Here is a 112552-nt window from a genome sequence, read left to right on the forward strand (position 1 = left end):
GAAAGCAGAAGGTTGAGGGGGCGAAGGAGGAAGACCGAGGGGGCTGCAGCTGGCTTTCCATTAGGCTGTCTTTCCAGCACCCACCCTATGCTTTAAGTCACATGACTTCATTTTCTTTTAAAAAATGTTTTATGTGTATGAGCATGTGTGTGCCTGGCTGCCCACAGATGCCAGAAAAGGGCATCAGGTCCTCTGGAACTGGAATTATGGATGGCTGTGAGCCACCACGTGGATTCTGGGAATTAAACCTGGGGCCTCTGCGAGAGCAGCACGTGTTCTAAACCACGGAGCTATCTTTCCAGCCCCTCCTTAGTTTTTGAGACAGGGTTTCTCAGTGAACTTGGAGTCCACCAATTCAGCAAGACCAGCCTGCCAGGGAGCCCCAGGGATCCTCATCCGGGTCCGGAGCCCTAAGGTGGCAGGTGTGCATTACCTCACGGCTTCTCACGTGGGTGCTGAGGGGCCAAATCAGGCCCTCACTGTTGGGACACCAGCCCTTGCCCCTCTGGGCCAGCTCCGCATCTCCCTAGGTAGACATTTTAAGACTGTGACTCTGTGGTATCAGAAAACCTTGCAGTCACAGAAAACACAGTGCTTTTGAAAGGACCACTCTCCTTCCAAGGATCTGCGGAGGAGAACATGAAAACAAAGCAGACCAGCAAAACAGTCCCGATTAACTGACCCTGGGAGCTGATAAGCTCTCTTTTTCACTTTTTCAAATCCCAAGTATGAATAACTTCTATCAAGATGAATTATACTTTAAAAATATTTTTTATCTCGAATGTCCTATTTTTAGTAAAAACAATACAAACAAGGGAAAGAAGAAAACAAACATGTTCACATTTTGTGTGTTTCCACCCAGCCCTTCTGCGTGTCTATTTCCACGACTAAAAATAGATACTCTTTTGACTAGGGAAGAAAAATCCCAAGGAATTTTGGAGGCACTGCCTGGCTCTGAGGTTCCCATTCCCTAGGAGTTCCCTGCGGCCTGGGAAGTCTGATTGCTGGTCCAGGCTTCTGGGTTAGGGTCTGCTGTTAACTCAGGCTCCTGGCCAATGTGGGCCCATGGCCTTAGGACCCCGGGCCAGGGAGTTGTCCTCAAGCTCAGCTTTCCCCGGCCAGCCTCAGGCTCTGCCCCTGCCTCTTCTGTAATTTCTGTGCAATCAGTTTATTAACGACTCCAGACTCCGCAGACTCTAACCAGTGACTTTTCTACCCAGTGGTTTGGGTACCTGTTGGCTCCCCTGAAAGCTTTATTATCTGGACTCACTGGGTCCGGTAATCAACAGATTAGGCTGGCTTTGGTGGCTCATACCTGCGATCCCAAGGCAGGCAAGAGAATTGCTGTAAGACTAGCCTGGGCTACAAAGTGAGACTTTTTTTAAAAAGAAAGAAAAAAGAAGAAAAGAAAAGCAGGTTTGGGCCCTAGGGTGTGTGCTGGACCTGCTGGAGCCTGCCCTGTCCAGGTGGGGACAATGTCACAGGGCTCTGTTGGGCCGAGACTATGCTGGTACCAGAGGCTCTACACGGTTACTGATTCATTCACCCCCCAGGCCAAGGCAGCTCCCCTCAAGGTCCTGGGATATCTCCCTTTGATTCCTAGGAAATGCTACTACTCATTCTGAGGTTGGGGAAGTGGGGACGGGGACTCCCCAGGCCTGTTTCTGCTGGCCTGTCCTCAGGCTGCAACAGTGACTCCCTGTCTCTGGTTTCATCCCCTCGGCTCCCATGACCGCCTCTGCCCCCAGTACAGTGCTGTGATTCAGACTTTCTATGTCCCGGCCTGTCCCCTGCCTCCTGCCCACCCCACCCCCAGCAGTTCACTGTAGCCACAGCTGTTTCTTTTTTGGTCAGAGGTGAGCATGAATCAGGAGTCACCAGGGTCTGTCCAGAAGTTGGCTTTTTCACTTAGAAGGCAAAACAGGTCAGGCTGGCCAGGCCCTCCTTGCTGGGTCAGGGTGAGGACATGGGTAGGGGAGGCCGGCCTGGCGACCAGGCCAGAAGTGGTGGAGCTGGGAGCTCTGGGATGGCCATCTGAGAAGCCACCCACAGCATCCACAGGCTAGTCCCTCTCTGCCCTAAGTCCCCAGGGGATGGCACAAAAATATGCTCAGTTTTTGTTATTCAGTGATGGGAAGGAGTACTTACTCTCTTCTCTAAGAGCCTAAATCCAACCCCTCCAAAAAAGAGCATCTCCTAGGAACCGTTGTGTGTACAATATGTCTTAATTGATATTTTTAATTTAAAACATCACTTTTATTGTATTTTCTATTATTGTGTATATGTAGGGGGGGATGGGGAAAGAGAGGGAGAGGGAAAGAGGAGAGGAAGAGGGAAAGAGGAGAGAGAGGGAGGGAGGAGGGAGAGAGAGAGAGCGAGCGCACTGGCTCTGGCCTGGGGAGTTAAGTGGGTTTCCCTCGGCTGTGCCCCCTCATCCCCAACAAGCCTTGGTTGTAAGTTGAGATGGTACTTTTTAAAAGTCATGGTTAAGGTCATGAGGGCCTTCAGACACCAAGGACCTACAAAGCTGAAGCCACGCAATAGCTGCTTGACAAGGAGAAGCCAGTTGAGAAAGCAAGGGCCCAGCCATTTGTTATATATAGTTAGATCCCTGTGACTTCAGGGACAGAAGGCCTGCTCAGTCTCCTCAGAGACAAGGGAATGGGGGTGCTAGAAGGGTAAATGTGGGGCTAAAGCTTGTATGGGTGGGCTCAGCCACGGGCATCAGTACTTCATGAGAATAACCAGGGCCCAGTTTCCCTCTCTTTTCTCACGCCCATTCAGAAATCGCTAACGGCAGACACAGCTGCAGCTCTGATTGCAACGGCTGCCTTAGTTAACACGCTCGTGGTGCAGGCTGGCTCACAGAACACTCCTGGGACCCCTTTCCACCAGGTTACTGAGCAGCTGCATTTTTTTTTTCTGAGAAAGAAGCTTCCGACTTTAGATTATCCTCCTGCTGTGCAGGAAGATGGAGGCCTGAAGACATCATGTGAACTCTGGGATCTTTATGTCTCAGAAGATGAAGTTGGCTCGTTTGTGAGCTTTCCTGAAACAAGCTGGTAGAATCCCTCCACTCCTCCCAGCCATGTACCTGCAGAGGCCAGAAGAGGAAGTCAGACCCACCAGAACTGGATTTACTGGTGGTTGTGAGCCACCAGGTGGGTGCTGGGAACTGAACCCAGGTCCTCTGCAAGAGCAGCAAGTGATCTTAAACACTGAGACATCCCTGCAGCCTCTCAAGCTGAGTTCTTCCTCCAGCCTCTCAAGCTGAGTTCTTCTATCTAGACATGATAATAAGGTGTCACGGTTTGATCTTAGATTCCTTCAACATCCTTATGATCCCCAACTCATTGGCACTCACATCCACAACCAGGGTGGTAGATAAAGGCCTCCCTGTCCTATCTTCTTAAGCTGTAATCATCCTGGAATCTTCACGCAAGAGGGACTTTAAACTATGTGGTTATTTGGGCAGCTGTGGTGATATTTTATTTTTGCTGAAATGTGATATTTTATTTGTATGTTAATAAATAAAGTTTGCCTGGAGATTAGAGGTCATAGCGAGCCATAAACAGAAGTCAGGTGGTGGTAGCACATGCCCTTAATCTGATCACATGGCAGGGAGAGTCTCTGTTTGTCCAAGGACACAGCCAAGCATGGTGACACACGCCTTTTATCCCAGTACCAACCATAGAGACCTGGAGGTCTGTATAGACAGGCAGTAACGTGGAAGTGATGTAGCTGGGCTTAGAGCCAAGAGGAAGGCAGAACAGGAAGGCAATAATGGCATACTTGTTATAGAGACGAGGCTAAGACGATAGAAAATCAATGTAGAGCCAGAGGTGTGGAAATTTCCTAGGATCAGCTTCTTGAAGAAGGCCAATACGCTGAAATACAAAGACCATGTTTATATGATAACCAAACCTTAATTCTAGCCCAGGCTGGCCTGGAACTCATGATCCTCCTGCCTCCACCTCCTTCAGCAGGTGGTGGTGTTGCATGCCTTTAATTCTAGCACTTGGGCCACAGAGCCAGGTGGATCTCTGTGAGTTTGAGGCCAGCCTGGTCTACAGAGGAAGATCCAGGACAGGCACCAAAACTACACAGAGAAACCCTGTCTTGAAAAACCAAAACCCAAACCAAAACAAAAATAAAATAAAATATGTGGTTAAAGACTAAGAAATGAGGCTGGGGAGTGACGCACAGGCTGTGCAAACCTTTCATATTAGAACCCACGTTAATAACAAACAAACAAAAGTGTTTGGCACTCCCTGGGAACTCCAGTGCTGAGGAGGGGAAGAAAGGCAGGGCCCTAGAGCTTGCCAGCTAAGCAGGAAAACCTACTCAGAGAATTTCAGACCAGTAAGAGGCCCTGTCCAGGAAAGGGGGTTAGGGCTAGAAAGCTTGCTCAGCAGTAAGAGCACCAGCTGGTCCTCCAGAGGACCAGGGTTCAATTCTGAGCATCCGCATGGTAGCTCACAGCCATCCAAAACTCCAGTTCCCTGGGAACTGACACACACTCTTCTAACTCCACGGGTATTTCATCTATGCGGTACACTGTCATACATGCAGACAAAACACCCTATAAAGTAAAGTGAAAGACTTGAATACATCCTAAATAAAAATGTGAATAACATCTGAAGCCCCCGAAACTGTGAGCCAAAATCTGTTTTCCTCTTTTGATTTTCTTAGGTATTTTGTTATAGCAGCAAGAATGACAGCTAACAGAGCAATGGGTCCTCCCCAGTGTCTACAGCACAGTTCATCAGAATGACAGCTAACAGAGGAATGGGTCCTCCCCAGTGTCTACAGCCGGTCTGTGTTCAAGCCCTGGCATCCACATCTAAAGCCTGTGCAACTGTTATCTCAACACCCCTAAAATTGAACTTCATGTGAATGAAGAGAGAGAGAGAGAGAGAGAGAGAGAGAGAGAGAGAGAGAGAGAGAGAGCAGGAAGAAGGGAGGCAGATGCTAGGGGATAGTGCATCGATCCCACAGACACACCCAAGGACTTGCTTCCTTTTTAATGTATGCATGCCTGCCCTATGCAGCACGAGGTAACTCTATTCCTTAGCCAGCCTGAACTGGCTTCAGGCTGTGGCTCCTCTCTCCTGTACACCCGGAATGGATTGGCTGCTGCTCCCACTGGCTGATTCTGGCATGAAAGGAGGGTCCACTCAACAGAAGGAGTGAGTCCAAGATTCAAGCTCCCAAGGACGGAACTGGACTTGACCAAGATTCTTAACTGCCACCAAGCAAAGGAAGTTGAGGCCCCAGGAGGAAGCAGACCAAGAATGAAGGATCACAGGCTCCAGGTCAAAGTTCATATCCTGACCTTGATACCCGTAAATCACGACCTTGGGCAGGCACTCGGATCCTTTCTCTGAGTCCCTATTGTCCTAACTCAACCAAGGATAATGATATTCCATACAGCTGGCTATTTAGGTTCCAGGAGACACAGGGTCTCTGGTGTAGTGCTGGGTGGACCGCCAAGGGCTCAAGGAACCAGCCTATGTTTATGCATTCATGCACGGTTATTTGCATTATTATTACTATACTCCTTGTATTGTTTGTGCTTATCTCTCTGGCATCTAAGATGGTGCCTGGAACACAGTAGCTTGATAATTATGTGCTGAGTGAACAGGTGACCTCAGAACAGGTTTAGCTGCAGGTAGCCAGTAAGGGAGCAGATCCCCAGAACCCCTGAGGTAGGCTCGACTCACCCCTACTTGTCTAAGCCATCCTGATGACCCTCATGATAAATAAACAAGATAATCAGGAATGTAGAAAGCCCAAGTTGTGGCTTCCCTTCAGCTGAATTCTGGGAAATCTGTTCCTTTCTTACCTGGGAGAGGAGGTGGAGGGCCTCTGGGATGTCTGTGGATTCTGACTCACACAAGGGCCTGTGGGAAGGGACAGTGTCCTCATCTATCCCATGGAGCAGAGACGGGACTGGGAAATAAGATCAGGATGAAGAAAGGACATAACCTCTGTCCTCACTGAGCTCCACATCTGGAATATCCAGCATGCTTAGCTGGCATTGCCAAAGGACATTGTGCCCCCACAGCCATGCCTGAGGACAGAATTCAGACTCCACGGTTCTTTGGACCAATGCACCTCCAAATTCCTGGAGCTCTGAGATGTCCCATTGCCATAGATATTTTGAAACTGAGTTTTTAAAAACAATTTAAATTTATAAATTATTTATAATTTTAAATTATAAAAAACAATTTAATGTATATTTTATTATGTGTGGAGGTGGCACATCCATGTCATGGCATGTGTGGAGGTCAGAGGACAACTTACGGAGTCAGCTCTCCCTTTCTTCCACGTGGGTGTCAGACTTGGTGGCAAGCACCTTTAACCACTGAGCCATCTCACTGGCCCGGAGTCTTCTGTCCATACCAGCGCCATTTCTGTTCCCCCGGGTCCACATCAGAAGCCAGACATTCTCTCCCCTTCCATGCCATCCCTTATACCTGTAGATTCTACCTCCGAAGACCTCAGCCCCATGCTCTAGAGAAGTGAACTACTGTTGCCCGCTGGCCGTCTGCAGCCAACCTCTCTGCCCTTTCCCTGGTTCAGCTCCAAGAAGGCCAGTGAGCCTCCTCTGCTCTGCACAGTGACTTGGGACCTGGCCAGGCACGTCCCCATCCACAGACTCCTAAGCATTCCAAAGACATTTGCAGGGTCAGCCACCCCTTCCTCTTTAACACGTAGCGAGTACCTTGGAGGACCCAGAGCATGTCCCAGAGTCTATTTTCACAGCCAGAAATGTGACCTTGTTTCAGGAATACCAGTTAACATGCTCCCCACAATTAATTTCTCCAACAGCTCCAAGAACTAGCTGTTTTGCTTTTAACACAGGCTCCAGCCAAGAGCCCCTGACCTCTAGGACTTGGTCGCTGGTCCCTTTAGTCTTCGTTAGCTACCCTGGCAGCCCCCTGAGCTTCCCACCAGAGGCCCACACCTGCCTGGTACATCTTTCCCTCTTGCTGGGAGCTCCTGTTAGGACAGAGGACATGGGCTCAGGTTTGCCACACCCCCAGAGTGCCTGGCCCCGAGAAAGCTGAAATAATGTTTTTGGAGTAGAATGGAGGAGGTGACACAGACCCTGTATGCTCGTAATTTCTTTTCCTCTCACGCTAAAAATCTGTCATCCCCAAAAGGGGGTTCGCTCAGTGTGCGCTGTGGAGAGTGTGAAGTGGGGAGGGAGACCACTTGTCCCAGCTTGGTATTTGTGTTAGTTCCCAACATGCATCTGTCCCTTCACTAACATGGAGGAACGGGTTCCCTAAGGTGGGCTGTGGGGACAGGGCAGGGTCAAGATTGGGCATCTTTCTAGCCCTTTCTGAGTCAGGACATCCTGACGTCATTCATCCTCATGTACCCAGAGTTGTGAACTCCCAGAAGGCTGGAGCTTCTTCTTAAAATGGGACCCCAATCTAGGACGCAGCCACAGCTTTCTGGGTTATCAGCCTGCAGGGGTCATTCTCTCCCTCAGGACCTCTCATGGCTCAGAGACTCACACGCTGACTAGAATAACAATGGCCGGGACAGGCTTTTGGAGGGGCAGGAAGGCCCTAGCGGCCCTGCGAGACGGAGAGGTCACTTGGTGTCACCAATATTTATTGACACAGCCATGACTGTTCCTGGGACAGCTGTGAATCAGAGGAACTGCCGGGAAAAGCATTCAAAGGCAGACACACACTGTCTGACCCGTGCCTGCCACCCCACCCGCCCCCCCTGTGCCTTGCACCAGGACGGGAGCCTGGAAGTCCTGGGGCCGGGATAGCTCAGCACATGCGCAGGTGCCCACAGGACAGTGCCCGCTAACTGTCACTTAGTTTGGGTCTTCATCAGTTAAACACATATACTGAGATCCCACTCTACCCCAGACTACATCCCATGCATGGACTGTGGTTATTTTTAGTCTGGGGACCGACTGGGGACAAGGCATTGCCTCATCTAGATTTTAGGTTCAGTTCTCTGTTTTTGGTTGGTTTCAGGACGCTCAGGTGAGGGGCACAGCCAGGCTCTGGCCTCAGGATCTGGGATCCTAGCAGTACCAGCCCTGTCTGAGAGCCAGCAGTTTCCATTCAGGTTCCAGTCAAAATACAGGTTCCATATGTACCCCCTGAGGGACAAGACAGCGCGAGTGAGCCACCCAGGTTCAGCCCAGGACAGGTGCCCCGGCCAGGCCATTCACAGGCCTCGCACTGAAACTAGCTGCTGGGCTCCCTAGCTTCTGGGGTACCCCCTCCCCATTACAGTGGCCCCTGTTGCTGGGAGACACTATACAATACACAGCCATCTGCTCTGCAAACCTCCCATAGCCCCTTCGGCCATTTGAGCAGCCCAGTCCTCTAATCAGAACCAGCAGGATTGGCTCGCGCCCTCCAGAACCTAGCCTGACTTTAGTGGCCATAAACCATGCGAGCTCTTTCCTCTGTGCCTCTGGGAGACGCTGCCTGTAGGAAGCTCATAGGCAAGCACTTCCTGCGGCTCGAGGCCAGGCAGGTGCAGCTGAGTCTTCCAAGGCACAGAGCCCGGGGCTTCCCAAGCAAGCCTGGTGCTCACAGGCCTGGCACACCAAGTACCAGGAGGACACCGTGGAATGGAAGAACCCCAAGGGCCAGGCCCTGGCTGCTGCCTCTGAGCTCCTCAGCATCTTTGCCTATTCCCTGCAAAGTCAGAGTCATCTGGACAGCCCCAGGGACCCTCTTGTAGGTAGCGGACCGCCAGCCATTTTCCTTGACTTCTGTTACGTTGGCTCAGACATGTCATGTCGAACTGATTTTACCTGTCTGCCTCAGGATCCCATAGGGCAGGGTACCCACCGTGCACTTTGCACAAAGCTGTGTTCAGAGATGTTTTCCGGGCCATTGGATCAGAGCTACCCGAATCCCTCTGGAGCTGGCTCTGGCAGGAGGCTTTGCCACTGGAGCCTGAGAAGCCAACTTTTTCCTACTGGACTCTTCAAGGCTGGTGTGGTCTGGACCTGTGTGGTCTCTGGCCAAGTGGACCAGGTTGATTCCAGTACATACACCAGCTTCTGGCCCAGTGTGGACCAAGCGTTCCACTTGGAGAGCACCCCCATGGCTGAGCTGGCTGAGGACTCATCTGGAATCTCTAAGGAACCCCAGCTGCTGGGTCTTCAATCTCTGGTGTGAGGGAACCAGTTAGCATAGTACTTCCTGTCCCAGCTTCTGCTCAGGCAGAGATGGAGGTCGCTGGGCACCTTGACATCTTGGATGCCCCCCACAACTTCAAGGCCAGTGTGTGGAAAGCCACTCTCTCAAGCCCCAAGATGGGTGTGCAGTAGTTCCTTCCAGGCCCAGCCTGGTGGGGTAGCCTCAGGAAAGAGGGCTTTTCTTTACAGAGCTTGGAAGACGCGCACGCACTCGTCCCTAAACCAGAAGCCAGAGAAGGGCTATTAGCCGATACAGACGGGGGCCTCCCCTGCGAGCTGGACGGAGCGGCCAGCAGGTAGCCAGCAACACATAGCTCCGCTTACTTGAAGCAGCTGGGGATGCTCTTCCAGACCCAGCGAGGAGGATGGCTAGCACTCTCCTCAGGAGTGGGGCTGGGGATGGTGTCAGGTGTCAGTCACAGCAGAGTTGTCATCAGCATGTCCCCAGGGTGGAGGGAGGGCCCCAGTATGAGGTGGCCCTGCTGTGCTCAGTTGTTTCTACCAGTTGCTGCCCAGCATCTAGCTCCTCATCGGCAGTGTGCTGCACGATCTGCTGGGCAAAGTGGCGTGCAGCAGACTTCAGTGTGGGGATGCTGAGGAGAGATGGCGGGTGTTTACCAAGCCCAGTGTGTGCTGGCACCGGTGCTGGACTTCGGGGGTTAGAATGAGGGGAGAAGTTGCACCCTAGAAGCGGCAGGTGGGGACAGGACAGCGGAAGGGGGAGGGGCGGGGAATGAAGGGAGCCTGTGAGTCAAGGCTGCGGGCCTCCCTGGATCAGCTGGGAACAGGAACCTCAGATCCTCCCCCCATGCACAGGGATGGGATCAGCCAGTGTTTCCAGAACGTGAGATCTTTGGTGGGCTGCATCTCTGGGAAGGAGGGCGGGCTGAGGGGAGGAAGTGGTGTCTAGCCTGAGGCTGCAGCTGTATCCTCTGCCTGCTTCTCCACAGCAGTTGTTCACAGGTCTGGCCTGCTCTCCCTATGTGGTGCCCCGACCGTGACCCTGAAAGGGGCTGTGGAAATGCTCCCCACCCCCACCCACCTGCCTCCTGGTCTCAGACATTCCCGTGTGACTCTGGAGGGTGGAGAAGAAGCCTGGAAGCTTCTCAGAATCCTCTGTTGTCCCCTCCCCGGCTGGTAGCCAGAATTCCCCACCTTTTCTGTGGGACCCGGATGGCCTGCCCAGTTGCTCAAGCCTGCAGGGCACATGGATCTGAACCTTACTTCCACTCAGGAAAAACCTGGCTTATCCAAGGGTGTGCCTGGCAGGCCTCAGCCAGGGGCCCTGTGCCAACAGCGTAGTTAACGGAGAGCCCTGGCTTGTGCACTGTGTTCAAGGGTGCTTTGAGCCCCCCTGGCTTAATGTCTGGCTAGGATTCGAGGTCTGGAGAGAGCATGGGGCTCTGGAATCCTTCCCAGGGAGAAGCTTGAGCGACGACAACCAGTCCACAGGTCCACTTAGGGGAGGCTTCTAGCCACTGGAGCCCAGTTCACAGGGCTCAGCGACGTCCTGGGCTTTTGTGAGGTTAGCTTTGGGGGACGCCAACACTGCCCTTTCCTTACTGTCCTCTTCTGAGCAGGTGCTGAGAACATTCCAGGACCTGTTGGTGAGCCTAGCCTCTTGTCCACTGGTGCCTCTTCCATGGGAAGTCCAGCTCTACTGTGATAACCCTCGAGGCCAGGTTCCCAGGGTGTGGTCAACCCCAGGATGCTAGCTCTGCCCAGGGACCACCATTCTCCTACCACAAAGAACTTACCTGGTTTTTCTTCCTTCCGTTTTTCTCCCCTTCCTTTATTCCTGTCTTTTTTCTTCAGTCTTTTGACACAGGGCGCTTCATGTAGCTCAGGATGACCTTGAATTTGCTTCGTAGCCCAAATCCTTCCTACTCCCACCTCCCAAGAATGCTGGGATTGCCAGCATGAATCGGGACATCAGACTTTCTTCTTTCTTTCTTTTAACCTTAAAAGTCTTTACTGATCCGGCTGGGATCTACTCCTTAGAGTCCACACAAGCGTCGCTAAGGACAGTGGCGGCCCTTTATCTCCTTTGCAGACAGTGACTGAAGCAGGTGTAAATAGGGCTGAATCCTTCTGGGGCCCTAAGAGCAAAAACACTTTTTTGGAGTTTTCCAGCTTTAAGAAGTGCCTGCATTCCTGGCTTCCCTCCCTGTACCTTCTGGAGACTTCCCAGGATGCTAAGACAGCGAGTGGTCTACAATGACAAGGTCCCTTTGTGTTTGGCTACTGGGCCTCTGCCTCAACACTCCAGTTGACTTTTGGGGAGGGTTCTCTGTTTGCCACTGGACTGGCTGCAGACACCCATGTGCCCAGGTCGAAGGTCAGCTGGAGCATCCTCAGCTACAAGAGGCTGACTCGTCAGCGGCCCTGGGAGAAGGGCTGATGAAGGACCCTGAGTAAGGTAGAACTGCAGCATAAGCGTGTGTGGCTGGCTCCAATGCTAGGTAGAGGCGGTGTGGTGGGCAGAATCACAGCCCCATGAAGATGTTTAGGTCATCTTCACGATCTGACAGGACAAAGGGCCTTTGAAGACGGCATCAAGGACTTCCAAGTGGTGAGATCAACCTGAATTAGCCAGACAGGTGTGGTGACAGCAAAAGAATCCTCACAAGGAGACAGGAGGCAGCTTCAGAGACAGACAAAGTCAGAGATGGAGAGATAGAGACACAGAGACAGAGACAGGAAATGTCAGAGAAAGAGAGAGACAGACAGACAGAAACAGGAAGAGACAACACACACACACATAGAACCAGGAAGAGACTCAGAGCTGCTCTCACCTATGAAGATGGAGCAGGAGGCTGCCAGCGAGTCTAGGAACAGAGGCATTGCTTGAAGCTAGAAAATTAATATAAACAGTCTTCCCTGAGGCTCTGGGGGAGTCAGCTCTGCTGACCTGCTTCTATCACGTCTGGCCTCCAGAGCTGTGAAGTCACATGTCAGTGTGTCTGTGGTCACTTGTCACATTGGTCATGAGGTCACAGGAAACTCGCCGGGATTGCCTGGTGTGTCTTCCCCTCCTGTCAGAAGCCCCTAGGTTCTTCTGGGACCCCTCTGTGGCTTTCAGGTGACCCTGTTTTACACACAGAACTTGGTTCCATTTTCAGCGCAAATGCAGACAGGAGAACCCTGCATCCTGTGCATGTGGAAGTGACTCCCCGTCCAGCAGCAACCATGAAGCACTGACTCACAGCTACCTCCTAGAAGTAAGAAACGAACAGTTCAAAACTTGTCAAAATAGACTGGGAACATATGGGCACACGGATGAACTAAAATACCAGAAAACCCGGCTAACAACTGACTGAGCACAGACTGGGGGTGTGACACCCACTTCGGGACTCCATAAAGTGGAGGACACTTACCGTGTGATGGAAACAGTCCCACTCAGTCATCTGACTACCCAGGGTGTGTGTCAAGGGACCCACAGGCAGACACTTCCCTATGGCCCCTGGGACTTTAGTTTGCTTCCATCTCCAGTGCTGGACCTGCCTGGCCTTCGCTGCATCTGTCTGTCCTTCTGTTCAGTCCAAATAGATCCCCAGACCCTGGCCTGTGCTTAACTCCCCGCTCCTCTTGCAGATGTCCAACTAGACACGAGTACCTACGCAGGGCTGGAGAGAGGGCTCAGTCCGTAAAGTGCTTGTCTCACAAGTAGGGGAACCCCGAGTTCAACCCCCAGAATCCAAGAAGAAAGTCAGGGGTGGGGTGCACCCTTCACACTTCTAATTCTAGTGTTGTTGGGAGGTGGCGGAGACACACGGGTCCCTGGGAATGGCTGCTCAGCCAACCTCGCTGAACCGTTGAGTTCCAGGCTGGTGAAAGACCCTGTGTCAAAAAAGCAAAGTGGATGGTGTCTGAGGGACAACTGCCGAGTTTACCTGTGGCTTCCCATGAGCGTATTTACACTGAAGAACACACACACACACACACACACACACACACACACACACACACACACACATCAGTAAATCCAAGTGTCCTGTGATGTTCCCCCGGCTACCGGGACTCTGTTCCCTCTTCATGACTTCCTCTGATGCAGGAGGGCAGAACAGGCACGTGGGGCTCTCTGAAGAGGTCTAGTGGATGCCCACATGGTAGGCATCCATGAGAAAACAGACTAAGGTGTTAACATGACCACAGTCGTCGGCAGCAGGGTCACTAGAGCGCGGTGAGTGAGCGGCTGCTTACCCCAGCGAAGGCAGGTCTCTATCTGAGTCAGCTGCCTCTGTGACAACATCTGTCTGCTCTGGTCTCCCTCCTACCCTTCAGGGCTGGCTCCCCCTTTCCCCTCCTTCCTGTCTGGAGGCTGCGTTGTGTAGGTCATACCAAGAGACTTTCAAGCCCTCTGCCTTAGGCCTAGACTCAAGGCAGGCCAGACAGAAGGGGGCCTGTGATGATTTCCTGGAGCTAACAATACACATGCAGTCTCTCACCGTTCTCGGTAAAGTGTCCAAGCCCAGGGCCCTCCCCAGGCTCCGGGAGCATCTGTCTGGGCCTCTCCCCACTTCGGGTGGCTCGTCTTCCTTGCCTTGGAGAAACATTTCTCCCGTCGGTTGCCTCCTTCAGCTCTGCATATCTGCCCTGTTGTCTTCCAGTGGGGACACCAGTCACTGAGTGATGACTTCACCTTGCTCCGTGTGGGGAGAGAGTGCCCGCTTTTAAGTGAGCTCACATTCTGAGGATCAGGGTGGGCGTGACATTTGGGGTTCAGACCTCTGCCAGGCCCTGTGAGTTGCCAGTGAGAGCTGCTGCTACCTGTAGAGCGGCTGCTGTTCTGGGCTGCGCTTCCTGGTTCCCACCGTTGTCCTTCGGAGTGTGGAGAGAGGACAGCGCTGCTGTCACCAGCTCCAGGTGCCCTCATTCCCCCCTTTTCCCCTGAGGCTCCCCGGTCCTACACCTTCCACGTGAGCAAACCTCTGAGTTGTCCTGAAGGAGCCATCTGTCTCCTGTGGGGACACCAAGACACAGCGTCAGTACTAAATCCGCAGCCTTCTTCTATTCCCCTTTGCACTGAACAGGGACTGGGGACCTGGCAGGGGTGGTGGGCTATCTCAGTAACCCAAAGGCGATGGTCTGAGTCACTGCCTAAAATCAGGAGGCTGAGCCTGGCCAAGGTCTGCCTCAGGGCTGTGCTCCCGATGGGCCTCACTGCCTCAGACAACAACCTTCCCCTTCTTCAGGTTCCCAGGGAAAGCCCCCTGCTTATGGTATGGAGACGCAGCTGTGGGTGACAGAGACCCAGCTCCAACCAGCTTCAGCAAAAGAAGCTTGGAGAGTTCTGAGGAGGCCTGGCTTGGGGTGCCTGTGGATTCAGGCACGCAAATGATGGCCTAAAGCTGGCACACTCCCTGTCTCCAGTACTGGCATGCTTTTCCAGCCACTCTCAGCAGCTCTACTGGGTGGGTCTGAGGCGGCCCCCAGAAGGCTGGTCGAGGGGATCCATCCAGCTAGGCTTCCCCTGGGAAGCAGGCTTCTTTCCCAATAGCGTTGACAATTGTCTTGGGGGGAGATACTTGTGCATAGGGCCATGTGCTGGGCAGTTAGCTTCCCCAAAGTGAAACTCGGGTGCCGATGAGGCTTGAAGGAAGGGTGGGTAGAGCTAGGCTGTACAGGTCCCACTGGGGAGGGAAGCTTCTTGGGTCAACTGTAGTGTTGAGAGAACATAGGCCAATGGGTTCCATCTTCTATACTGTAGGGTCTTCCCTGGCCAGAGAGGCTAAAGGAGAGGGTGGCCAGAGGCTGTGGGGAGGGGGCAAGGTGCTCTTTGATGTCCTGTGTCAGATTTAAGACACCCCAGGCTGCCACACTCTTATCCTGTCCCAGGTAGTTCAACACCACAAACCCTCCCACAGGATGGTGGCTTAGACTCTGAGCAGACCTGACTGGCATTCTGAGCTCACCAAGGGTCTAATACCATGACAAGAAGGATCTAATTCGTCCTCACACATCACTGTCCTTTTCCATCCTGGACCTTGTTTTCCTGTTCCTTTTTGAGAGGAGACTTTGATGGGCTCCAAAGATGGTCAGTGTGGGTCATATCCCCAATTCATATCCCCTGGCTCCTGACTTTGGATGTCTCCCTTGGTCCAGTCAGGCCAGAGGCCCCCGAAGGCAGGGTGGCCGGTCCAATGCTCCCCTTGTCTCCTCCGTATCCTCAACAGACCCTTGTTTGGTAAGCTGCCGTGTGAAGCTCTGCTCTGAGCAAGGCGGGGAGGGCTCGGAGCTCTCCCGGCCACGCACTGAATAAACAAGCCTGGTGCCAGCTCACTGCCAGGCGGCGAAGGACACAGAGAGGCCAAGATGACAGAGAATCAGAGCCATCTCTGTCTGGAATCCTGACTCCGCTCTTGCCAGCTGTGAGGCACACTTGGGTCAAGACTCCCCTGCCCCTGTGCCTCAGTTTCCTCCCCTGTAAAATAAGATGGGAGTCCAACCTTCCAGAATCACAGCGGGGTTCAGATAGAACACCCTGGTGCTTTCCAATAGGCTTGGGGACACAGACTCAGCCTTAAGTTCTCGCTGGCCTTTCCTGCTGCTTGTCACACAGATGTTTGTTCGTGTTCCATTATAAAACTCATATACGTGTAAAGAGTAAATCCTTAGGCTGGAGATGCCCCTCAGTTGTAGAGTGCTGGCTGGGCATGCATCATGTCCCAGGTCAACTTTAGCACTGCCAGAACCCAGCGTGGTGGTGCGTGTTTGTCCTTCTAACCCTTGGGAGGAGCAGCAGGAGAGTCGGGGTCGAGGTCGTCCTCGGTCACATGGTGAGCTAGAGATCACTATCCTGGACTCCATGAGATCGTATCTCAAAACAGAAACAGAAAGGAAATTCTCTGCTCCCTTCCCCGCACGTCCCTTCTGCTCCTGTGTGATGTGTTTGTCAGGTGAGTGAGGTGACAGGTGATAAGACACAGGGCCCGTCCTGCCCTGGTCCTCTCTAGTCCCCAATCTTCTGTCTTTCCCCTCGTCCCCTGTTCCTGGGAAGTGGCCGATTTCCTTGCTGCCCACACGCCCTTTCGCATGGACCCCACAGCATTCATTTGTTCCCAGTCAGCCCCATCCCCACCTACCATCTCTCCCAGACTCTCTTCTCTACCTTTAAAAGTCAGGTACATGAACCAGTGTCCCAAGGGTCAGTGCATGGTCACCCTTGCCTGACTTGCTCTGGTCTCTCAGGAGCCTCTGGTTCTCTTTCCTGTAGCCAGAACGGTGGCGTGCCTTGAGGATGGGGTGGACCAGAGCTGCTTGGGTACATGAGTGAGGAAGGGTGCTCCTGGCCTGGTGGCTGGAGTCTATCATGGGGTAGGTTATCTGGAGAATCCCACAGCCTTCCTCTCACACACGGCTACTTTATCCCCAGGTCAGCAAAATCTCTCCTGATTTTGGACCCTCTGTGGGTGTGAAGGTGGGATAAAGAAAGGGGAACAGAGGAGCTAATCTGGGAGAGGGGAGTGGGGGAGGGGCTGAGAGTGGAGGGAGGGAAAATAAGGGATGTAATGTATGAGAGAAGAATAAACGTTGTTTGGAAAGTTGCTTTTTCTGCTTGGTGTGACTTTGGAATTCCTTACTGGACACTTCGGCTCTAAGACGCCATTTCGATCAAATAGGTCGACAAAGATTTAAAACAGGTCTGTGCTGACTGTCGCGGGGAGGCCCAGCGCATTGTGCTTGTGCTCTGTCTGGGTGCTGCGCCTTCTGCTGTCCTGGGGCCCCACTCTCTGAGGACCTGTGGTTTGTGGAGACCTGTGAGCTCAGGATGGGGGGGGGCCGGGGACAGCATGGGTTTGCCAAGCCCCTTGGGGAGCTGTGCTCCCAAGAAGGGGTGTTTGGCACCTAAGCACCTAGATCTAGTCCCCAAGTCCTTAGCAATGAAAACAAGGTCCATCCCATGCACAGGGCATTATAAGGAGAAATCCACACGTTCGGTACCAGATCTAATGAGAGACCCACAGATGTCTGGGGAGGAGACCTATTTATTAAGGGATGAAATGGGGATCACACACTCAGGAATATAAAATGAAGTAGATGTTGCTGCTGATCCAGCTGCCATTGTCCCGCCATGCTGCCCAAGGGCGATGAGGCCCAGCCACAAGCCATGCTCTCCGCCACTTGCTCCTGCTCTGACCACCCAAGAGAGCATGTGACCCCATCCTCAGTTCTTAATCAGTCACCTACACAGAGAAGACCACACCCTGGGGCTTGTCGCCCCAATCCCATTGGCTGAACAGATAGCATTCCCACAGCAGGGCAGAGGCATGTGTACCACATACTGTGTGTGTCTCAATGACATTGTCTTTGTGGAATCTAGCCCACTGTCTCCGTCCCACTCCAGCCATACCCAATGGCCAGATTATGTTTAAGAAACAGTCTTTGTTCTCCGTAAATCTCCCACTGTGCCCCATAGCTCCCCTATCTCGTAGGAGGGGCCAAACGAACATGCCACTGACCCAGAGAAGAGCCAGTATGTTATTCCAGAGACTAATTTCCCCTGGCCAGGGGGAAGCAGCACAGGGTAGGCTGTGTACAAAGGCACCTTGCCCAGGAGGGTGCTGTTCTCAGTGAAGACATTGACTAATCTACGTGAGAGTGTGAGGATGATTTGGGGACCTGGAACTGTGACTGAACCTGGAATAGTGGGCTCGTATGCATATCTCCATGCTGGCCTGAACACACTCGTGGATGCTGCAGCATACTCCTGGCACACCTGATCCATGGGTCAGCAGTGCCCAGTTCTCTGAACTCATGGGGCATCCCAAGGTCTCTCTACCTGCCAGTTCCTCTCAGATCTGAGTCCAGCCTTGGACTGTGCTAACAGGTCTCAGCTAGCATTCAGAAGAAAACAAAACAGTGAATGAATGCCACACGCAGGAAGCAAGGGGTCCATGGAGCAAGTGGATAATAAAGGCTGAGGGCTGGGAACTGAAACTTCCCGCTGTGCCTGGGTTGACCAGACTGGTTGGAGACCTGGGCCTGGGGAGCAGTGGGCAGAGCGGGAACTCTGGAGATGAAGGGTCACATCAGCAAATGACTGCCTGTGTCCCCTATCTAAGCAGCCCTCAGACCACACAGACAGACAGAGCTGAGATAGCGTCAATGTTCAGCGCCTCATCGCTCCAAGGGCACTCCAGGGCCAGCAGGCCGTTTTCTGCCATCGTGTGGGCCTTAAGCACTCTATTAGACTCCCAGGGTGTGGGGCAGGGGCAGACGGCAGCTGGGTGAGCCCTGTGGCAGCCAGCCCGCTGGGGGCCTGCTCACCCCTCCCTGGGCTCAGGCAAGAGCCTGGAGCACAAAGCTACTTTTATTTATGGTGGTGTCGGGGCCAGCCTCTGTCTAGACAGCTGCTGTTATCATTCGAGGCCATCCTGGAATGCGTGTCCTCATCTACTGGGAACAGAGGACAGTGAGCAGATTAAACAGCTCGTAAAAATGAGCTGGCAGCCGACAGAGCTCTGAAGACCAGGGTAACCTCGGCCGGGTCAGGTGTCCTCGTCGGTCTTGGACAGAGCAATGTTTACGGAGAAAACAGGAGTGATGTGGCCCTGGAGAGGCCAGCCTAGCTGTTTTGGTGCCCTTCTGCAGAGGCGCCCTTTGGGAGGCCACAGAGCATGCCCTCATAAGTGCAGGAGGAAGGGGCCACCTTGCCCAGGACAGGCTTTCTAGAACAACCAGGAGTCAGTCTGCAGAAAACTTGGCCTCCCAGACCTGGGAGTCAACATGAGTAGAGATCAGAATGGTTCACTTTTAGCATTCCCTAAGGTTTTGTGTGTGTGTGTGTGTGTGTGTGTGTGTGTGTGTGCTCGCTCATGCGTGTTTACAAACTGGTATGTGTGCACATGTATAAGCAGGGATGCGTACATGTATGTGCACGTGGAACTGACATCAGGAGTCTTCCACCTTATTTTTTGAGACAGCGTCTCTCAATGAACCTGGAGCTCACAGATTCAGTCAGACCAGTGGTTCTCAATCTGTGGGTCGAGACACCTTTGGGGGTCACTTATCAGATATTTCATTATGATTCACAACAGTAGCAAAAGCAGTTATGAAGTAGCAATGAAATAACTTTGTGGTTGGGGGTCCCCACAACATGAGGAACTGTACTAAAGGGTCGCAGCGTTAGGGAGGTTGAGAACGGCTGAGCTGGACCCTCCTGTCTCTGTGTAGCCTCAGAGCTGGGATGACAGATGCACTGTCAAGCTTGACTTTTCAAATGGGTGCTGAGGATTCGAACCCAGGTCCCCACGCTTGCACAGTAAGCACTTTGTCCACTGAGCCGTCTCTCCAGCCCTGTGGGGTCATTCTAAACTCCAAACAGAAATGTTCTAGAATTCCCAGGACAGGTGAGGAGGAGAAGACACGGGAAATGTGACTAAAGGGACTGAGCCTCTCTAAGTCTGTCACGTAGCAGCAGCCACCAGGTGATCGCAGGCACAGATGTACCAGTACTGTGGCCGTCTTGGTCTCTAGTCTGTGTTGTGTGTGTACGCGTGCACATGCATACTCACTCACACTGTGGAGGGGGGGCGGTGTGGGATCCTGCTGGCTTTGGAGGATGCAGGTCTGAACACTAGCATCCATGTTTGAACCAACCCCAGCTCCCGCTGGGCTCTGGGCCCAAAGATGACGTCAGGAAAATGTTCCCACTGCCTCTTGGCTGTACTTAAGCCTGTGGGGTGCTACTGTCCTGAGCCCACACCCCACCATGGGGCAACAGGCTTGCTGGCCTGGCTCATGGCTCCCCAATGAGCCAGGGGCCAGATGCAGAAGAGGGTAGAAATCCAGGGCCTTTCTCAGGACAGTTGCTCTGAAGGGACCATCTCAGAAAAGTCAGAAACTGAATGGAGTCAGAAGGCTTCAGAGATTACCCTGGCTCCTGAGGGTCTGGGGTTAACATTCTTCAAAGGGTTTTCTGTGGAGGTATTGACATCATGTGCTTGGGTGATGTCATCATCGTCATCATCATAGTCATCATCGTACTACTAGTGTACCAACCAAATCCAGGATTCTGTTACCTTACAGAGAGCTACTCAGCAGCAACCAATTTTATATAGAAATGTACATAAATAAGTTCCCTTTCATCTCTGGAAAACTGCTCATCTTTCCGAATGCTAGTAAGGCATCCCTGCCCAGACTGAATGGCAGGGTCCATCACATCCTCCTCTGCAGTCCAAGCCCCTTGGTCTGCTGGTCTCCCACCATGGTCCTCCCACCATGCCCTGGTTCAGGTTTTCTGAGTCTCTATCTAGTGTCCACATGTGTCTGGCACAGATGAGGGGGGCTAAGACTGGTCTGTCAAATGGAATGATAGAGTATGGGTCTTTGACAACATTTTTATAGGCTATCCTGACAGGGACCCCTGGTCTCTGAGCTCTCATACAAGGCCGACATGTTCTCAGGGTGATTCTGACCTGGGCTGCTGCATGGCTTCCCTTGAAGGAAGTGACACCTGCAACCAATCCATCCTTTCAGGAAGTCAGTGGGGGATGCTCAAAGAGGTCATCAGCTTCCTGGAGGGCTGCTACAGACCCAGGAGGAAGTGTTGGCCAGAGGGAGGGGCTGTCTGGGATCGCTGGGCATTCCTAGGATGCGTCTCTTTCCCACTGTCCCATAAATCAATGAGATGGTAATCTAAGGGCAGGCGTGGGTTCCGTGGCCTTTCAGGTCGGTCCTATCTCTGTACCCACACTGCCTTTGATCTTGGTAATGCCATGAGCTTAGTTGAAAGTTATCATTATCCCCCTATGATAGAAGGCGGGCAGGTCCCTGGGAAGCCGACAGGGCCACCTTCACGGATGTTCTGAGTCCAAACCCCAGACTTTTGATCTTGGGCCTGAGTCTCTGTACTTCTGCAGCGACACTGTCCCTGCTGTGGACCAGCCTGGGGACACCTTAAGTTCCGCCACCATTCCTGGGCCAGTAACACGGGTTTTAGAGAGAGACGAACTGTTGGGGACTTTTCTTCCCCTTTTCTAATTCTCTGGAGAATTCAGAAGAAAAAATGAGAGCTGGGTAAGAGTGCAGAGGGGCGTTCCTGAGGGCTGCAGAACACCCCTGGGACCTCAGGGAAGCAGGGCTCCCCAAACCCTCTAGCTCAGCTACACTCCTCTCAGATGGAGCCCTCCCAGGCCTCTCCCTGAGGCAGAGCCAAATTCTAGCTTAGGCAAAGGGTGTTTTCCTTCCCGGCGGACAAAACATCGCTGGCGCTTTCAGGAGGGGACTGAACAGTCTGTCCACTCTGGCGGCCTTCAGCCAGGATTCCTGGACGGACACAAGCATGCTTTCACAGGCAACAAGATTAATCATGCGTCTCCTTCCTCCTCCCCACCCTTTCCCAGTCACCCGCTCAGCTCTGCTTCACAGCGAACTTTCTGAGAAAACGCTGCCTAGTGGCCCCAGGAAGTGATCTTGAGCCCGAGTCCTCCACCTCTTGACACAGCCTCTTGTACACAGTCCAACTTCCAGAACCCCAGTGGTCTCGTGCTGGGGAGCATCCTGCCCACCCTTTAGGGCTGTCCTGGCTTTGACACAGGGGTCTCCATGGACAGGTTGGAGTCACTAGGACCTCCCTCAGGGACTGCCCTCATGCAGTACGAGAGGAGCCTTCTAGAAGCTCTTGGCTGAGCTGTGGTCCCAGCCTCTGGTCCCCTGGGCCCTTGGTGTCAGGTGGCCAAAGCCGGGACAGAACAAGCAGAACAAGGGCCAGACTTGTCGGTACATGGCCCTCAAGCCACGCCCCAAGTGCTTGAGCTCAGACAGAACATTCGAGAGCATTCTTAGAGCTCCCGAAGCTCCTGAGAGACATCCTGAAGTCAGACCCACCGTGCCTCCTCAGGAAGGTGGGAAGCTTTGGAAACTGGGCTCCCAGCCTGGCTCCCCTCAAAGTCACAACAGACCTAAACAGGAGGGCGCCTCCAGGCAGCTGAGCAAGGCCTGTGGGGTTGGCGCCAGGGCCCTGAACCCGCTGGGGCAAGCTGAACTCCAGCAGGAGGTGGCTGCTCACCAGTAAGCAAGTTGTAAAACCCAGCTCAGACACAACATCTGGCAGCTGCTTCAGATAGTTTCTGTCTGCAGTTGGGGCTGCTTGCTGCCTCCTGTAAATCAAACCATGTGCACAGAGAACTGTGCCGGCTGACCACGGCACCCCAGTTTGGCATGGCACCAGCTGCGCCTTCTGTCCCCCAGTAGCCTGGGGGCTCACATTCCATGTCCTTGTAGGATCAACTCAGCGCAGCCCTGAAGCAAAAGCTGCAGGGATTTGTGGCATCTCTGTCCCATCAGATGGAGGGAGATGAGAATTTGGTACTTGAAGTGTGATGTCTAAAGCTCACCCTCTCTTTCTAGAGACTTCTGAGCTATGGCCATCCTTTCCAGAGGGGAGACAGAGAGAGTCTCAGTTAGTGTGCATGGACGTGGTCACTAAAAGTTTGTAGCCAGAGCCTGGCCCTCTGGCTTCTGAGCCTGCCCTGGGCTCTTACCACAGAAAATGGATCAAGTATGCCAAAACCTGGTGTCATAGAACTGGCCTAAGGTAAGAGGTCAGGGAGGGAGGACAATGACATGTGACTATTGATGACTGAGAACTCAGTTTGGCAGCAGCCCCCACGGGCTAGCCTGGGCTGCATCTCTCACCTGCTTCTGTTGGAAAAGTCCTTCCAGCCACAGAGGGTTGTATGGTGGCCCCAAGTGACATGTCCATATTTTGAGACCAGAACCCATGGATAGGACTTCATTTGGGGGAAAGGGTCTCAGAAGATGCCTGAGTTAAGGACTAAGATCCTTGGGCCCTGTGACAGGTGTTTTAAGAAGACAGGCATAAAAACAGAGGGAAGGGGGGCTAGTTCATCTGGTGGGGGGCTAGTTCAGCTGGTGGGGGGCTAGTTCATCTGGGGGAGAGGGCTAGTTCAGTCGGGGGGGCTAGTTCATCTGGTGGGGGGCTAGTTCATCTGGTGGGGGGCTAGTTCATCTGGTGGGGGGCTAGTTCATCTGGGGGGGCTAGTTCATCTGGGGGGCTAGCTCATCTGGTGGGGGGCTAGTTCATCTGGTGGGGGGCTAGTTCATCTGGTAGGGGGCTAGTTCATCTGGTGGGGGGCTAGTTCATCTGGTGGGGGGCTAGTTCAGCTGGGGGAGAGGGCTAGTTCAGTCGGGGGGGCTAGTTCATCTGGTGGGGGGCTAGTTCATCTGGTGGGGGGCTAGTTCATCTGGTGGGGGGCTAGGTCATCTGGTGGGGGGCTAGTTCAGCTGGGGGAGAGGGCTAGTTCAGCTGATAAAATGCTTGCCTTAGAAGCATGCGGCCCTGTGTTAAGTAACCAAAGCCAGGTGTGGGGTGCATGCTTGTAACCCCAGAGCTAGGCAGAAACAGGAAGACCTCCGGGGCTCACTGGTCAGTTAGTATAGCCTGCTTAGGGAGCTCCAGGCCATTGAGAGACATTGGCTTTAAAACAAAGCAAAACAAAACAACGAGGTAGAGTTCATGAGGGGCAACAGTCAAGGTTGGCTCTGGCTTCCATAGACGCGCCCACACAGACGCGCCCCCAACACAAACCAAGAGGAAGGTCATGGGAAGCTAAGGGAAGCCTGGAACCATCTGGAGCTACAGGAGACTCCCTCTAGAACCTCCAAGGAGAGTACATCCTTGTCTACACCTTGATGTTGTACTTCTGGCCTCCAGAGCTGTGGAGAACATGGTATTTTTAGTCACCCAGTGTGTGGCACTTTGTCATACAGCCTCAGGAAATGAATGGAACCCGGAACCTGGGACCGAGACACTGAGCAAGGCCACAAAGCCCTTATCACCTGTCCCTTGCTGCTCCTGGCTCCCAGACTAAAAAAAACCCTAGACTTTGTTTCCTCCCAGAGAAACTGAGGCTCCTGGGTCCTGGCAATGGCCTTGAAAGATGCCTTCCTAGGAAGGGCTGACTTTGGTAAACACAGCATACGCGCAAGGAACTCTGGGTGGCTGGGAACCATGCCTTTACTCTCATACATCTATGGCTTACAAGTGTTCTGAACACTGCAGACACTGGCTTGTGTATCCTGAGAGAATCCCAAGGGAATGTTCTCCCCCTCTGAGGAACAAGGAGACAAGAAATAATAAAGGAGAGTGTGAGGGACCAACCGCTTTCACAGGCCATTGGGAAGCCAAAGCAGCCAGGTGCGTGGTTGCCAGGCACTGTGGGCAAGGGAAATGGGACATGATTGAGTGTGTGTGTGTGTGTGTGTGTGTGTGTGTGTGTGTGTGTGTGTGTTGTTTTAGATTGAGATGGAGGCTAATAATCAACATTGGGCTAAATGCCACTGAAGTGTGTACTTTAAAATGGTGAGTTTAATGTCATGTGATTTCAGCTTCATTGCAAATAAAAGGAGAGCTCCTGAGGGGACTTCCTGATAGAAAGGTCTTGCCTGAGCAGTGGCTTGGAGACCTGGTAACGTCACCAGGCTCCTGGCGCAGCTTTCCAGGAAGGCATTTCCGGGCCTCCACTCCAGGACTTCCCTGTGGACCCACTTCCCTGCACTCTGAAGAGGAGACCTTTGAGCCTGGGTGGGGTGCTGGCGTTGCCGCCTTCGGCTCTCCGGGCTTTGGCCGGAGCTAAGGACAAAGCAGACCTGTCAGAGCCTTCGCACAGCAGCTTCTGCACCAGGGGCCTTCTGCAGGTCTCTGGAGGACCAGGGGGGACTGGCAGAGGGGTCTGCCTGGGTAAAGCTATGCACAGAATTCTGGGGTCTCAAGGACCTGGAACCATTTTATCAGTCACCAGATTCTCCATGTTGGCGTAGCAAGCTTGCTGGGGTTCTGTTTTCCTGGAAGTTCTGCCAGGTGGTTCAGATGCAGGGGCGTCTGTGGACTTCAGCTGACACACCCGGCTAGGGCCTGTTATTGATGGGCATATACAAGCCCATAAATATGTAACATAAGTCCACCATCAGATGCCATCAGGACAGAGACAGGACCTAGGGACCTAGAGGACACCTTTCTGCCTGGAACATAGACCCAGAAGGGTTGCAGCTGGGTCTGGGCTGGAAGACAGACCCTGACCAGGTCAGCACTAGGACACTTCCATCTAGCAGCTAAATTCTAGCTACTGCCCCTAGCTTGGGCTTTTTTTTTTTTTTAAAACTGAGAACATCCCCTCTGCTCAGAAAATCATCATTAGACCTTCAGCGACAGCAGCAGATCTCCTATGGTCTACCAAAAACATAACAAAGAGATAATCTGAGTCTAGAAGAGGATCTTGAAGTCCGAGTGCCTCGGGAAGATGGACAGGCTTCCCACAGTCCTGGCTTCCCACAGCTGAGTCCTGAGAAGCCCTCGGAGAGTCATGCGCGGCTTCCTCCGGCTTGCTGGGCCAGGACATCATTTGTTGATCCTCCAGCCTGATCCGAGCTCATGATTTCCTCTCCGGTTGCCATGGCCCCATGCAGAAAACACAGCAAACTCCTGGCCCTGCGCAGTGCATTTATTTCAAATATTCCTTGTGGCTGGAACCCGACCATGTTTGGGTGTCTGGACTGGAACATGAAGGAACTGCTCTGTCTTCAGCCCCCTCCCCAGCTTCCCCAGCATAGTTTACGGTTCAGCAGAGTCCACATTCCTCATCCCGCCTAGGAGCGGGAGGGAGGCTGCTGCCCAGGATGAAGACAGAGGCGTCTTCCCATCTATGGCCAAGCCAGAGAGCCAGCTACCTGCTCGAAGGCAGGGGATTAATTACAACCAGATGGGCCAAGTCTGCACAGATGGTTTTATTAAAACTGTTCCCTTCAGCACAAAGGCCGGCTCCCCCAGAAGTCTCCTGGCAGCACAAAAGCCCTCATTTTGCCGATGCCTCCCCTACCCCATGCCTGACCCCTCTTCTCCTCCGCCACCCTTTCAAAGGAGGCCCGAGTTCCAACTGCAACCCAGACATGAACTCCTGCCTAAAAATAACTCTAGACCCACCCTCTTTCCTCTGCATACATCCGGGGTGGGTGTGGAAGTCTCCTTCCCCGGTATCCACCTTGATCTGTGGACTACCTGAGAAGAAAGATTAATTAGGAGGTTAGATGCAGAATGCTTGGTTTGTCCCCCAAAGCCAAGTCCCAGTGTAGGAAGCCGTATCTTTCAGAAGAGCTAGAGTCCCTACAACGCGCCGGCACATGTTCTGTGATGGCCGCCCCTGCTCTGGGAGCCCCGCAGCCCTTGTTATTTCTGTGACCGCCATTTTACAGAGGCTCACCCAAGGTTACACCACCAATGTTAGGACCTCGGTGTGACTGGGGATTCCATGTGCTAGTAGTTCCTGGGCCGAGACCGCCACACTAAAGTGAGTCCCTTTCCCTAGCAGCTTTGCAAGAAAGAGTGAAACCAGTCCCAAAGAGCATGGGCGTATCTCTTAAGCAAGGTTACCTGGAGAGCGGGCATGGGGGTGGGGGTGGGTGGGGGGTTGCAGGTCCCTGGGCCTGGCCCCAGAAATGCTGGTTGGGCCTATGGGGTGGGGTTGCTGCAATATGCATTTTTTCTTTCTTTTTTCCTTCTTTCTTCTTCCTTCCTTCCTTCCTTCCTTCCTTCCTTCCTTCCTTCCTTCTGTCTTCTCTTCTCTTCTCTTCTCTTCTCTTCTCTCTCTCTCTTCTCTCTCTCTCTCTCCTTTTTTTTTTTTGAGACAGGGTCCCATGTAGCCCAGGCTGGCCTCTAAATCACTATGTAGCAAAGGATGACCTTGAAGTCTTGCTCTTTCAGCCTCAACTCTTGAGTACTGAGATTACAGACATCTGTCACCATGCCAGGTTGTGTTTTCTTTTCACAAGTTTAATTGCTGTATGGTGTTTTTTTTTTTTTTTGTTTTGTTTTGTTTTTCTTTTTTCTTTTTTTTTTTTTGCAGGCCCAAAGTGTGCATTAGAAGGTCAGAGGACAATCTGAGGAAGTCAGTTTTCTCCACCATATGGATCCTGGGGATGAAACACTTAGCAGCAAGTGTCTTTACCTGCTGAGCCATCTTGGTGGCCATGCCAGACTTTCTGTGGTTCTGGGGAATGCAGTCCGGGGCTTCATGCGGGTCAGGCAAGCACTCTACCAACCGAGTTACGTCCGCCAGCTCGGGAACTTGCATTTAACAACCCAGGATAAGGAAAACTGGTCAGGGGACTCTCAGCAAGGGACATGCTGAGTGGCTTGTGCCCCCTGACCAGGCACTTCCCACAGCACCCACAGAGCCCCACATGCCCTTCAGACAAAAAACCCCCAATGAGCTGCACACACACTCTCCGTGGTTCTCTGGAAACTAGTTATGACGTATGAGCTCACTTAGTGAGTTTTTCAAGTTTCACAGTATCGTTCCTCGTTCTTCTAAATAAGTCAGAACTCCATCCTTCCCACAGGGCCTCAGTCTGCAGCAGCTGGTGGGATGGGTCCGCTGGGCAAGGTTCTTTCAACACCACACAAGCCTCAAGTCTTCCGATAAGCGCTGAGACTGGACTGAGGGGGCCATGCCAGCTGTCCATCTGGTCCTAACTAGCCCACGGTCATTTGAGTATTCCTCTTAGCTGTTCTTTGTGTGTGACGCCTGTGTACACATACGACTAGGCAGAGGCTGGAGGCTGACAGCACGTGTTTCTGAGACGGGGTGCTCTCATGAAACCTGGAGTTCATGGATTTGGCATGGCTGGCTGGCCTCCCCAGTACTGGGGTTACGGATGCTTACTGCTGCTCCCAGCTTTCCACACTGGTGCTCTGACCCAAACTCAGTCCTTCATGCTTGTGTGTGAGCCCTTGACGAGCTGAGCCATCTCCCCAGTTCTCACACTAAGCCTTTAAACCAGGCGATGAGAGGTTCAGCAGCATGCGGAATCCTTTCCTATTAGGCTTAGCGAGTGCCTGGAGTTACAAGCTTTCTGCAAAAGTGAAGTGTACCCTAGGATGGTCTCCTCACTCTCTGGCAAGCACCCCACTCTTAGGCCAGGCCAAGGAGTGGCAAGCAACACAGCAGACAGAATCATTGGCTGGCTGGCAGAGGGCTTAACCCTGTACGCCCCCCCCCCCCCCGTCCCCAAGGCACACAGGACTCAAAGACAGTTTCATATTTTAACAAACTTTCCTTTATTAGGTTACTGTTATGAATCATCATAAAATAGAACAGAACAAGAGTTTCAAAACTATACATGCCATGAGGCTTTATGCTGATGGGACAGCAGGGAGGGGTGGCGAGGCCTGGGTGACAGAGTATGGGGGATTCGGGTGAGCCTGGCAATTCACCAGCATCCTTGGCGTACAGCTGGACCAAGATGAGAAGCTGCGATCTGTACAGTTGAATATGATCCCAGTTGAAAATGGGAACAAGTGAAATTTTACAATCTGACAAAGCCCCCAAAGGGAACAAAACAAAACAAAACAAACAAAAACCCTCAAAAGTTCAAAATATGAAGGGGATAATTTACATTCTTTATCTAGTCTTGGCACCAATTTTGTGCTTTAAAAATTATACTCCACTGGAAGACTGGGAAAAAAGGTACCTACAGCAGCTGCTTAAAACAATTCTTACAAATATATATATGTAAATATATTAAACATTTTCAACATAAAGTCATCTATTGTACCTGTGCAGAATGAGCAGAACTCAGACTCGACGGGAGTTGGTTTCTTTCCTTCTTTTTCTTTTTTTTAAAGGACAAGGTTTCACATAGCACTGGGTGGCCACAAACTCACCATGTAGCTGAATTCCTCATCCCCCTGCCTCCATCTCCTGACTTCTGGGATCACGGGTGTCTCACCATGCCTGATTTTCCTCGGTACGGGGGTGGAACCTGAGCCTGAGCTCCCTGCATGCTAGGCAAGCACCCCACCACCTGGGCTACATTCCCAACTTAGGGAGTTGATTTCAAAGTAAGAGAAAGGGCAAGAGAGCAGGGGCAGGTGCTGGAATGCTCCGTGAGGGTGCTGCTGGGGACGGGCAGTCATCTCCTGCTGTCTCGACACCCCACTCCCGAGGCCTGAGGCTGGTGTGGCGGGGTCATGATGAGTGTTGCTCCATGTGGCTCTTGAGCCTGAGAGGCGCAGGCTTCCAAGATGCTCCACGCTGCTCTTGGTCTCTTTTACACTGCTTTGCCTATAGCTTTGGGCATTCCACTCAACCCCGTTCATCCTGATGGTGCTCCAGGCCCAGAGCTCTGAGGATGCCAACAGGAAACACCAGAAAAGTCAGGTGTGAAATTCAAAACTCATGGAAGACAAGAGACTCAGACACATGCAATGGTGTATGAATGTCCAAGGCAAGCGGCAACCTGGACATTCGGACTTGCACAGCCCGATAATTCTCCTTGGGGCCTGCTCTGGTGCTGGTGCGGAGCCCTTTGGAAATCAGGTCGAAGGATCTACACAATGACACATGCCAGTTCATATGCCACAGGCATGTCCCGGGAAAAGGGGCAGGTGTGGCACACACATTCCAGGGAGGTGGCGGGGGGGGGGGGCAACAGAACACACCAAGGGAGGTGACCCAACAATGTTTCCTTTCTAAATGGAATAAATAAACGGCCTTTGTTACTGTTTCAAGAATAAATACAGGGCATGGAGCACCAACAGCTGACATTGAAGCCGGGCACTCGTTGGCCCGAGGGAGGTCCAACCTGGGGTTCTGCCTCAGTGTCCATGGTGTGTGACATCCTGAGCTTCATCTCTGTGCCTTGTCCTGGCCATTCCTGCTTTGGGAATCTGCCCTGGAGCTCTGGCATCTCCCACTAATCTCACCTCCCAGGACCCTCAGGTGGCTGCAGACTCTCCGCCGGGTGGGGAGCAGCCCACTCCACGTGAGAGCAGACAGGGGCCCGACAGAGGCTTCCATAGACGTTTATTCTCTGCATCTGGTTCAGGGAAGGGCCTGGATGCTGCTGCTGCTGCTGCTTCAGCCAGTGTTGGGAAGGGAGGAGAGAAGTCCCTTGGCATTGGGCCGCCTAGCAGAGGCGGCTGGTAGGATGAGAAGACACGTCTGCCCATGGCTGAAGGTGGGCATCCATCCCAGGCACGGGGGTCAGTGGACCCCAACGGCTCTTTGAGTTGGCACCAGGTGGCTGTCGTGTGGCGGTCCTGGGATGTGGGTCACTGGTAGAGGAGGTAGGCCTTGAGGGAGGCAGGTAGCGGCAGAGCGGGGATGGCACCCAGGCGTTCCTTTCCCAGAGCTAGGCGCACCGAACGCCGGCACAGGTCCATGAGTGGCAGGGGCTCCGCTGAGAAAACCAGGGAAAGAAAAGGAGAATCTTAGCAAAGCTCGGGAAACTTCTAGAGTAGACCGTGCTTACACCATGCCCACGGTTAGCACTGAACGGAGTGGATTTTAACCAGCAGATCACTCCCACACGGGATTGGAAATTCTGAACTGTTCTGATGACTGCAGAGAAACCTCACTGGACCAGACAGATTCTGAGGCCCTCGGCTGACGGGGATGCAGGTGTGCCACACCTGCCCCTTTTCCCGGGACATGCCTGTGGCATATGAACTGGCATGTGTCATTGTGTAGATCTTTCGATCCGATTTCCAAAGCAGTGATCCCCCAGCAGTGATCAGCTGCAATGGAGCAACCAGAGAGGCTGCTGCTGTTCTCACTCCCCTTACAGAAAAGGGAACTGAGAGGTACCATCTTGAAAACTTGCCTAGGCTTGCCCTGCTGAGGAGAGGGGGCTGGGACCTGAAGGAGCTGTTCCTGGTCTCCCTGTGGGGTCACTTATGCCCTGTCTGGACAAAAGGTACCCATCAGTGTGAGCAGCTCCAGGGCAAATGGGACCCAGCTCTCAGCACTCCCCATTCCAGTCACAGGCCCCAGACAGGCTGTGGAGGGGAGGCCCGTGTCTACCACTCAGCTTCTACTTCCAAGAGCCTCTCAGGTACTGTCCTTGCCTTCCTTTTTCTGCAGAGAACAATGAGGAACAGAAAAGGTGCCAAACAGGCTAGGGTAGAGGCTCAGGTCCAGTTCCGGGCACCCTGTGCCTAGCATCCATGGTCTGAGCTACCATATTGTATTGCCCAAGACATCCGACAGGGAAACTGGAAATGCCAGCCTGGCTGCAGCTGGAACCCCAAGGGTACTCAAGGCCACCTCCCTGCACTGTCCTAAGAGCAGCCCAGATGTTTCCCGGCCAGAGGAACTCATGACAGCTCTCTCAGGTGTCCAGGTTAAAGAATGGCTTCCCCTCCCAGCCTCCGAGGCCCCTGTGTTCTGTCCTGCGGAGGCGGCCCTGGCCAGCTGGCATCTCAGAGTTCTTCAGTCTGAAAACTGTTTCTCCCAGGCTTCTCAACACCTTGAGTGTGGGCAGACCCTGCCAACCGGCATCCCCAAAGCAGTCCCTCCCACTCTGCTTGGGACCAGGCACAAATGCACACGTGGAATTGTTCAGTGCCCCCAGATCCTGGGGCTATAAATAGCACAAGCAAATGGACTGTGGCTCAGTCGGAACCCATCCCTTGATGGCAAGTTTCTGTTGTGAGCCAAAAAAGATAAAAAAAAAAAAAAAAGAAAAGAAAAAAGAAAAAAAAAAAAAAAAAGCTCAGAATGAAAACTTTCCCCCCAAATCTCACTCCACTGAAAAAGTGGGCCCTTTGAAAAATGTGTGTGCTTCTTCTTTTGTGTGTACATGCTCATGTGTGTACAGATGAACATGGTGAGGGACACGCATGCGTGTGAATGTGGAAGCCAAAGGACAGCCTTAGCTGACATTCCTCAGGAAAGCCAGCCACCATGGTGCTGACTGTTCGGAGACAAAGTCACGGCCTGAAGTTCACCAGGCTGGCTAGCCTCAGACATCTGCCTGGTTCTCTGCCTCCTCAGTGCTGGGGTTACATGTGCACACATCACACCTGGGAGTCAGACTCAGGGCCTCATTCTGCAAGGCAAGCATTTTCCTGAGCCATTTCCACAATGCTAAAGTGCCTTCTTCTGTTAAAATTTCAATATTTACCAACGTGCCTCAAAACATTAAAAATAACCCTTTAAGGGCTGGGGACGTAGCCCAGTGGTAGAGCATGTGCTTAGCACGTGCCAGGCCCTGAGTTGAGACCCTATCATCAAATAAATAGCATTAAACATGACTGAAGACTGGGTTCCATGTCTGAGAGAAGGCGGAGACCGCCAATGGGTGCAGGATCCTATGGGGTTGGGAGAACAGTCTGATGCTGACTGTGAGGTTACTGGGTGCTTCAGATGGATGAATTAGAATATGTTACCTAAACTGTATACACCAGCTGTTCCGGAAAAGAACAATGTGTGTGTGTGTGTGTGTGTGTGTGTGTGTGTGTGTGTGTGTGTGTGACTCAGTCTAGAGGTGCTCGCCATGAAAGAATGAGGACCTGAGTTCAGTTCCCAGAGCACATGAAAAAAGTTAGGCATGGCAGCACACACTTAGAATCTCAGTGCTGGGAGGCAGACGTGCGAGGATTCCTAGCTCACTGGCTAGCAAGTCCCAGGTCCCAGAGAGCAGGTGGAAGTACTCCAGGAAGGACACCTGAGGCTGCCCTCTGGCCTCCACATACATGTGCATATGCACCCACCCACATACATGTGCATATGCACCCACCACGCATACACCCACATACATGTGCATATGCACCCACCCACATACATGTGCATATGCACCCACCCACATACATGTGCATATGCACCCACCCACATACATGTGCATATGCACCCACCCAACATCTACACCCCCCACCCCCCCCATACATGTGCATATGCACCCACCCACATACATGTGCATATGCACCCACCCAAACTCACACCCTGCCCACAGAATAAACCTGAGCTGATGGGGTGGCTTAATGTGTAAAAGTGTCTGTTGCATATACTTGATGACCTGAGTATGATTTGGTGGCATGGGTGTGCCAGCACTCACACATGTACACATCACACACACACACACACACACACACACACACACACACACACACACAAACACGGAAACTGCAGCCATAGCCTCTCAGGAGAGAAACCCAAGCAGTGATGGTTTTGAATGGGAAGCTTTGCAATAGATCTTTTCCTACATAATGCACAGTAATCACCTGGAGCCTGGAGGCAGGAGCAGAAAGTAAAGGAGTTTCATCCATCCATGGCCAGCTAGACCCTGAAACCAGAAGGCTTAACTGCAGCCTTTGGCCAGTACCTGCGGCTGTAAGGTGGCCCTCCTGCATGGCAGAGTGGGGACCCTCTGTGTTTCCTCCCCTCCGCTTGGGAATGCCACCATCTGGTGTCACTGGGACAAAGGGCCTGGGGCTGCCCAGCGTAGTCTTCCAGGAGGATGTGGCTCAGCCCCACTTGGGGGTAGAGGGGCTTCCCCAAGGACTGGAGGGCTGTTGAGGAAGCACCAGGAGTCATGGAATGTGGCCCAAGAGCCTCACCAGCCGAGACGGTATTCCTACCATGAACCCCTTGGCATTGTGAGTTTCAGACCACCTCACAGATACCCATGAAGAAAGTTTCCAAACCAGAGGACTAGGACTGAACAAGCCCCTGCTCCAGCTCCTGTGATTCAGGACCGATACTGCAGCTGCCGTCACCACCACCACCATGGTGCATGGAGCATGTGCTGTGGACCCGGAAGGACTGTTGCCCCAACCTAGAGATGGGCATCCCAAGGTCTAAGCACCAAGGACTCTGAAGGGATGCAGTAGACACCTCATTCACCCAGTGCAGAAAGCAATCTCACAGTGGGTGGGGGTGGGGAGTGTCTGTGAGACGGTCATGAGCTGTGGGGCCTTCCAGGACCAGCTACAGGATGGGCAGCTAATGGCTGTGGTGATACATTAAGAGCTGAAAATATAATCAGAGTGAACCAGGCACTCTGTGAACAAGAACAAACAGGTCCCATCCCCACCCTCGTAGAAGAAACAGTACACAGAGCTGTGCTCTGCCTGCTTTTCAAAGCCTGGGCAGAGATGAGAATGCATGGATCATGCAAAGAGACATTGTTCCAATTTTAATTAGGCACTACCAGGACCCAGGAAAGTCCCTCCCACTTCAGTACTTCTGGCCAGGAGCTACAGGCTTGCTCCCTGTTCCATCCACAGCCCAAGTGTCCACCGCTGTTCCACTGAGCTGGTGGGTACATGTCCTGTTGGCTGGAACCTCTGGCCACCTATGCTCATCTCAGGAGGCCGAGGTGGCCACTGATATTAATTGTTTGTATGAATGACAGATGGGGGGGAGGGCTGAATGTGCAGCAAAGACACCAGGAAGTAAAATAGACACGATTTCCAGGAGCAGAAGGTTGAGGACCTGAAGAGCCCACATGCCAACTTCTGCATTTCTAAGAGGAACAGCTTCCTAGTGGCCTAGTCAGAGCTGTACAGTCCCAGAGCCCCAAGCCTGAGACTCCTGTGGTACTCTGAGAAAAACCTGACTCAACTGAAGCTTCAAAAGTACCGTGCGAGCTGGGGAGATAGCTTAAGAAAAGCACTTGAGTAAATATGAGGACCAGACTTTGGATCCCCAGGACCCAGTACATGCCAAGTGGACGCGGCAATCTGCCTGTAATTCCAGCCTTGGAAGATAGAGACGGGTTCCCCAAGCAAGCTGGTTAGCAAAGACTAGCCACAATCAGTGAGCTCTGAGTTTGATTGAGAAACCTGCCTCAGCGAGTAAGGTGGAAGTTATTGAGGATGCTGCTTCCTGATATCAATCTCAGACTTCCACGGGCACATGCACCCCTGCAATGCACCCCGACTCACGTACCCATGCACATGCCCCCCACACATGCACCCATGCACATGCACCCCCCTCACAAACACATTCATATTCACAAATGGGAAATAATTAAAGAAAAAAAGGCAAGTGTTTGTCCAGTCTATAATTTAAAGGATCAAGTCACACCAAGAAGGGACTCCAGTTCAATGATGGTGCTCACTCCCATGGTACCTGCGGCTGGCCTAAAAGCAGCTGACAGTGAAAATACTCATGGGAAGATTCTAGAATGTTCTGAGTGGAAGTAGCCATTGTGTTTATTCTTTGTATTAACCAGTTCTCACAAGAGGAGCCATGAAACCTCAATGCCTTGTCCTTGTCCCCAGGAGGACAACTGATACCTCTCCAAATGATACAGGTGCTCTTGGTCCCTGCCCCCTAAACTCTCAGCACCTGCTGTCCTCATGAGGCCAGGGTTTCTGAGAGAGGCACTAGAACACTTCTTAATGGTGTGACACTCTCTGAAGGAAGTCCTGGCAGGGCAGGGTAACGAGTCTCCCCAGAGTGCGGCTTGGATGCAGGAGAATGAGACGCCATCATTGTGCTGGGGCAGCCAGAGCGTCAGCAGGAGAGGCGGACACTCACTCTGAGAACTGGCCAGGAGTGGAGGGAGGCAGGCGGGCAGCGACAGCTACAAACTAAAAGCCAACAGCCTGGCCTGCTGGCGGCAGGGGACTGACTCTCCCCCGGAGCCCCCGCGAGGTCGGAGCCCCGCGAGGTCAGAGCCTGCTGACAGCTCCATCTCGGACATCTGACCTCCTGAACTGTGACAGAATATATCTCTGTTGTTTTAAAGGCCTGGTTCAGGGTAATTTGTTCCGACAGCCCCAGGAAATGAGTATAGCATCCTTCTTCCTCCACCAGGCACCAGGCCTTAACCCTGCTCCACCCACACGACTCCTGGCGAGGTCCTCAACAAGCTCTTGTTGCCAAGGCAGCTGTCCACATTCCTGACCTGTCATTACTTTGTCTTTCTTGAAACTTGTTCTTCCCTTGGCACACACCACCATCTCTTGGGACCCTCTGGACTCATGGCCTGCTTCTCCTGGGCCTCCCCCTCCTAACAGAGTCCAGTGTCAGCCCTCAAGCCTGGCTCTCCATCCCTCGGGGTGCTCTCATCCAGGGTCATGGTGTATTTGTTGTTGTTTTAAGTGTGCTGGGGATGGAACTCAGGGCCTTACGCAAGCTTGCTACCCTTAAGCAACACCCCTAGCCCAAGACCCACCGCTTTGAATGCCATCTATACACGGACGAACTCCCCTGCTAGTCCCTGTGTCAAACTCCAGGCTCGTAGGTCCACCTGGATTAACTTCTACCCCACATGTTCCGCCCTACAGCGTTCCCATCTGACTGTAGCCATATCCTTCAACCTGCTCAGGCCCAACACCGGGAGTCATATCCTTGACGTGCTTTCTCATTTCTTAGACACAATCTACTGAGGTGCACATTCTGGAATATGGCTGCCTCGACCTCCTCTATAGCTCTTGCCTTGCCTCAAGCCTAGTTCTCTCTTACCCCACAAACTGTCATGGCGGCCACTCGTGCCTATCATCAGTCAAGGGATCCTTGTGAGGCATGAGTTGCCCCGCAACAATGCTCTGAGGTGTCAGTGTAAGCAGGTGATGGCTCCAACACATGCCAACTCTTCCTACTCTACCCTGGCAGCAGGGCTAATGACAACATGCCACCTTCAGATGTCCTGCTCAGCAACCAAGGAAATGGCCATATCTATGTTCCTATCTGCATCTTCCAAAGTCAACCACATACAGCCAGGACGATGGGAAATGGGAGGCCAAGGGTCTTGGCTTTGTCTGGCACTCAGTTAAGCTGAAGAGAGCCCCAAGTGTGTATCACTGACCAGGAAGTAACTTGATGTGGCATGCTATGTCTATCTGGATCTTAGCTGCCATGACAGATGTCTGAGTTAGGCCAGCTTCCAACAGCTTATTCCCATCCTCACACTCCCACCCAACCTCTTTAGACTTTTTCAGTAGGGCTGGAGTTCTGGATTGAAGGAAAAAAAAAAAAAAGGCGAGCGAGCATTCATCTTTCTCTGCTTCCTGACTATGGATGTAATATGACTAGCTGTCTCATACCTTCCCCACACGATGGATGTAGCCCTCAGACTGCGAGCCAAAGCAACCCTTCCTTCCTTCCTTCCTTCCTTCCTTCCTTCCTTCCTTCCTCCTCCTTCCTTCCTTCCTTCCTTCCTTCCTTCCTTCCTCCTCCTTCCCTCCTCTCCTTCCTCCCTCCCTCCCTCCCTTCCTTCCTTCGCTGCACTCGTCAGGTATTCTGTCTCTCCATCTGTTCACCGGACATGTGTCTAGGCCTCTAGGACGCCACTGATGAAAATGCCATGTGAGCTACCCACGGCATGCCAAGGGCAAACACGCCCCAGGCCCCTCTTGACTGCTACGGATCGGTATGCTGTATGGGAGCTGGGATACAAGGAAACCATGCAAATTCTCAGGGCTCCTGAAAATATTAGCAGGCCTGCTGCCGAATGGCACGGTTAGGTAAATCGCATGGAGCCCAGATCTGGTGTCTGGGAGGCAACAGGAGCCCCAGCAATCCTCCCATCTGTCAGTCTGCAATGAAGGAGCCACCGCCCGCCCCCAGGCATTACTGACCACTCCTCTGCAGGGAGGAGGGAGGTAGGCCCAGAGCCAGGGTTCCCTGAGAACCTAAACCAGGACACTTGCATCCAGGAGTCCCAATCTCCACCCATCCCTGAAAATTTGGTTGTGGACTTACGCCACTTATTCCTGTAACAGACCTGCAGAACTTGCTCTGCTAGTTCCCTGGTCCAGGCCTGAGATGACTTCCGCAGGGAGGCTCCCTCTTAGGGGCACACTCGGCCACATGTGCCAGGAGTGCCGTACCCTTTGTGTTGGGCTGCACAGGGAATGGAGCAGGCAGGAACTCTGCAAGTGCAGATGCCTCCACCCAACAATGGGTTCCCCGTCATCGTCCAGGTAAAGCCTGGGTAGAACATGGAAAGGAAATGGAAGAGGCTTCTGGAAGATCCAGGAGTTAACTCATGTGTCTGACTCCTCTCACATTCCAGTGTCTTCCGAAGACTGATTTGAGAGAGAGGTGAGGCAGACTTAGGGATCCTGCAGGGTCAGAGACGATCGGATAGCCAGGTCTGTCTCCTGACATCAGTGAGAGCCACGCCTATCACTCTGGGGCTAGGGTTTAGAGTGCCAGTGTTTTAAAACAGCCATGTGGTTTCTGGTTCATCCCCTTCTGGAGACAGGATACACAGACCACAGGAGACACCCCTGTAGGAAATGAACTCCCAGAGAGGGGGCCTGGCATGGGGTGGATGGTTCTGGAGCACAGCTCCCATGTGCACTCTGGCTGGGCAGTCATGGGCCTGCACCTGCCGCCAGCATAGTACAGCTGCTGCTGCAAGCCATTTCAGCACAGAGAACGGCCACACCCTTTCCCAAGGACAGGAGAGTCAGTGCTGACTCAGCAGAGTCCCCATTCCAAGACCAAGCAAGTCTTTCTCAAGACTCTAGTGCAAAGGAGTGTCGCGCTCTGGGAGACAAAGACTCAGAATCTGGACAGAATTGATAAAGGTCCCTGACTTTCACTATCTAAGAAGTCAGGAGCATCCCCAAGGCTACAAAGCTCAACTTGGTGACATTGGCTACTGTGCTAGAATACGGTCAACTACAGCTAAAGGCTGGAAGCATGTCAATCAGAGAATAAGAAGAACTATTCATTCACTCATTTATTTATCTGCTTATTACTCCATCACCCACCCACCCATCCATCCATCCATCCATCCACCCACCCACCCATCCATCCATCCATCCATCCACCCATCCACCCATCCACCCATCCACCCATCCACCCACCCACCCATCCATCCATCCATCCATCCATCCATCCATCCATCCATCCATCCATCCATCCATCCATCCATCTATCCATCCGCTATTCACGAAGCACTGCCAGGGATTCCAGCAGGCTCTGGACAGAATTTCTCATTTAGCCAGGTATAGGTCAAGAATGATGAGGCAGTTTGAATGAATTTGGCCTCCATAATTCGATAGAAAGTGGCACTATTAGGAGGTGTGGCTTTGTTGGAGGAAGTGTGTCACCGTGGGGGCAGGCTTTGAGGTTTCCTATGCACAGGATACCATCCATTGTCTCAGTTGACTTCAAGATGTAGGACTCTCAGCTGTTACTCCAGCACCACATCTGCCTGCACACCACCATGCTTCCCACCATGATGATAATGGACTGAACCTCTGAAACTGTAAGCGAGTCACCTCAATTAAATGTTTCCTTTAAAAGAGTTGCTGTGGTCATGGTGTCTCTTCCCATCAATAGAAACCCTAATGAAGACACTCAGCCCGTATGGATACAAACACTGGACTATCTCCTTGAAGACATTTTCAATCCAGTAACTCCACAAACTAGCCAGGGCCCTAGGGATGTGGGGGACAACGTGCTTTAGACAGAGCAGGGAACACTTACGATCAAGTCCGTTCAAGTAGCGCATGCGGATCTCACAGTGGCCCCAGACGGCGCTCACTACAGGATACAGTTTTTTACCCTTGAGTCCCCGAAAAGCCACTCCCATGTACTGTCCATCCACAATGAAACTCAGGGTCCCATCATCCATGTCCAGGGCCACAAGAAAGGAGTCAGGGACAATGAATGTCTCGTCTGGCTCCAGAAAGGCTGGGTACGTTTTACTTGGCTGGTTCTTGCCATCATGGTAGAGACGGTTGCGCCCCAAGTCCCAGCCCCAGGACTCGTGGTTATTCCCTACGAGGGTTGTGTACCCAACAGAGTGCAGAGGGGCATCCGCTGTGGCCACCCCCACCACAGCATGTGTGCCTCGCTGCCTCATGGCCCATGTGATCTGCCACACATGCAGTCCACGTGTGTACCCAATTTTGCCCCTGATAGCGTCTGTGCTCTGGGCCACCGGATGCCGGTGAAAGATCAATTTGTCATCTTCCTTCACGAAGACATTGAGCGAACGGTCATTATTGTTCCAGGAGTGGAGCAGCTGGACATCGTAGGGCACGGGAGGCATGTCGAGCAGCAGGTCCAGCCGGGTGGGCTTGCAAGTAATCCAGACCCTGGAGCTCCTGCTTCAGAGGTCGGTACGTGGGGTCCCGCATGTCCACAGTCTTGATCCCTCCCGTGACCTTCTGACCCATGTTGACCTTTGCTTTCACCTTTTCAATGACTCCCAAGGCAAACTCATCAATCTTGGAGCCTTTGATTCCAGATTTCTAATCAGGGCTGGACAGGATTCCTAAGGAAGGTTGCTAGGCGATCTCTGAAGGTTGAGGAGCATTCAGTATTGCCTAATGGATGGAAAGAAAAACAGGAGAGTGGGTGAGAAGGGTGCAGCAGCAGGGGAAAGATTACAGAGGAACACAGAGCACACACACCAATAGGTCTCAGCAGCTTGGACCCTGGCACGGACTGAAATGTCCTCGTCCCTGTGGCTACACCGTCACAAAGGTAAAGGGGCCATCCACCCCATGGTCTGTGTGGAGAGGCAGAGGTGGGCTTGGGGCCTGAGAACTGCTCTCAATGTGCTGGGTCTGTCTGAGACACAGGAGATGCCATTTGGGCTTCTTGGTGGTGTTTCATAGTTAAAAGGCCAAGGTGGCAGCCTAGACCCCGGACTCAACTCAGTGACACCTTGGTCAGAATGAAGGGATGCACACCACTTTGCTTCCCTGTGCGGAATCTGAACCACAGCACAGGCAGATGGAGACACTGGGCCCAGCTGTCCCTCTTCTTCTCCAGCACAGTCACCTCTGACAGTCATGACACCAGGTTGCCCCAGGGAGGAAATCCTGATCTAGACAGCAGTTCAACTGAGTGCACGCACACTCAGCCAGGCTCTGAGGCCCAGAGATCCGTACCCTGCCTGGACTGGAGCCATCAACCAGGCTTTCCTCAAGGGCCCTAGCTGGGCCCTGGATTCAGGACAGGGAAGGGGCAAGGCTCACCCACTAACCCACACGTGGTTCTGGGCGAACTTGCAGATAATCAACTGCTTTGTTAGAAGAAACCCTTCACAGAAGACAGCGTTCCTTCCTCCTCGAGTCTTCCTGCTCAGCATGGCAGGCGGGAGGCCTAACCCCACACTGCCTCTTTCCTCTCTGGCTTCCCCATCTCCAGGATCTGTTAAGGGGAGACCTCACTACAGCTGTCTGCTTGATCTCCAGTGGTGACCGAGAGGAGGCGGCGGTAGCGGCTAAGGGTCAGGCTGACATCACTCCCCCACCTGCCCTCCCCACCCAGCTTTGGATCAGGGAAAACAGAAAAACATCCGCACTCCTCGTGAGCAGGTGCTCTCTGCCACCCAAACCTGGGAGGCTGGAAAGACGCTCAGGAAAGCAGCAGAGTCAGACTGCGGGTGTGTGTGGCAGCCCACCTATGATCCCAGTGCACCTGGGGGTGGACACAGGCTCTCTCCAGAGCAGGCTGGCTAGACAGACTAGCTAAAGTAGTATATTCAATGAAAGATCCTTCCCTCAACATGTAAGATGGAGAGGTGAAAAAGACACCTAGTGCCGTTCTCCAACCATCACGCACATGTGTACACACACACACACACACACACACACACACACACACACACTCACACACACCGAGGTGGGACAGGTCTGCAATAGGACCAATGTAAGCTGCTGTCCCTTGGCTGGGAAAAGACCACCATGAGAATGATGTCTTCTGGGTGGAAAGGTCTCCTGGAGGTTCAGTCCCAGGGGAAAGATCTAGGCAGGAGCATGTACCCAATGCCCTTATCCTGTGGTCAGGTCATACCTTCCTTCTTGGTGCTAGAGAGAGCACATGGCATGCTCTCCACCCCAGCCCCCAATCCCAAGGATACAGGCATCTCTACAGAGACAAGGGAGGCCTGCTGCCCCCAAATCTGCATAGACCTGAGGTGCCCCTTTGCAGCTGAGGACTGCACCAGTTCCACAAAGCCCTGTGGATACTGTGACCCTATTTCTGGATGTCTAGGTACAGCGATCGTAGTTTCTCTCATCTTTCTTTGTGATACTGAGGATTACACCTAAAGCTTTGTAGCTGAGCGTGATGGTGCATACCTTTGATCCCAGGACTTGGGAAACAAGGGCAGGCGGATCTCTGTGAGTTCGAGGCCAGCCTGGTCTACAAAACAAGTTTCAGGACAGCCAGGGCTACACAGAGAAACTCTGTCTCAACAAAACAGAACAAAGCACCCTAAAGCTGTGTACTCGCCTGGCAGGAACTCTACCACTCAACCCCATCACTCGCCCTTCTAAAAACTTACTGTTTGGACCCAGGGCCTCACGTTGCTGGCTCAATCATTCATCTGTGGTTTTGCTCCAAGCCCCCTGAGTTACTACGCTGACTTTCCTCAATGATAGAGCTGGAATAAACCTTTACTCACCTAAATTGCTTCTGGTCAGAGCGTTTTATCACAGCAGGCAGAAATCAGATGAAAACAACCAGAAATGAGCAAATTTTCTGTGGAAAGGCTCCATGCTAATTGTCTTGGGATTTATGAACCAGACTACAGCTATTCAACTTCACCATCACAGCACAAAAGCACCCATGAAAGGCATGCAAACTGATGTTCATGGCTGCATTCCAATAAAACTTTATGTATAAAAACAGGCCAGCCCACAGCCTGCCAGTCCTCAAGCTAGATTATGGCTCCCACTCTATCTCCACTGAATGAAGCTTTGTGAAGGCTGAAGCAGGCAAGCATGAAGCAAATATGACAATGGATCTCTTGGTAGCCTTAGAAAGAACAATCAAAAAAAGTGACCCGAGAGCAGAGCGTCCAATATCTGTCCAGGTCAGTCCCACACTCTCTTCTAGTTCTGAGATGTTACTAATGGCCTGTATATGGCCTAGCGAATCCACTAACACCCACACTGTACTGAGCTGTAGGAAGGGGAGAGCCTCAGGCATGGAATGGCTGTGAAGGGTGGGTGTGAGAAGGAGGAGCTGGAGAGAAGGTTAGCACAGTTAAAGTAGCCACAGTATTGTGAAATGACTCTCTGAGAAGGGCAGGCTAGAGGACACGGTCCAAGCCCTGTCTTGTATGTGTGCCACCATCCCATCGACTGAGTCACCTTCTGAGTGGTCAGTTGCTATGGCGATCCTAGAGTCACTCTTGACTCATCTTTCCTGTGTGTCCAGGTTGTTGGCTGAAGATGACACTGTCCTATTGTCCATAGCAAGCCACCTCCTAGGCTATGTAAAGGTGCCAAGGCCATCCAGCTTCCCTCCCTTCACCCACTTTAAAACCGCCCGTGCAGGGAGCTAGAAAGACGGCTCAAAGGTTCGAAGTACATCCTGCTCTTGCAGAGGACCCAAGTTCCATTCCCAGTGCCCATGCCAGGTGGTTCACACTGACTGTAGCGCCAGCTCCAGGAAACCTGGTACCTTTGGTCTCCATGGGGACTTGCATTCATGTGCACACCCCCCTCTGCATATACATATTTTTTTTTTTTGAGACAAGGTTTCTCTGTGTAGCTTTGCGCCTTTCCTGGAACTCACTCTGTAGCCCAGGCTGGCCTTGGACTCACAGAGATCTGCTTGCCTCTGCCTCCTGAGTGCTGGGATTAAAGGTGTGCGCCACCACCACCTGGCTCACATACACATAATTTAAAAATTAAATCATTTTTAAAAACACCCCCATGCAGATGTACCCTTCCATTCTCACCTTTCCCTGGGCTATGGCCTGGAGGGTGTGTCCCCAGGCCTGTCTCCAAGGCTTCCGAACTCACTCAGGACGACCTTGTACATACCCACTAAGATTCACCCTTGGTTTTTCCAAGTTTCCCATTTGCTCATCTGTAACATGAGTGCCATCTGTGTGTCACATGCTTTTCTGAAATTCAGTGGAGACAATGTCCTAGAGAGGACCTGGCACAACTGGCATATTCCTTTTGATGTTCTAGAATGTGCTCATTCACCGGACAAAGATCACTGTGAGTCGATCTTCCTGGTTACCACCCCTGGCTCAACAGACGAGCACTGGCTCTGGCCATGACCCAGGCACTGGGAGGCCATCCTACAGAAGACCAAGATGAGGGACTCTGCCTAGCCGGAGCTCAGCGGACTTGTTCTGTGAATGGTCAGATAGTAAGTATTTTAGGCTTTTCAGACAGTGTGTAAATAAATGGGTGTGTCTATATCCCAAAAAACTTTAAAAAAACAGAGCTGGATTTAGCCCACGGCCACAGTTTACCAACTGACCCCTCTTATAAAGCTGTGACAAACTGCTCATCTATTCCCCAAAATACCTGTACACAGCGCCCAGGATGGGGTGGGTGTGTCCATCCATGGGTGCTGAGGGATGGGAACTCAAACACAGAGTTGCACAGCTGTGGCTAACAACGGACCAGACAGGCTTCACTGAGCCGGAAGGAGTCCGGCAGTGGGGACTGCTGGTAGGAAGTGGGGATCAGTACAGGTACTGGACTAGGCCTCCCCCATTTCCTGCTGTTACAGAAACAAAGTAGAAGCCCAGGCTTTTTGGGGTCCAAAGGTGCCATATGCGTGCCAGGGCCTGAGGTTACCAACAGAGCAGATGGCGAAGCTCTAAGAGGTGGGAGGACTCAGCCCTCATCCCTACCCAGGAGACGCCAAACCCGGAAGGGTGGGAAGCAGGGTTTGTGTTCCTTGTAGCTGAAACTAGACAGCGTAGAGCTGACAGGGCTGGACTGACATTACCCTGCTCCACCAGTCACAGCATCCACAGATGCCTGCACAGGCAGATGCCTGCAAAGACAGGCATCCATGCCTGTACACACACATGGGCACCACTGAGTGATGTAGTGATGTCAGTGGTCAGTGAGGCTGAGGAGCAGGAAGCTGGTGGCTCCTACTCGAGTCCCTTGGCAGTTCCCACGCTCAGAATGTAAACTCTGGTATTCACTACCATGTCCCTCCACACAGCACCTGCTGGCCACTCTCATGGCTAATCAACTCCCAAACAAAGTCCTAGTTAGCATCCCTCTTACCCTACCAAGGCTCCTACTCTGGCCATCCCAAATAATGGACACATCCCACTGTGCTTAGTACCCAGGACTGCACCCACCAGCTGTCATAAATTACAGTGTTAGTAATTCCCAAGGACCAGGGGCACTCCTCAGAGAGAGATGAGGAGGAGACATGCAATGATTATCCCCATCACAGTTCCCACGAGGCAGGACAACTATCACAGCCAAGAAATTGTGTACACAGGTGTACATATGTGTGCTATGGATGATTGATGATAAATAAAACGCTGACTGGCCAGTAGCCAGGTAGGAAGTATAGGCGGGACTAGGAGAGAGGAGAACTGTGGGAAGTGGAAGGCTGAGGCAGAGACATTGCCAGCCGCTGTGATGAGAAGCAACATGTTACGATACCGGTAAGCCACGAGCCACGTGGCAACTTATAGATTAATAGAAATGGGTTAATTTAAGCTATAAAAACAGGAAGAAGCCTGCCACGGCTATACAGTTTGTAAGCAATATAAGTCTCTGTGTTTACTTGGTTGGGTCTGAGTGGCTGCGGGACTGGCGGGTGACAGAGATTTGTCCTGACTGTGGGCCAGGCAGGACCAGAAAAACTCTAGATACATATGTGTGTGGTGCGTGCATGCGTGCGTGCGTGCGTGTGAGAGAGAGAGAGAGAGAGAGAGAGAGAGAGCAGACGCGCTCTAACTGCTGCAGCTCTGTCACTCTTATTGGGCAGCAGGGAACAAACATGTCCAGTTATTCCCCCAGCAATGTTTTTCTCCAGGTAAAATCAGATAACGCTCAACCAAGGACAGCAGGGAAAAACACCATCAAAGGGAGAGCAGATTACTTATGAGAGAGAGCGAGAGCATATTCTTTGCACAATAGACTGAGGGCGCCATGAGTCACAAAAGAGAACTATCTTTCCTCTGGAGTCTGGGTTCTTGTTCCAGAGTCAAGACCAGTGACAGGGACTGTGTGACAGAAAAGCCACCTGGAATAATTACTCAGGAAATGCCATGTGAGCCGCTTCACAGGTCACAGCAGGCCACCCCTGCCCCCCAATGCTACTTGTTCTCTTGTTAGGGATGTGGGGCTGAATTTAAGTACAGGGAAGAGAAGGCTATGGCCTGGGGTAGACCCCAAGGCTATGTATGGGTGGGATGTCCTGGGGGACCTCAGTCTTTCCACAGTTCTGACCTTTCTGCTCCTCATATCCCGGCTCAACCCATGCTCCACTACGCACGGTACTGGACACAGCCTGGGAATGGCGGAGACCTTATCCCCAATATCAAAGTCAAGCTCGTGCTGGGACCTTCCTCTCTGGCTGGAGGGTGGGGTGGGTAGAGACGCACAGAAGGGAACTGACACACAGAAGCAGAGTCAGGACCAAGGCAAGCAAGAGCAAAGACATTTGCACACTAGGTATTGGTCCTGTGAGTTGATATGCAACTCTGACAGGCCAGGTCACACACACACAAACATGCACGCTCATACTTGCCAGTTTATACACACAGAGGCCAGTTTACATGTACGCACACACACACATACACACACACACAGAGGCCCTTTTACATACATATATACATACACACACAGGCCCTTTTACACACTTACACACACACACACACACACACACACACACACACACACACCACTCGTCTGATTCTATACTTCTTTACATTAGCGTGAACCAGATCAGAGGTGTAGCAGCTGGGGGGAGGGGGTGTCTGCATCCACTAGACCACACAAAACCCTGTGGTTTTCATTTCTTCCGCCTTCCTCTAAGGAGAACTCCCACCCCTCCCCCTACTTCTGCCATACAGAGTTGGGGTCATCGCTCAGTTCAGGTTCAGTGTGACAGGCAACACAGGTTAGGAGCAAAAGCTTTCAATCCAGACTCCCTGTCAGCTGCCATAAGATCAGGTGGCCTGGGACACAAGGAGCCCACCAAAGGTGCCGTCGGTAATAGACTTTCAAATGCATGGCTTGGCTCTAGCGAGATGTGAACTTCCTGAAGCTTTGGCTTCCCATGGGCAGCCTTCTGTTCTCTTAGTCAAGGGCCCCTTGTGTTATCCAAGATATCATGGAGGACAAAAGAGTTTGGCAGGAAATTATCAGCTAGTGTGATGAACGTCTGTCCCAGACAGGACAGCCTTCTCAGCAGGGGTTGTGTGGTGTGGCATGCCTCCAACCAGGTGTCTAATACTCTTTCGGGAGTCTCATCTGTGAGACCCTCCCCTCAAAACCAGGTCTAAACATAAGAGTCCTCAGATGAAGACATTTCACACAACATAAGGTCCATTTCACCCATACCAGGCAATGTGACGGGCTGAGCAGCCCTGGGAATGAGGCAGTTTGGGATAGGCTGCAAACATGGACCATGAGGCTGCTCCAAGCAGATCACAGAAACATGCAGCGTGTGTTCCCATCTCCCAAGGAATAGAATTTAAATAGTTTCTCCACACATGTATGTCTGTTTGCGGGCATAGAGAAATACCCAGAAGAATAAACACCAAATATTTTACAGTAGCCACCCTGGGGTGCAGTGCAAGGAAAAACAGGGCATGTTCATTTTAGACACTTTGAGGTCCATGATTGACAGGACAGCAGAGTCAAGGCTAAGAATGCTGGTCAAGCTCTGGGGCCGTCCCAAAGAAAACCATTGTCTTTGCCATCTTTGCCGCGTGCACTCTTTCTAAATTACCACCTTGCTCTGTCTACGGTCACTGACCCAACACAACTCACGTATCCCACAACTGAGGCAGGCAGGCTCCACGCAAGTCCTGCCCCTGTCACGGGCCTCATATTGCTGTTTCATAAAACCCATGGCTGCTCCGGCCTCAACAGACAACTCTAGAGAGCAGGAAGAGGAAGGACGGGGAGAGGGACATTCAAGAGGACAACTTTCAGCTCTTGGCTCGGGCAGGATTTCCAAACTTGCCAGCATTGACCAGGAACCCTATCATGTCCCTTCAGACCTCACCTTTCCGCAAAGTGCTCTCAACGCCTTGGCCTGAGAGCTCCACCTCTACTGAAAATTAGCCTCTAACTGTAGGAGGTACTGCCAAGGTGACTGGGGTGGTAGTGGATGGAGTGGACAGAGGAGGCCACCAGGGAGTAAACAGACACACGCCCACCCCCTGAAGCTTGGTTCACCCTCACTACCTCTGACCCCAGAACAGTAAAACCATTGTTTTGACACAAGATGGAGAAAGAATGAAATTCAGGATGTGGAACAAGGTGACCTATTTATAAAGCCTCCTTTCACCTGAAGATCAAACAGACTCCCTCCCTCCCGTGGCCTCCCTGCCTCACACATCAGTGGTTGCAGCCCAGGGTTTTGCAAGAGCAATCTGCCTGGGGCAGAACAGCCTGTTATTATATTACAGTGTGGCCTCTGCAGGCTGGCTGGGCCACTGTCTGAGCGCCTGCCCCAGGGGGACCTGCCAATGGGGTTCACTGCTTCCTCCAGCCTTCTGAAGGCGGGCGGAGGATGGGTTGGGTGACGGGAGCGCTCAGGGCGTGCACAGGCAGCTGGGCCACAGAACAAAGGTACCATCCTCATTTGGACTTCTGCCTTTTGGCTCTAATTTCCCACTCCACCCAATCACCTGCTTGAGAGGACTTCTCAGGCAAGGATATATAACCATCAGAGAGTATCGGGCCCTTCTGGTAAGTTCTGATAGGCAGTTCTGACAGGCGATTTTGGAAAGAAAATCCCACATAGTCCAGAGCTCTAGCCTCTGGCCTCAAAAGAACAAAAATGCACCTGCCACAAACACCTACGGAAGCTCCAGATTACTCATGGCACTTTCAGAAAGGGCTCAAAGCAGTTGCACCGTGCCCCTGGGAAACCAGTGAGACATTCATACAGAGACCAAAAATTAAAATAACAGTTAGCTTGTAGTCAGGTCAGAGCTGGAGGGCTAGTCTGCGGCTCAGCCAGAGAGGCTCCGCTGCAGGAGGGGCATGTGCACCTTTAGTGGCCGCGGGAATAGGCTAGACCCTGGGCTGTTGATCCACATGGCCTAGGGAAGTCAGCCACGGACTGGGCTGCTACTGCTGGTGAAAAGGAGCTGAGCGCCTCCAACAGCAGCATCAGAGAGGCAGGGAGAGCTACTGAAGGAGCCCACAGAGAAAGCCTGGCTGCTCTTTCCAGCTCCTGAAGAAGGCAGGGGATAGGGTGCTGGAGGCAGGTGTCTGCAGCCCCCAAGTGGGCTGGGGGGCTCCAACGAGCCCATACTCAACAATCCCTGGGCTCCCCTTTGCCAGACTCTCCACCAGGCTGGCTCCAGGCTGCCTGATCTGAGACAAGGCTAGCGCAGGTCTGAGATAGGTTGCAGACCTACAGCAAAGCAAAACACAGCTTTGGGGGCCCAAGGCCTAGACAGGGACAGGCGACACCTTGATCTCTTCTCATAGAGAAGGTTGATTCCAGAAGTGGACCTCAGGAGAAATCTGTCCACAGGTCCAAGAGTCTAGTGCCCAGCCCATGAGCAAGTGAGAGGGACCTGGGGTGTACTTGTCCCACTCTGCAGATCCAGATAGGCACCCTCAAACTACCTAGGGGTGTACGAGGAGGAAGAAGCATGGCATTTTTTTATTTCAGCACACAATATGCAGCTCCAGCTCCAGATGATGGCATCTAGTACATAGGAAAAGCGTCAAACATGTAACGCCCTATCTCCTCCTGTCTCCCATTACTAAGGGATCCCTAAAAATAAGGAACATGAAAGCCATGTGCAGGGGTTCATGGGAAGTCATAGGTCCATGGTTCGCAGAGATAACTCCAGTTGCCCAGCTCTCAAGGTGTCTCAGAGGGAAGACAGAAGAGCCGAGTCCCTGAACAGGGCGTGCAAAAAGCAGGAAGGCTGAAGGCCCTCACATAACACCCTCTTAGGTCTCCCTGAATTCAGTCAGTCATGTGAACCCCTTGGATCAAAAACAGCAGCAGCAGGAGTCACCCCCAAAATATTCGGAAGGGGAAGAGGCTGTACGGTTGCTCCCTGTAATTGTGTTTCTGAGAGTGGTTCTCAGAGTGAGATAGCGGCAGTGGTAGACCCTGGGGACTGTGTATGTTCCTGGTTCTCCCAAATGCTGGGATTAAAGGTGTGCATGTACCATCAAACCTAGACCCCCAGTCCATATAAATGGACGTATGCATGTATTCAAGTGTGTAAGTTTGTGTGTACATGTTGGTGTGTGCAGGGTCTCTCACTGAACCTGGAGCTCTCTGATCTGACTAGTGTAGCCAGTCTGCAGAAGGAGTACTCTGTCTTCAGCTCCCATGCACTGGAGGTACAGGAAGTAACTCTGATCTGCAGCCCCATGCTAGTGTAGCAAGCACTTTATCCACCATCTCCCCAACCCCTCTTCCCAGAAACCTCTTCTTCTACCTTGATATAAACTATTTCAAATGTCACATGTAAGAAGTCATGAGATCTGTATACTTGCCTTCTGGACCATCCTAGAGTGCAGACACAGTGATGGTCATTTACAGCCAAAGGTCAAACCACACCCAGCACACGGGTTGTTTTTTCCCAGTCTTATCTTAGCTCTTGCATCAGTTTTATGTGTTAATGGTTGTATAACTAGCCCTTTGTGGACCCTTATCACATCTGAGTGACACCCAGGTTCTTTGTAAGGATGGTCACATATGGGGTTAAGATTTTCTCTTTAACAGTGTGACCTGGAAGTATTTCCTTTAGCTGTGGCTCTCAGAACCCTACTTCACTGTCCTTTTTTGTATAAGACATTAAAGATGCCTCTGACCTGCCTCGAGGCTTCCTGGTCTCTGCACCTCATAGTGGTAGGCTCAGGGTGCTGGAGAGTTTCTGCTGAGCTAGTCTGTCAAGCAGACTTCTGATGGACTGCTGCCAATAACCTCGTGAAGAGTTCTAAAAGGAACCAGGTAGCAGCCCCAGCCCAAGCCCCAGCCCCTGGGTGGGATTTCACAGAACTCAACAGGAGGCCTAGGAGAGGCAAGTCTGGGGCTCTCAAGGCAGTGGGGAAGCAAGGACTTCTCAAGGTCCTATAGCCTCCAGGAACTTCTTACCTGCCCTGGCCTTCCTGCTCCCAGCCCATTAGCCTGGAAAGTCCTAGGATCTCTAGAGGGGAGGCCCAGCAAATCGAAGGTGGCAAGTGAATGAATTCTGCGCTTCAGACAAGGCTCGGGGAAGAATTCTCATGCACCAGCTTATCGTGTGCAGGAAAGAGCAAGGAGGGAGAAAATGACCTCTTACCCAGGGCCTGGACAGACTATTCCTCACCTGTCAAAAACGCTGTTGGCAAGGTGCCAGCACACACCTGTAATCCCAGCACTCAGAGAGGGAAGCAGGAGGATTGTGAGTTGGAGGCCAGCGTGGGCTACACAGCAGATTGGCCATATCTGAATAAGCCAAAGCAACAGCACAGCTGTCACTCACTGGCAATTCAATAGAAAAGGACCAGGATGCGGAAGTCCCACCGTGTTCAGCACAAGGGCGCATGGGTTGCCCTTCCTTTTAAATCTCATCTTGCTGTTATTGTTGCAAAAGGCAACAGTGGTCCCAAGTGCCCATCAACAGATGACGCGATTTACTAAAATAACTGCAGTTCACGATACGGAACACTATTCAGCCACGAAAGGAACAGTGTCCTGGTATGTGTTATCCTGTGGCTGGAACTTGAAAACTTGATGCCAAGTGAAAGAAGCCAGACACAAAAGGTCACATAGTCTATGGTTCCATCTTACAGAATGACTAGAACAGAAGAATCCATACAGACCAAAGCAGACTGCTAGAGGTCAGTAAATGTTCGGGGACTAAGTGTGTGTGTGTGTGTGTGTGTGTGTGTGTGTGTGTGTGTGTGTGTGTGTGTGTACCAGATGCCACTGAATTGTGTTTTTTACAAAGATTAATATTGGGTTGGTAAGATTGTGTAGTGTGTAAAGATACTTGCCACCAAACCTGACAATCTGAGTTCGGTTATGGGACCCACATAATGGAGAGAACTACTTCCACGTTGTCCTCTGACACTTGTATATACCACAGCACATGTACACACACACACACACACACACACACACACACACACACACACACACAAATGTAATTTTTAACAATACCGGTTAACATGGACTGGGAAGAGAGCTCAGTTCATAAAGCGCTTGCCACACACGTGTGAAGACCCTCATCCAGCCCCAGCACCCATGATCAAAGCCAAGCTCTGCAGAGGGAGGACAATGAAGAACCCTGGGGTTCATGGGTCAGCCAGTCTAGTATGATCAGTTAGTCCCAGGAAGAGATCTTGACTCAAAAAGCAAAGTGGCTAGCTTCTGACAATACCGCTACAGGTTGGCCCGTGTCTTCCACACATGCATGTGCACCCTGCCACGCACATACACATACACAAAGGTTACTGTTATGCTATCTGAAGTTAAAAAAGCACACCGAATGAAAGTATGCGTCGTTGTGTGCTCATGATGACAGCAGGAGGGTGGGACAGAGACACAAGGTTAAAGGATGCTCAGAACCCACAGGGGACCTGGCTGACTGAGCACTGGCTCGCAGCCAGTGTTCCACACCAGCCACAGCTAATGGGCTAATGGTATAAGATGTGGGAGTTAAGAGCCTTCTCGAGCCTGCTTGCTGTGATCCTCTGGCCTGCCCCTACACCTCCCCCCGCCCCCCCCCCTGCAAAAGAAAAAAGTGCTGAGCTTGGCTGGCAGCTTTGCATCCTTGAGCAGGCACCTGTGGATCAAGTTTCTCTGGAGGAATCTGGAATGTGTACCCGTATCTCCTGCCTGTGCCCAAACAGAAGACTGAGGCGTGTCAACCAGCACACCCAAACTACAACAGTGAGAGGATGCTGGCATGGGAAAAGTGCCGTCAGGGCCGGCACGGGCCCTGCCCACTGCAGGAAGGAGGCCTGCTGACAGGCTCCAGGACCTGCTTTCTCACAGAGCAGGTCCACCCCCGAGGCATCCAACATTAGCGAGGGTCCCACTTTCTGATATCAGGAAATCATCCTGGCTACTGAGCTCCTGCTTGCTCCCCCTGCCGATGATGTCTTGGCCTGACCGCCAGCAATACCTACGCCACAGAACTGCCCACATCCAGGAAGGCCCAGGCCTGATGCTCAGCTGGCCCAGGCTTGTTCCCACATGCAAACTCATTCTAATGGACAACGTGATGTGTGCTTGGAATGTTACAGCCTGAGCACAGTCTGAGCACCTCACACAGGTGCCGTCACTTCCCATAGGCCCTTTCCAGCTGGGCTCATGTGAGACATGGAAATCTGGCTGTGAGTCAGGGTCAATCAAGGGATAGAGGCTTAGCCAAGTGCCTGTCAAACTGTAGAGGGCCTGTGCAGCCTCGGGCTGGGCTGGCAAGTACCAGCTTCTGCTCTACGAGCTGAATGACCTTACTTCCTCACCTCTTTGTGCTCTGAAGTAAAAGTGATGACGCTCCAACCTCACGGGTTGCCTAGAGGATAAAATGTAGATCCCATGGGAAGTTCAGCATTAAATGAACATCCAGGGCCAAAGAGATGGGCGGGGGGGGGGGGGGGGGGGTACAGGTGCTTGCTAACAAGCCAGAGGACTTGAGTTTGATTCCAGGGACCCACGTGGTAGAAGGAGAGAAGTGACTCCACAGAACTCTTCCTCTGACCTTCGCACATGCTCTGTGGCATTGTTGTGTTTCCTCCAGAGATAAAAATATTCCACCCTGCAGGAAAGCTCCTTAATCAGGAAAGCTCCTTAAGCATGAAGGTAAGCAACTCAAAATGCTTCAGGAAGTCCCTGAAGCTGAGCAGATTCACTAGGCCCCTGCCTGCCAGAGCAAACAATAAAAGCTGAGAGTTGCCCTCAGAGGGGCAAAGCCAAGCTGCAAGGAAGACTCTGAGACCAGATCAGCTGCCTGGAAGAAACAGCACCCTGCAGAGCTGCCTAGAGGCGGTGCGGTGTGCTCCAGGTTCCCAGCTTTGTGAGCTGTCACCCACGCTGGGTGGGCTTTGGTGATGCAGCTGTCTGAGTCATCTCTGCTCCTGTAAGTCACCCCTCACCCATATTCCTGCAAGTGACCCAACAGAACTCACTGGTTCACCAACTGGACTTCAGTGGTGTCCACACTTTGGTCTGTCATGAGTTCCCTATCTGCGGTGAGTGGACATGTATATTGTGTCTCCCCAGAAAAAGTTATGTCACACAACAGGCATGTACATGCCTGTACACATACACACAAAGAAACAAACAAATGTAAAAACAATTAAACAGCCAACACTGGAGGTATATTTCCAATCTAATGATATGAGGAAGAAGAAGAGAGGAGGGGTATGTCTCCTGAGATAGGGTTTCAATGCAGACATGCAAACTCAAAAAAACCATTCCTTACCCCAAACTCAGTCATCTTGGCAAAGAACAGCACCCCGAGATGCTGACGTAGCTCTGTGCTACTCTGGGCCATCTTAGGCTCAGGAACAGCCACAGAGGCCCCTGGGGACTTCACCCAGTGTCTGGGGGAGGAGGGGCCCTTCCCTTCCTCTGCTCCCTACACCAGGAAGCCGGGGCCCGAGCACCAGGGAAGTTTCTCAGGAAAGCAGTTTGGATCTGGGGCCTGTCGAGTCCAGTTCTCAAATCTTGAGAACACAGAAGGGGGAAGGGGGAAACTGGCCAAGAGTCATGTAATGGGCCAACCCAGAAGGGCAGTGGTGCGGAGGAGGAGGAGAGACTTGCTTGTCCCAACAGTCTTGGGATCAGCCTTGGGAACGAAGGCCCAGCTCCTGCCACCCCAGGTACACAAGACTCAAATGTCTATTTTACACTATGGCCTTGCTGGCTCGGGAAGCAGCTAGGCCAAGCTTCGAAAAGGTCTGTCCGCAGCAGGCTGTTTCCCGTGACAGGAGAGCGGCATGCACAGGCAGGAGGGCCTGGCACATCACAGCTGGGCAGCGGCCACCAGACCAGCTGTGGGAGACCCCTCCTCAGGCCCTCACCGCAAGCCTTCTTGCCAGACTCAGGTTCCCACAGCTAGAGCTGGACCACAATCCCTGCTCCTGCCGAAGGCGGCACCGCCGAGCTCTACTGCTGTCTGGGTTTCTGTTTCCATATCAAAAGCGGTTCTTTTCTGCTGAGGCGACAAGACCTGCCAACAAAACAAGCCGCTGGGATCTGCAGTTTTCATAACACAGCGCACTACAATGAATCACTGAGGCTTAATGGTATCGGCAGCTGGGCTGGTGGCAGGGACCCGTGTGAAAGTTGCACAGGGAACTCAGCCCCCCTCTTCCCTGCACCTCATCTCTCCTGATTGACAGCTCCCCCTCCAGGCCCCCAAACAAAAAACCAGACAGTATGGAGATCCTGCACGGGGAGCAGTCTGACTCCTTTATGGCTCCATCACAGACACACTGTCCCTTTATAAAGGAGGAGGGGACCAGTCACCTGGCATGTCCTGCACCTTGTGACACTCAGCAAACCCCACTGCATGCCAGGAGCTTGAAGAAAGCAGAGCCCCAGGTCCCACTCTACCTATTCACGCTGAGGGGACCTGTAACAGACAGACCTCAGGTGACGTGTGCTCAGGAGGCTGGGGGCTGTCAGTGTGGCCTCTTTGGGAGGTAGAGGCTTAGAAGAAACACATTAGGAAGGGCTTTATCTCCCTCCAGGAAGCTGATCCCGAAACGCAACAGCCCACGTGAGAGGCACCACACAATGTTCCCTGTCCTGAGTTAGAGACTCCAGCCCTTCTGCAGACCCATAGAGGTGGGCACGGTAGGGCACAGAAAACAGACTGTGTTCCTAGACCTTAGGACAGTGGTCATAGCGGTCTGGGAGGACAAGTCATGGTGACACCACCCTGAGGCTCCTGCCCACAGTCTCCCCTCTGCCCACCCTTCAAGCTTCAGCCATCTTGCCATCTCTTCTACTTCCAATATCCCTTAGAGCCCAGTTAGCCAGGGAGACCCTGAGACTTCTCAGTACCACGTCTGCTTTAACACAGGCTTTGCCCATCAAGGTCTGCCCTGGCTGCCTCACTGTCGTCTCCTCCAAACTCTGCCTGGGATTACCTCAGGACCCTGGGCCTGCAGGAACCTAGGCATGCGGTCAGTCACAACCCTGTATCTTGGCTCAAGTCCACGAGCCTGTCCAAGACCCGCCCACATGTGGCCAGCCAGCAAGTGGCCTCACAGTCTCCCAACACCTACCACAAAATCCAGAGTTCTAGAATGTTCCAGGCAAGTGCCTTGGGAAAAAGCCAGGAGAAAAGTCTGTGGGTCTTCACCCCCCCCATGGGGGGGTGTAGAATTAAAGAGCCAAATGAAGCAGCACCAGGCTGCTGAGACCTGGGGATCTGCCTGAGTGTGGCTGCCCCACAGGGTCCCCAGGCCTGCCGTGCCTGAGCTGCTTGATCAGTCCTGGCCAGAGCCAGCTCCACCGTCACCAAGGGGAAACGGCCCTTGGTTACCACTGGCCTAACACAGAAGGCAAAACAAACAGGCAGGCCTAGCCGGCCTCCCTCCTCACTGCTGGGAACAATTACAGGGTCAGCGCCCAGCAGTTTAAGGGCCCTCCAAGAGTGGAGGCTGCAAGCCAGTGGGAGGCCAGGAGGTAACTCATTCCCTTCCTATGCCTCTGAATATTTCCCAGGACCCAGGGACCCTGTGTCATCCCACTCAGGAAGACAAACACACGGAACCCCAGGAGCTTCAGAGTCACGGCCAACACGGGACACCGGTGGCCAGAGTGCTGAGCCAAGTTTGCCAAACTGTTTTCCACCAGTCGGCTTGGCAGGTGCAGAGGTGATACCCCCATCAGACCTCAAGAAGGGATCGCCAGGAACCTCAGCCCAGGCAGGGGCAGGCTGAGGACAGGCATAGTTCGCACAGATCCCTCCAGCCATGAGCAACCCTTTCCCCCCCACCCCCGGCCCCCACCCGGCCAAGCAACTTGTCATCAGATGAATAGACTCACCACCAAAGAAGACAGGTACTTCTCACCAGGCTCTAGCCAAACTTGGCAGGGGAGCAGCCAGGACTGCACCGGGGCCTGGCACTGTCCTGAGGGGCTGGGAGGGGGGGGGGCTTCAGGTGCAGCCAGCACAGCCCAGGCACGGGTCCCCAATCCCCTCCTGCCCCAGCACACCCAGAACCTTCCGCTCAGAACCATCCTCTCCTGAGACAGGATTCTCCCATGCAGGGCCTGAGGACACCTTAAGGAGACACTGGGGGGAAGCTTCAGCGGGAACAGGAGGGAGAAAGCTAAGTGACACACTGCATCCCTCCTCAGACCCTCACCCCACGTCTCCAGGTCTGCTCGCTGCAGCAGGGTGGCGTGCAGGGAGGCGTTTGTCCTTCCTCCATCCATTCCACTGTCCGGGCATCCAGGTGAGTGAGCCAAGCTTCCTCCTCCCTGCGCTTTGACTTGGGAGGCCGAGTTTACTGCCTTGTGTTTCGGGGATCGGGGGTGGCGGGTGTGGAGTAGGGTAAGACTGTGAAACGCTGCCTGGTGGCAGGGACATCAGGGCCGTGTCACAGCAGGGAGCAGGGCCTGGACACCCGGCAGCATCCAGCCAGAGGCAGGGAAGACACGGTCTTGCAGGAAGTCTGCTCACTCACTTCACTAGTGCATTCGACCCCCTGGGTTTCTGGGTGGGAACCAGAAAACACTATACGTGGAGAGCCATGGCCTCTCCCCACAAAGTGGTTCGAGTTTCACTACCTATTGCAAAGGGCAGTCCGTAAACATGGTGACTGGTGTCATTTTGGCACGCCAAAGTGAGGGATCTGTTGGTCAGTCATCGAGGCTTAAATATGGAAACTGGTACTCAGACATGTCCTTGAAAAGCCATCAGAAGCAGCTGATCCATCACCTTCCTCTCTTCCTCCTTTTCTATTTTCCTTCTCTTTTGCTTTGGGGGAAAGAGGTTAAGAACCAAGAAGGGGCTAGGGAGACACTTGGTTGGTAAACCGCTTGCTCTACAAGCAGGAAGACTTGATTCGATGCCCACAGACCACATTTAAAAGCCGGGCATGGTGGTGCATGCTTGTTATCTCAGCCTGGGAGGGCAGGGACAGGTGGATTCCCCGGGGCGTTTTAGCTGGCCCCTTAGCCACTAGGAGAGCTCCAGGCCAGTCAGGGAGCCTGTCTCAATAAATAAGGTGGGGCTGGCAAGATGGCTCAGTGGATAAGGGTACCTGCCGCCAACCATGATGGCATGAATTCAGGTCCTGGATCCCACATGGTAGAAGGAAAGGACTCCTGCAAGCTGAACTCTGACCTCCACACATGCATGGTGGCACGAATGTGTCCATAAACGTACACGCACACAATAAAATGACTTCAAAAACCCCACCAGGCATGCTGGCGCACACCTTCCACCCCAGCATTGGGAGGCAGAGGCAGCTACATGCTCGAGACCTATCTTAAAAACAAAACAAAGCAAAACAAAAACACAAGGTCGGTGACAGCTGAGGAACCACCCAAGTTTGTCCTCTGGCCTCCACACACATGGACACACACATGAGAACCAGGAAAGGCGAACAGCCTAAAAGATGACAATCCCCATCAGCGGCTCAGGCTCATCTTTTCACCCACAAAAGTGAGAAGATGGAACACCAGCCCAGCAGGCTACTGAGGTAACCAAAGAAGATAACAAACACACAGGAGGAGCCCAACAACTCCCAGCACATAGTAGGTCTTTCAATGATGCCACGTGCTCGGACAGCTCTCGGTGCAGGCAGTTTGGAGCATTAATATGTGACGTGTGTTTGTGCATGAGGTGGTGGATGTTGCTATTTACCTGGCATCCATGGCTACATCTTAACACAGGACACTTGGCTGCATGAGAACAGCACAGAGCTGCCTTAACGTCCATCCAGCTATGGGGCTGGAGAGATGGCTCAGCGATGAAGAGAAAGCTCTGTTCTTGCAGAGGATGTGAGTTTGGTTTCCAGCACCCCATATCTGGTGGCTCACTCCAGTACCGGGGGTCTGACGTCCTCTCTGCCATCAGGAATACTGCATACATGTGCACACATATATACACAATTTTAAAAGTAAAAATAAATCTTTTTTTTTTTTTTAAAGGATCATCTAGTTGGAATGCTTTGTTTTGTAAAATGCAGTCATGGCAGGAAACACCATGGAGGTTCATCAAAAACCTCAAAAATAGAACGACCATGTAATCTAGCAATTCCATGTGGGGGGCACATCGCTGCTGGCTACAGCTAGTTCTCACTGCTGTGACAAATCCCTAACAGAAGCAACCTAAGGATGGCAGGCTCACAGTTTGAAAGGCCAGTTCACTGTGGCCGAGGAGGCAGGGTGGCCGAGGAGGCGCGGTGGCAGGAGCGTGGGGCAGCTGCTCACACTGTGTCTGCAGTCAGGATGAGAAGAGAGGGATGCTGGTGCTCAGCTCACTTCTCCTTTTTAGAAAAATTACTTTTTATTACTATGTGGGTGGGGGAGAGCAAGAGGAGAAGAGGGGGGTAGGGGAAGGGAGAGATGTTTGGTTATGGGTCCACGCATTACAGCACACATGTTGAGGTTGGAGGCCAGCTGTGTGGAGTCAGTTCTCTCCTACCTTTAGGCAGGTCCTGGGATTGAGGCAAGACTCTCAGGCTTCCATGTCATCAAGTACTTCTACCCATGGGGACGTCTCATAGGCCCCTTGCTTTCTCTATTCAGTCTGGGAGCCCAGTCCGTGGGATAGTGCCACCCACATTCAGGGTAAACTTTGCCTTCTTGGTTAAATCTTTCTGGAAATACCCTCATTCAGAGCCAGAGGTGTGTTCCCACAGTGAGTTTAAGCCAGTCAAGTTGATAATGATAATTAACCACCACACCTCTACCCTTTGCCTTCACGGCACTCAAGAAGATCTCTATTAAGCTGTACCAGTCCATTTCTGACATTTCATTTTATAATGCAAAATGAGCTCAGTCTATTCCTAAAAGTCCCCATAGTCTTAACAGTCCCAACAGCATTCAAAAATCCAAAGCTTCTTCTAAAACCCAAGGCTGCTTCATATCCATGAAATCAAAAGGCAAGTTATATATCCTCCAATGTACAGTGGCAAAGATTTAACATTTCTGCTCCAAAGGGAGGAAAGGGAGGGCAGGAACGAAGTACCAGACCAAAACAGGACTGAAACTCGAAAGGCAAACACCAATTCCTGCAGCTCCATTTTTGACCTCTGGAGCTCATGATGGATCATTCCCCTCCTGCTCTCATCTAGAGCACACACACACACACACACACACACACACACACACACACACACACGCGCGCGCGCGCGCGCGCTTGGGACCAGCTCTACTCCACGCCTGCAGCTCTCCTTGGCAGATGTCCTGTGATCTTAGCACCTCCAACACACTTGGAGTCTCCTCTGAAAGCTAGGCCTCGCCTTCTCAGGCTCATGCAATGATCTCTCAAGGCCTTCCTGCAGGGAAGCTAAGCCTGCCATGTACTGCCTAGCTTCAACAGCTTTCTGGAACCTTGGTGCAAGTCTCTATGACCACCTCCTCAGATCGTCCATGACTGCAAAGCTAACAGACCTGGATGACAGTGCCAAGTTCTGCTGTCAGCTCAAGACGTAGCCTGGCCCCTTTGGACCACAGCCGCAACAGCCCCTGTGAGCCTTCCAGGCTGAGTCTGGACAAAGCTTGCCTAGGTGGCCATTTGGAGCAGGGAACCCCTTTATCTGCATTCCCACTTTAGGTTCTCTCCTTTTAAAGAGACTGAGTCTTCAATGTGCAAGGAGAGGGGTATCTTGACCTTAGGGCAGTTTCCTCTTGTCCCAGTACAGAACATGAAGTCATTTATTAGCCGAGCAGAGGTGGCGGCGTACACCTTTAATCCCAGCACTCGGGAGGCAGAGCCAGGAGGATCTCTGTGAGTTGGAGGCCAGCCTGGTCTACAGAATGAGATCCAGGAAAGATGCAAAGCTACACAGAAAACCCTATCTCGAAAAACAAAAACAAAAACAAAAACAAAAAAAAAGAAGTCATTTATTAATGGTGGTCACCTCCTTAACCATTACAAGGCCTTTCCCTCCCCACCCCTTGTACACATCTTTAAACTCTCTCCCACCCCTTTCCTGGCCAATCTGCACATTTCCATATCTTTCTGGTCCCTTTGCTGCTCTGTATCACTGCAGACCTAGATAAGAGCAGTGAGTAAAAACCATGCCTCAGTCTGAACATACGAACCTTTCTTGAAATTTCTTCTGCCAAATAAATTAGCTCATGACCTTGAAGTCTCACTCAAATTCTCAGGACACGGGTAGAATGCAGACAGATTTTTGTTGTATGAATGACTTCTGGCCTACTTCTCAATAGAGTATTTATTTGTTCCTCTCAGAAACCTCCTAAGGCAGGTTTCCACTGTCCACATTTCTTTCTGTATTCTTCCAAACTCCCACAAGGACAGTTCTGCTGACAGCATTCTAGCCCATGGCTCCAGACTCTTCCACACTCCCCTGCAAACTAGTTCTAAAGGCCTGTGAAGCACACGGCCGGTTTATCGCAGCACAGCCTGACCTCTCAGTACCAATGTCCTGTGTCAGTTCCTCTTGCTGCTGTGCCAGAGAACCCCACAAAGGCAACTTCTAGAAGGGTTTATTCTGGCTCACAGATGGAGGGTACAGTCTGTCACAGCAGAAGCATGGTGGCAGGAGTGTGAGGTGGCTGGCCACATCACATCTGCAGTGAGGGAACTGAGGAGGCGAATGCTGGGGCCCAGCTCACCTCCTTTTATTCATTCCAAAACCACAGCCTATGGGATGGTACCACTGCACTCAGGGTGGGTCTCCCTCCTCAGGTAACTCTTCTGAAGATGCTTTTTTTTAAAATTAATTAATTAATTAATTAATTTTATTTATTTATTTATTTATTTATTTATTTATTTATTTATTTATTTATTATGTATACAGCATATGTGACTGCAGGCCGGAAGAGGGCACCAGATCTCATTACAGATGGTTGTGGGCCACCATGTGGTTGCTGGGAATTGAACTCAGGACCTCTGGAAGAGCAGTCAGTGCTCTTAACCTCTGAGCCATCTCTCCAGCCCCCTGAAGATGCTTTTATAGACACAATCACAATGTCTTTCCATGGCGACTCTAAATCCACTCAAATTAACAATGAAGATTAACCATCACAATGTCCAAAAGAATTGAAAGCCAAGCTGATGGCATTTCTGTTCGTTATGGCCAAGGGTATGAGCAACCCATGTGTCTACTGATGGACAAAACCGTAATCTATACATACAGTGAGTTACAATTCAGACTCAAAAGGGCAGGGGATTCTGACATCTGCTCAAAGGCGAACCTTGAGAATATTTTGGGAAATGAAGTAAGTCACAAAAAGACAAAAACGGTATGCTTTCACGTCTATGTGGTCCGCAGAGAGGACAAAGAGAGCGATGTAAATGGGTGAACGTTAGGGCTCAGGGTGGGGTGGTGGAGGTGGGAAGTGAGGGCTGCGTGGGACAGACTCTCGGCTGGGGACCATTAAAGGTTCTGGAGATGGGCAGTGGTGAGAGCCGCATGAGGACCTGCATATTACCACTCCCACTGAACGTACCTTACGTGCACTGACTTCTTTGGGTATTGTTTGGGGGGGGGTGCACGCCATGGCATGCTGTGAAGGTCAGCACACAACTTGTGGGAATCAGGCTTAGGGGCAAGTGTCTTTGTCCACTGAGCCATCTCACCAGCCTGAGTTTACTCTTTAAAATGATCAGGAGCTGGAGATGGGGTTCAGTACAGCACTTGCCCAGGATGCATGAGGCATTGGGCTTGAGCCTGGGATTCAAATAGTAAATTTCAGGTTATCTATTTGTTATAATAAACACTTCTTTCATATGAAAATAAAAGAAAGGAAAACTTGAGGCATAGAAATCTCAAAGTAATGAAAGAAGAGCTCTTGCATCCTGGTATTCCTAGGACAATGCTCAAAATTGCTAAGAAATGTGGTCTACTGCCCCTAGCAGAGCCCTCTTGTGTCCTTAAGCTGACCAATGGCCAACACTGTCTGTCCTCCCAAGAGCAGCCCTGCTGAAAAGGACAGTTGGCCCGGCACAGAGGGAAGGTGACCAGTTCCCCAGGCCTCTTTGTATCATCCTTCCAGTCATGGTTCCCAGACTGCATCTGGGTCCGGTCTGGGCCATTCCAGGCAGCCCACATGCTCACAAGCCACAGGCCACCAAACAGGCCAGGAGACAGAACCGGCAGGAGGTAGAAGCAAACTTGAAGAAAGCAGAGTAAGACACTGAAAACCAAGTCTCAAGTAGCTAAAAGCTCCCATCTAAGACACTGGACAGGGTATCACCCAGTGCCACTTATCTGGAAAGCAGCCTGGAGACACCTGGGTGTCGCTGGTGCCCAACACGCCCACTTATTGGTGAAGAGAATTAAAGTCAAGCTAAATGTGGTGGCATATGCCCATAATCCCAGCACTTGGGAGGCTGAGGCAAGAGGGACAGGAGTTCAAAGCCAGCCTCCACTACATAGTGAGTTCAAGGCAAGGCTGGGTTACATGAGACCCTGTCTCATAAAACAAAACAAACAGACAAATCACTGAAGTCAAGTCTGAGGCAGAGTGCCCAGGAGAGAGCTGTGGGTGCCAGGATTCCTCTGGCTCCCAGTATGCTCTCCTGCTGCCCACACTTCCTGTGGCCTCTGTTCCCATCCACTCTCCGCCTACAGAAGCAGGCTACTCAGGCCGAGCCCAAGTGCCCTTCAAGGTCATGGATTCCTAATCAATACATTGAACGGGTCTAAGAAAAGCCTCCTCTGTACTTCTCAACCTCAGGTGGAACTCCTGCCACGTCCTTGACACAGACCCTGTACTCTCCATGACGCACACCCTCACTGCCCAGCGCCCCACCCCAGCAACCCCTCACCCTCTGTGGCCCTTCTGCTTCGGTGGCTCCAGGGGACAGACAACCTTTCTCAGATTTACCCACAAACAACATCTCTCATAAGGATTCAAACAGACCCCTTCCCCTCCCAGTCTCTATGTATCTGTCAGTTTCCATCTGTCCAAATGCAGATGCCTTCCTTGCTGGGTATCCCTCAAACCACATGCTAGGTGTATGTTTCCTCTGATACTGCAGTTCAGACTGGTCCCCCTCTGCCTGCCTGAGTGAAACTCCTACAGGGAGAGGTCCTGCCACACTCACTTTGGGATCTGCTAGCACACAGACATGATGTGGCCAAAGGTTATGATAGTCCACTGGGGGGAAAATCCAAATGGCAATCAGACTTGCTCGAAAGATGCTCAAACTCGAGCTGACAGGTGTTGTGGGATATTTGTACACTGTGTGAAGATACATTGCTGTGACTGGTTTAATAAAGAGCTGAATGGCCAATAGCTAGGAAGGAGGGACAGGCGGGACTTCCGGGCAGAGAGAGGAAATCTAAGTGCAGTAGAGAGACACGGAGAGGAAACAGGAGGGGCAAGATGGAAGAGAGGCAACGCCACGTGATAGAATATAGATTAATAGAAATGGGTTAACTGAAGTTATAAGAGCTAGTTAGGAACAAGCCTAAGTGATAGGTCGAGTCTTATAATTAGTAACAAGTCTTTGTGCCATTATTTGGGAGCTGGCTGGTGGGACAGAGAAAGATTTCTCTTTACAGACAGGGGAACCCCAAATTAAAATGATATGCCTGTGCACGCGCCAGATTTCTAGTGCCGGACAGAGATCCCATCTCCGGTGGGGGAGTAAAGGAACCAGCACCACTCGGTTTGAACAGGGAAATAAACTGTCAGTCAACCCAGAAATTCCACCCCAGGTACTTGAGCTGTAAGAATAAAGCCCCAGAAGGCCGGGTGTCTGTGAACCTGTTGGTGACAAAGTGACTGCCCTTTGCAGTGGGCCACCATTGCCAGGAGATGGACAACTGTGTGTTTATTAACCAATCTCTAAATTGCTGACCCTTGATTGAGACGGCCAAATTTTCCCCCAAACTTGAGTCTTCCAGGCCCAGGCTCCAGTGAGAGGACCAGCTGCATGCAAAGTAGAGGTAGGTATCCAGCTCTTTGCCGCTCTGCCCAGTCTCCCTTCTCTCGGTATGGCCTGCCTTGTCCCTATGATGCAGCTTGCCAAACTTCTTAGGACACTCACAGGCACCCATTCCCTTCATAACCCAGAGCCTCATCTGCACCAGAATTCACATCCAGCTTCAGTTTTTATGCCTATTTGGCAAAGTGTCCATTTTCAAACAATCACTCCCAAAAGACATAGACAGATGACATAGACTGATGCATATATTATGCTCACAATAATGCCACAGCCACAGAGTCCAAACATCATGAAACACACCCCAGAAATTTAAGCTGGCATAGACAGAAATGAAACTGTATTTTCCTCCCCCACCCCTTGTGGGACATCCTGGGAGTGTTACACTTAGGCCCTTTCAGCCTATCTGGTGCACTGCACATGTGCATAAGGGTCATGCTTGACTCTTAGCTAAGAAACAACAGCAGATTCATCTAAACACAAGAAACCACCACATTACCCAGCCCTGAAACACCAGTCCCAAAGCAAAGACCCTCAGATGGGGAAGGGAGTGTCTTTGGGATGTGGTACCCCCTAGAGAGCTGGTCAGGGCAGCAGACAGAAAAGGCTTAGAGAATGTCCTAGTTGTCCCCCCCACACATACACCCCAACATCCCTTCCCTCATAGCCAACAATCTCTACAGTGCATTCAGGGGGATTTTTTATGTTTTGACTCAAAAGCAATACGTCTTTGAAATTAAACCAAAGTAGACTAAACTTTAGGAATGAAGAAAGCCCCTTGGAAAGTCAGGCATACTGCGTCTGTTCGGCTAGCAATCAGGGTGTTCATCTCCAGGGGGTGAGTGTGCAGGACCCCTCTGGTCAGCAGCTCCCTCTGGAAAAGTAGACACGGCAGCTGCAACAGGGCCCCGTGGGTACCCCAACTTCTTGAAACGCTGATTTCCCCCCCAGCTCCGGTGCCAGATCTCCACAGCCCTCCAAGGAGCCCATTCACACAGAGGCATCGAGGCCAAGCTCCTCCTACCGCTGCGTGAGTTCTGATCGTGTCTCTGACTCCCATTCAAAGCACAATGGAGGTGACTTTTCTTGGGAGGAGAGGGGTGTGCTTCCAATGGTCTGAGAATTTATGCAGGGTGGAATCTTAGTGGCCCATGGGTGTCTGCCTCTGTGGCAGGGGGAGACTGAGTCTCAGAAGAGCAGTAAGGCTGGCTCCTGGTGGTGCTCGGAGTAGACTCTGATTCCCACTGGGGGACTCTTCCCACATAAGAAGTCTTGCCATGAGCACCAGAGGGCCAACCAATCCATGGCAGAGAAAAGCAAAGCCGCCTACATGTGAATGCTCCTGTCTGATGTGAGCAGCTGGCCCTGTCATGCTCCTGGGGACAGCTGGACAACAGCAGTGTAAGACAGAGCCAGTCACCTGACTCAGACCTTTGTGGCTGGACTTGAGATACTCTGTCCCTGCTACTACTTTTTGCTACAATGACCTTTAACCCTGACAAATCAAGCACTCTGCGGTGAGGTGTAGGAGTGGCTTTCGGAGCGGCAAAACAGACATCTTCCTTGTTCTAAAGAGGAGCCAGGAATGCCAAGGAGACCCAGCTCTAACTTCCCTCCAGGGTGTATGGAGAACAAGGTCAATGGCAGGCCAAAAGGTAAAGCACCTCTAATAAGGCAGCTCGGCTATTAGAAACGCGCCCTGCTCATCCCCCATGAACTGTGCCAAGCTGAAATGGGCATACGAACTCTCCCGAGCGGCTGGGCTGCCGGGGCATGCTAATGGCAGGGTCCATTCTACCCCGGGTGCAGGCAGCTTCACGTGGAGAGGGGTGTCAGGAGGGGCAGAGCTTCAGCAGGCTTCCTGGGTGGAGACTGCGCTGAGTCCTTCTCTTGAGGTCCTCACAGACTCTCGCAAGCAGCTTCCAGGACCCAGCATCCTCGTGGTGCAGTCTCACATGTCCCTGCCTCAAAACCGTCTGGTGGCCACCCATGGAGTATGCAGATCACCTTGGCAAGTCTGCCAGACACAGGTCACTTCAAGGACAGTGGTCAACAGTGATTTGCGACCTCCTTCTACCCTTCTAGAGTCATTCCTTGCTCCTTTCTTGACTGGTACAAACAAAAGCCTACTCTACGGAAATGTTCCGTGTCCCCAATGCCTTCCCGGGGATACTTGGCTTGTGCCGTTTTGATGATGTGCCTCAGTTCTGACTCTGAAGAATCCCTGTCCCCATTCACAAAGCAGGCCTTGATCTACTGCTGGGCCCTGGGAGTTGGGACCTGACATCAGGCTGCTGTATCAGGAGATTCAAATGGCCCTGGGACAGTGAGGATAAGGGACTAGTCAAAACAATCCTGGGACTTTTGCTAAATGACCTTTGGAGAAAGAGGTCAAAAAGAATGGAATTAGATGTTTAAATAGCAAGAGACAGAGTTGCTGACGCCGGGGCTGGAACCCTTGGGCCCAGAGCACCGTGGGCCCATCAACTCTTCCTCTTGTTCCTCTTTTTTAAACAACCTTACAGTTTGGTTTTGTTTTTTCCTTCTTAGTTTTGATTTTCTGACCTGAAAATGCTCCTGCTGACAAGCAAGTTAAGCTTTGGTGTGTGTGTGTGTGTGTGTGTGTGTGTGTGTGTGTGTGTGTGTGTGTGTGTGTATGTACACGTGGAAGCCAGAGGTCAACCCTGAGCGGCTTCCTGGAGCTCCCTGATTGAGCTAGTCTGGCTGGCTACAAACCCCAGGGGTCCTCCTGCTCGGCCTCCACTGCATGGGGTCACAGGTGCATGCTGCCATGCACGGTGTCCTTTTGTGAGTCCTGGGGGATTGAACTCAGGACTTCCTGTTTCCCCAGGTTGAGGGTTGTCTTTGTTAGCTTGTGAATATTTTAAACTATTTATTTATGGTGCTGGGGACTGAGCACAGGGCCACTGGCATGCTCTGGAGAACTCTTCCATGGTTGACTTTCGCCAAGACTCTTTCTGGCTCACACTGTTTCCTCCACCAGGCATGTCCTGCTTCCTCACCAGACTTTGCCCCCACAGAGCCTTTGACGCTGGAAAGTCTTACGGCCTCTCCGCTGTGTGACACCTCCTGTGCCCTCCCAGGGGCACATGGCAGATGTCAGACAAACATCTGTATGGAGCACCTGCCTCCTGGTGACCTTATTTGATGATGTCCCATCATGTGTAAAGTTGAGGGCAGAAATCCAGTCCGCTAGGCAGAACCAGGTTGTTACCCGTTTCCTCCCTTCAGGGGCCAGCATGAGTCACTCACGTCACAGCCTTTCCCTGTGTGGCTCCCAAGCCAGCTCGTGGCCCTCCATTGCCCACACTCTCCTATGGCTGCCTTCAGGCACGAGCCAGCTTCTCACAGAGCCTGTAGGCCTGCCATTTGGACCATGTTACCTGCCTTTCCTCACCTGCCATGCTCTGTCCAGCCTCTCCAGGCTTCTGGCAGTCTGAAACTCAGAACCTCTGTACCATCCAAGGGTTCTCCTTCATTCAGAGGGCTAGCCGCTCTCTCCTCAAGCCTCGCTCTGAAGTCACTACACCACTGAGGCCTGCCAGCCATCATCTATGATAGCAGATATGTCTGCCCTCGCCCTCCTACCACAGAAACCCATTCCATGCTTCTCCAGAAACATTATGCTCCCGGAGACACCAGTTAGAGACCTGTCTTCAGAAGAGGCACTCCATGAGGGCAGGAAGTCCATCCTGCCCACCACATCTCAGGATCTGGAACAGTGCCTGGCATGGTAATAAATAAATGCTTGTGGACTGAGTGAGAGGCTCTTGTCTTCTACCACTGTCTCCCCAGAAATACTGCACACTACTCCCGGAGAAGCAGGGCCTTGCACCTCCCCCAGATATACCACCACCCTGAAGGGGTGCCTAGGCACCCCTCTATCTGTCCCAGTTGACTGGTTATAAACCCCGCTCCATCCCCCAGCTTGTCTCCGGGCCCCTCATTTCTAGAGACTCGGACTCAACACTCTGCAGCCCAAACTGTCTCCAGTGGGTAGGGCTGGCTGCGCCCAGGAAGCAGGCAGCAGCTCCGGTCCCTCCCTCCTTCCTCCCTGGCCCAGAGCCAAGAGAATCAGCTCGGGGCTGGACAACAGAGCATTGGTCCTTCTGGGCACCCAGCCCCAGCTTGGGGAATCACATCTACACTGAGCACAGAAGAGGCTCAATAATTCCGTCCATCCACACACACCTTCAGGAGCAACAGCCAGTGAGCACTGTCCTTCCAGACAGGATAAGCAGCTGGTACACCCTGCATCTGACCACCCTCCATCCAGCAGCCTGAGAGGACAGTGTCCCTGCTTTCTACGAAAGCACAGTCTTCTAATAAAGCATGCATCTGCAGTGGGTCCCGGCCCCACAGCCCCCTACCCCCACCCGGCCGGCACAGGAAACAAACTTCTTGTCTTGAACATGACTACCTATCCTGGCGTCATAGAGTTATTCCCATGTGCCATGGCTTCAAGGCTGTCACACCCATTCCAGAGTCTCTGGGCACTAAGAGACACTGACAAGCAGCTGCCTCCCACCAGGAGCCACATACAAAGTTCTCTTTATGGGAAGACAGGCTGGCTACTGGTAGCCCCAGCATCGGGGAAAGCCAGGTTTAGATTTTCTCTAAGGACACAATAGGTTTTTGTCTTGACTCCTGCCCTATGCCCACCCATCCAGCCTCCTCAGGAGGTACAGTCCGGGACCCCCAGGCTGCCACACCAAACTCTCTGAACCTGACCATAAAGACACTGGGGACAGAAAGGCGCACGCAGCCAGCAGTGGACATCTCCACACTCCCTATGAGAAGCTTATTGAGGACCTACTATGTGCTGGCCGTGGAACTGCAGCAGAGGCTGCACACAGCAGAGGCTGCACGCAGCAGAGGCTGCACACAGCAGAGGCTGCACGCAGCAGAGTCCAGCTGGAACCACAGTCTCTGTTGCCATGATGGCTGTGTAGTCTCCTGTGTGTTGGCCTGCCTCACAGTAGGTCCACACAGTGATGGGGACAGACCTGCCTCACTTGGGGTCTGATCCAGCTGCATCACAGGTGCTGGACTTGCTAAATGAGAAAAACACAGGCATGAGATTATCAGAAATTAGTGTCCCTTGGGCTGGGGATGGAACTGGGCTGGTAGAGGGCTTAACCAGCATGAATGACGCCCTGGGATTCACGCCATAAAAGGTGAGAACCAGCTTCCACAAGCTGTCCTCTTACCTCCACATTCAAGCTAACGCACACATGCACGCACGCACGCACGCACGCACGCACACACGCACGCACACACAGCACCACACTCCACAAGTTGAAACTGTCTGGGGAGGGATAATAAAGGTTCTAATATAGCTACACAAAAAAAGGTAGGAACTAGGAGAAGGGAAAAGAAGTAGCCTAGAAAACCCAGGAATTGTGACCAAGATGGAGCCACCAGATACCCTGGGGAGGAATTCCGTGGCTCAGATAAAGTTAATTCCCTCCTTGGGATTCATATCTCAGCTTTTCTCACTAGAAGAATGCCCCCTGGAATTTCTCTCTGGCCCTCAGGAATCAGGACCTGAGAGGGAGGAGAGGAAGGTCTGTGGTTCCAAGAATGGCGTCTGCCATCCATGGACAGTTCTCCTAAAGTCCCAGCCAAAAGGCCTGGGGGCAGGAGGACTGAGAAAGCAAGCCAGGAAGAAATGGAAAACCCCAGGGTTCTCTGGGAGGCAAAGGGGTAGGGGGCCAGAGAGGGGCGTATCAAGCCCTAGCAGCCCTTGGCTTCAGTTCAGCAGGAACTTGCCTGTTCCATCCAGAGGCTGGGAGCCGCCAGCCCAGCCAGGGCGCTCATGAGAGCGGAAGAGGTCAAGGCTGGATTTCCCCTTTCCAATATGGCGGAGGGGAGGAGGGGCTGACTGCAGCGGCCTGCAGAGCACTGTGGCTGACAAAGTCTTCAAAGGCCAAAGCTGGGAAGAGATGGCCACCTGGCCCCTCCACTGCCAGCATCAAAGAGTGACACTCAGACAGACACTGTCACATGGGGCAGGTCACATCTGGGTCAGTGCGGGCTACAGGGGAAGGGAGTGACCTATTTCTAAGGTCCGCCATCAGGAACCTCCCTGGGAGCCCAGGCGTCTGTCATAGCCAGACAACAAAAGGTGTCTGGGAAGAGCCTTAGGAAGGGCGTGGTGAGGGTGAGAGGCTGATGTGTCTGGTGACTTAACCCCGAGCTCCCCTCCAGGCCAAGGGCCCTGCTTCCTGCAGGCCATCCGAGTAGCCAAGGTCAGGCCCGGCGTTTGAACCACCGTTCCTCTCTGACAGCTGCACCTGGATGTGGCTCCTCTTGGCCCTCCAAACAGTTCACTAATTTCCACCACAGTGGAACCAGCAGATGGCCTTTTGCCTCAGAGCCCCTAGCACAGTGCTCCCCGGTTCCCCGTACACTCTGTCCAGAGATGAAGCTTTTTCTCATCCAACAGAAAACACTGGCTGAGGCTCTCGGGTCCTGTTCATAGATGTCTCCTCTTGGTCACTTAGCAGTGGGGGTTTCTGATCACACTTGTTCATAGCTGATGGACATACCACACAGACAGGGGCAAGCTAATGGATAGTTCTCCAAACAGGAACAGATAAGAGTCTGTGGAAAATGTGCCCAAATCAGAAAGTCATGAGCTCTGAAATTTTCAGTGTGCCCCGTGACCCTGACTCCGTTATGACCTGTGAAATTGTGGGCCTCAGTTTCCCCTTTCTGCAAACTGGAGAGCAGCCCTGTCTTATAGGAATAACTTGAATATTTGATGAGACGATGCGGCACCCACTGAGTCCTAAGCCAGCACAGGGACAGGACCGAGGTAGGACTCCATTCCCGGGGCTAAATCCAGCGGCTCAGGGGGTTAGTGATATGGCCCTTGAGGCTCTTACAGGATGGGAGTTCAGAAGGGGCAGGCACTTCAACTGCCTGTCCAGCATGACCCAGCTGCGTGTTTCCTGAGGACGGACGGACGGACAGACAGCTTTGCCATGTATAAAACAGATACCAGAGCTGCTCCTTCATAGGATAAGAGGCCAGGGGGGCGGGGGATCACTTACTGGATTGTTTCTGTGGCTGTCATCCTCCCCAGCCCTGCTGTGCCTCTGAACTGCCACTGGAGACACCCAGCTCTGCAGCCCCATGCCTAGGGCAGTTTCTTGCCTCCAGAGTAGAGATGGGTGATAGTCTTCCAGCCCTGTGTCCTTCCTGCCTGAAGGATTGGGTCTGTGCCCTCCAGTTTGCCCGTCCATAAAAATCTTTTCCCATGACCTTGGCTCGCCCATCACAGACCTGTCTAATGTACTCATTTTCTCCCCCAACACTCACTCAGTTGTGGGACTTGCATCTTACTATCTCTGCCATCAGACTGGTCCTGAAGACAGTGAGTGGTGACAATCAGTGGAGACAGTGACAATCAGATGACTTCAACTCTAATGGTCTTTGATGTGATAAAAGGAACAACCCTATGTCCGTCTCCGGCTGCTCGTCACTGTTCCGGAGCTCCTCAGGCGATCTCGGCTGTGTCCCCAACACACGGTGAACATGCTATAAAGTCTGAAGACCCAGCTAGGGGACATGTCTCTCCCTGAGACAAGAGCCCTTCCCCTGCTCCTGGTGCTCACAGAGGCCACCCATGCTTTGCAGGATATTTGAAATTCCAGCGCACACACATGCTTTCTCTGTAAGGAGCTCTGACTCCATCTTGGTGGACCACTAACCCAGAAACTCCACATCCGAAGAGCCAGCTAAGCCCCAGGAAATGCAGATGTCTAAGCCGCCCCCCACTTCCACCCCCTCCCGACCAACCACGCAGACTAAACTAGGAAGGTTCAAGAATTTTTTTTTTTCGGCCTGGTGTTTTGGGGAAGTTTTTGTTTTGTTTTGATTTCTGTCTTTATTTTTTAAATGTTCTTCTAGTGGGATGGAGAGGGCTGAAAGGAAATACGATTACTTCCAGTAACTAACTACTCTGCTGCCTCCTTCTCTAGAATCATGGCCAAAGTCACTCCCCTGCCGTAGAGTGGGAGAGGGGATCTCAGGAATTCAGACATTTGAACAGTTCATAGGAATGGGGGGGGGGGTAGAGGAGAGGGGGTCCTTCCCCGGAGCCTGGTAAAGCTTGGTCCCTCCCACCGCCACACTGAACCTACTGTGAGACTCCACTGTGACTCCATTCCAGTCACTTCACCTCAGGATGTGTGGTCTCAAAACCAGCCGTGACATAAACAAAAAGCCCGGCATGAAGAAGTAAGAAATACAGAGCTCGCCTTCAGCCATCTGTAGGAGGAAGACGGTCAGCCTGTGTGGGGAGAGCCAAGCAGGGATCCGCCCTCAGTCCACCTTTAGAAGGAAGGTGGGGGTCTGTGGGGAGAGGCCAGCTTTGGGGAGGAAGGACACAGACCCGGTCCTTCAGGAGCACACACAGGCTGGAGAGCCAAAGCATCTGTGTCCATCTTACTAGGCTGAGGGACTCAATCCCATTGTAAGCCAGGCACTGTTCTGGACACAGCAGCTTTAGAGCTAGATGGATGGAGCCCCTAAGAATCAGTCTATGGACATCCATAAAGCATGACCTGGCTAGATCAAACATGCTAGCTCCTCCATCATCAGTGAAGGGACGGACAAGTCATTCATTATCATCCGTTCATGTCAGTTTCTACCACACACCTACCATGTGCAGCCACCATGTCCCAGCTACTGCGTAAACGGGCACCTGCAACCCTGACAGTGTCCAAGCCACATCGGCGCCTGGAGTGTACTCCAGCACCTCGGGCCAGATGCTGAGGGAAGGGACCAGTCCAAGCCGGGTCTCGACAGCTCCCCAGGGTTCTACTGTGCCACTACCTAAAACACTCCCAAGATGGAAGGAGGACTAAACGAGGTAGGCCCGACAAACTGATCGTGCCTGAGGACAAAGGGGCTCTTGTGGCCACTCCACATCTGTACACACCTGGGGCGAGGCAGGGGTGAAAGGTAACTGAGAGGAGGCAAAGTCTTCTGCAGGATTAAGCCTCTGGCTTGGCCAGCCGAACCAGCTGATGTGTCTACCGTACAGGGGGGCAGTCCTGCCCCAAGAGACGATGATAAATTACGGTCCTCGAGCCTTCTCCCACTAAGCACCCCCAAGGGCTGCCAAGAACACCACACAGCACTGGTGCATCTCCTACTTGTAGGAGGAAGTTCTTGCCATGAAAAGTCAGGAAGGAGGCAAAGAAACTGGACATCTCGTCTCTATGCCTTGTTCCAGGAAAGCCAGAGCTACAAGATGCAGCAGGCTCGAAAGCAGAGCTCCCTGCCAGCTTTTTATGCTTTGGACACTAGGTCTTGCTATGTAGCCTAGGCTGGCCACAAATATGCAGCAATCCTCTTGCCTTGGCCTCCCCAGTGTTTAGTACAGACAGGTATGTAGCTAAGAGGGACCCTACCTCCTCATACCAACTCAACTTCAGAAGGTAACAGAGGCCTACACTTCAGGATCCCAGAATGGAGGGGCCAGCTTGAAGGGAGCTGGGTGCTGCAGGACTCTGAAGTCTGGCGAACAGTGGCCTGGGAGACTTACACAGGCCCCCACACTGCTGCCCTTCAGACTTCCGCCTCGGCAACTCCTGACCCCTCATTAGGACCCGTTCTAGGGCACAATCACAGGCTGGCTCCAGCCAGGGTGGCTTCTGCACAGCTACACTGTGTCCTAATCACCAGCTCAGATGACTGTGCCCACCAAGGAAGGCCAGTCCTTAGGGCCAAGAACCCTGCCTTGTCCAGCTCTGCATCCAGAGTCTGCCAGAGAGCTGCTGCGCTCACAAAGGTACAATTGTCTAAATGATGGCACCAGTGGCCGACAGGCGCCAGCCACACATCTGTCGGTGTCTGTGCTCAGTCCAGCTGTGGTTCTGCACAAGGACCTCACACCCCTATCTACAGCTGTGGAAGCCAAGGCTCTGAGAAGCACAGGAACTTGTCCAGGATCCAGGTGGGAAGCCAGAACCAAAGCTCGTGGTGTTCTCGGGACACAGGAAGGCTGGGGATGGGGATGGCCCTGGAGCAAAGAAGAGTATGGCAGAGAAGCGCCCTGCAGGGGCCCTTCTCATCCTCACCTGCCTGCTACCTAGAGAGACTGCAAAAGCTGCCTCTCGGGCAGCACTCCCGCTGCCAAGGGAGAAAGCAAAGAGGTCATAGCCAGAGTGAGCGTGGGTAACAGGCATGGGTGTGCCTGCTATGAGTCCATCACTGCCAGCCACCTCCTTAGCTGAGGATCTGCCATGGCACTGTCCGCCTCTGGTGCCCACGCCCACCTCCAGCCCTTGCCTCAGCCCAGACCCTAAGGCTCCACCCTCACTGGCCACCGGAAACACAGGCGCTGTCCAAGCTGAGCTTCCCAGAACAATCGCCATGCTTCCCCAACCTGCCCGGAAAGGGGGAAAGAGCACAGCTGCTTCCCGTCTCCAGCTGGCTTGCCACAGCCCACAACTGTCCACTCTGCTTCCTATGGCTGGGGAGGGACTGGAACATGGCCAAGCCTGGCACACAGACATCCTTAATATGCATGTGTGGGACATGGAAGGTCGGAGAGGAATAAAAAGCCCAGACCTGAGAAACCAACTGACCTGTAGGGGGAAGGGAAAGATATAGACAGATCGACAGACAAGACACACACAGACACATAGACCTCTCCCAAATATCGAAACTGAAAATCCAGGCATCATATTGCCTTTGCGGATGACATTTCTCAGGCACCTATTATGACTCCAAGCCCCAGGTACGTTCCTGAAGACTTTGTACACACACTGCCCTCACCCAGTGAAAGCATCTCGTCTTCCTTTCCTCTCTCAGCCCTCACAGCCCGAAGACCTAGTGTCAGAAACACCACCCCCAACATAGCTTTCCCTTATTTCCCCTGATTAAATCCTGACTGCCATTAAAATTCAATCCGATCCCTGCTGATCCTTTGCCGTTACCACCTCCGCTGGTATTATATTTGGGGAGAGTTATCTGGTTACCTGCTCTCTTTATGATAAAATGCCTCATTTCCAATAGGCAGGGTACCCTGGCTATTGGAAGGGCACCCCCAGGCAACTCACCTGCATGCATCATCCCATTTGTGGGGCATTCTGACATTCCCACTTTGCAGAGGGAAACTGGAGCTCAGAGAAGTGACCAGCACACTCAGGTCACAGAAGCAGAAAGTACCAACGCTAGACTGCAGTCATCTCCCTGACTCCCGGCCAAGCTCAAAACAGCATCAACCTCCTCCACACGCAGACTAAACCCGGCTTCCCCTGCGGCCTCATCCAGACAGGAGGTGCCACCCTGAAGAAGAGTCTAACTGCCCACTGCACTCAGCAGTCACCGCACAGCCTGCTTATGTCCATGTTCTAAGGCAGGGGACACACGGGCTGCAGGGTACCAAAACTTCCATGCTTGCTGCCCAAGCAATCAGTCTCTGCCATGATCTGTGTTCCCTTACCATAGAGGGACTAAAAGGGCTCTGCCTTTAGCTTAGACATAGCAGAGCCTCCTGGGGTCCTGCCTCTACCAGCACCAAAGTAGACTCTGTTTTGATAGTGCCTGGACCCAACCAGGTGTAGTGATGCCCTGGATGGATGAGGCTATGTGGAATATCCAGGTGGACACACACACACACACACACACACACACACACACACACACACACACACACACCCTGGTCTCCTGGAACTGCTTTGTCCATTCTCCAGGAGCGTCTAAGCAGGCTGGGCACTCCCCCGTCTCCAACCCAACAGCAGTGGGCAGCCAGCCTGCACCAGCTGCGAGCATCTTCTTGCCAGGCCACGTCCCTTGGGAGTGCCATGAGCCCCAAGGGTTTGGTCCGCTGTCTCACCTGCCACCTTCCTCTTCACCCAGCTCTCCTCCTGTAGTCTGGGGCAGGGCTGAGCTGGAGGGAGCACCCAGCTGTTCCCTGAGCAGGGCAGGGCCTCTTGTGCCCCGGCTGCCCCTCCACCTCCCTGACCTCCCGCACCTGGATCCGCTTGTAAATGACTAAGCGATTTCTCCCCAAGCCGGCTGCCAAGAGGCCCTGCTGGCTGCAGAAATGCACCAGGATGCCCTGAGCCACGCACGCTGAACCCTTAATTAGCGAGTCCTCTTCTTGGGAAAGAAAACCCCTCCATGTTTTGTTTTGTTTCATTTTCCCCTTTAGTGAAACAAATCCACCCACGTGGTTACTGGAAGCTCAAGCATGTGAAACAGCCCTTTGCAAAGAGAATTAGTCAGCAGCCTTGTGAGAGGTACGGGCCCTCAGAGGTGGGACAGCCTGTGTAGCCCAGGTTCCCAACAGGAGAGGAGTTAGGGGGGCGCCTTGACCTCCACACCCAGTGTTCTTCAAATGGTAAGTGATAATGGCCTGGCAGTGGATATAATTAGAATGCAGCCATGCCCCCAGGGCAAGGTCATTGGCACCAGACAGAGTACAGTGTACTTATTTAACAGGAATAAGTACAGGAATCAGGCTTGTTTTCAAATCCCACCCATCAAAGTAGGTGGGGCCTCGGCAGGTCACAGTTTGCTTATCTGCAACGTAAGGACAGAGGATATTTACCAGGGGTAGGTATTAGATCTCCAAAACTGAGAAATGAAAACCTAGCTGAGATGCTCTGTGCAGGGTACCAAAAGAAAATCCTACAAACGCTGCCGTCTCTGGACGCGGCTGTCCCCTTCTCCCGCAGGGGCAGCATGTGTCTCCTGTTGCAGAAGAATCTGCTGAGTCAGTTCTCGGTGTCACCCACAATGCAACCTGGCCAAGAGGGCGGGGGCTGGACCAGGTGCAGAAGCAGTTCCCATCCCGCTGCCCTGGGCCCTCGCTGGGTGACCCTGACGGTTCCCCGGCCTTGTCCCCTCCTCTTTGGGGACTTCTCAAACAAAGCTCTCTGAATTACCTAGACTCTTGGCAACGCTGCCACACCACTGGGCTCCACGTCCCGGGAGCCACCCCTTAGCCAGGACATGGACTTCTTTGCCACAGTCTTCCCGATGCCCTACTGCCTCCCTTCCCCGCCTCTGGGAGCATGGGAGCTTATGACCCAGTTAAAACCCTAATTTTATTTAGGAGCTCAGCCTCAGCCACTCGTCACTAGAAATATCCACAGGAAGTGCCCCTCGGGAAGGTAATTAAAGCACGACGCCCAAGGCTGGCTTTTCTCAGAGAAAAACATGGCACTACAAGGGTAGCCCAGCAGCGAGGCCTCCATTTTCGCAGTTTTGTTTCAGTGTGAGTTCTTAGACACAGAGCAGAGGAAGTGTGAGAGTCCCGTTCCCTCCCCCCACCTCCCTCACCTCCTGGCACGAACCCAAGCGTGCATCACCTCTGGCTGATGTCCTTCTAGACATGTAGAAGACAGCCAGCAGAGTCAGAACACTGGTGTCAGCTCCCAGCTCCAGGCTCATCTTCCCACCAGGAAAGAAAGACCTGGGGTAGCTGTGGGAAGGCCTCCAGCTTTCCCAGCCGGCAGCTGTTCTAGGTATTTGTGAGAACGTGGAAGATTCGCTGGACGTGGCTGGATCTGCTGACAGCCCGGCAGAACCACTAAACATGTCTAGGATTGTCTGGGGAAAGTGCAAGACTTGGGATCTTTTTCTTACCTCTCTGAAGATGCTGGTGCTGGTCATATGGTCGTCACCAACATCTGCTGAGGGCCAGACACTGGGGACTGGAGTGGGTGAGCTGGACACGCTGCTACTCACTCTCCTATCTCCTCCTCCTGGCCCAGCCATATGCCATTCCTTTGCCTCTCTCCACCAGAAACACTCCCTACACAGCCCAGCCCAGCCCAGCCCAGGGCTCACACTGTGGTTCTGTAGTGACTGCTTCACACCACCCTGTCCTGGCTGGCTTCCAGCTCAGTGGTAGGCAGACGGTCAGGACACACTGGGGGGCTGGGGAAGATGGCTTGGCGGTGAAAGCCTGAGGACCAGAGCCTGGGTCCTCAGAAACCACATACATGCCAGATAGGTACGGTGCCACCCTGTAATGGTGGCCTCAGAAGGGGATGCCAGGGGATCCCTGGAACAAACTGGCTAACAAGTCTAACCAGACTGGTGCAGTCTGGGCTTTACCAGGAAACTGACTTAGGAATAATGTGAAAGAGTAAGGAAGGGTGGCTCCCAACATCAGCGTCAGGCCTCTACATGTATGTATACATGCTTGTGAGTGCACACAGGCACACACACACACACACACACACACACACACACACACACACACTACATACACACCACATACACAAGAAAAATGGAAAAAACAAAACAAAACACAGCTTGCTTGCATCTACATCACTATCAGCATGAATTCTTACTTGACGCCATTAAGCTTTCTGTTTGATTTATTTTTTTTTCTTTTATTTTTGCAACAGAGTCACTATGTAGTCCAGGCTGGCCTGGAACTTACAATTCTCCTGCCTCAAATTCTCAAGAACTGGGATTATAGGCATGCAGTGCACCTCTGTGTGCAGCATTTGGCTTGGTTTCAGCTATCTGTGAATAGGCTTAAGAGTCTGCATCTCGTGTTTATTAGAAAGCATTCAGAGGAAACCTGATACAGGTACTTGATCTACACTGAAGAACTGGAAATAAGTGGTTCACATGCAGGACCACCCCGAACACACAGTGGGCCTAGCTTTGGACAATCTTCTTATGCCACCCTTGGTCACATCCTGGGAACAGCTTTCCCTGGGTGCTTTCCAAAGCTGCGCCACTTTTACAGAATGAGTCAAAGTGAAATTGTTCAAGTGACGTGAAATTTAGTCCAAGAAATCATGATGGTACCCACCTGGATTGTAACCAGGAACCAAGGAACCTAACCGAACTGTCTCCCTCCCAACTCTGCTCACTTGCAAGGATTCTGCCGTTGTAAGGGGAAATTTAATTCATGAACAACAAGGAAGCCAGGTGTGGTGGCGCATGCCTTTAATCCCAGCACTGGGAGGCAGAGGCAGGTGGATCTCTGTGAGTTCAAGGTCAGCCTGGTCTACAGAGCGAGATCCAGGACAGTCATGGCCACATAGAGACCCTGTCTCACACACATGCACACAGACAGACACACACACACAGAGCATCAAAAGGGCTGTCCATCTGTGTACTGTGCCTTAAAAATCAACGTGGACACTTACAGCAGGCAAACAGCGTGCCATGTAAATTATACCACAGTTAATTATACCAAGAAAATCAAGCCTTGCACTCGTTCCTACTGTACATAATTTGGGCCCTAAGAGATAGTGGCACATGCTGACAATATGTGCGTACGCCAGGGATACCCTGCCTTGCCTTATAAAATAGTCAGAGAGAGAGAAGCAGGGAGCCAGCTACACCAACAGGAAGCCTGGTCCTCCTGAAGGGTCGTGAGTGCCGGGCTTAGGAAAGAGGGAAGTCCGGGCCTGGTGTCTACCAGCTCTAGGCACAGCTGCTTCACCTGCCTGGAGTGGAAGGACAGACAGCTCAGAGGAAGTTCACTTCCCTCGGGTTGCTCTAAACCCACCTTCTCAGGAAGAAACAGGCATATCACCCCACACCCCCTCACACATGCCGGGTGAGGCCATATGTCACACCTGACACCAGCAACTTGCAGAAACAGCTGGGCACTGCCTGCCTGGCTCTGGTATCGTGTGCTTCTATTGATTCCCGTCAGGTTCCTGGAAGCATTTTAGACAGAGACAGATAAGGGAGGGAGAAGGCTTCTCAGCCTCAGCTTCCAGGGGAATGGTCTCCAAATCTATGCTGAGCAGTGCAAACTACCACTCAAAAAAAAAAAAAAAAAAAAAAAAAAAAAAAAAGGGAACAGGTTGTAGAGAACCCTAACCTGCTCCTTCCCTAAACCCAAATGTAAACATACCCCCTTCAGTTCAGATGGCCCTGAGACTGCAGAAATTGAGGAAAGTGTCCAGAGCCCAGGTTCAGGGGACACTCAGTGTAAATCTCCAGGCACAAGAGCCCTTCTGGTCTTTCCTGGAACACGGATGCTATTCTTGAGCCTGATGGGCTTCCTAGGGAGGAGGGCCAGTGACGTGGGCTGGGGGGTGGGGACGCGTCCATGGGTGGAGGTTGTAGTGGTGGGGAGGCACTGCTTAGTTAATCCTGTTTTTTTTTTTTTTTTTTTTTTTTTTTTTTTTTTTTTTTTTTTTTTTTTTTTTCTGTGGAAGATCTATCTGGTGGATTTTGAGCTTTTTAGTCGGTAGAGTATCAATCTATTTGTATCAGTGGGAATCCTTGAACAGAGTGGGGTTCATCAGGGGCAGGGGATGTCTGGAGGTATCTGCATCTGCAAGTCTCCACAGTGAACAGCTACAGCAGAATGCAGAACCGTCCGCCTGCTGGCCAAAAGACCCCATCCACAGGGAAGACAAGAAAGAGACCTAGTCATGGAGTCCAGCTCAGACGCGACCTCCGGGTTAGCCCTGTCTGGGCATCTCCCTCAGTGTGCAGGTCGCACCAGGAATGGCACTAGACAGAGCAGCAAGGCATTCAGTGCGAAGGGAGACAGCGCGCAGCAGAATGATGGAGGGATTGTTAAAAGGAAGGGGGCCGAAAGCCTTTCATCTTGAGCTTTCCAGACAGGGCAAAGGGGTGGGGTGGGGTGGGGGTGGGGCAATCATAGATGTCAACTCAGAATCAACCTGACAGTACACATAGGACATGTCTTTAGGAAGCCCCCCACCCCCACTTCCATGCCTTCTCATGAGCCCTAAAATCACCAAACTGAGAAGAGCTTGAGATCCGGAAAGCATGCAAAGGTCTCCCTCATCTCTCATTTTCAGAGGAATCAAGCTCCATTTCTGTGGGCTTCCTGCCTGTCTGCAGGTCTCATTCAGGAACCCCTGAAGGGTTTCACCGAACAAACGACAGGTCTGCCTCATTCCTCACCAAGTCTGCTACCCTCTGGCTCCTGCTGACAGCTGGCTTCCTCTGTGGCCTCCCACAGCAGGTGCAGGAGTGTCCTGTCATCACAGACCCCACAAGAGGGAAGACATGGGACAAGAGAGCACCAGCCCCCAGCCAGACACCATGCCTTGGTCGGTGGACAGCCGCGTTGCCAAGGGGCATCAGCGACCTGACTCGGGGACACAGCTAGGCGGAGGTGCCAAGGACTTGAATTTGGCCCTTCCGAGAGTCACTACCCAGGAGCCCCAGTTACTATGTTTCATATGCAAGGTAATGCAGGCAAGTTGAGAAAAGAAGTCCATCGATCAACACATCTCAGAAACGACTCTGGGGGTGAGGTGATGGAAGAGGGGTACAAGGACACACTGAACCCACAACAACCCCTAAACCTGACAGGAGGCCACCCCTGCTATACGGTAATGCAGCCACCTCTCAGGCTTCCCCATGAGGGCCAGTTTCCCAGCACCGACCAAGAAAACGCCCCAACCTTGCAGGAACCCTCCCCGTGGGTACGTATGTCTGGGATCCACATGTTCCTGGGGTCCACCAGGCACCTGGAAGCTGTCTACAGCTCAGGAAACATCTCTGCAGTTCATTCTTCTCGCCCATAAACAGGGCAGCAGCATCCACCTCCCAGGGCCATTTGAGGGTGGCAAGCACAGAGCCCGGCGGGCAAAGGCAGTGACCAGGATTCCGACAGCCGGCAGAGCCATCCTTAGAGGAGATGGGGTCCGAGACACCCAACACCAAATGCCGGACTAAGTGTGGACAGAGCGGGAGAAGCTGCCAGGAGGAAACGGAGGGAGAGGGTCGTTCTAGCTATCCACACCCCAGCCTCCATGCCTCCCAACTGCGGCAGGGTGTGCTGTTTTGCTCCATCACATTCCCCATCTGCACGGCCTCACACGGGCCCAGAGGCAGCAGAGCTGAGTGGCCATGGACCACGAAACCTGAACCCTCCAGCCAAGAATCCATCTGTCCTCTGCTGGGCTGTTTCTCTCACAAATTTGTTGCAGCGACGAAAAGCCAGTTAATGAGCAGGAAGGTCTCAGAGTCAGGGGAGAGGTGGCAGGCAGCAAGGATGCTAACAGGGTCTGGTAGCAGCAGGAGAGACCCAAGGAGGGACCAGGAGCTCCTAAGCAGGGGGAAGGGCAAGGACACCCCTAAGTGTGTGGGTAATAGAGACAGGTCATTGGTGACCTCTGCTGAGCAGTTCTAGTAACAAGGGTGCTGGATCAGGCTTAGGGGGGTTGGGAGGGGAAAGGAAATGAGAAGGCAGAGGCCAAAGTGTTGACCACAGTCCAGAGACCAGGAATAGAGGCACGTACTGGCCAAGAAGTCAGAGCCATACTCCATGGCTCCCAGACATTTACCCCTCCAGCTACACAAGCAACCTCACTCCACCTGCCGTCCAGCTGAGGTGGGCATCAGTGGAAACCTGTGTCTACCCACAGAGCTCATGTCTCCACAATTACCTTGACAGCACACCATGAAACCACCCTCCCTGGGTGCCTGGAGATGCAGCCCTGCTGGTAGAGTATGGGTCCAGCATGCACTACGACCTGGGTTCTATTTCCATTATCACACAAACTGAGCATGGCGGTGCATACCCGTCCGTAATTCCAGCACCCAGGAAGCTGAGGCTGGAGGATCACGAGTTCAAAGTCAATCTAAACTAAAACAACAAGACTCTGTCTCAAAGATCCAGGGGGCTGAAAGTGTGGCTCAGTGGTAGAGCATTTCTCCAGCATACACAAGGCTTTAGGTTCAATTCCCAGCACTGAAGAAAAGAAATGTTAAGATGGTAGACTTAATATTTTTCTCTTGAAATTTTAAAAAGGGAAGCAGAAGCCTAAAACCACAAAAGGCTTTCTCGATGGTTCTCAGACACTCTGCTACTCACCTCCTTTAACATTCCATGTCCAGTGAGCTCCCAAAGCCTGTCCACTGTACCCCAAGAGTGCTGCCAGTTCACCGCCCAACTGCAGGTCAGGGGTAGCTAGCTTCTCTGACCTTCCAGCTCCAGCCTCCTCACCAGACTCTCTTTCTGTTGTGTGTGTGTGTGTGTGTGTGTGTGTGTGTGTGTGTGTGTGTACACGTTCATGTACGTGTGCATGCATGCATGTCTCTGCATACAGAGCTAGAGGTCAACCTCACACGTCATTCCTCAGGAGCTGTCAGCCCCTTTCGCCAGGTTCTTAAGCCAGTGTGACTATTTTCCATATAGACAGAAACAAACCATGCATGCATGTTACATCCATAATTTCCAAGCATCAGTCTCTCTGCTTCTCACACACAGTGTCCTTCTCTGGTACCATGGCTACTTTAGGACATCATTGGGCAATAGGAAGGATGGCTGAGGAAAGAAGCTGGCCAGTTATCTTCAAAACAAGTCATCCCTATCCACTTGACTACTAACATCCTCTTTTCTGAGGTCATCTTTATGGGACACACATATCTAGCTACATGTCCTCTGTCTACTCAGACACATACTTGAGCCTTCAGGCACTGCTCAGGTTCATATAAATATCTTTTGTTGGATCATGGATTGCTCCTATGTACATATCCATCTTTATGGCTTAGGGCGGTCCAATAACACCAGTTCATAGGGGTGGCTCAGATCAAATGATAAAGTGTCGGCCTATGGTCAAAGGTTCGCTTTCCAGTAAGGCCCAGCAGCATGCCAAAGGCTGTCTCTCAAAAGGAGAGTAGTTATTTGGGGAGAGCAGCTGGGCCATGCTCCAAAATCCCAAACACTTGTGCTGTGATTCACTTACGGAGCTGCCAAGGGCTCCAAACAGCATCCTTATCTACCACAACACCTCAAGGATCACTGGAGCTTCTGGATCATGCAGCCCAAACACAAAAGCAGTCTGACTGTTAGCCTGGTTCTGTTGCAGAGCCTTCTCCTGGTCCAGTTCCCACTCAAAACCAGCAACATTGAAAGTCCCTCAATAAATGGGGCGGAGTAACACACCCAGCTGAGGAATGTACTATCTTCAAAGTCCAAATAGGTCTGCTAGCATTATGCTTTTTTTCTTGGCTGTAGGCAAGGCCAGGCACAACAACTTATCCTTTGCCTGAGAAGGGGTGTTCCAGCATGCCTCACACCATGGATTCATACAAACTTCATTGATGCAAAGGGTCCCTAAATTTCAGTAGGTCTTATTTCCAACTTCTGTCATGAAGATGTCTTACCAGTAATCCAGAGTGGTTTTTGCCTCTGGCTCATTCAATCCAATCAGCATAATACTGTCAACATCATTGCCCTGTGGGACATATTGAAGAAGGGAACGATAATCAAGATGCCCCCCTGGGAATGAAACTGTGCCATAGCACAGGAGAGTTGACTACCCTGAAGGTAGGACCACGCATGTGTATTACTGCCCTTGCCAGGTGAAAGTGAACTACTTCTGGAAGGGCTTGTGGACAAGTCTGAAGAAAAAGGCATTTGCCAGGTAGATAGCTATATACCACGTACCAGGTGTGTGCATTTCCTTAAACAAGAAAAGCCACATCTGGGACGGCAGCTACAGCTGGAGTCACCACTTGGTCCAGCTAATGATGGGCACTATTATTCTCTAAGACCCATCTGTGTTTTTGCAAAGGCTACGTGTTCTTTGTTGGGTTGAATGGGGATCTGGGTGGGGAGACCATCACCCTTGGCACCTCTCACACCCTTGACAGGGGTGCTCATCTGGGAAATCCCCCTAAGGGATATGGCATTGCTTCCGATTTATGATCGCCCTGGGTGGACACATTTCTAACAGATTCCGTTTGACTTGGGTCACCATAGCAGGCCTTGCTCCACAGGTTAGAGAACCAATGTGATGATTATGCCAGCTGCCATACTTTCTGTTCCAGTTACATTCTGGGGTTGGAAAAAAATCACTACAGGATATGTTCAGGGATCCACTGCACCCTCTTGAGTTGGATCTAAACTGAAAAGCCACGGATCACATGACCTCCATCAGTCCCTGTGGGAAGGGAGGACCACAATGGCAATGCCAGTCTCCTGGACTCAAGTCAGCTCAGAGGCAACATCCACTAGTCCCGGGGTACTCAGACTAGCTCCTGTTCCCCAGGCCACAGTCATCCTGGCCAGAGACCGCAAGGCCCTTCGGGGAGGCCTGGCTGAAAGATTAACAATATAAATTTTCGTAAGTGATACCAGGCGTACTCAGGTAGGCCTGGCCTCCCTGTCATTGCGTTCTGGGCCTGCAAACTGGCTCAGGTTGGGAACTGGTCGGGGAGCCACACTTCTGTTTTTATGATCTGAGTGGACTTCAGCTCACTCATCCTGGAGGCTTTCGGCTTGTATGGTCAAGAAGGCAGCAGCTTCCCATCTATTTCACTTCTAGGAACATGGTGATTAACTCCCAGCCCCATAGGTCTGCACGAGCCAGACAGCTGTGATTGCTACTATGCGCTGCCTCCCATCACCGTAATTACTAATTACACCCACCTTGCCTTTGGAGGTTGAGAGCCACCACTCAGCCTCCTTCCCCCCATCCAATTACTCCCACTGATCTCAGAGTTCTCAGGGCTCCATGGAAGGTCGGAAAAGAGCATTCAGCACTTTGGGAGTGGTGGATCTCGTATCCCGAACCTATTTCCCAGAGAACTGGTGGGAAGTTCATCTTTTGGACAGTAGGGTGGTGAGGTTTTAAATGGGAGGTCTGTCCCTCTGGAATTCCAATCTTTCCAGCTGCCAACTCTTTCCTCCATTAAACCCAGGGAGATTTGGCATCTCCTGTTCCAACACAGTGTGGCAGCTTTTCAGGTTTCAGCCAGCCAATCAACCTGTTAGCATCCTTCATAACTCTTGGAATTGCAATAGTAAATGAAGAACCTCAACCTCAATAAATTCAGCAGACCCAACTTTGCGTCCCCTTGCCACTATGACCCCATACCCACAAGTCCACCCCCACAGGCTTGAGGGTTCTTCCTCGTGAGTTAGGAGGCATGTAAGTTGTTTTGGGGGGCAGCTCACTTTGCTCTTACCCAAAGGGCAAGAGCCTATGCTCCTTTGGGATGGGGTGACAAGTAGGAGGCACAGATGCTCACAATACAGGGGTGCTATGATATTTAATTTTCCTGGTGAACTTGATAGGATTTAGACTCACCTAGAAGACACTCCTCTGGATATGTCTGTGAGGGTGTTTCAAGAGAAGCGTAGCTGGAGGAGGGGGGAGGCCCGACCCACCTTGAATGTGGGTGGCAAGGTCCAGGATGGTCCTGGGCTGAATAAATAAGATAAAGCAAGCTGAGTCCTCACACTCATCTCTCCCTGTTTTCTGACAGTGGGCACCATATGACCAGACACCTCAGGCTTCTGAGCCACGCCTTCCCCAAGATGATGAAATAACCCGTTCTTTAAGTTGTTTTGGTCAGGTATGTTGTCATAGCAACAAGAAAAGTAGTTTTTAAAGTTACAATCAAGGTGGCCCCAAAACATAGCAGCTACAGGTAGCCCCACATAGCTAACCTGGTAAGCAGGGTTCACCATGAGGGGCAGAGTGGAGACCTTGTCACCGGCAGGGCCTTCCAGCCCTGAGTCACTGAAGTCCCACTCAGCGGGCCTTTTGTATGGGTCTTTTGTATGAGGTCACATTCCAATCCCCTCCACACTCAGCCTCGGTCACCCAGAGCCCCCCTTCTTTCCCCAGGTGTTCCCCAGGGAAGCAGAGGCTCCCAGAGCCCGTCCATCCGCGCCAGCACTGCGTGCAGAAGGGCGAAGCCTAGGTTAAGGTCTAGTCCAGCATTTGTTGACAAATCATTCTCTTGTTTCCTGACGCCCAGGCCAGCCATGACCCCAGGCACCAGCATGGCGCAAGGCCTGGGCCTCCGCAGCAGGCAGAGCGGGGCTGTGCCCTGGCGGCTTCTCTTGCCCAACTCTTCAGGGAGACCGGGAGAGCATAAGCCAATGTGGTTTGCCTCATGATCCTCAGACTCATTCTTTTTAATATTAGGCAATGAACAGAACTTTTACAAGGCTAAATAAGAAGACGCTGCCCAGGGGCTCTGCAGAGTGGCACCAAGCTGGAGGCCCTGACTGCTGCGCAATCCTCTTCCGCCAGAATACAGCGTCAACCTCACCTTCAAAGTGCAAACAGCACACTGACCCAAACCTTACCCTCATAAGGAGTCACAGCGTCTCTTCTGAATCCGATTCTCCCCTTAAGTACGTACCCTTAAAAGGTAACTACGGGTAAACTGACAACATATTTCTGCTTTAGAATATTCCAACATGTACATATGCATTCATGTATGTGCATGTGTTGATCCTTGAAACTGCTGAAGGAATGTGGGGACTTATTCATTATATTCTCCTTTCAACTGATATATGGTTGGATTTTTTGTTTGCAACAACAAAAAATTCATTTAAAAAATTAACAGGAGCCGTCAAGATGTGCCAGCAAACAATGCTAGCTACACAAGCTTGCCAGCCTGAATTTGACCCCCAGTACCTACTTAATGGAGAGAGAATGGATTCCACAGAGTTGTCCCCTGACCCCCCCACACACACACACTATGGCCCTTATGCACCCCTCCACACATACACACATACACATGCAATAATAAACATTTTCAAAGTTAACACAAACTTGTTGAAGGGCCCTGAAAGGCAGCAGAGTGAGACACTGAGGGTGACCGAAGTCTGGACTGGAGTTTCGACTTCACCGTTCAATGGCAAATAGACCTCGACTATGTAACCTGCCAGCTGGGGCAAAGAGGGATGGAAGGAGGGAGAACCCACAGTCCAGGGCTGCTGGGAAGTGCAGACAAGTTAATGTGTCAAAGGCTTGGAGCAGATCCCTGGCACATTCCTCAAGCCATTGCCCACCAGGAGTGGGAGGAGGGCTCCGATCTGAGCCCTTGCAGCAGGGCATCACTTGGCTCTTCTGTGGAGAGGATGCCATTGGGGGAAGGTGGGCAGAGCACGGACCGCCTCAGATGACAGACAGCCTTTCGCTCTGCTCTCACTGACCTGGATCGCAGTGAATGCAGGGCCTGTGTGCTTACGCCTAGACAGCCTGAGGCATACCTGCCTCGAGCTGTGCACCCCAAACAAGAAGATGAATCAATTCACACATACCAGCCACACCCTCTGTCTGAAAGGGGCTGGTGTGAAATTCCTGGACGAAACTCGGAACATGGTGAGAAGCAAAGACTTTGCTAAAGTGAAGACCCATCTGCCTGGAAGCTTCATCCACCCAGAAGACGGCAGGTTCGAGAAGGGAGCACCAACTTCCCCATGAGCAGAGCAGCGCCCCCCGGGAGCAGGGAGAATTCAACATCTATGCTGATTCCGAGGGGCCCGTCTGAGGCAGCAGTCTTGAGGAACCCACTGAAGGGTGTGTCCACCCTTGCTACCACCACTCACACTCAGGCAGCCTTATTTACCCCCTAAGTGACCTCACCCGGGCCCCAGGCAAGACCACTCCTTCCTAAGACTCTGACAGCTGTGGCTTCTCCCCAGGGTTTGATCTGGCTAATTTGAGTGGGATCTAGACTAAGTAAGAAAGACTTGTAACGTTTTTGGATTCAGCAGCTCCACACCTCCCATCCAGATAACTCCATCTACTAGAACAAAAGTGGATGCAGAAAGAGGAGGAGGAGAAATGTTTCAAATGATCTAATCCGGTTCATCACTTTGCAGCTGCCTGGCCTATGACCTCAGTGCCGGGGACACTAACCAACAACAGCCAGGACAGGACTTGGAACTTGGTCCATAGCACTTTGGGTAAGTCACTCAACCTCTCTGGGCTTCCACTGGGAAAGGGCTGGTCTAGCTAGATATTCTCTAAGTGATGTAGTGCTTTCCTGACTTCATGATTCCTTTTGTCTGTACCACTAATGTTAGTCTAGTGATTTCTACCTCCCAGAGATGGAAGTAAGGAAGGCAGTCTTACTCTCCTCATATCTAACAATCAGGAAGAAAGCCAACTCCCTCCAGGTCATCCTACCTCAGCGTACACAACCACACACACACACACACACACACACACACACACACACACTTCTTCAAGGACACCAAGCCTTCGTCATGGGGGATAGTGCTGTTACCATAAACACCTGTTAAAACTCAGCTCATGAGCAGTTTCTGATGCCACTAACTGGAGTATTTAATTAAATATTACTCACTCAGGAAGCAGCCTCTGCCAGCTCACCACCACACTGTACAGTTTGCTTTCAGAGAAAAAGAGAGAAGAAGAGAGAGGAGCCTGAGCTCTGCCCAGCTGGCACTCGCAGGGGCTTCCCTGGAAGGGTGCCAGCTAACGCTCCAGCAGTACCCCGCTTACCAGAACCAAACAAGCAAGGGGAGTCACACTCCACAGCCTTCCAGAGCCAATGGCCAGCCCCACTTGTTACCCCAGATGGCGCGCATAAACACACACACACACACACACACACACACACACACACACACACACACACGCAGATGTATAGACACATGCTCATGCCACAGAAATATGTTCACAGACACGCAAGAGTACTTGGAAAACACATTCACAGGGATAAACGGACACAAACACATGAGGACACACGCCCATACTCAAAAGGACACACAACTTCCTGGCCGGCCAGCATCTTTACAGGCACCATTTGGCGAATATTCAGAGCCTTTGCTCTCGGTAAACTTGGAAATGAACGTGTCTTTACACACTCGGCAGGCGCGGGGCCATCCATCCCGCTGCTCCACCAGCCCACTCAGGCTGCTCTTGTTTCTCTGGTTTCCATCGATTTCCTGACATAACCTCGGTTGCCGGGAGAAGCATCGGCGGCGGCTCCGGGGTGGCTGGCGCCGCGCGCAGTGTCGCTAGGCGGTCTCCCATTGAGAGGCGCTACGGGGCCGGAACCGGAGGGGGACGGGATCGGGAGGGGGACCGAGACAGTAGTGACCGCTACAAATAAAAGCCCGGACTGGCGCGAAAAGCGAAACTAACTTAACTCAGCAGGGTCGTGATGCTCGGTGCAGAAGGGGTCCACTCTACTTTGGCGACCGGAGTCAGCTTCGAGAACAGAACCCTAGGGCGCCCCGAGACTACCGCGCGCCCCAGGCTTCTTTCCGTTCTGCAGCCGCCGAGGCTCATCCCATGGCGCGACAGTCCCCGCTCCACTGAGGCCCCCGCCCAGTGCCACCCCCGCAGGTGGGACCCTAGAGCCTCCAGGAGCCGCCCTCCGCAGCACAGGCGGCAGCGCGCTGGGCGGCGCCCGGCCCCTCTCCAGGGACCCACAGCGAGCGGGGCTCCTGGGCCAGCGCTTCACGCCGGGTGCCCACCCTATGCCCACGCTCTGCCCCGCGCCCACCCTCCCAGTTCCCACAGCGCGACGGTCCCCACGTCGCCCCCTCCCCGGGTCCCAGAGGCCGACCGCGCGCCCACCCACCGGGTGGGTCTTCGGTGTCCCGCGCCGCCTACGGTGCAGAGAGGCCGCAGCCCCTGGAGCTCTGGAGGCTCGCGGTGCCCCGGGCCGCGCCCGCTGCAGACAGCGAAGTCGCTTCCTTCCCGCGGCCCCGGCGCCAGCGCCTGGAGCTGGTTCCTGCAGCAAGCGCGCGGGCCGCTCGAGCGCGACTCGTGCGCTGAGAAGAAAAACCAACCGACCGCTCTAAAGTGGGGGGGTGGAGGAAAAGGGGGACGCGCCGTGGGCGGGGCTTGCACGCCCCACCCCGCCTTCATCGGCCCTGCCACGCCCCATGCCGAGTTCCTTACACCACGCCCTGCCTCGGGTCACGCCCTTTATCCCCGCCCTCCCTTCTGCCAGCCCCTCCCAAGCCCCTCCCCTCCCCACTTTTCCACCGCGCCCCGCCCTGTGCCCCGCCCCTTTCCCCGCCACGCCCCTCTACTCTCCGGGCCAAGTCTTGAGTGTGCCAGCGCTGAGCGCTACGGGGCGCCCGAGAGCGTAGAGCGCACAGGGTGCAGAGGTGGGGCGGGATCGCCGGCGTGCGAGCTCTGCAGCCCCCGCCACCGCCCTCTTGCGGAGGCTCCCTGGGGGCAGCGGAGGCTGCAGCCAGGCCTCTCTGCTCTGGCGTCTGCAGCAACTGCTTCAGTCCCTCTGGAGGAGTTTTTGGGAAAGGCTGGGCCTGAAGCCGGGATTGTAATAACAGAAAGCCTGCGGAGAGCTGCAGTGGTGCCAGGCCCTGCGTTGGGGAGTTGAGGTTCATTCATGCGGGGGGGCGGGGGGCGTTTGGCAGGGTGAGGTTATAGCAATAATCACAGGAGCAAAACCTTGCTTAACTCATTTGAAACTCCGCATTTTAAGGTTCTATAATGCCTACGTGCAAAGGAGTAGTATATGAGTCCATTTGTAATCCGACTGGACTATACTCACTGTTTCTGCGCCCATGGGGCCAAGCAGGCATCTCAGGGCTTCGAGACCCCCGAGGGACTGGTTACATAGGCATCCACAGTATCTAGACAGCCCACATTTAAGGACCTCACATAAAAAGTGCTCTGTTAGAAGCTCTAGTCTGGAAGGAATTTTCCTTTCCCTTCACTGTGCACAAGAGAGTAGTCACAGGTGACTGGGGGGGATTTCACATTCCTTTCTTAATGAAATCCCCCTAAGATTTCCCCACTCTTTACCATGGGTGGGGAGGGAATGCTAGAGAAGCTGCTATAAATACTGTGGCCACTGTCATTTAATCACTCACTGTAAAGACGCAACCTGAAGGGCCAGAGGTGCTGTGAAGATTCCAACAACATCACTGTGTTGCAGATAAGTTTAGTTTTGTTTGAAAACACAGATGCCTCCACCTGCTATGAACAAGGTGGGCCTGAGTGAGAAATGTGGCCTCTCTGGGGCCCTATGGTTCAAGTGAACAGCTATCCAGACAGGCAGCCTTGTCGGTGACTCGAGTGCCTCCTACTTGGTGGACCATCATGGCTCCCTCTTGTGGGTTCACTGCCTCTGCAGTTGGAAAACTTGTAGCATTCTGGAGTGATCACAGCAGCCACGGACTGACTCCACCTTGGGAGGACAGCCATGCTGGTGTGCAGTGCAGAAGGTGTGTGTCCCTTATCAGGTGTGGTTCTCTCACGGGGCTGGTACACCATACACCAGGGGCTTTGTCTTTTGCCTGGGGGACAGCTTCCAGGACAGACTGGGGCACATTTCAAATGATTAGAATGGCAGCTGTTCCTTTGGGGTCCTCAGCTGTGGTGACTCCCAAGAAAGGCAGTTCTCAAAAGCCGTGAACTTCCATTCGCCAGCACTTATCTCATACTCTTGAGTTCTGATCCTGTTGGGTAACTAGATACTGACATTCTTCCCCACCCCTGGGATACTGGGAAGGTAGGCTAGATGTCAGATGGTTAGTCATATAGCAGTGACCTCTGTGATTCAGATCAAGCACTACTAAAGAATCCTCAAGGCCAGATTGTGAGTGAAAGGGGCGTAATAATATTGTTTGCTGAAAAGTCATAGTCTTGCAATAGTGTAACACAAGCTGATAAACACCATTGGAAGGTCAGCTGATAAATGCTTGAAGCCTGAGTCAGGCCTATGATCCACAGGGGAGAGGTGGCTCCAGACTCCCAGCTCTGCCCAAGCCCTCCATGCCCCCTCCCACATCTTCTGTATCACGTATGCTGTTGATACGGTTTGCTCACTTCTCTAATCTTGAGGAAATGATAAGAATGGGTCACTAGGGAAAGCCCGTGTGGTGATATTGTGTTCCCCAATATATTGTGCACCCTAATAAACTTTTCTGAGGATCAAAGAACAGAACAGCCACTAGATTAGATATAGAGGCCAGACAGTGGTGGTACACACCACTAATCCTAGCATTTCAGAGGCAGAGATCTCTGTGAGTTCAAGGCCACGCTGGAAACAGAGCCAGGCAGTGGTGGCACATGCCTTTAATACCAGGACTTGAGATATCATGTCTTTGTTTGGGAAAGATGCATGTCTTTAATACCAGGACTTGAGATATCATGTCTTTGTTTGGGAAAGATGCATGTCTTTAATCCAGGAAGTGATGGCAGGACACAGAAAGGTATATAAGATGTGAGGAAACAGGAACTTGCTCTCTTAAGGCGTGAGGATCAGGAACTAGAGGCTTTTAAGCAGTTCAGCTGAGATCCATTCCAGTGAGGACTCAGAGGCTGCTCCTATTCCAAAGAATCTCAGAGAAGACAGGAGCCTGTAGCCTTTTAAGAAGAGCAGAAGGGTAAACTCCAACTCTGTGTTTCACCCACTGTGTGTCTGTGACCAAGATACTTAACCTGCAAGGATTGTTTGTTTTGAGGTTAATTTTGTGTGCATGCTGGTGTATGTAAATGTAGGCATGCGTGTACTGCAACATGCATAGAGAGGTGAGGACAACCTCAGGCGTTGGTCCTCACCTTCCACCTCGTTTGAGACGAGGGTCTCTTACTTGCTACTGCATACACTAGGCTAGCTGGTCTTGGATGTTATCGAACTTGGGGATTACAACTTGTGATTCAAGTCAGGCTGGGCTACCCTTCTTCAATAAGCCAATTAATAGAGCCAAATTAAAAATGGAAAGCAGAAAAAGAAGATATATTCGTATGGTTGCACTGGAAGAAGGACAGAGAGACCTAATAAATCCCACCAGTTCATTTTTGGGGTTCTGAGGTGGGGTAGAAACCAAGGATATGCACACCTAAGCAGTCCCGTCAAAACATGGCTCCATTCACCACTGGTCCATCCTTGTTGGGGCTTCTTCACATCCTGTAGGGAGGTCTGATAAGTTCTTAGAACTGTGTGAAAGCTCTCTGGGAGACAAGTTCCCCTCTGACTAGTGTCCTTTCCTTCTGCCATCAAGAGATTCCTGGGGACATTCCCATTTCTCTGGGGTCCACTGTTGTTCAATAGTCTGACAGTCAGACTGAGAGACATGTGTCTTTTTTTTTTTTTTTTTTTTTGGTTTTGGTTTTGGTTTTCCGAGACAGGGTTTCTCTGTGTAGCTTTGTGCTTTTCCTGGATCTTGCTCTGTAGACCAGGTTGGCCTCGAACTCACAGAGCCTGGCTCTGCTTCCCGAGTGCTGGGATTAAAGGCGTGTGCCACCGCCGCCGCCGCCGCCACCACCGCCCGGCGAGACACGTGTCTCTTTAGAACACATTTCTGTCTTCACTTCTGCCAGGCCCGTTGCCAGAGCCTCTGGAGATTCTCCGGTCTCCACCCCACATCTCGAAGTATGAGTGTCGAAATGAGATTATAGATGATCACTACCACAGCCTACTTTACATGGACGCTGGGTACCCTAACTCAGATCCTCACAGTTGTGGGGTGTGCTTACCCAGCCCAAGAGATTCAGTTTTGATATCCACAGAACTGCTCTAGGCATTTTCCAGGTTCAGAGAGGCACCTTCCAATAGGTGGGTGTTCATTTAACAAATATGAGTGCAAGGCACTGTGTTAGGATGGAATCAGAAAGTTTTGAAGAGTTTAAAGATTCCCCGGGATTTGTGAGAGCAATCCATGACACAGAAATGTGGCAAGAGCCACCAAAACAGAACAAACACTGGACATATTAATAAATGTAGGCCGTTGGGCACTCATAGAATACGATTTCTCTCACAAAGTAAACCTAGACTGGTTCATTCACAGATTTTGATCTTGTAACTTTCATGAATTAGTATGTCCATCCTTCCTACATTTGTCTGTGCATGTGCCCAGTGCTCGGTCAGGATCACATGTTATTGAACAGTGACACCTGCTGGCCAAATGTAAGATTGCAGGGTAGCTCCATGAAACATTGAGAGAAAAGTTTCAGTAACTTTTTACCAGGCTTTGGGTGGTACCCAGACTTGAAGAGTTCCTTAGACTCTGAGAAGGCTAAATTAACAAAGAAATGGTCATTCTGTGGGATGCAGCTCAGTTGGTAGAGTGCTTAGCATCACATAAACCTGGCCTTGATGGAAGATACCTGCAAACTCAGCACTTGGGAGATAGAGGCAGGAAGATCTAAAATTCAAGGTCAGAATCTCTTACATAGTGAGTTCAAGGCCAGCTTGGGCTACATGGGATCCCAAAGAGATGGGGGATAGAGGAAGAGAGGGATCTTGGGACAACAGTTATTGCAATGTTTATTTTTAAAGATGTGTTCATTTTTATTTTGTATCAATGAGTGTTTTGCCCACATGTACACAAGCATACTCTGAGTTCCTGGTACTGCTGGAGGCCTGGAGAGGGTGCCAGATCCCCTGGAACTGGGAGTTTTGGATGGTTGTGAGCTGCCATGTGGGTGCTGAGAGTGGGACCCACATTCTCTTAACCCATTTGCGCTTAACCACTGAGCCACCTCTCCAGCCCCTACAACAATGTTTTCTAAAACTTCTTCCAGTAAAATGACACCACGTCGGCTGGGCTGCTGGGGACTCTGTCACCTTTTCACTATTTTTCCCATAGGACGTTTTTACTAGAACGGTAAAACTTTATTAAAACAGTGTAAGTGACCTCTTCCTTGAAGTATTTCTTCCTTTGGTCTCTCAGTATTTATTTTTTAATTAAATGTTGAGGATCTTAATGAACACATACTGTGCTCTTCTTTTTTTTCCTTTTCTTCCTTTCTATTTTTTTTTTTAATCCCGAGTTTGCTTGGTGCTGCCTGCTGGAACGTGGCTTGATCTCATTGACTTGCTCTTACACAGGGCCTGTGCAGGGAACCGTAGCTGCAGCAAGATCAGGTGCACAACAGCCGTGCATGCCCTGAAGACAGCATTTCACAGCGCTCCTCCCCATTCTCCAGCTCTTCGTCTTTCTGTTCCCTCTTTAGGGATGTCCATGAGCCTCGGGCAGTGTGTCCAGGGAAGGGTTAATATAGACGTCCCATTTGGGGCTGAGCAGTCTCTGCATTAACTACTGCTCAGAAGTAGAAAGGAGATCTCTGGCCAAGGCTGGGTGCAGCAGTCTACAAGTATTAGCGTAGATATTTAGAAGGCGCTCTGATGACTTGAACATTTAGTAAAACAACAGTAGTATCCTCTCTCCCGGCCCCAGGGCCCATGACCTCCCAAGCTATGGGCTTTAACCAGGTTTACAGTAACAGAAATGAATCCCCTCTTGAGGAAGAGGCCTCTCATCCAAACGGAAAGCGGCTGCTTACTCTGATCTTTGTACCACTATTGCAGTAGGCACATCTTACCTGCCCGGCCGGTGCTGCTGCATTCAGGATGCCCACACTGGGACTACTGCTTTTTCCCCTCAGCCCCTGCACAGACCCTTCCTCTGCTGTTCTGTACAATGGCAAGCAGTAAAAAACACAGATGGAGCCCTGGCTTTAGAGACTTTCCATGTAAATGGGAAAGGCTGGAGCAGGATCGTTCAGGGCTGGGAGATGGATTGTTTGGTAAAATGAAGACCTGATGAGAATGTGGCCGTGGTAGCACACCTGTAACCCTAGAGCTGGGGAGGCAATGACAGGAGGATCCTGAGGTTCACTGCCAGCCAGTCTAGTCCGTCAGTGAGAGACCCTGTCTCGAAAGGTAAGGTAGAGAGTGATTCAAAATGACACACAATGTTGACTTCTGGCCTCTACACACAAGCTACACACACCTGAACACACACACACACACACACACACACACACACACACACAGCAAGTGGCATCACTCAAACAGTAGCAGAGAGAATGAAGAATCACTTCATGGGACTAGAGAAATAGCTGAGTGGAAGACTCAGCTTTGGTTCCAGGACCCAAGTGGTGGCTCACAACTATCCATAATCCTAGTTTCAGGGACTGATGCCTTATTCTGACCTCTGAAGGCACCAGGATCAAACGTTGTGTCCAGACATTCAGGCAACACACACACACACACACACACACACACACGCACACGCACACGCACACGCACACGCACACGCACACGCGCGCACACGCACACACAAGTAAATCTTTTTTTTTCTTAAGCCATTTTTTTTAAAGACTACTTTAGGAGTATTTGTTCAATGTCTTTCTTTCTTTTTTCTTTCTTTCTTTTTTTTTTTTTTTTTTTTTTTTTTTTGTTTCTCTGTGTAGCTTTGCGCCTTTCCTGGAACTCGCTTTGGAGACCAGGCTGGCCTGGAACTCACAGAGATCCATCTGCCTCTGCTTCCTGAGTGCTGGGATTAAAGGCATGCGGCACCACCGCCTGGCGGTTGTTTTTCTTTTACTTAGAAGCTTGGGGGAAAGAACACCTCTATTCATGATTTTGGCTCAAATTTTTAATATATCAGTGGTTCTCATCCTGTGGGTTGTGACCCCTTGGGGGGTCAAATGGCCCTTTTGGAGTGGTTCCTTAAGACCATTGGAAAACATAGATATTTACATTACAATTCGTAACAGTAGCAAAATTACAGTTATGAAGTAGCAATAAAATAATTTTATGGTTGGGGGTCACCACAGCATGAGGAACTGTATTAAAAGGTCACAGCATTAGGAAGGTTGAGAACCATGCTCTCTATAAAGAATCTAGAAAAGCCACTCTGTTGTCCCCAAATGACAAGACACCTCTAGCAGCTGGGGACTCAGTCTCCTCTCCAGTCTGCACCACAGAGCTTGCTGTGTTTGGTAGATATCTTGATCATGAGTCCAGATCCACAGATCTGGACCCTCTGCTTCATCTTCACACCTAGCAAGGCACAGGGGCCCCATTCATTCAGCATTAGCATTTATTAGACATGAGCCATATACACTGCTGCATGCTGGGAGCTCCTGAGTGTTGATCCCACAAGGGTGGAGGATGAGACTGAGTTAGAACACCTGCTCTGCCTCACGCCAAGAGCTTGGAGCATTGGGCCTGTCACCCTCTGCACACAGCCCAGAACATTCTAGAATGTTCCTTGAAGATGTCCTGAATCTTTTCAGAGAAGATCAGGATGGAAGAAGAATAATTAAAATGTCCAGATTCAGGCTGGAGAGATGGCTCAGTGGTTAAGAACATTGGCTGCTCATTCAGAGGACCTGGGTTCAATTCCCAGCACCTACATGGCAGCTCACACCTGTCTGTAACTCCAGTTCCAGGGGATCTCACACCCTCACATCAATGCAAATAAAATAAAATAAAATTAATTATTAGAAAAATAAAATAAAATGTCCAGATTCACCATCAAACACATATCTCTTTCAAGCTACATCTGTTATGTGCTTACCACCTCCAGGAATTGCTGGTATCACATGCCTCCTCCCACACAGCCCTCCCAGGAAGTACATTCTATGATTCTCTGTTTTGTCATGGAGATGCTGAGACACAAAATCATTGAGTCCAGTGCCCATTGAGGCATCCATCCCATAACTGGCAGAGTCAGGATTTGAACTCAGAGCTCCTGCAAAGCTAAAGCCAGGCTTAGCATGAATCCAGGGCAAGAGCACTAGGTATCATGAAAAGGTTAAGCACAGAAGGATTGAGGACCCAGGGGAGTCTGGGAAGTTTGTAGACATCAGCCAGAGAGTGCCTCTGTGCTCAAGGAGGGGCCAACAGAGTACTGGAGAGAAGGCTGAGACATTATAGCCCCTTAGCAGGCCCAGCCCCACGTTCCATTCACTTTACCCCGCCACTCCCAACATATCTGCCTGCCACCTTTGCTGCCTCCTCCCTGTTCCATACTGCACTGGAGTGAAGAGTGTGGCCCCACAGTCCATGTCCACCCACACCCTGTGAATACAGTCATATTCAGTCATTGGGTCTTGGGTTAGGGATGCGGCTCCGTGGCAGAGTGCTGGCCTAGCAGGCATGGAGCCCTGGGTTCAATCCCCAGCATGAAATAAAACTCGGTTTGGTGGTATATGCCTGTAATCCAGCATGCATGTGGAGGTAGAGGCAGGAGGATCAGAAGTTCAAGGTCATCCTCAGCTACATAACTAGTTGGAGACCAACCTGGGAGACCAGGGGGTGGAGAAAGAGAGAGACAGAGACCGACACACAGAGAGATCTTTGAAGATCTAAAATGACACCATACTGGACTCACATGGGATTTAATCCAATGATGAATGACCTCAGAAGAGAATAACACAGACCTACAGAACAGAAAATGAGAGAGAGAGAGAGAGAGACAGAGAGAGAGAGAGAGAGAGAGAGAGAGAGACAGAGAGAGAGAGACAGAGACAGAGACAGAGAGAGAGAGACAGAGAGAGAGAGAGAGAGACAGAGAGAGACAGAGAGAGAGAGAGACAGAGAGAGAGAGAGAGACAGAGACAGAGACAGAGAGAGAGAGACAGAGAGACAGAGAGACAGAGAGAGAGAGAGAGAGACAGAGAGACAGAGAGAGAGACAGAGAGAGACAGAGAGAGACAGAGAGAGACAGAGAGACAGAGAGAGAGAGAGAGAGACAGAGAGAGACAGAGAGACAGAGAGAGAGAGAGAGAGAGAGAGAGACAGAGAGAGACAGAGAGAGAGACAGAGAGAGAGAGAGAGAGAGAGAGAGAGAGAGAGAGAGAGAGAGAGAGGCGGGTAGCACTCCATTGTAATTCCAGCACTCAGAAGGCTGAGGCTGGAGTGTGGGCCAGCCTGAACTACACAGAAAACCTAGTAAAGAACTAAAAAGTCAAATGAACTGAGCAGGAAACAGGTCAAGAGGGCACACATCAATGAAACCAAAACTGCCGATATTCCAGGGTTGGGAGCGGTAAGGAATGAGTATTTCCTCGAGCCCGAGACACCTTCATCTTGACTTTGGCCCTGACAGGAAACTAATATGAACACCCTCCTCAGCCCTCAGCTGCCTGTCGCCTGGCCCTTCATCCTTTTCTCTCTTCTGATCAGCGTCCCCCTCAGCAACAGAAGTGGTCTCTGCAATGCAAACTCCCACTGTCCCAGCCTGTCATTAAAACAGCCCAAAGGCAGTCAGGATGGCTCAGTAGGCAAAGGACTTGCTCAAGCCCGAGGCCTGGGTTTGATCCCCAGAACTCACGTGGTGGAAGGAGAGACTAGATTCCCTCAGCTTGCCCTCCATATTCTTTGAACAGGACGCATGAGTGTGTGGGCATGCATGTACACACTCACACACAAACACCACAATCAATCAATGTTTTTAAAACAGAGTCCCAAGATCTGAGCACATCTACAAGGCCCTGGATGGCCTGCCTTCTGCCCCGACCCCGACCCCACACTGACACCCTCTTCCCACCTGTCCTAGCCCCCCACTTTCCTCCACCCTTTCCCTCAACCTCCTGCTTCCCCCCACCATGACTGCCACCTCCTCCTCCCCTGCTCTGCTCTGGCCCCCAGCTCCCATCTGGCCTTCTTGGCTTGATCACACCTGATTACATGCTCCCCCACCCCCACCCCCCACCCCCCCACCCCCCGCCCTCCCTCACAACACCTGTCAGAGAGGCAGTCTCTACAGTTTGTCTGAATCTCTGATGAATCCCAGTCTCATCATCTTTATATTACATGAGGGGCTATGTTGCATTCCCACAAATGCCCAAGGCTCACCCGGGCCCAAGCTTGGCACATGGTATCTCTCAGTTATTGCCATGAAACACCACCCCAAACCCAGCAGGTTTAAAAAGCAATCATTTTTATTCTGCCACATGTGTTGAGCGGCTGGGGATGAGCTGGTTCTCCTGGCCTTGGGCTCCAGGGTTGTCTGAGCCTGACTCACAGATGAGCAATGCAGTCAGTGTGTGCAACCCGGGACCTGAGCTGAAAGGGCAGTGGAGACTCTGTAGAAGACCTGGGAGGAAAACCTGCAGCTTGGACGCCAGAAGAGAAGGAAGTCACGCACGAGGGTGGAGGAAGATGCTCCAGTGGGTGGGACTGAGGGAACAGTGACTGTTTCCTTAACAATCTCAGTCCCCACTGTCCTCAAATAGTATTTGATGAATTCAGGAAGACATTAAATCAAATAAGCTTAGTCACATAAAGGGACAGCACAGTGAAGGATGAAAGGAGGAGCCGCTCACGTGACATGCTCCGTGCCCAGTATTCCTGAGGTGGCTTCTGGGCTGTGGCATGCAGAAAGCCTTGGGTTCAGTCCCCAAGGTCTGTCAATTTTTTGTTTGTTTGTTTGTTTTTCAAGACAGAGTTTCTTTGTGTAGCTTTGTGCCTTTCCTGGAACTCACTCTGTAGCCCAGGCTGGCCTCGAACTCACAGAGATCCACCTGGCTCTGCCTCCTGAGTGCTGAAATTAAAGGCGTGCACCTCCACCACTTGTTGAATAAATGAATTTTTAAAGAAAAACCTTGTTTGAAGTGCCAGCCTTAGCGGCCTGACGATCCCAGCCCTTGGGAAGCAGAGGCAGGAGGCTGGGCAGTTCAATACATGAGACTCTGCCTCAAACAAAACAAAAGGAAACCTCACCTGTCAATCCCCACAGAAGCCTCCTGGTGTAGACGAGGAAATGCGAGGCGCAAATGAAAGGAATCATTTGTTCAGGACTATGTAGCCACTAACAACTCACGTGGTGGAAGGAGAGACTAGATTCCCTCAGCTTGCCCTCCATATTCTTTGAACAGGACGCATGAGTGTGTGGGCATGCATGTACACACTCACACACAAACACCACAATCAATCAACTCTCCTTATGACTGTGACTAAAACCCCTCACAGTAGCAATGTGTGGGAGGAAAGGTTGGTGTGGGCTCGGCTTCAGAGGCTCTCCCGGTGGGGAAGGCATGGTGGGAGGAACAGGCCAGTTCCAGGTTGGCCAGAGCTTGTGTGGAGGCTGGCTCGGTGGTCAGAAGCAGAGGGCTCAGGCTAGAAGCAGAAGCAGATACCACCTCAAGGCTCCGAACCAACAACCCACTTCTGCCAGCCAGGCCACTGTCCTGTAGATCCCACGACCCCCAAAACAGCTCCACGGAGGATACCTTACACCCCAGCTGTTAACAGCATCTCGTAGCTGCCACGGGCCCCTGGTTAGCTCTTCCTCCAAGAAAAGGCCCTTGAACCCAAGGTCTCTCCTGCCAGGCAGAGCTGAGAACCCGGGACACAGCTTGCTGGCTCTCACGGACACCTCAGGAGGCCAGACAGCCCTGGACACGGCTCCTGTAAGCACGCAGCATGCCTGTCCCCTTTCCATTGTCACAGGTCTCCCCAATCCTGAACCCTGGCCTCTCCTCTGTGCTATGGAATGCCCTGGGCTTTGAAACAGGCCCCTCTGGCTACGTGACGCTCTGGACATCGGGTAGACGAACACCAGTCTACCCTGTCCTGTCCCAACCAGTTCTCAGCAGTGGACAACCACATAACCATTCCTCACCCCGCCCGACCCTGCTCCATTCCGGAGCCACGGCAGCTCAGTGTGGGGGCCGCTGAATCTGGCTGAGGTCCCAGGCGCCCACCCAGAACACAGAAGGCGGAGGCCTGGCGTGGACCGAGCTGAAGGGCCTTTCTATTTAAAGGAAAAACACAAGGCAATATTTTTAGGTGCCAGCTAAGCTGTCTGTTGTGTGGCTTAGTGGTAGAGGGCCAGTCTGCAGCAAGGGCTGGAGCAGAGGAGGAGGAGGAGGTGAGCTGGCGCCTCCTGTCTCTGAGTGGCTGGGAGAGATTCTGACATCTGGTTTTAAGTGTGGGGTCTGTTATTTTCCTGTTCAACTGGTGGGTTTGCCTGGAGCCCTAGAAAAAACTCTCAGGAAATTGGTGGCAATCTGAACCCAGATCCTCTGGCCTCCGGGTCCCTGACACTAGACCACCCAGGATCTGGAACGTACCGTGAGTGGGCTGAACCTTTTCTGGTAGCTGCACCAGGAAACCACTCTGCAGCTGGGGGGTGGGGATAGGGGGGACCAATGAAGGGGGTGGAGCTGGGGCAGAGGGGGGCGGGGATCCCTGGCTCTGGGATGTCAGCGTGTGCTCCTCAGGTCTGGGCTTCACAGGGCTCCTGCTCCCTAGGGGCCAATGGCAGCAAGGGACACCAAGCCAGTCCTGTGGCTAGGCAGGGCCACACCAGCTAGAGAAGACACAGAGCCACAGCTAAGGCTGGGAGAGAAGCTGTGACTCCTCAGGACACCTGGTGCCATTGTGGCCGGGCTGGGTCACCGGCTTGGGGACAGCTGCCTCCATCATAAACCTGCTTCCACAAGCCAGCTCTTCACTGTGTGAGCACTCTCAGAGGCAATGGCTCCCAGAGGGCTTCAGTCCTAGCCAGGTGTGGTGGTACACACCCCCAATTCCAGCCCTTGGAAAGAGGAGGCAGGAGAATCAGTTCAACACCAGCTTCACAGCGGGTTTGAGGCCAGCCCAGTCAATATGAGACCCTGCCTCAAAAACCAAAGACAGAGTCAGGTGGTGGTGGCGCACACCTTTAATCCCAGCACTTGGGAGGCAGAGGCAGGCAGATCTCTGTGAGTTCAAGGCCAGCCTGAGCTACAGAGTGAGTTCCAGGACAGGCGCAAAGCTACACAGAGAAACCCTGTCTCAAACCTCCCCCCCAAAACAAACAAACAAAAACAAAGAACAGAGCCAGCCAAATGGCTTGATGGGCAAAACACTTGCAGCATTAGCCTGAGGATCTGAGTTCAATGCCCAGAAACCACAGTGAGGGATAGAACAGACTCCTGGGAGCTAACCTCTGACCTCCACAGGCATGCTGTGACATGCTTGTTTACACAGACACGACACAGACCAAGATACACACACACACACACACACACACATACATAGAGAGACAGAGAGACACAGAGAGAGACACAAAGACACACAGAGACAGAGAGACAGAGACACAGAGATACAGAGAGACAGAGAGAGATGGGCAGTCCCTCCTACTGAATCTGAGAACACCTGGTAGTTATGCCATGGCAACTTCCAAAGCCTGAAAGGCAGCTTCTCGCTGGGGCGTGAGAGGGGGTGAGGCCAGGCCCCTGGGGATGAAGGACCTACCTGTGTAGTAGAGCCCCCCATTTGTCTGGCCCCCAGCTGGGGGTTGGTGCCCCTGGAAGAGTTCCCTCTACCTGACTGCACACAGTCCTGGCTGCACAGCTCAGGGCTGTGGTTGCCTGGGACTTTGTCTCCTTCAGACTGGGAATCCCAGGGCAGGCCTTGCTGTGAAGTTTGTCCCATGCATGGCACACAGCAAGTGCATAATAAGTACCTGTGGAACCAAATTCCTGAATTGTGGCTCTGGCTCGGTGAAGGTTTTTCCTGACTCTTACACTCCCAACGGAAGTGCCCAGAGCCCTGCTGTGGAGCATCCTAAGTTCTCATGATATCTGCAAGGTCTGAGGATACTCCGTTCTCTCTCCTGAAGTCCCTGGCGATATACCCTCTGCTTAGCTCATTCTGAGCCACAGTGAGGTCCTGGCTTTGTGCCTCCTTTCTGGAAAGTAGAATTAACTATCCCAGTTCACGGAGCAGGAGACCAAAATTCAGAACAGTGACATGACCCCATGACATTCACTGCTAAGTAGTGGAGCCAGGATTTGAACTCTGATTTTGTGTTTGGAATCTTACAAGGTGGTATGTGAGAACAGGGGTCCCACATCCTTGCTCCTTGCTTCCTCCAGAGAGGGTGGGAAGCGTGTCACAGGCAAAGCTGAACCTCCCTTGTGGACCCGGGAGGAGGTCTGAAAGGAAATCGCTGTTGGCAGGAGCCAGAGGAGGGCTGTGTGGGCAGAGTGCCAGCATGAGCCAGGCCGCTACTGAGCAAGCCCACGGGAAGGAAATGTTCGTGGGCAGGGCAGCATGGTGGTCTGGCCTATAGGCCTGACTCACTTTCTGAGTGTCCACGGCACCCCAGGCAGGGTGTGTAACAAGGAACGGCAAGCCTTGCCCCTAGCTGGGGAGACACGTCACAATGTGGCAAGGAAAGAGAGCCTGGTCAGCTCCCTGGTAACCAGGGACCCAGCATCTGCCACTGTGCCTGAACTGAGGAGTTACAGAGGGATGAGTGAGTGAATGAATGGTGTGTTGGTGTGCCCATCCCCCACCCCTGTATTCCCGAGCATTCACACGGCAGCTGTACAGGCTGGACACCTCCTAGTGTAAGCAAGCCATGCCAAAAACATTAACACACACATTTGCATCTTCCCACAATGTCACAATAAATTCAACCAGTTCTCTCGACTGATGGCCCTGCAGCCCCAAAGAGAAGATGTTAATGAACCCAGCTAGAGGGATGCTGGGGGCACACAGAGCTGCTGGAGGGCCCACCTCAGAGCTGAGTTGAGCTGCAGAGGGTTGTTCTGTGGGCATGAGACACAGGAACAAGCAGGACAGATGACAGCGATGTGGTGACCCAGCAGCTTAAGTAGACACTCAAGCAGTGGGGACTGAGCTGAGCTGGAGCCCTGGGGACAGTAGGGAGTTCTCAGCCTGTCAGTCCCTTGACACACATCAGGTGATCACACACAGGTCAGTGGGATCCTCCATCTCAGTGTTAAGTGCCCTCCTCACCATGGAGTCCAATGAGGCTCTCATCATCCCTTCAAACATGTGATGTGTTCAGCAAGTTCTCAGGCCTGGTTTTCCTGATACAGTTTTATATTGTATTATTATTATTATTATTATTATTATTATTATTATTATTTGCGTGTGCAGAGGTCATGGTACAGCTTCGTGGGCTCAGTTCTCTCCTTTTGCCTTTGCATGAGTTCCATCAGGCGATGGTGAGCCTTCCTGCCAGGCCCGACATGGTCTGGATCTCATTTTCAGCTCTAGCTTTGTTTTAGGGCTAGAGTCTTTTTTCTGTGGACGCTTGGATATGGTTTTTGTCTGGAAGATGGTTCCCCATCCCCTGTACCGTCATGTCTCCAAGTCTGTGGGGTGGCCCAGTCTGAGAGGCTGGGACAGCTTTCAAGGCTGTGGGGCTGTCCTCACAGCCTCTGTAGCCCAAACTGCCCACCTGAAACCGTCCTGTCCAGCAGCTCAGGACCTTATGTGTCTCCCATCTGAGACATGGTGCTTTTGGCTGCCTGCCTGAGAAGCCCATGTTCTACCCTAGTCCTTTCTTCTGGCAGGGGTCTTCAGAACACAGCTATCACCTCCCCCTCCTCTTCCTGCTGAGGCCAGTGCCCTGCTTTGGGCTCCCCATATCATTGGACTTCTAAGACAGAAATTAGAATCATGTTTTTCTGTGTCTAGAGATATATAGCTCAGTTGGTAGAATGCTTGCCCAACATGCTTGAAGCCTTGGGTTTGGCCCTCAACACTGCATAAACTAGAGTGGTTGCCTGTGCTTATGATGTGCACTCTGAAAATGGTGAGTTCAAGGCCAGCCTGGGCAGTATGAGATCCTGTCTCAAAAAACAAACAATCACAACAAACCTGTTTGTCTGTACCTGGCATGCACACATCCCTGGGGCTAATCCCTAGCCCTGCAAAAATAAATAAATAAATACATACATACATACAAACATACATACATAAGCTAAATATAATATGAATATGAAGAATCCTAACTCTCTAATAGTCTCTTGGGCTGGGGATGTGTCTCGGTGGTAGAGCACTGGCCTGAAATATTCTATTCTGTGTCTGTCTGTTCCATTGTCCAGGGGTTCTTTCCTTAAGAGTGAAAAAACCCAGTTCAAAGTAGTTTAAACTGGGAAAGAAGCCGGATGGATTGGTTTACAGGCAGGGGAAGGCGTGGGCAGAGCCTTGGGCACCACAGGCTGGCGGGAGCCCCAGGCTCCCTGTCTGCTGGGCTTCCTTCTCTGGGATCAGCAATGGGAGAGGAAAGAGACCTACTGCCTGCTCTGCAGGCTTGAAGCACAGGACCAGCTCTTAGTCAAAAAGAGAAATGCATTTTTCCTCTCACTTCCGGGTAGAAATGTCAGGGCAGTGCTTGAGTCCTAGCCCCAGCTTTGGCACATGCCCATTAGGAAGGCCCTGATGGGTGGGATTGCTGGGACCCTCCTCTACTCCCTTCTGAAGGAAAGGACCGGCAGGGAGCAGACCTGCACGGGATGAATGCTCACTGATGGCTCACACCTTGGTCAGGGCCAAGGGCACTTGAACTGTTTATGGATCAGCTTCCCTCAGATCGGGTGGAGACGGGATGGAGGAAAAGCTACTGGGCAGGACAAGACACCTATGGAGGACCAAAGCTGCCTGCTGCCACCCCCTCTCTCTGGGAATCTGTGGCCAGGGGAGAAGACCCAAATATAACCAGCCTAGGGTATCCAGCCTACCTGTTGAGAAGGACTCAGAGTCGGAACCAGGGGAGAGAAAGGGGGCGGGGAAGTCAAAGCCATGGCCATTATACCCCCTGACACAAGGCTCCTCTTCCTGTCCTTAGCTCTATCCTTTCCTCTCTCTCTCTTCCTCCATTTACACTCAAGATGGATAAATAAATGAAAGGGATAAATGAGGTGATCTCCAAGCCTGGCACTCAGGACACTTAAGTGTGTTCCAGGGCCCACTTTCTAGGGCTTTGACTCAGATCTGGGGATAGCCAGAGAGTGCATTCCTCTGCTCTCTTATACACTAACTCCTTCGAGGACAGAGACCCAGGTATCCTGGGACCAGCCCAGAGGAGGCCCTGGACTGCTTGTCTGCTGCACGGACCTGAGTTTTACCTGGGGACACATCCTTAAAGAAAGCTACTGAGTGACATTTGGGATGGGAAGGGAAGAGAGATGGGACACGTGGAGACTGAAGAGAGGGAGAAAAGCTGGGGGAAGGGCAAGAAACGAGTGAGGAGAAGTCTGTTTGTTTGCTTCTCCCTGGAACATTCTTTCTTGGACACTCCCCGCAGTGGGCAGAATGCAGTGGCTGTGGCCGAGCAGATGTACAGAGGCACCATCTGCCTCTGTCACTTGAGGTCGGGCTCCAGGGGCTCCTGTGTCTCACACCTGGCACTGGCCAACTTGCTACGTCACTTACATCTAAGAGACCCCCACAGCCCCCCTCTCTCATGCACTTTAGGGTTTTGTGACGCCCCTCCACCACAGCACATGAAGTCACAATATTTATAAGAAATCAAAGGTGGACAAGGGCAGAGTGGCCGTGGCAGCCTTGGCATTTTTGAGGTACCAGCAGGTATTTAAGCGTTTGGCCTCAGAAACCAAAGGAAAGCATCAGACGGTGGGAGATGACTTGGTGGGTACTTGCCTAATGGCTTGGGGTCAATCCTTGGGACTCACATGGTGGGAGGAGAGGACCAACTTACCATAAGTTGTCTTCACACTTTGTATGCCTCCACAGAAAGAGACACAGACACACACACACAGACACACACAGACACACACACAGACACACACACACACACACACACACATCGAAAACTTCAACACATTGGAAAAGGAAACCAAAGCTGGGCATGGTGGCACAGGCCTTTAATCCCAGCACTCAGGAAGTAGAAGCAGACAGATCTCTGTGAGCCCAAGGCCAACCTGGTCTACATAGCAAATTCCAGGACAGCCAGGACTTCATAAAGAGACCCTGTCTCAAAACAAAAGCAAAAAAGGAAAAGAAAAGAAAAAAGTGAGAAAGGAAACCAAGGAAGAAGACCCTAGATAATGGAAACACTATCTGTGTTTCCGGATTGGCAGGATTAATGTAACAAAAATGGTTCTCCTACCTAAATTAATCTAGATAGTTGTAGCAGGTACAGAAGTCCTGGGCTCACAGTTCAACACTAGGGGAACCTGGACTGTTAACCACACAGGGTCGTCCTTCAAAGGAATGGATGCATAACCTGTTATCCACCAGAAGTCTGGGGTGGATGTGCTTTAAATAGCCTGGTGACCTTCGCTCTATCTGTGTGGCCAAGACCACACTGGATCCTCCTCAGACCCTTATGGTGAGTTTGGTTTACTTTTTTTCCCCAGTCATATATAGAACCTATCTTTATGGAAGGTGTCACATGTACTTCACAAAGAATTTCGATGCAGTCATGTCTGATCTTTATTTAGCTTATTTTGTTCCTCAAAGAGATTAATGTCTGCTTTGTTGTATACATGGACTTGAGTTAATTATCACCAGAAAAGTTTCACCAAATTATGCTGTGCTTCAATATGCTTAAAAGAAACTACTTGGGGTCAGATTTCTGAAGTTGAACCAACACTGGCTATTCAGTCATGTTGAACCAAACTGCTTTCTTGGCTCCCACAGAATGTCACTTTGCTGGCCATGGAGGTTTCAGAGACCTCCCCATATATTCAATGCAATATTCATTAAAATTCTGACAACATTTTTTATTTTTGAGACAGGGTTTCTCTGTGTACCCCTGGCTGTCCTGGAACTCACTCTGTAGACCTAGCTGACCTCAAACTCAGAGATCCACCTGCCTCTGCCTCCCAAGTGCTGAGATTAAAGGGGTGCGCTCCCATGCTTGGCTCTGACAACATTATTCACAGATCTAGATTAAAAACAAAACAAAACAACAACAACAAAAAACCATCTAAGAATTCATGTGGAACTACAAAACACACACACACAGCCAAAGCAATCCTCAGAAGTAAAACATAGCTAGTTGTATCACAATACTTGACCTCAAATTATACTACAGAGCTATAGTGACAAAGACAGCTTGATTTGGCATAAAAGCAGACATTTAGACCAATGAATACACAGACTAGAAGACACCAAAATAAAGCCACAATGCTATAAGAGCTTAATTTTTGACAAAGAAGGCAAAAGCATGCGGGGTGGTGGGGAGGGAGATCTAGTCAGGAGACAGTGCTGGTGAAGCTGGGTTTCCACCTACAGAAAAATGAAATTAGATTCATGTCTTTTACTCTGCATAAAAATCAACTTGAGGTGATCAAAGACCTTAATTTAAAACGTGCAATGCTGAAGGTGCTGGAAGAAAACATAGGGACTACTCCTCCAGGCACTGGGATAAGCAAGGGCTGCCTGAATAGAACAGGAATAGCACAGGAACCAGCCTTAATATCCACACACAGGACCACATGATAATAAGTTTCTGCAGAGCAAAAGAGATAATAAGTTTCTGCAGAGCAAAAACAATCAGTGGAGCAAACACACAGCCCACAGTGGGAGGAAATCTTTGTCAGCCCTACCTCAGAAAAGGACTACTATCTAGAATTTACAAGGACTGCAGAAATGAAACATCAAGGAAACAAAATGGCAAATCAACAGACCGGCTAATGAATTGAACAGAGTTGGAAAAAGAAGAAACACACACAGAGACAAGAACTATTTTTAAAGTCTTCACCATCCCTAGTCACTGGAGAAACGCAAATTAAAATTACTCTAAGACGCCACCTCATCCCACTCAAAATGGCTATAGCCAAGGAAACTGACAGCGCTAAGTTAGGGCTGCCACTGCTGTGTGGGTGAAACGCCGTCACCAAAAGCACACTGGGGAGGAAAGGGTTTATTCGACTTACACTTCCATCACTGTTCATCACTGGGAAGTCAGGACAGGAACTCAAGCAGGGCAGGAACCTGGAGGCAGGAGCTGATGCAGAGGCCACGGAGAGGTGCTGCTTACTGGCTTGCTCCTTATGGCTCACTCTGCCTACTTTCTTATTGAACCCAGGACCGCCAGTCCAAGGTTGACCCCACCCACATGGGCTGGGCCCTGCTCTGCCAATCTCTAATTGAAAAGTGCCCCACAGGCTTGCCTACAACACAATCTTATGGAGGCATTTTCTCAATTGATGCCACCCCCTCTCTGATGACTCTAGCTGGTGTCAAGATGACATAAAACTGGTCAGTATACACTCCCACTGTTGACAGTTGATGGCTTCTGGGGGAGGGAGAGTCAGTTTTCTTTAAGGGTGTGGCCCCTAGTAGGTTGACCATGGCCTAGTGGATGGCCCACCCATGAATATTTGGGCAGCACAAATTGGACTGAGTGGGAGTTTTTGTTGTTGTTTGTTTGTTTTATTTTAAGAGGATACAAGAGCTGGAGAGATGTCTCAGCAGTTAAAAGCACTAGCCGCTTTCCCAGAGGACAGGGTTTCAACTCTCAGCACTCACATGGCAGCTCACAACTGTTTATAACTCCTGACACAGATCAGACGCCCCCTTCTGTCCTCCTTGGGTATTGCACACATGTGGTACACAGAAATACATGCAGGCAAAACACTAATACACATAAAATTTAAAAATAATTTTAAAAAAAGATACAAAGTTGAGAAGGGGGAAACGCAGAGATGGATTCAAAAGTTAGGTGGAAGGGTGAATTCCATCAAAATACAGTGTGTGAATTCACAAAGAATTAATAAAAATAGCATTAAAAAAAAGTCTGACAACAAATGTTGGGGAGGTTGTAGGGAAAGGGAACCTTTGTTCCCTGCTGGAGTGCAAATGAATGCAGCCATTGTGGAAATCAGTTTGGAGGTTCCTGGAAAAATTAACTTAGAACTATCCTATGACCCAGCCATTGCACTCCTGGGCATTTATCAAAGATCTCGATGCTCCATCACAAAAATATCTGCACATTCATGTTCATTGTTGTTCTAGTCATAGAGCAAGAAAATAGAATCAAAATAGATGTCCATCAATAGATGGAAGGGTAATGCAAATGTGGTATATTTACACACTGGAATACTTCTCAGCAGTTAAAAAATGAAATTGTGAGATGTTTTCAAGAAAATGGATAGACCTGGAGAGTATAATATTATACAATGTAGTGGTAGCCATTCCAGCTTTGGTCTGGAAGTTCCAACCCCCACTGAGGTTTTGGTGACTATCACACCCACAAGGCGGGGCCAAGGGAGGGCCTGAAGACCCGAGATCAGGATGTGCCTCACTCTCTTGCTGCTGGGAGCCTGGACGCTAGAGGTGGACGGAGGAGAGTTCTCCAGAGAACATCGCCGGACTACTGCTGCGTCTTTCCCAGAACCCTCAACCTACCTATTCCTTCATTTGTAAGTTACACCATTAAATAAATCTCCTTTTAACTACGTGGAGTGGCCTTAATAATTT

General features: G+C 51.8%; 1 protein-coding gene across 1 annotated transcript; it reads right to left on the reverse strand.

Moving 5' to 3' along the window:
• Positions 1-28248: 28248 nt before the first annotated feature.
• Positions 28249-91424, reverse strand: Spsb1 (splA/ryanodine receptor domain and SOCS box containing 1). Its single transcript, XM_037203194.1, is given in 4 exon segments — positions 28249-30394; positions 39388-39988; positions 39990-40232; positions 91220-91424. Coding segments are annotated over 3 exon segments (822 nt in total). The 5' UTR covers positions 40083-40232; positions 91220-91424; the 3' UTR covers positions 28249-30266.
• Between the last annotated feature and the right edge of the window lie 21128 nt (positions 91425-112552).

The sequence above is a fragment of the Peromyscus leucopus genome, chromosome 2 (genome assembly GCF_004664715.2).
Source record: "Peromyscus leucopus breed LL Stock chromosome 2, UCI_PerLeu_2.1, whole genome shotgun sequence".
NCBI lineage: Eukaryota > Metazoa > Chordata > Mammalia > Rodentia > Cricetidae > Peromyscus > Peromyscus leucopus.